General features: G+C 38.7%; 5 protein-coding genes across 13 annotated transcripts; 2 read left to right on the top strand and 3 right to left on the bottom strand.

The window, feature by feature from the left end:
* The first annotated feature begins 12,672 nt into the window (after positions 1-12,672).
* On the top strand, positions 12,673-35,740 carry LOC130413044 (uncharacterized). 2 transcript variants are annotated; one of them, XM_056737966.1, is made up of 7 exons: positions 12,673-12,795; positions 14,974-15,015; positions 31,644-31,862; positions 31,936-32,211; positions 32,295-32,573; positions 32,704-32,940; positions 33,338-35,740. In XM_056737966.1, the coding sequence occupies exons 1-7, from the start codon at positions 12,768-12,770 to the stop codon at positions 33,949-33,951; spliced, it is 1,695 nt and encodes a 564-aa protein (XP_056593944.1). In that variant the 5' UTR covers positions 12,673-12,767; the 3' UTR covers positions 33,952-35,740. The 2 variants fall into 2 exon arrangements, with proteins under 2 accessions (XP_056593944.1, XP_056593945.1); XM_056737967.1 differs by having other exon boundaries at positions 33,341-35,740.
* A 187-nt stretch (positions 35,741-35,927) lies between these two features.
* Positions 35,928-50,249, bottom strand: slc17a7b (solute carrier family 17 member 7b). Its single transcript, XM_056737965.1, has 13 exons — positions 50,128-50,249; positions 46,606-46,858; positions 42,166-42,284; positions 41,960-42,074; positions 41,775-41,862; positions 41,564-41,650; positions 40,952-41,094; positions 40,621-40,770; positions 39,887-40,019; positions 39,643-39,753; positions 39,436-39,563; positions 38,294-38,363; positions 35,928-37,923 (listed from the first exon to the last, which is right to left on the bottom strand). The coding sequence occupies exons 1-13, from the start codon at positions 50,187-50,189 to the stop codon at positions 37,673-37,675; spliced, it is 1,710 nt and encodes a 569-aa protein (XP_056593943.1). The 5' UTR covers positions 50,190-50,249; the 3' UTR covers positions 35,928-37,672.
* Positions 50,250-54,605: 4,356 nt separating this feature from the next.
* slc6a16b (solute carrier family 6 member 16b) lies at positions 54,606-66,158 on the bottom strand. Of its 2 annotated transcripts, none has more exons than XM_056737953.1 (12): positions 65,933-66,158; positions 63,381-63,585; positions 63,144-63,301; positions 62,939-63,059; positions 61,640-61,821; positions 61,434-61,544; positions 61,097-61,338; positions 60,748-60,916; positions 60,312-60,513; positions 58,214-58,373; positions 57,680-57,842; positions 54,606-57,605 (listed from the first exon to the last, which is right to left on the bottom strand). In XM_056737953.1, exons 2-12 carry the CDS (start codon positions 63,583-63,585, stop codon positions 57,321-57,323), a joined length of 1,998 nt encoding a protein of 665 aa, XP_056593931.1. In that variant the 5' UTR covers positions 65,933-66,158; the 3' UTR covers positions 54,606-57,320. The 2 variants fall into 2 exon arrangements, with proteins under 2 accessions (XP_056593931.1, XP_056593932.1); XM_056737954.1 differs by lacking the exon at positions 65,933-66,158 and adding an exon at positions 65,007-65,253.
* Positions 66,159-67,472: 1,314 nt separating this feature from the next.
* On the top strand, positions 67,473-79,681 carry eps8l1b (eps8 like 1b). 6 transcript variants are annotated; one of them, XM_056737973.1, is made up of 19 exons: positions 67,473-67,535; positions 68,456-68,508; positions 70,267-70,425; positions 71,251-71,369; positions 71,484-71,784; positions 72,410-72,516; positions 72,598-72,656; positions 73,256-73,385; positions 73,868-73,956; positions 74,305-74,379; positions 74,605-74,753; positions 74,869-75,007; positions 75,147-75,199; positions 77,168-77,264; positions 77,367-77,492; positions 77,567-77,693; positions 77,989-78,151; positions 78,433-78,565; positions 79,334-79,681. In XM_056737973.1, exons 6-19 carry the CDS (start codon positions 72,426-72,428, stop codon positions 79,418-79,420), a joined length of 1,518 nt encoding a protein of 505 aa, XP_056593951.1. In that variant the 5' UTR covers positions 67,473-67,535; positions 68,456-68,508; positions 70,267-70,425; positions 71,251-71,369; positions 71,484-71,784; positions 72,410-72,425; the 3' UTR covers positions 79,421-79,681. The 6 variants fall into 6 exon arrangements, with proteins under 6 accessions (XP_056593951.1, XP_056593956.1, XP_056593953.1 ...); XM_056737978.1 differs by lacking the exon at positions 67,473-67,535 and adding an exon at positions 68,114-68,380 and having other exon boundaries at positions 70,267-70,496; positions 71,291-71,369; positions 71,484-71,545; XM_056737972.1 differs by lacking the exon at positions 67,473-67,535 and adding an exon at positions 68,126-68,380.
* A 12,143-nt stretch (positions 79,682-91,824) lies between these two features.
* ntn2 (netrin 2) lies at positions 91,825-117,189 on the bottom strand. Of its 2 annotated transcripts, none has more exons than XM_056737963.1 (10): positions 117,140-117,189; positions 115,952-116,033; positions 112,760-112,966; positions 106,493-106,661; positions 104,337-105,583; positions 98,195-98,383; positions 95,101-95,250; positions 94,766-94,819; positions 94,015-94,089; positions 91,825-93,903 (listed from the first exon to the last, which is right to left on the bottom strand). In XM_056737963.1, exons 5-10 carry the CDS (start codon positions 105,373-105,375, stop codon positions 93,569-93,571), a joined length of 1,842 nt encoding a protein of 613 aa, XP_056593941.1. In that variant the 5' UTR covers positions 105,376-105,583; positions 106,493-106,661; positions 112,760-112,966; positions 115,952-116,033; positions 117,140-117,189; the 3' UTR covers positions 91,825-93,568. The 2 variants fall into 2 exon arrangements, with proteins under 2 accessions (XP_056593941.1, XP_056593942.1); XM_056737964.1 differs by having other exon boundaries at positions 106,489-106,661.
* Between the last annotated feature and the right edge of the window lie 267 nt (positions 117,190-117,456).

Consider the following 117,456-nt stretch of genomic DNA (forward strand, 5'->3'; position numbering starts at 1 on the left):
ACTTCGGCCCCGTTCCCTGCTTCATTTCCCTCCATTTGGGAAAAGCCACGCCGATGTTTATTCAGGTTTTCTGCCGTTTTTTGTCTCGACTTCGCCTTACTGCGTCGTATTTTCTCTTTTCTGAACGAACAGATTGATGCTCTATCATCTCTTGTGCAGAGTATGTGTGGTCGGCCATTATCGCAAGTTTTGCTTCTTACTGCAGCAAAGAACCGTTTATATTTCTAATAAAAAACACGACAAATAAATGCTGTTATTGCTCTTCCTCTTCTTCTTCTAATCCATCTATGTAGTCGCTTTGCAAGCTGCCTCAAAACAGAGCCGAAGAAGAAGAGACTAGTCCCGTGCATCCTTCGTTTTACGAAACGCGCTTAGTTTGTCCGTGTAGTGCTACTATAGAAACATGGCTGTGCACATTGATAAATTACATGTAAGGGTGTGCCCGCGGTGTATATATATAAAATGGCTCATTGTAAGGTAATATAAACATTTCAGATCATTTTGTTAGGTATTTCTTCACCACTCACAACATAGCTTTGTATTATATATTACAATTTTGGTGAATAAATCCTTCAAAATCCTACACACCATCCATCCATCTATCCATTTTCTACCGCTTATCCGGGGCCGGTTCGCGGGGGCAGCAGTCTAAGCAGGGATGCCCAGAATTCCCTCTCCCTAGACACTTCCTCCAGGTCTTCCGGGGGGACACCGAGGCGTTCCCAGGCCAGCCAGGAGACATAGTCCCTCCAGCGTGTCCTAGGTCTTCCCCGGGGTCTCCTCCTGGTGGGACATGCCCGGAACACCTTCCTGGAAGGTGTCCAGGGGGCATCCGGAAAGGATGCCCAAGCCACCTCAGCTGGCCCCTCTCGATGTGGAGGAGCAGCGTATCTACTCTGAGCTCCTCCCGAGTGACCGAGCTTCTCACCCTATCTCTAAGGGATCGCCCAGCCACCCTGCGGAGAAAGCTCATTTCGACCGCCTGTATCCGGGATCTTGTCCTTTCGGTCATGACCCACAGCTCATGACCATAGTTGAGAGTGGGAACGTAGATTGACCAGTAAATCGAGAGCTTCGCCTTGCGGCTCATCTCCTTTCTTCACCACGGCAGACCGGTACAGCGAACGCATTACTGCAGAAGCTGCACCGATCCGTCTGTCAATCTCCCGTTCCATCCTTCCCTTACTCGTGAACAAGACCCCCAGATACTTGAACTCCTCCACTTGAGGCAGGAACTCTCCACCTACCTGAAGTGAGCAAGCCACCCTTTTCCGACTGAGAACCATGGCCTCAGATTTGGAGGTGCTGATTCTCATCCCAGCTGCTTCGCACTCGGCTGCAAACCGTCCCAGTGGTTTCTGTGGTTTGTCCACATGACTTTTGGCATACTGCAGTCGACTCTTCTTATTCTTTGGGGACAGCAAGGGGGTGCGCCTGGGAGTTCTGGCATGGAGGCCTTCATTACGCAGGGTGCGCCGTATTGTCTGAGCAGAAACTTCAGTACCCACATCTGACAAATCTTTTCTCAGTTCCTCAGCAGTCACACAGGGACTTTTCTCAACTCTACGCTTCAGGTAGCGCACAGCAGTCGAAGTCAGCATCTTCTTTCTGCCACGACCAGGTAGCGTTTCAACACGGCCCTTTGCCTTGAATTTGCGAATGATGCTTCCTATGGTGTCTCTTGGTATGTTTAACATCTTTGCAATCTTCTTATAGCCATTGCCCTTCCTGTGAAGAGTAATCACCTGTTCTCTTGTCTTAGTGGACCATTCTCTTGACCTCGCCATGTTTGTAACCACACCAGTAAATGTCTAGAAGGAGCTGAGTATCACAGTCATTTTAAAGCTGCCTAATTGGTGCTTATTAGGCTTTATTGCTGCTCCCTGATATCCACAGGTGAATACAATTACAAATGTACACTAAATTCCCTAAAACCATTTACAGCATTGGGGGTTGAATAATTTTGAACACAACTGTAGGTCAGATGAAACAACCACAAAGTCGATCATCCGGCCAAGGGTGTCCTGGTGCCATGTGAACATGGTGTTCGTTATGGCCAAGCTGTAAATAGCACAGAAGTCCAATAACAGAACACCACTCGGGTTCCGATCAGGGGGGCCGTTCCTCCCAATCACGCCCCTCCAGGTATCACTGTCGTTGCCCACATGGGCGTTGAAGTCCCCCAGCAGAACGACGGAGTCCCCAGTCGGGGCGCTTTCCAGCACCCCTCCCAGAGTCTCCAAGAAGGCCGGGTACTCTACACTGCCATTTGGCCCATAGGCGCACACGACAGTGAGAGACCTATCCCCAACCCGAAGGCGCAGGGAAGCGACCCTCTCTCGCCATTTACTGTAACTATTTTTTACTTTCAGTTGATGTGTTTTGTAAATATAGTTTGTGTTATCTACTCAAAATAATTATAACTTAATTTGTGGAAATTATTCAACATTTTACTGTGGCTGTTTTGTATCTTATTTTGCTTTAAATATAAAATTGCTAAAACTTTTTTTTTTAAAAACATTACTTGATGATTCATTAATTGTCTACTGCTAACTATTATAATGTTTACTTTCTAAATACAAGCCTGGAAGAAATAACTAGATTTAGTAACATTAAGGTTTTTAATAACACTTGAACAATAATTATGTAGCATTAAAACATCACAACTTGATTCACAAGTATTTATTGATATTAAAACAGCACTGTTCCATAAATTACTTCTAGGTTGAGGTCAGAATAAGGTGACGTATATCCACTCGGGCGCCGTAACGGGGGGGGGGGGGGAGGATGAGAACGATTCTAAGGCTGCAACCAAATACCCCCACTTGCGGTCTTTGCACTTGACCACTTGACTACTTTCCTGGCGTATTTCCTGTTTTTGGCTATGTAGTATTTCTAACCCGATGGGACACACTAAGCAAGTGCAAACATATAACGTTAACTAATGTTGTGTTTCTAATAATGAGATTAAAAACAGTTCACCAATAATATATGTAACACTACGTTTTACTACGAAATTATATGTAATATATAATTATATAGTGAAGTCAAGTCAGATTTATTTTTATAGCTCTTTAATTGTATTGTAGCAAAGCAGCTGTACCCAAAAAAACTAAACACATATAATAAACTAAAATAAATCCCTAAGTGCCCACTAAAATAAAACACATGTTAGCCAAACATAGATTAAATAAAGATATAACATTAAAAGTAGTAGTATGACATACACTGGAAAGTGTATGTTACCCTAGCAAATGTTACCCGAGCAAATGATTAATCTCCAGAACATGATGCATGATGGGTGCATCATGTTCTGGACCGCTCCGAAGCGGTATTCAAGCTAGTGTGGGTTTAGTGTGCATTAAGTCCACTGCCCTTTGGCATTTTTAAGACATTGGACACACTGTCGCATGCATGCCCTCTCAAATGGCCAAGACTGCAAGTGGTATTTGGGCCCTGTCCCAAATGGAGCACTCCGGGCTTGTGGACCTCTTCTGAGTCCACACTTGGTGACGTCAGGAAGTGGAGACCTATAGGGTAGTAGGCACAAGTCCACAAGGGTACATGGGAGTGCATTTTGGGACAGACTTGAGGTCATCACACCGGAAAGAGCAAGAGGTGCTTTCTAATCACTCTCCCGGTGCTGTTGTCATTTGCTGATCAGTCTGCGCAGTGCTGCGTGAAGTCGATCACACTTGTTGTCCCGTTGTAGTTATTTGGGACTGGAGCTGCCGGTTTTTATTGTTCTGTATTTCATATGTTGATATGCCACCCGAGCATTATGCAATAGATACTTAAGCTTGTAATGCAATCATCCGTCATGACGTAAATGCAACTGCTTATGTATATTTATAAATTTATATTTTAAAGGAAAGTGATTTACATTCCCTGTTTTTTGTTATGCTCCTATAAGCAGTTTTAATTAGCATAAACTATCAATTCTATCAGTTACACAGCCCAATGTTTTGCAACACAATATGCCAAGGAAGTATTTTTATGCATTCGAGAATCGAGTTGATGTGATGAGCTTTAGAAAAGACAGAAACGCAACAAAGGCTAAACTAGTCCATTATTTAAGCTTCACATCTTGCAACAGCTTTAAGAGACAATCAAATTGTATGTTGTAATCTGCTATAGTTATCCTCTTCGTTTCATTTAAGTCATTGTAGAATCCTGTTGATAAAAACAGTCCTAAAAATTATTTAAGATTGTAGGTGTTTCTCCAGTTCACAGTTTTGATGATCTGTCATTATTTTTGCTTGTGTGAAACCTGTTATGAATATGATGATGATAATATAAAATCTTCATGCTTTGATCCAGCCTTTCATGATCTAGTCTTATTTAAGGGAGTAAGTAAACTTCTAGAAAAGATGTAGTGTTGTTGTTTGCCATGTTTAAATGTTACAATTTTATTGTGTGTGTAACAGCTCAAGTATACTGTATGTGTCCAAAAGTATTTATAACTTGGTAATGTAATGAATATTTTGGTTTGGGTTTTTTTAATTTACAGACTAAGATTTACAGACTTATTTTTAATTAATTACTTAATCCATGGGTTCTATAAACTGTCCGGGTGCTGCTTTGCTGTTGCAATTAATATCTGGCTTTTTGTTCCGATAGTAGGCCTACGTTATTATATGAACATGATTTTTTCAACATTTGTGAATCTATTCAGGATTGTCTACATTGAGATGCATCTAAGAATCAATTGTTCCCTCCATTCAATCCCTAAGTGCCCACACTCAAGCCACTATTGACTTTTGTTCTTCAGATATAATTTGATCTGTCTTAAAATGTAAGTCAGCGTTTTTACTCGCATTCTGCACAAGGGACAAGTTTGCTCGGTAGCTTAGAGTACATTATGACCATATCGCTTGCTTTATCAAAGACGACTAAATTTAGCATGTGAGTCAGCAAAAACAAAACCTCAAATAGTTTCAATTCTCTTTTATGCCCGTAGCATTTTAAAGTGTTAATCCAGTTTTACAGAAATGAGTCAGATGACCACAGACACGGTGCTGTGCTCTTGTTTTTTCTAGCAGCCCATCGACAGTCCTCAAAAGCCCCAGCCCAAGTCTCAAGCCTGTTGACTGACCACTGCACCACAATTCACATTATTAGTCATCATTAATAATTTATTATTCATGGGATTTTTTCCAATGCTGGTAAATTCTTAAAAGGAAGCTTTAGAAGAAATGTCCCTTGATTTAGATGAAAAGTCACTTGTTTCTGCACACACTACTTCTCTACTTCTACTTTATTCCCAACAAAGGACACTGTTCTACTTTTTCAATGATTTTGTATTTGTGCCTGATTTCTGTTGTGCCTAATTTGCACCCCCCTCCAAATTACGACTCCCCTGTTCCCCACTAACATTAGGTGTTAGGGTTGGGTGTGGGGGGGGGGCTAGGATTAGCGAATATCCATCAAAGTGAGAAGGGGGAGTCTACAGACCTGGAGCGTGCAGTTTTAGGCCCCAGGCAGTTTTACGACCTATGCAGTTTTAGGACCATGTTGTTCCTTATTCCTCCAGTAGGGGATCGCTGTTCATTATGAACCACCAGCACAACAACTTCGTTGTCTATCGCGAGTTAGAGGTATGGTAAATAATCGTTTTTGTTACTAAGAAATGGCCCAACTTGCATAGTTTTTTAACGATTAATTGATATTGTTATGAATTAATTTAAACATCTTAAAATATATATATATATAAAATATAGATATGTGTGTGTGTGTAATTTAAACTCAAAGACATTACAATTAATACTTATTGGCGACCAGGTCAATGTTCTGTCTGGATCAACCTTTGCTAACCACGTGTATGCCAACTCGATATCTCTTACTCATTTTCATATTTATTTTCTTTATAATTTATTCTAATTTTGTCTCTGTAGTCAATCCGAGATGGCCTTTTACTGGTAAGATATTCTTCTGACCCTGTTAACTTGCATTATATATTATAAATCATTTCAGTTTAGCTGCACAGGTACTCAAGTTTTTTATAAAAAATTCAAGAATTGAGCACCAACAACCACAAACATGTTCAAACTTAAATTGAAAACATAAGTCCCATATGGATCTTGATTTGACTTGTTAAAGAGATGATCAAATTATCTATTGTACATACAATATACCTCTTTGATATTTTCCATTGAATATTTTAACTTAATGATCTGGATTAAAATGTATGTGCACTTTATGTGGGTTTTATCACGTTTGTGGTTGTTTTCTTATAAGTAGTTTATGGCTGGCTAATTAGGCCTATAATGTTGTGATATTATTGATCTCATTTGTAATAATAATTGGAAATAATTAAAAGAATATTAAATGATCATGCAGTTGTACTGTCTTGATAGTTCTTGGTTATTTGCTGGGGTGCAGATTAGACACAAAACCGGATCATTATTTCTCCCTCTGAGACTGCGTGTGAGACGGAGAAACTCACACTCTGCAGCAATGCCTTGTTAAAAGATGAAACTTCTGGCTAAACCTTGCACGTTTACTTTCCTCCTTATCGTGTCTGTGGGTCGGACTCTTATACTCTGTATTAAGAAGCGCTTTAGTCGATCTTTCCATCAAATGGACGTAATAAGTGCACACAATTTGAATATAAACGCGACCTGTGTAGATTAACATACAGAGAGAATGATTTTTTTATTTCTGCTCTGACAGCCGCGAGACACGCCGAACACCGTAAGTGTGTTTGAAATCTAAAATGGAGAGAATTAACATTCTGTTTGCTTGGAACGTTTTTCGTCCCTAAACCAAACGTTTAAGTCTTCAGCCAAATTTTAAATACTGATTTGTGGTTTCCCCTCGTTTACGCATGTCCGTTGGCTCTCTCTTGTGGCTGTTTAAACGCATTCGACCACAAGAGCGCCTACTTTCCTGTCAGGCTTTCTACTGTCATTGCAGTATAAATCTGCTGTGCCCCAGTATATATTACAAGTTTAGGTTTTAACAATTTACTCTATTTGTCAGTGTAATCATTTGCATTGACAAAAGCGGATTTAAATGCAGAATAGTAACCATTATTCACGCTTTTAAAAGGGACGCAGTCACGCACTTAACTGTCCCGAAAACACAAATTTTTGCGCAGAAATCTGTCCCAGCGCATCTGTGTTTCCTTTTTGGAAAAACTGAAACAAGCAGGCGAGCAAGTGTGACGACACGTGAACGATGTAGGCTATATAAACATGACGAAACTAAAGTAAGTTTCTAAATAATATCAATCATCTTATTTGGACTCACCATTAATGGCCCCTGAAGATGGATCAAATTTTGTTTGTGCAAAGCAGGGAAATGGAAGCAGAAAGGAGATGATGAGTTTGAGGGAGATAAGACAGTAAGACTTGATAAACAAACTACTGTAACATCCCCAGCCAGTCTGGTCTCAGACATTTGAGGAAGACCTCTTTCAAAGTCTGTAAAATTGCATTGTTGCTTAGAGAAACATTTGTGAAGGTGGAAAAAAGAAAATCTGGCAAAACATTCGGCCTCATTTATCAGCCATTCTGGCCTGATTTCTCAATATCAACATCACCATCTGCCAGAGAAAAACCCATATCGGTCGGCCCCTAATTACGATAGAAACAGTTATTTATGAAAATAGTAGTGTATATAAATAGTATATAAACTAAGGAGCTGTGGAAATCTAAAGATGCTATAAAATAAACACATTTATAGTAATATTATATTAAAGACGTTTCTTCTTCACACATTGAGCAGATGAGGTGTGGCAACACTCACATTCATTTATCTTCCTCTAAATGTGTAATCACTCATGCACACAGATGCATTCAGGCTCTTCATTCTCTCCTTAATAAACAAATTACAATTACAGTTTAAAATTTGTATCATATATCTAGTTGTCTTTACTACATCTAGAACAAAAAAAAGAATGCGCAGCATTTTTTGTTCATAAAACAGCCATTATTGACTTTTCAGCTAACGAAGGTATCCACAAAGCAGTGATATGTCGTACAAAACAGCAACAAATACAAGGAAAGCAAACAAACCCAATGCTGAAAAAATTGAATCAGAAGTGAGAAGAGACATCAGACTATCTCATTTACAATCCATTAGAGAAGAGGGATTTTACAGTAATGCCACATTCGAAAACATTCTCATATAGAGACCTGGATTTGTTTCTAGCAAACAGCATTGTGATAGGAACATGCATGGTGCTCACCGCTGCATTTTTATACAACACATGCGATCTAATGACTGTTTTGAAACCTTCCCTATGAGTCAGCAGTTCTTTTAACATCCCGATGTTAATGGAGGATGCAGAGCAAAAATCTATTCAACAAACATTATACAGGCTAGTAAAACAGCGCTCAGTAATTGTGAGACTCCAGAATAGACACTTTTACAGGAAAGTAAACTAATCTGCAAACCACTGAAAATACTCAGAATCTGAGCATAGGGCATGTGGACAAACGTCACAGATATCACTTCTGCAATCCAGAACTTAACCATTGCTAAAACCAAGTGCATGCACTCCAGAAACTAAAGCACAGAAGAGATGATCTGCAGATTATTTTTAGACAGGGATTAAAGCAGCATGAGATACAGTTCATGGGACATGAATTACTCAAATGTCAATATTATAACGCAAGAAGCTTGGGATACTCAATTGCAGCATTTAAAATAAACATAAACATGTTGGTTGAATGAAGATTTGATAGTAGAATTATGATTTGAGTTAGACGAAAACAAACCACGCAAAAAATATAAAACCATGCTCAATTTTGAATTTACACAAGAAACCATCTCAATGACAAGGGGTCATGTGGTTCTGCTGTTTAACCCTGTAATTTTATTTACTTGCTTCACAATTTTAAAACAACATTTTAATGTATGAAAAGTTTAAAAACACAAGTCATAACACAAACTATTATCCAGTTAATAAACATTACTCTGGAATACCTAAAAATATGAAACAACAAAAAGTTAAGACACTTGACAATGGGACATTCAGAAGTGTGTATGTGTAACTTTAAACAGCATAACAAACACAAGATAAATGCGAAAGATTGAAAAGCAGTGTTTTGTTTACTCTTGTGACATATACTGTATGTAATCAATTCCTATGGATAAAAATATATAAAACGTCTAGTTCATTTTAATAAGTAAGATGTACAAGTAAGATGTACTTGCGTTGCAAGTATATTAGTTTCTGCCTTTTAATTGGATCTACATATTTAGACATAATTAGAAGATTGTAACTGACTAAAATAATACAATTCAATAAATTAATTGTGCATTGAGCCCTTGGTGCACAAGATGACTGACCAAGTGCATGGTTGCATCTTCTTAACTTTAAATAGCAAAGCGAGATAACAAGCAAATTTCAAACACAACACAAGACACACAAACTGCTGAGAGGTGCGGCAAATATGTGCAAGTGTTAAATAGACAGCAAAAAAAACAAAACAAACACATGCCTGCACAAAGGTTCAATGCAGCATGTGGCAGTGCAGAAAAAAAGCCACAACCCTATTTTGCATTCACTTTGAGGAAAAGGGCGGAGTCCATGTAAGAAACATCGGAAGGAAGTAGATAAAAGGAAATGTGTTTGTGAGGAACATGTAATCAGAAAGTGTGTGGATTGAATGGAATGCAGGGAGAAATGGTCGAATATTAGCGCAAATAAGACTCTGCCTTATGTGATTTTACATGTATAGTTGTTTGATATACTGTGAATGTTTCTCTTTGTATTCACTATATGGCATTAATAAAAATAAAAAAAACATGAGTGCTTATTGAATTGCTGTCTCCTGTGAGTGAGATCTGGTGTGTGGTGGAGTTTATGTTACTTCTCAAAAATGCACTTTAAGATTAACTGTTTGGAGTAGCTGAAAAGCTTGGCAATTTATGCAGCTACTCCTGTTTTGGGTGTCTGGTTGCAACTCCGTTACACTCTTCCATTCCTTTCAGGATTGCTAATCTAGATGACGCGTTGCTTTGTGTTTGGTTTTCTTGGTTTTTGGTTAACGTGTTGTTTTTGTTCACTCTTATTACTTCCTTGCCCGGAAGAAGCGAACTGTGCTGAACTGTGGTTCCCTTTCTGTCGGTCTCTCCACGTTGTGTCGAACAGACAGATGGGGTTCGCCCTTGAAAACCTATCAACTTCGACCAATATAGAAAAGGCCAATGAAATTTGTTTGTCGGACTCCGCCCCATGATATCCGGATATAAAAGTGAGACGTCCTGCTGCGGCGACTTCCCCTCGGCGTCTCTCCAGTTCCAGAAGTGTTCAAGTTTTTTCTCTAAAAGAACAAATTTCTCCAGCTAGGCTTGTCCCGCTGTTCTCATGGGTGCAATACACTCACGAGGAGGGGGGAGGGACACGATGGCTGCCTCAAGTGTGGGGTTTCCAGCACGCTGGGGCAGCCGCTGTGGATAAGTTCTGCCAACACTGCAGTTGGTTCATGATTCAGACATTGCGTCACGGGCTGCTGTGTTCCCATGGGACTCACCCACAACCTTCTCTGCTTCCCGTTCTGTGAAGCTACATGGCTACAGCCCTGCCATCCACTACGGCTAGCAGCGAGGGTGATATGAGGATTACTGTGAGGGATAAATCCGTCAGCCACTGGCTCACGGACCGTTCGCATCTCGTCTCATCTGACCATTCCTCAAGAGACGGTCACACCATCTTGTTCCTCAACCACGTATCAGAAACGGTGCGTGATGATGATGAGATGTCCCTTAAATCATCGGGAGCCGACATACTGGCATCCGACTCCGATGATTCCTTGCAGCTCCCTGTTCCGGGGGGGTCGAGTTCAGGAAGAAGCGAATGTCGAAATGTCAGCAATGCTTTCCCGGTGCCCCCAGTGCCGTGTTTCCCGGAAGTGAATAAAACACTCAGTAAGACCTGGAAACGCCCCCTTTTCGGTACGTGCACGTGCAGCTAGAGGATAGTCGATGTCCCCCAGGTGGAACTTGCAGTCTCGGTGCACCGCAGACGGCTGCCACCTGGGGGGCTTGACCTAGATTCCCATCCAAAGCATGTTGGTTTTTGGCATCTCTGGTGTCGAGAGCTTACATTGCTGAGGGCCAAGCTGCCCCATCTCCATGCTGTGGCCATCCTGCAGGTCCAGGCCAAGGCGTTGAGAAAGCATCACGATGGCAAGACCGACCCAGCTCTTATGCAGGAACTCCGCAACGGCAACGACCTCGATCACGGGCGACCGTGCGGGCCCTGGGTAGGATGATGTCCACACTTATGGTCCAAGAGAGACACCTCTGGCCGATCCTTGCACAGATGAGTGACGCTTCTCGGCGCACCCATCTCACGTGGGGGTGCTGTTTGGTGATCCTGTCGAGCAGCAGTTCTCGACAGTAAAGAAGCAGAAAAAAGCCATCAAACATATCCTCCCGCTGCGACTCGGCCGCGCTTTGTCCATCAAAATCCTGTGCACCGTCTGCTTCCCAGCAGCCCTGGTCCTCTTACACGCCCTCCGGCAGAAGACGTCGAAGAGGAGACCACCATCCAGTTTTGTGACCTTGACGTGGTCCTGGCGGGCCTCAAGAGGCCCTCCTTCGAGCCCCTCAGAGATGAAGACCATTCTCCTGATGGCGCTCGCTTCCATCAAGAGGGTAGGGGACCTACAAGCATTCTCCGTGGTTCCCCCAGATTGCCTAGAATTCAGGCCCGGTGATTCTCACGTTATCCCGAGACCCCGGCCTGGCTACGTGCCCAAAGTTCCGACCACTCCCTTTCGAGACCAGGTGGAAGACCAGGATGAAGACCCAACCCCATCTGTGCTGTGTCCAGTACGCGCACTGCGCCTCTACTTGGACCGCTCACAGAGCTTCAGGAGATCTGATCAGCTCTTTTGTCTGTTTTGGAGGTCAGCAGAAGAGGAGGGCTGTCTCCAAAGAGAGTGTCACACTGGATTGTGGACGCCGTCATGACGGTGTACCAATCCCAGGATCGCCCGTGCCTCCTTGTGGGCACTGGCTCAGGGTGCATCTCTGGCAGACGTCTGCAGAGCTGCGGGTTGGGCTACGCCCAACACCTTCGCGAGGTTATACAACCTCGACATAGAACCGGTATCAGCCCGCGTCTTGCATGGCAACATATACGACCGGCAGCCGGTAGGGCGTATGCCTGCAAAACCACCTTCAACCCCTTCCCATAGGTGGGTCAGTGTGCTACTTAGCCTCCCTTCTTCCCCCATGAGGTGGAGATTGTGATACGGATCTGTCAGTTCGACACAACTTTGAGAGACAGACAGAAAGGGAACAGATATATACTCAGTTCCCTGATGGAGGGAACGAGAGGTTGTGTCCTTCTTGCCACAAACGTGTGCCACCCGCTGCAGCAGTTGTGAGAGGCTCTCAGGCTCCTCAGAACTAAAGGTGAATTGATGCAGCAAGCCGTCTCCCTTTTATACCCGGATATCCGGGGGCGGCATCCGGCATGCAAATTTCATTCGCCAATTATATATAATTATATATAATATTGAGTAGGATCTTTTTTATTTTATAAAGAAGACTTTTACTGAAATGCCCATAATGTGAGACCCAATGTGAGGGAGTATCTAACTATATTTCTTAGTTAGCCTACTGCGCAGGAGACCCAAGTTGAAAAAACGTAATCACAGCTGTTTTTTCTTAAATAGGGCGGCCACAGTTACAAGCATAGACGAGAAACCATTGTAGTCCACTTCCTCAGTCATCTGTCCTCTCTGTCTTGTGTGTTATTTCTCTTTCTAACAAGACTGACTGCTCGATCTGCTCTGCTCTTAGAGATGAAGGGTTTCCTGCTGACACTGTCAGGTAAAACAATGAGTTAACCATCTGATTTACTCTCAGGGGTTTGGGTTACGTAATTCACATGTATTTGGGGCTACATGCCAAATGGAGTTGTTGTCACAATTGGGATCTCGGTCAGGTTTTAACCACACATTTTCACAGCAAAGAAATGTCTTGAAATGTTTGCATGTCATGTCACCTTCTATTCTTGCTGATTCATAAATTGTTTAGTATTGGAGAATTGTTTAACTGTTGTGCTGATTGTTAAGGCTGTTTTACACGGTGACAACTTCCCCCAGAAATGCATTAGTATCTTGGAGTTAATGCAACTTTGATTTAAACCAGACAGTTTACACAACTTTATTTTAAAACAAATACAAAAATTAATTTACAGTATGTAAGGAACCATGTCTGGTCATAAAACTCATGAATTTGATAAATAACTTCTGTTCCAGCTCTAGCATTGAAATTATATTGCTAAATGCCAATAGTTAAACAACATTCGGTAATACTTTATTTTACGTTGCCCTTGTTAAGCATATGTGACATGTATTTACTATAGTATTAAATTATATTAATAAAAATTATCCATAATTACATGTAACTGACCCTATCCAAACACTAATCCTAACCTTAACTAGGGATGCACCGATATGAAAATTCTGGCTGATAATGATAATTCTTTACATTTAGAAATCGATGACCGATATATTGACCGATAAATATTTTATACATTTATCTGAGCCTGATACAAAAAGCAAACAGATACAGTGGACCGGTTACGTTTATTTAAAAACATAAACTGCCTTTTCAACGAGGCCCCACTGGTGTACACTGAAAGCTCGTATTCTGCTCCGTAAGCAGCGAGTGCACCTCATGTAATAAGTACTGTTCCATCGAGTCGGTGTGTCTTGTTGCAGCATCTTTTGTGGTAATCCTAGCGTCGTTAAACGGCGAGATTAGAATGTTTAAATGTCCGACCATCTTTCTGCCTTTTGCAATGGAGACACTGCGCTGGCTCAAAAGCCCCTCGTTAACGGTTAACTGGAGAGTGTTAGCTTTTTCACGAACCTTCAACTGTTGTTTGTACGAACGATAATGTTACTCATGTGTACCTTAGTTTGTTTAGCTGTGACCATTTTCTGGTAATCTTTTTAAATTTCGGCATGGCGAAACTTCAGATGGCTTATAAAGTTTGTTGTGTTAAAATTTCTAGTTGTGCTACCTCCGCGCTTTAACTCACATTGGCACGTCTTGCAATTTGCAGTTTTAATATCGTCTTTCTTCAAAGTGAAAAATTCCCACACCGACATTGTGCTGTTATTTTCGACTTTGAAGCGAGCGGTATTCTGCGTAGCCTACTGCGTGTGACACCACGTATAATGCACCAATGAAAATAGAGAGAGCAGCGTGTACCAGAAGGGGTTTACCCAAAGGAAATAATACGTTATTTATCGGTTTTAATATATCAACATAAATTTCTTATCGGACCGATAACGATAACAAAAAAATGCATTTATCAGCCGATTCGGATATGGCCAATGACATATCTTGCATCCCTAACCTTAACCCTTAAGTAAGTACATGTAGTTCACTTTTTATTACTCTGTACTTGTGTAACTGTATAATTACATTGTAACACGGCCACTGTTAAATAAAGTGTAACCCAAAATTTTACTGGCTAATTTGATGGGTTGACAATTTATTATAATTGCAAGAATTATAAACACTCGTCAGATACTATTTTGGCATTACTAATATGGCATTGTATATTACTGCATATGTATGGTATACATCAATTTAATAATTCATTCATATTCATAGATATATATATATATGAATGGCTAACCTTAGTGTATGCATTTGACTGGAGATTTCTGCAATCTTTTCAAAAAACTGAAAAGACAAAATATGACAAAAATACTCCAAAAATCGGTACAGTGGATGTACTAATCTTCTTACAACATTTATGATGGACTAAACACCAGAAAACAACCAGACCCGCTGTCTCCTGTATACTCACAGTCCTATGAGAGAATCTGGTGGCAGTCATCCAAAGAATATTGAACAATCAGTTGCAATCATGGCTCATAAGGGAAGCTGTAATGTTAACTCGTGTTATGAAACAGATCAAGACACTGCTCCATTTTCACTGAAACTCTTAATGTGTGTGTAAACCTAATTTCTCTCTTTATGTCACAGTGTTGTTGGCTTTTACAAGAGAAAACAATGGAAAGCCCAACGGTACGTAACTCACACTTTTCACTTGACCTATCTAATCGATTCTGAATGCTGTTGCCCTGCTTAACAGCAGCTCTCCATACAACACTTAATATTCCTGTTCATAAATCTAAATTGTGCTGTTAACTTAAGAGGACAAACATTTTCACAGAGTTGCGGTCTGGACACTTATGTTCTCAGTGGTGTCAATAACATTTCCAAGCTATTAAAACAGATTGCGGTCTTATTGCTCATTGGTCAATATACTGTGTTTCAATAACTTACAGTAAATAACTACACACCAGCTACTGTGTATTTCACTGCACAACACTCATAGAGAAGAGCTGATAACTTTGATGTACATGTCAGAGACTAGAGAAACATTGACACTTTACATACTGGAGTAATTTTGTAAAATGATTCGGGTTTCGGTGATGAGGACAGTACCTCATATAAAGACATTCCAGCCCCCTTGTTATGTCACCGCGAACGTTGAAGAACGGTCACTTTAGTTGACCCCTACATAACACAAAAACAGAGCAATCTTTTTTTTCTGCATATCTCATCCTCCTCATCACAGGTATTTGTAAACAATATGAAACTTAAGTCAGGCTGTCATCCATCGTCATTGAAATGCTTTCTCTCACAAAAACACAGAGCACTGTCGTGAGTTACAGAGTACTTACGATCTCTTAATAGTTTGTCTTTTTGGTTTTCTTAATGCTCAATTGATTGCTTATGCTTGTACAGCATCTTGGTAAACTTGTTCTAAAACGTGCTTTATAAATAAAGCTTAACTTGTCTTGTTTATGGTTCTTGGATGTTTCCGTCATTTAGACTGATTAAATTACTTAAAAGCTGCACATATATCCAGTCTCTCTGTTCCATGCTTACACTTACTCGTTACAGAATAGGGATGGGCTGGTATGAGATTCTGACGGTATGATTACCTTGAGCCAAACTACCACGGTTTCACGGTTCTACTTTTATATAGCTAAAATGTGTTATTTTTTTATAAAAACAAAGGTTTTTTTCACTGAACACATGTTTATTTTAAAAAAACATATAGAACATGCTGGAACAGTAAACATGTCAGGGTAAATAATAAAAATAAAGATACGAGTTCTTAATTAAATTAAAATCAATGAAGTCAGTTGAGTGAGCCTTAACCTCCAGCTCAACAATTAAATACATTTCTGTACAAAAGCAGTTATCGAACCTGTAGCAACAATGTTTTTGGAGACATGTTTACTTTCTACACATTTATTTTTCAGGCAAAGTTATAATGCAGGAATGTAAGCATTTGTAAACTTGTAAATTTGTAAATTTTTGAAAGAATGTAAACTTCTTATGTCCCCTATCTAAACAATATTCTACGGTTGAAGAGTCTAGTCGACGGAACACACCGAGTTTGCAGATCTGGAGACAAAGTTTGACACAGACACAAGTGCTTGTTCAATCAGAGTCCAAAGTTTATTATTTTAGGACTAATACTTATAAGTTTGCCTCAGGAGGCGTCATATAAAACCACCAAAACAGTGGAAAATCACAAGACTTTCTGTTTAGTCTTTCCTCCTGAACAATCAGATATGATTACATATTTAATATTACAATAACAGAACAATCGTCCATAGGCATCATTAGGAACCTTGATATGGAGAACAACAGATGCTTATATCAACATAAGACAGCATAAGACATAATACAACTTTCAACGAGGTTAAACAACAAGAAAGTAAGGAGCAAATATTATGAATAGAAGTGAATAATAAGAATACATATGATGAATATTGGAATAAACACAGATGCAGTATTTGTGGAGGACAGGACGAAATCCAGATTCTCACAATGGCCACTTTCAGACCAACGGTCTTACAAGCCGTCCTGTGTCCCTTTAAAGAACAAATATATATATAGAGTAGTACAAAAGGTTAATCGAAAGGTTAATACAATTTTTTTAATAAAAGGATAGTTGCATTTGCGTATTTTTATGTGGTTTTCTGGTTTGCAAGCTGTTCTGTGAGGTAAAAGATCAATCACAAAACCAAAAACATAACAACACCAATCACCCTCAATAAAAACGAAAACATAAACATAATTATATCTACTCTTCATCATCTACCGTGCCAATCTCAATTACCGAATCGTCAAGCCCATTATCTCCTTCCATTACATTGTCACGTTCATCAACATTTCTTGGTTCTTCTATCACCGGTATTGGCTCTGGTTCTAACTCATGTGTTTGAACACAATCATTATCATCCTTGTCCGTATCGCTGTTATGATCAAATATGGATCCCCAAGTTTGATTCTGATCTTTCGGACGATAACGATCTTTAGATGTGCGTCTAACCAGCATAGCCTGGTTGACGTCAGTCGTTCTTTTTGCTAACATCATTCGATCGGTTCCTTTGGTTGTAAAGGAAGTAACAGATCTTTTAACACATCCGACCACACACTGCAACATGCATGGCAAAAATAATATCAAGGCTAAGATGGTCATCACAACTGGAATTACTGTACCGGTTATCCAATATCCCCATCCCCCGGATAGGCTGTCCAACCATTGAAACCATGTTGCATCTACCGGTGTGGGTTCACGAACTGATTCTCTCATGTGCTTCACAACGTCGGTGACATTGTCTGCATAATCTGGAATTGAAAAACAACAAGATACTCTAGCATTTTGCACACTTCTCCTTTCTCTGCTATTAATATATCCAAAGCAAGTCTATGTTGCACGACGGCAACTCTCATTTTCTTTAATTCGTTAGAGATTAAGTTTAAAGCTTGTGCTGTGTCATTTTCCAAAGAAAGAACTTGCCATGCCAGACCATTACTTTTGTTCAGAGCAACAGTAGTACCGGTTCCTGTAAACAAACCTGCTAGGGACCATCCCACGTTTTCCCAAGGAGTAGTCCATGGATCACTTATCTTATGGCCTGCATAATAATTTGGCAGTTTTACTTCCCTTTTATGTCTATTCAAAGATGTGGCCAGATTTGTCTTTTCCATTATGCTAGTTCCTGTGGACAAAATAGCAGCATAACAACAACCTTTCCATTCCCCTGCATCTAAATGGTAATATGCAGTTTCACCACAAACCCACACCATTCCTGGTGAACTGTCTAAGTGTGAAAATGGACATTCAAATCCCTCAGTAGTTTTATTGAGATATTGTATGGTGCAATTATGATGTCCGTTATTTGATTGAGACAAAGTAATTTCATTTCTACAATCGGACATTCCTACTATATGTCTGCCTGATTTGGAACACACACATAATTCTGCGGGACGAGCATTTACACAAAATGCAGGACCTTGAAAAGGTTCTCCTGTATACCAACAGTTATAGTCTCGCATTACGGATGTTGGTGGTCTTCCTTCTCTAATATTCAGAGTCATTTGTACAATTAAAGACATTTGTTTTGGCATATTGCAGTCACCCTCATCATTTACTAGCATGTCTGCTGTAAGCTCCTGCGTTCTCCACATTAAGTGGAGCTGTATACATACCCATGATTAGGATAATTTCAATGATTCAATTTGGCCCTCAATGCACCTCAGGGGAAGCTACGGAGTCAGTACTGTTGGCTCAATGGGCCTCCTATCTTCTTGCTTTGGGTGGCCCCTACCTCACAAAAGGTAGTTCTGTCCTCAGCTTAGTCAGTGCTTTCTCTACCCTGAGATGTATTAAGGTGAATCCCCTGTTGAGATTCTATGTTAAATTGGAGCTTGCCTGCTCTCCTGAAGAACACAACTTCAGTCTGGAAGCGTGTATCCACTGTGGCTGGTAGTCCGTCAGAACTCCTGTCCGTGTTACGGCAATCACAGTCGCTGGTCCGTGGTACTTTGGTTCTCCAACCTTTGTTGGCTTCAGATTCCTCACAAAAACTTTTTGTCCTGGAACAAAGTTATGAGTAGGGTTTTCTGAGGGAAGAGGAAGGCACAAAGAAACATCAGCACATATCGAATTTAACTTTTCGACTAGGGAGGTCACATAGTCTTCCTGGATCACCTGAAGATCACCTAAACAAGAAATACCAGACCGGCCTTTGACCCACGGGGTCGGGAAAGGTCTACCCATTAGTACCTCGAACGGTGACAATTTTGTTGTGGAAGATGGGGTCATTCTTATTTCTGCCAAGACTGCGGGCAATAAATCAACCCACTTTCTTCCTGTTTCAAGTACAGCTTTTGTTAGTCGTGTTTTCAGTGTTCGATTACATCTCTCCACGACTGCTGCACTTTGCGGATGATATGGAATATTAAAATGCTGATCAATAGACAATGTTTTTGCTAAGAGCTTTGTTACCTTTGACGTGAAACTCGTCCCGTTATCTGATTCCAATCTGGCCGGTACGCCCCACCTGGGCACAATCTCCTTCGTTAAGATTTTTACCACTGTTTTAGCATCTTCCTTTGCGCATGGAAATGCTTCAGGCCACTTTGAGAATCGATCAACAATTACCAAAAGATATTTCAGATTACCTATCGGCGGCATGTGCGTAAAATCAATATGTAAATGTTGAAAAGGAGTTTCCGGATGTGTCAATGCATCGTGCTTAGCTGATTTGTGCGGATTTACCTGTTAAGCATGCATCCAAAACAAGCTTTGCTGTTTTATGAACATCGGCTATACAGTACAATTGATTAATTGCTTGAACTACTTTTGCACAACTGGTGTGAGATAACCCATGGTAATGTCTTATTAGGATAATTAACCCTAATTTCGGTAGTGCTATTCTACCCTGTCCATCTCTTATAATCCCTTCCTTATCAGGAGTGCAAACATTTTGTTTTCCAATGCTCTAAGTCTCCTTGTGTTGTTTGACTTTGCAGGAATTTGATATCAATGTCAGATACATTCGTTATGTGCACCGTCATTGTTACCTTTGTTTCATTTTTTGGATGAAATGGTGATTTAATCTGAGCTTGGGCTGCTGCCTTTGCGGCTTCATCAGCCCTTCTGTTGCCTATAGCCTGTAAATCCTCCCCCGAAGCGTGACCCTTGACCTATACTATGGCCACTTCGAGCGGAAGCTGAACTGCTTCAGTAAACTGTCCTATCAGATTTGCATGTGCAATTGGCTTTCCATCAGCAGTTTTAAAACTTCTCGCTTCCCACATTCTGGCATAATGGTGAAGAACTAAATTGTTACTCTCTTTCCTGTCATTAGCTCACAGGCCCGTATTAATGCTATTAACTCTGTAGCTTGAGCCGAATTGTAATCTAGAGCAAAAGCTTCTTTTACCTCTCCTGACTCGGAAACCACAGCATAGCCACAGAGGTAGACACTGTCAGATGGCTTTGAACAAGACCCATCAACATAAATGTGTTCCCCCCTCTAGGGCGGTATCCAACAGATCGAACCTAGAAGAGTAAGAGGTGGTCAGTTCAAAGATGCAATCATGTTCAACATTAAAATCTGCCATGTCTACCATACCCAAAATACCCAGCAAAGCAGGATTAATGTTTGCTGTAGTTTGAATGCTAAGATTTTTCGTTGCCAACAGAGTAGCCTCGTAACCTGAGCGTCGTTGCGCTGTCATGTGTTGTGTTTGCATGTTGTGTAAAATTACACCTACCTGATGGGATGCATATAATATTAAAGGGTGTGACAGCACAGTTTTCTCAGGCATCTGTACAATCAGAGCAGCTGCAGCCACAGCACGAAGACATGCTGGCATACCTGTGACTATGTTATCTAACTTTTTAGACAGATATGCAACTGGCCTATATGTTGAGCCATGAAGTTGCAATAGAACCCCTAAGGCGGCACCCGCTGTCTCCCTAACATGCAAGTGAAAAGGCTTGGTGTAGTCCGGCAGGCCCAATGCTGGTGTGGTTGTGATGGCTGCTTTCAAGGCATTGAAATGCTCATCTGCTTCCGCAGTCCACTCCAGTGCTGTGTTTGGCAGAGCTTTGTGATCTATCAGACCCCTCAGGTGCCTATCGTGAATCACAGTCAGGTCACTGTCTACAATAGTAATTAGTCCCAGAAAGCTTTGTAGCTCCTGTATTGTTCGTGGGGACTTAACCTTTCTGATCAGCTGGACCCTATCTGTGGATATTGCTCTGAGACCCTGCATCAGCACATGTCCCAAATAGGTTACCTTAGATTGAACCCATTGAAGTTTTTCTTTCGAGGCTTTAAAACCTGTTTCGGCAAGTACATTGCAAACAATTATAGATGCTTTTTCACAGTCCTCCTCCGTCTCCCCCGACACGAGGATGTCATCTGCAAACTGAAGCACACACACTGTTGAAGGCAAATCAGTCATTTTGGCCAAAGTTCTGTGCACTGCTGCAGAAAAGACAGCGGGTGAGTCTACATAGCCCTGAGCAAGGCGTTTCCATGAATATTGCTGCCCCTTAAATGTAAATGCTAACAAAGGCAGAGTATCTGGGTGTACAGGTACAGAGAAAAAGGCTGCACACAAATCAATTACTGTGAAATACTTGTGTGAATGTGGCACTGAATTCATAACAGTCAAAACATCAGGCACAATTGGTGCTCTTAAATCTTGAGTTAATCTCCAAGTTTTCCCATCAGCTTTCACAACAGGATTAATTGGTGAGTGTGTTTTGTTCGAGGACACCCTGCTTGACAAAATTTCAAATGTTGAATGCCTTGTTCCTTATCTTAAGACAAAGGGTATTGTTTAATGTAGACAGGTTTGTTTGTTTTAAGTTTAGCCCTATAAGGTTCCATGTCAATGAAACCAGTGTCATCCCTGAACTGAGACCATAACAAAGGGTTAATCATGCTGTCCGCCCCTATAGATATGCTGCTACCGGAGGGAGTTACCCTTGAGCCGCTTATCAGTCCACTTGTAGGCAGAGGAACGACGGATGCCTGTAAACTAGACAGAAAGGAAAAAACAACCTTGTTATCAGTAAACTTAATGTCCATGCCTAATTTATGCATCATATCACGACCTAAAAGATTAAGTGCAGCACCTGGAATAATTGTGGATTTGTGGAAAAATGGTTTAAGACCATTGGCCTCCACATTACTCAAAAATTTTAGGGTTATCTCACATAAATTAGAACCGACATCTCTCTGTGAGTATCCCTATGCTTGATTTGAATGCCACTCAGTAGGATATGAAGCACCGGTGTTCTCATGTCTGCTCTGTGGTGTGTGTGTGCGAAACTTGTGCAACTCTCTGCACTCTCGTTTGTAATGGCCCCTCCTTCGCAATGAAAGCAAATGACCTCAGACTTCTTCCTTTGGCTAGGATGCAGCAATTGCAGATTTACAGACGTTTGTTCAATGTTCCTTTTTCCTGGATAGCCTATAAACATGGCATTCTCTAAAATCATATCATGCAAGTTTGAAGTTGTTATTCTGATCAATTGCGCTTGTTTATGATTCATGTTATTTAACAGAGTGCTAAAAAAACAGAGGCTTTATGTCATTATTTAATGGCAATGTAGAATCTTCAATCCATGCTTTCTTAAAACGCACAAAAATTGAGCAGCTGAGTCTCTTGCTGCCTGTTTCAAAAGATAAGACCTGTTGACTCCCTAGAAATTTATCAAGAAACACTCTTATCTGTCTAATAAAATATTTCAACATCTGTAAAAGTTTCCCAAACAACGCATGTGGGTTTGCTGTTTGTGATTTTATCATTTTCAATTGATAATTGTGGGGAAGGCAAACTTTTCTTAGCAAGCTTTTACAGATCGCCTCCATATCAGACATTCTTAACGGTCTTTCATTTAGCGTGTTTCCAGCTCTTACCCAAACCATTGAATTTTGAGGGTTTATAGTTACATTAGGTTTATCAATTAACTTTTCCGGTTTTATCTCTTTTGGTTTTATCGGCAGTGATGGTGCAGAGGGAGAAAACTGTGTCTTCGTATATCCCGGTGGCTTTTCAAATGGCCACTGGTTTTGATTTGCATACACAATAATTTTAGATTTTTCCGGACCCTGGTCCCAAACCTTTTTCATGTCTTTCCATACTGCATAAGCTTTATTCATGTATGGATAATCCCATGTTGGGTCTCCCCAACCTCCATTTGACAAGCCCCCTGCCAGTAACATACACTAATCAGCAAATGAACCTTCTCTCGGATAGGGAATATCAATTTTCGGTTTTATTCCCTCCGACCATCCTGCGAGATTGCTAACATATGGATCTGTATAAAATCCCTGATTATTTCTGTACATACAGGCGACTGGCGTTTCGCCCGGCAGTGGCCTCGAAACAGAATTTTCCATCTTACACTTTCAAACCCGGCGGTGATAAGACAGTACAGTACAAACAAAACAATGAAAAACCCTCGTGTTCAATCGACCAACAGTTTCAACAGTGCTGCATGTATTATATTGTGTTCAGAGGTGGATATTACATTCACCGTCCTTTTCTGACACCAATATTTCAATACATGCAGTAACAGTGATATCAATAATATTTTCAATTTTAACTGTAAGAATGTTATCTTTTAGAATAACCATTAAACAGATTTTATTTATTTTTATTTATTTTTTGTGAGTAACAAAGCCTTTACCTCAAAGCTAACACTTCGATCCCAAATTACAGTGTGATCAAGACTGCATATACCATTCATATTCGTGCGTTAATAATTATTTTATTAATTACTGTTGCCAGCCTCGCTGTCACAACAATGGGAAGTCGAATCCCACTAACATGAATTGAAACCTATTCATATTCGTTAATAATTATTTTACTAATTACTGTCGCCAGCCTCACTGGTCAACAATGGGAGAATCAACTCCCACTAACATGAATTTAAACACACAAGAATCCTACAGGGTAAGCGTTAGATTTCTGTAAGTCATAAAAAACTGTATAGAAAAACACTTACCCCTTTTAATGTAGGTCTGTGACCGATCGTCAGTGCGCCCCAGAGGTCTTTGTTCTCTTTGGTTCAATGAGAGAGGAGTCTCCCCTCAGATGAGCCCCCAACTGAAAGAATGTAAACTTCTTATGTCCCCTATCTAAACAATATTCTACGGTTGAAGAGTCTAGTCGACGGAACACACAGAGTTTGCAGATCTGGAGACAAAGTTTGACACAGACACAAGTGCTTGTTCAATCAGAGTCCAAAGTTTATTATTTTAGGACTAATACTTATAAGTTTGCCTCAGGAGGCGTCATATAAAACCACCAAAACAGTGGAAAATCACCAGACTTTCTGTTTAGTCAGATATGATTACATATTTAATATTACAATAACAGAACAATCGTCCATAGGCATCATTAGGAACCTTGATATGGAGAACAACAGATGCTTATATCAACATAAGACAGCATAAGACATAATACAACTTTCAACGAGGTTAAACAACAAGAAAGTAAGGAGCAAATATTATGAATAGAAGTGAATAATAAGAATACATATGATGAATATTGGAATAAACACAGATGCAGTATTTGTGGAGGACAGGACGAAATCCAGATTCTCACAGTAAATAATAAAAATAAAGATACGAGTTCTTAATTAAATTAAAATCAATGAAGTCAGTTGAGTGAGCCTTAACCTCCAGCTCAACAATTAAATACATTTCTGTACAAAAGCAGTTATCGAACCTGTAGCAACAATGTTTTTGGAGACATGTTTACTTTCTACACATTTATTTTTCAGGCAAAGTTATAATGCAGGAATGTAAGCATTTGCAAATAGTATTTATTCTGACTTGACTTCAAAAATGAAAGCTGCTAGCATCTGTTTTACATTATAATTCTATGGAGTAAGGCCTGATTCACATATTTGTTATTTTAAATATAGCCGTTCGGAAATAGGGGGCGACGCGGTCGCTACGTGCATGCGGTGCGACACACACTTTTTTTCCAGGAGCGTTGGCACCGCATCGAGATGAAAAAAATCTCAACTTTTCAGAAAGGTGCAAGCACAATGCAGGTCATGTTACAAGAACCAACCAGCCAATATAGACAAGCTCAATAAGAAAAAAATTGAAGACACAGATGATCACTGCATAATTAAATCTCGAGTTATTGCAAGGTATTTTTAGTGAATATAATCTATATATCCTTTGTTTATACCTCCTTGTGTCAACGGCTATCGGGGCCCATGGTTGCTTAGCGACGACAGGCGCCAGGATAGCACAGAGTCCAGGTGCCTTGGAAAAAAAGGAGAACGCAGAGCAGCTCCCGATTTCCGCAAATGTGAAATGTGAATCGAGCCTAAACATCCCAAGCACTTTATTAAATGTCAGCGCCGGCATAATTTTTTTGCAGCTCAGAGCATCTGTTGAGGTTGAAAAAAGTTGAACATTTCTGGAAAAAAATGTCCTTTTTCACAGCTAACCTATGACAGAGACCTGTCGTTTCCATAACAACATGCGAGGAACGTGATTAATCAAAAAGGCACAAGCTCGAAAATCCAGCAGACAGGTGACTCTCAATCACTGACTGCTTGCTTGCTTGCTTGCACCAACCGGAGGGGAGGGGCCACGTGACTCGTCATGCTCTTTGCTGCACACAACCGGAGGGATAACTGCTCTTTCAGTCTTTGATGACGAGTAAAAAACTGCAACTACCGCTGGAACGATATAACGGGACATTTTAGTGGTTTTGTACGGAGCCGTTGAAGGGACATTAAAATTAAATGTCTCTTCAACGACGAGTAATATCGTCATTTCAAAAAAACGTTCCCCGCCAAAGACGAGTTGTTACGGCAATCAATGTTTGTACTGTTGTACAGCAGGTGGCGCTGTTAGACACCTTTGGGTAAAAGTACAGAATCTCTGAACCAAGAACACATATCTTATCTGTTTTTAATGATTGTTCTGAGTGTAATCTAGGCAGAGTCTACCCACATCTAAGGAGTGATAAAAAACAAATGAAGATAGAATAGTTTATTTTGTTTAAAAGCAGAGACTCTGTTCTTTCATTGGACATTTGTCTATATATTCTTTACAGAAAATGTACTGTGAGCCATTAAAATTTTGTGAAAATGTTTAAAAATGCTGGCGCTGGCTAGCAACTTTTTTTTAAAAGGCTGGCGGGGAAAGAGTTAACAGAATTAGCTTTAAGGACCCACCAATCACAACAGCCTAAGAAGCAGAAGCTTGGTGATATGGTATAGGTGGGACATCTTCAGACACAAGCTCTATGTGGTGAACCAACCACGACAGACCTGGTCACCTTTACCAATCAGAGCGTTTCGGAAGGAGGGATTTTATACAGACCGGAAGAAATCCAGTCGTTTTGTTAGAAGAGGGACAGTGGTGAGCAATAGAAATATGAAAAAGTTCACATAAAACGTGAAATAAAAAGCATTTTTTGAAACTAGAAACATGAACGTGCTTTGTAAAATACCCAAGAAACATAAAGCTTCAAAAGCCATGGGGAAAGCCATTGCTGCACTAGTAGGGCAAGCTGCAATAGAAATAGACGAAAATGCTGGCAGGGAGACAATCTGTGTTGCAAACGGTGTGGAATGAGATTGAGGCACATAACCAGGATTCAGCCTGAGCAAAACACTGCAGTCTCCAGGACCAAAGTAAATGCATTTACTGACTGTCCCCCGAGAATGCAGGCAAGTCACCCATTCTCTTGGCAGAAGCCAGAACAAGCAATAAGATCGATTTGAGCAATAATTCCTTAAAGCCCATAGAAGCCAGCGGCTCGAAGGGCGGCCCCGAGAGCGCTTTCAATACCAGCCACATAGGAAAATTAAGGTATCTATCACAGAGCTCTTTAATGGGTCGACGCCACTATAACGGCATCACCTGTCAAACACATTCTTCTTCAGCGAATAAATGTATCTAGTCGACGGAGCATGTGATTCTGCAAGCGTTTCCAGGAGCGGTGGAGCAACTTGCAATTCCCGCAAAGCCGGGAATCTGAGCTGGTTCGGCCAATACAGGGTGACGAGGATCACTAACGCTCTCTCCCTCCTGCTGCTCAAAAGCAAATCTTCACTGTAGGAAAGGCATACAGTCTAGCTTTCGGTCAACGTAACGTCAGCGCATCTCCTGGGAGAGGGGCTTGGGGTAGCGAGAAAATAGCCGGCATTAATCATTCTCGCTCGTGGCGAATAAGTCCACTTCCGCTTCATAATTAGCCAGTCGTCCAGGTAATTCAGAATGCACACGTCATTCTCCCTGATGGGGCGGACTGCCGCATTCACACACATCAAAAATGTCCGTCAAGCTAATGCCAAGCCGAAGGGATGAACGGTGTGTTGATAGGCAGAATTCTCGAATGTAAAACTAAAATAAAAGTGCTAGTGGTGAAGGGCTATTTGGATATGAAAGTATGCGTCCTTCAGGTCCAGCATGACAAACCAGTCCCCGAGACGAATCTGTGGCAGGATCTGTTTCAAGGTCGAGATTTTGAAGGGCTGCATCTGGACTGGGGCGTTTTGTTTATACATCTCAAATCCTAAATGGGACGTAACCCACCGTCTTTTTTAAGTACAAAATACCGGCTATAGAACCCGTTCTGATGTTTGCTCACTTAGAATTTCCTGTCTCAATCCTTAAGCATCTCGAGGCAACGTAAGCGACTGTATCACACCGTTGAAACAGGGTGGTCTGCGTCTGAATTGGGAGCGAAAATCCGCACTCTATTACCTCTAGAAGCAAGCTTTAAATTCCAGGGAGAGCTCTCCACACGTCTATGAAATGAGCGAGGAGTGTTACCCGTTCTGTCTGTTCCTGAGAAGCCCGAGCTAACTCCCGGTTTTCTGGCCACATCCTCAGAAAGGAGTTGCGAGAGTCTGACGACATCAATATTCATGGTTCTGCGTCGCTGCAAGGCGAGGTGAGATGTGGCAAAAAAAAAGTGTCTGCAGGGGCAAAATGCACTTTCTGTGACAGTGTATCGGTTTTTATTACACATATCACCGACATTTCAAGACAGTGCACATTTCGCCACCAGTGGCCTGGGGAACGTAGTGCTCAACCTTGAAACATTTGGGAGTAGCTCTTCCTCCCTCTCCACCCACATGTCAGGACGGCCGGTAGCGGATGAATCTTTGTGATGAATCAAAGGAGGGCAATGTGAAGGATAAGATTCTGACGGAATTGCCGCTATGGCCGCATTAAAAAGAATAGCTATTTGCATGCCGCAGGGCAATTGGCCAGTGCATTGACACTGGCGTGGGTCTATAAGTCTTCACGAGGGTCCATTAGGGGGAGGAGTCCCACGTGGTAATATTGAGTGAAGCCGTGATGGGGTATTGTGACTCAGAACAGTTAGCCAATCACTGCACTGTTCGTTTAAATCCTAACGTATTCCGTGCGTTCATAATCCTAGTTCGGTTCTTTTGGTCCGGACCAAAAAATATTTATAACAAATTTAGTCCTGGTTCGCTTTTGCGCTCTGGCATTTTAACAGCAAACCTAAACATATCGACCTAACAGCTTAAGTGTAAAGTCACAACGTGATTGGACAGCTTTTACGATTTATATTTTAAAACGGAATTGACCGGACATCCAAAACAATGCTGTGTGCACGTGCTGCAGTGTATGAATGGGCATACGAGGGAAATTTTAATGAACCGGTAACTTGCGCATACCTGTCAAGTTTTGGATTTGAAAATAAGGGAAATTTTTCGGCGCCCACCACCCCAACCAAACTCCAGTATCCCTTACATTTTAAAACAGGTGTTATAGCCCAAATGAAAACAGAAAAGGGTATATATGAAGAGCATTTATTTAAAGGCTTATTTGCATATTTTCTGTTAATTTAACATTGCTTGTCTTTACAGTTTATTTTCATTCCACATTCTTTTTATTTCATATTGCTTTTCCTTAACAGTTTTTCTTTTCATTTCACATAACTTTTCTTTACTCTTTTAGTGAGTTATTGTACACATTTGTTGCAGACTTTGCATTCTTTAAGACTGTTTTGGAAGGAGTGTATTTGTGGGCTGGGCCAGAGTGGTTCATTTTACATGAGAGTAGAGCGCAAACAGTTCTGTTGTCTAATGTCATCCTATTCTCTGTAACAATCTTTCGTACCATGCTAAATACAAAACTTACAAAACGCGTGACTGTACCTCACCCTGCTCCTCTTCAGATAATTAAATTCGCTGTCCCATTGTTGGCGGTATTTACACGAGGGTTTTGTTTTTTTGGCAGGAGTGCCTTCCGTCACTGTTGTAACGTCCATTATCCGTCTCGGTTTTGTTTTTTCCCCGCGTTGTCACTCATCATCTGACCTCACACACTAACCTCGCGACAACTGCCACCTACAGTACTGTAGGCTACTGCATATGGCAGTTATCGCGAGGCTAGTGACAGAGCTCAGATTGGAAATGTTTTTTTTTTTTACTCCGGTGTTATTATTTTTTAATAACGCAGGTTAAAATACGGGAGATTTACGGGAAAATACTAATACGGGAGGACGGCGGGAAAGAAGGGTAAAATACGGGACTTTCCCGGCCAAAACGGGATACTTGACAGGTATGAACTTGCGAGGACCTCGTGAACTGTTAAAACGCCACCAGGAATTCCTCCGTTACATGCGCACAGATCTAATAAAACTCCTTTTATAATACCAACTCACTTGCTTTTTGAGTCGTTTATTGTTATCACTTACTGTTTTTGATTCGCTTCTATGCCTTAAATCCGTGTTGTATTCATAATTCAATCGAACCGCGCTGGAGATCATTTAAAAGTGGATCGAGAGCCTTCTTTTCAAACTTTCAGTGCTCACTTGAGCAAATAAACCGCACTAACACAACAATAGCAACAGAGTTTGTTTCAATCTAACCAAACATGGCATATATGAACGCGATTCGCTCGCGTCGCTCATGGCTGAATTACTGACCAATCACTGATCTTGTTTCCGGTGAAGACCGTTAGATTCAATTTGACAGAAGGTCAGTTTAAACGCATCTTATACCCAGGGGCGGGCTCGGAGTAAAAAGTGCCCCTGGACTTCTTCACCAGGATCGGCCCACAAAACACAACTTGCAAAATATCACAACAACGCACTGATGCACAAACCGTTCTATAGCACTGTACTTCATTAATGTAAATGTTTTTTAAGACCTTTCAAGCCATCTTGCAAAGTCAGTAAAACATTAAACATTAAAGGCCAGTACAGTCCAAACAACAAACAGAGATCAAAATGACATAAAAGCCTGACTAAACTTGTACATTTAAATAAAGTATTTATTGTAATACAAGGTAATGTGTTTAAACACATTTTGTTTTACATCAGCTATAAAGTCAAAAATAAACATTGTACAAGTCTTAAAAAGTTCGTGTTAAGGATTTATAAATCGAGAAGAGAGGAGGGAAAACATTCACTCTTTGGGCTAAATATGAAAGCAGCTTAAATACTTTTAGGAATAAGGGCTTAGTCCCTCTCCGTGCGATACGAGAATCGATACGCTGCGCCAAATATCGATCTTTTAATTCATTAATAAAACAAGACGCTCTAAATATATTTCCAAGCGTTATTACATCATGACTCCACTGGGTGACGCTTAACACGCAAACGAGGGAAACGTGAACGTGTGTGAACGTGAAAGTCTGAGAAAGAGTTGACTGCGTGCAATATGCATGCATATTTGTAAATGAACGTTAATGTTCTTAGATATAATGCATGTTGCCGCACTCAACGACTGCAGTGGCGTATGGTGTAAAGTCCGAATAGCCTGAAATAGGAGGCCGGGGTTCAAATTTAAAGTCATTTCATTACCTGTGGTGATAGTTCTGCAGTCTATTGAATTATTCCATGCAAATAAAAATGACCATATATACACAGTCATATTTAATGCCTTATATGCTACAAGCTTATCTGTTGCAGTGTGAACACACGTCTTAAATTAAGTTTTCAACAACAGAACTTAACTGGTTAAGTAACGTGGTCTCTGTAATTTGATAGCAGGAATTCCGTGAACCCGGTCTTTATTTAATTTGATCGGTCAATCTTTTAAAATTGACGAGCATGTTACCGCCACTGCATTAAACCAGTGGGAAAAAAAACACAGAAAACAAAAAGCCAGCCATATTCGTATGTATTTTTCTGATTTTAATTTACTTTATTCTTTTGAAATTTACTCATAATTGTTATAGCCTTTTTTATAGTCGTTTTATGTTAATGTCTTTACGAATGAGAACAATGCACCTGGTTAAAAACTGTGTTTTGTTCATTATTTTGAATTCATATAAAAATGTTTCAGATTTTTACTTGCATTTGGCACTTTTTAGACCCTGACTAAACTTGAAAAAAAAATGAGGACAATTCTGACACATTACATTCAAGATTACTAATAGAATAAAAAAACATGTTGCCACTTAAATTTAACGAACGTTGTAAGCAGATCAATGTATTACTTGGCCCTTTTGACAGAATGTAGTTGTATGAACAAATTGTATATAAAATCTGAACAAATGAAGAGTTTGGTTCCAAAATGAGAACTCCTTTTTAAAATATCTCAAAAATCATGTTTTTTACTGTGTATTCCAATTAATATCATTAATCTGTAGGTTGTTTGTTTTGATATAAGCCAAAATAACAAAACAAAACATATAACTTACACAATAAACGAAAGAAAAACATGATAACATGATAAAAATTATTATTTTTAACTGAATTATCTATTTTTGGAAGAAAACTCTTCAAATATTCATGGTTGTGTAACAGCAGTTCTTTGTCTTCAAAAAATGTCCTCATTTCTATTCTTTTAGTGATTCGAACGCCACGGTATCCATCAGTGTATGTTGGGGATGATGTCAGTCTGAAGTGTAATGGCAAAGGTGAACCGATAAAATGGACATTGAATGGCAGAGCACTATCACAAAACAATTCCTTGTTGACTCTTACTACGGTTACAACTGCAAACAGCGGAGAATACATTTGTAAACGCAACGCAGTGGAGAGTGATGCACACAACCTCACAGTTCTAGGTATGAGCTTCATTCTTCAATGTTCCAGCCTCGTCATGGATTTCTCTCACTGTTCTCTCTTTCTCTCCACCAGAGTTGGAGGCCTACGCGCAGTTATCTCTGCCGCCAGGGGGCGCTGTGATCCCCAGAGGCGAGGCGAGGGTCCTCACACTGCAGGTGGACGAGGAGCTGGATAAGTGGAAGTGTTTCGCATTTAGGGACAATGCTGGCTTCGTGATCCAAATCATGCCGGACAGGATGAACGTGGGGCGAGTGTATGCAGATTTACAAAATGCAAAAAGAGCTACATTCTGGTGCAAGAAATCTGCAAGCAATCATCGGAGCAATGTGGTTACCATGATGATGACAGGTAAGTCTTTCTTGCTTTTGAAATATATTTTGCTCATCCATAAAGCTTGTCATCCATAAAGCTTGACCTTATGTCTCTCATAGACAGTATGGTGATGTTGGAACCAGCCACACCTGTGCTGAAGGAACAGGCCCTCACTCTCAGGTGTGCTGCGTGGGGCGGAGGCAAAGTAGAACAGGCCATATTCTACAAGAATGACAAACCTTTCTATACAGGAGGTAATGACAAATACACCATCCCAAGTGCCACAGAGAGTGATAATGGCCAGTACAAATGTCAGGCCATCTACAGATTCAGTCACATTAGCACAGATGCCGCCAGTAAGACCCACGAGTCCGATTCGCAACAGATAAAAGTTATAGGTGAGCACTTAAAACACATCTGAACCTTCTTGCAAAAGCTTCAAAAATACATCATGTACAGACAGATCCTAATTCCGTAACAGTATAAGTCAAATGTTTGTTTGTCTGTGTGTGTGTGTGTGTGGTACAGACGGACCTCCGGCTGCTTTACTTGTAACAAATTACGAGACAGAATTAGAGTGTTCCTGCGCAGCGTGTAATGCAGACTGCAGGACGTACCAGTGGCATCACACTGACATCTCAAACACACGCAAAAGACTCGATAATGCCGACAAAACCATTCATATAGATGAAGATGGATCATACACCTGCCGGGCAGACTGTGGCAATGGATTTTCACGATTCAGCAATGTTCACAACTTCAAAGGTAAACACACACAGTAATCTTAAGAAAAAGTGTGGGAGTTGAATTGACGTGCTTTCAACCACATGAAAATAAACTAATAAACATAATGAACATATACATGTTTTTACGGCTCAAATAAAAAAAATGATACGGAATAATTAGTATAACCAGATTTCTTCTGTAAATGCAAAACTCATTTTGAACCAATTGTGAATGTCACACCCACAAAAGTGTCCGATAAGCCTGGGCGTTTCTCTCAACATTAGCAAACACATCCATGCAAATATAACACAAGCTCTTCACAGTTACTTTTGCACCGTACACATTTTCAATTCTCATTCCACTGTTGTGCAACACATTACTCCCCATATTCATTTTAATGCTGGAAATCCAACCTTCCTCCCTTTGTGTTTATCAGCAGGAGCGGTGGATGGAGGAGGAACAGTGGTGGTTATCTTGATAGCAATTGTGATCATTTTTTTGGGCCTGATTTTCATTGTGATGGCGGTCATAATCAGACGGCGTCATAGAAACAGGGCCACTGTACAGGTCAAAGACGACGGGAAGAAAGACAAGTCGGGTGGAGACTACGAGCAAATCGGTCTTACCGACAAAGGTATTTATCACACGCTAGCTGAGGCCAGTGGCCAGGAGAAGGCTGAGGGGGGGTACGAGGCTCTTAAGAAGACGGATGACGATAAGGCGGTGTACCACACGCTGGGGGGTGTGAAGGAACCGAGTGAGGCACAGGGTCAGGGTGGGTACGAGGCTCTTAAGAAGACGGATGAGGAGAAGGCGGTGTACCACACGCTGGGGGGTGTGAATGAACCGAGTGAGGCACAGGGTCAGGGTGGGTATGAGGCTCTTCAGAATGTCAAAGCTCAGGTGTACCAAACTCTGAGTTCAGGATCAGGGAAACCTGAAGGGGAAGCGGAGGGAGGCTACGAGCAGCTGCCTCAGAAAGATGTGAACGTGGAGGAGAATCCGTATGAAGAACTGAAAGCAGATAAACAGAAGAAAGAGTTACAATGACATCCTCACGGTCAACATGAGATTCACATTTACCCAGTTTAGCTTGTTATACACTTTAATGGTCTTATTTACAAAAAGGAAGCAAATGTTTGTCTTCACAATCTTTTATCTTTAAGTAATAATAAGAACCATTTTGTTCACATGGCTTGTAGATGTCCACCAATAACCCAATTTATTAGTAATAGTAGTCATTACTGTAGATGTTGGCAATACAGTTTTTCTAAAATACTCCCGGTAAACGAATGCTAGTTCATGTTTTTTTAGAAGGTTATATATTATTAATGGCAAATAATGAAAGATTTGAAAAAGAAGCTTTACCCTTCGGATACATGGAGATGCTCGGGAAGGTGAACTTGAAATTTAGATTCCAAATGAAGTAGCTCCTCAGAAATGTGTTGGTGATATTTCTGGAGGTCAGTAAATCCCCCACAATCCCCTGTAAAATTACATTCAGCCCTGACTTCATTCTGATACGAAAGACTCACATTTCTACATTCTTTGTAACCCTGGTTTAGTGCTAAATGTGTCACAGTACAGAAGCAAATAAGATGCCTAAATGTAATTTCATGTTGAATTAAATCCCTCACCTTTAAAATAGAATCTATCAAGCAAAAAAGTTCAAAAGCTGCCTTAAATTTGAAGTTAAATCAAATTAGCTTTACAAGTGGATTCCAATTATATTAAACTGCAATCCAGTTGCATTTCGTATGATTCGTTCATTGGATTATTCTGATGAGGTTAAGTAACATAGCGTATTGAGCACATCATTTTTACAGTTTGGACAGAATCAGTTATGAGTATTTCATTGGCAGGTTTTCCTCTAGACTATCTGTTTCTGCACTTTCAAAACGTAGTGTTTAGCTTAGCAATAAAAGACGAGAGAGTGCTGACAGAGTTAATGGTAAAACCTGTTGGTTTGAAAGTGACTAATAATGTGAAAGGATGAGAATGTTGAAGTAGAAAAATACACAACACACCCACAGACATATAGCCACACACACACACACACATATTCACAAAGGAGATTTCCATCTATGCAATAGGAATTCAGACATGTTCATTTTGTAGATAAGAGGAAAAACAAAAAAAGGAAGGAAATATTTTGTGCAATAAAACTGGGAGTAGTTTCCGGTTTTAGAAAGTGAAAGGCTTTTAACGTCAAGCACCCAAACACACAAGAACAGTTAAAAACGTTTAGGAAAATACATCCACACAATTACACAAACAGAAGAACATATTTCTTTTCAATGTGCATGAAGTTATTTAGCTTTGAATTTCTGCAGTACGCTAAAACATGATGTTGTGTTCATCTTGCGACCGCTGGTCAACAACAGCATCAATACATTTACAAACAGAGGAAACTTTGGTAATCTGGAGGTTAAGTGTTGTTTGAACATGAATGACCTCCAAGCCGGAGTTATCTTCTTGTAAATGTATTTCTCTTTGCACTATATTCCTATTTGCACTCTTTATTTTATAATTTTCTTGCGAGCTTTGATTTGAATTCTGGTTGAATTGTGTAACAAACTTTTTTTGATAATGTATCAATGCTTTTAAGTAGTTCCATAAAGCAATTTTCCGTGTAGTTCTGTCCTTCCCCATAAGATGGAGACAAACTACCAAATACTTAACATGTTTTTCATAAGAATGCTCTGACACAAGTGCTCATTGCAGTATTAACCGAGTTTGTATCGATTTTGTTGTATTTTCTCCTTGCTTGGTCCTGAACTAACAGTTTGACCATCATTTACAGTTTGTGAAACATAAAATAAATGGATCCTAGCTACAATATTGTCTCTTCCTTGTTATCCACCCGCATACACAACTTAATATGTATCATATGCTTTATCACAACTTTTTATACATTCAAATTCATAACATATAACCAATATGTAGGAAACAGACCCAACAGAAAGACACAAATCAAAGTGATGTTTCATTTATAATGTGATGTAGATACAGACCAGGTGTTTCATTTGATTAAATAACATCTCTTCCTAAAACAGGTTTAATAATTCATAAGATGTTTGTCTGAGAGCAAAATCAGATCTTCACTTGGTTGATATAAAGCAGTGTGTATATTTGAGCGTATATTTAAAATGTTGTACACAAACCCCCCCCAAAAAGTGCCAAGCTGGAATAACTAAAAGCAAAAGAGCAAATCTTCCAAACACCTAATTGGTTGTGGATAAAAAGTCTGATAAACTTTAATGTTGTCACAATGACAAAAAACTACTGCGTAGAAACATCTGATGATTTTCCTCGGTCTATTCTCCTTCAGTCTATATATATATATATATGTGATTTCACATCCAAATACATTGTTGATCTGTTGTTGTTCAGTGAAACAAACATCTGTACTCGGGACAAAATCATATCTTAATACAGATTCTAAACACCATGCCATCGCTGAACGAAGCCTTTCTTGCAAACGTTCAGCACTTGGCATCATTTGTGTCACATTTGATAGACAAGGACATGAAGGCTGAAATTATGTTTTATCACAGAGATGAAAGGAATGTTCTGGGTTCAAGCTTGTTTGACATTATTTGTGGTTATTTGATTCATTCCCAGTAAAGGCCCGCAAAAAAAGTGATTTCAGTAATGTGCTTACTGTACAACCATTATTGATCTTGATATCTATTTTTCACTTTAACATGGATGAAATAAAATGCCTAGAATATCACACCACACCAAAAAAAGAATTATTAGAAATAATTAAGACAATGGAAAAAATTTACAGCCCATACAAAACACCTATAATACAGACTATTTGACTGTAGTTTACTGTACCACATTCTTTAGTTTTTTTTAAATACACACAAATTCTCCACAAAAGCTTTCTGAATAGAAGATAATACGACTATGTGCTTACAGAATAAATATATTTTAAAAAACGAAGCAATAAAAAGAAACCATTGAGTATCTCAATCTTATCCAAACAGTCTCAGGTTATATTTCTATTTGATTGTATTTGTCTAAATTTAAGTTGCATTGAAAATGGACCAATACACGCACACCTCTCAGCATTGGCACGAGATCAATTCCCTAAATTCGATTTTGCATTATATATTTGACTTGTAATAGTAAAAACAAAAACATTTAAACAAGATTTGATCTTTTTCACGCGTAAATGTCACATTTAGGATATTTAAGATTTACAACCAGATACTAAAGACACAACCATTCAAATGTTTAGACACACCATGAGCTTCTCTGGATCCTTAAAACCTTAAAAATGTAAAAGCTTGTGAATGGATTGTGAGAAGTGTTTCGGAGGAAACTTTGACAAAAGGACATTATACTTGATTTGAATTTGTTTGGTTTACATAACTCTTACACATTCATGTGTAATTTCAAAACTTTTATTCACAAATGTGGGCCAGATTTATAACGAATGAGCAGGTGTGTCTAAACTTAAACTGATTGTAAAGATTAGTCGTGGTTTGACTTTTATACGATGGTAAAATGACACATCCAGTCAACAGTGACACACACAAACATTCACACACAAACACACTTCCACATACTCTTGTGCTGAATCTATTGCTGTGATTTCACTATAAGGTTTGATAAAGATTGCATGTTTTTTTGTCGTTCTCTCACCACTGTCAGTTTCTGTAATGGAGGAATATTGGGTCCATTTTTCCACCCAATCCCTCCCTTCAGATTTATTCTTCCAATCCCTCAAAACCAATCCAGTTCTCCTCCATACAAAAAGCTATTTGGATGGTTGGACGTATTCTTCCGTTTTATCCCAATCTGAGACCCAGCTTCCTCCAGCTCCGCCCCCTCCTGTCCCCGCCCCATTGGGGTCCCCTGATTGCATAGTTGCTCCGTAGCCTCCACCCCCAGAGCGATAAAGCTCCTCCGTTTCATCCGCCAGCTCGTCTTCTCCCAATATTCCACATTTCTCCTCGCTCATGTTTTCTGGCTCCGCCCACGGCTGCTTCTCTCCTGATGCAAAAATACCTGGAAGCATCCATGAAATCCTCATATGACAACATTTATATCGATATTTCTACATTTATTTATAAAATTCTTCTAAATAATGTAAGAAAATATCCAGATCATATTTAACCCTTGTATTTTGCTGTTTTATAAATAAGGCTGATTTTAGGGACTTTAAGCAACGTTAAACAAATTACAAACAAAGAGAGAAGCCGTTTTCTTTTACAGATGCTGAATGTTGTGATGTATTTTGTTGTTAAGTATGACCCGGAGATAAAAACAACAAAATATCCAGCAAAATGAACTTAACCTTCATCTACATATTACACATGCAAAATGATGAAGAGATGAATGAGAAGAAATAAGAGAAAGAAACGACAGAAGTATTCACCGTAGAAGATAACTCCACCATAATGAACAAGTGAAGCAATGAGAAACACATACTGCCACTCCTCACGGGTCTACAGAGAAAGACAGGAGGACAATGTATGTGTGTGGAGACTGAATATATCGACAGATATACACGCTTAATGACTGAATGTCACCTGTAGATCAACTATAAACTAACTCCTCTTTTCTGAGTTATTTTTGTTGTGATTTTAAATCACAGTTCACCATAAAAGGCTACGCTTTAAAAATCGCTTTAAAATCCTTAAAGGGACAGTTACCAAAAAATGAAAATTTGTCATCATTTACTCACCATCAAGTTGTTCCGAATCCGAATACATTTCTTGGTTTGGTTGAACACAGAGAAAGATATTTGGAATAATGTTTGTAACCAAACAGTTCTTGGCCACCATAGACTACCATAGTATTCATAGAAGAAATTTATAGAATTGATTGTTCTGTTGAACACAAAAGAAGATATTTTGAAGAATGTAGGAACAGTACTGGGGCACTTTTGACTACCATTGTAATTTTTCCTCTGGTAGTCAATGGTGGCTAAGAACTGTTTGGTTACAAGCATTCTTATAATTATCTTTCTCTGTGTTCATCGGAACACCGAAATTTAAACAGATTTGGAACAACTCAAGGGTGAGTAAATGATGACAGTATTGTTTATTTTTGGGTGAACTGTTTTAAAGCGTATACTGTAAGATGTTTGCTGGAAGAGCATATTTTATTATCTAATGCAAAGACATTCAACCATTTTAAGTGTGACATAAGCGTCCAAATACATTTTGAGCACCACTTGATAAATGTTATTTTGTCATGTACTGTATGTGAAATTTCAGATCATGTATGATTATGATTTATGCAGAGAGTATTAAAGTCATCCGGCAATGAGTAACAGGAGAGTCCAACAGAAAGAGGTAAAAAATGACGCACGCATACATACAGTACATACAGCTCTATGAATGTTTTAAAGAGAGATTAAAGAAAGTCAAGACATGAAAGGTTGTAGAGAGAAGCTGAAACAAATCAGCACCACACATCTTTACACAACAGCGGCTCTGAAACCACACCATCATAACCTGTAAAGCTTTCCGTAACGCTTCCTCTCTCACGGTTGTTTGGGTGATGTATATGTACCTTATTTTTTGTCATGGCACCTACAATCAGAGGGCACACCATACCAGAGAGAGTGCCCACTCCGTTAGAGATACCCATCAGAATACTGGCGTAACGTGGAGCGATATCCAAATGATTCACATTAAACCCTGTCAGTTTGGACGGAAAGTTTCATGACTGTTAAAAATGTCAAACAATAACACAGACGCATTAAACAAACCTCCTTACCTGAGATAGCAAAGCCACTAAACCCCACAGCCAGGACCAGAAATGAGATGGCGACACCTTTAGTGTGAGAGAAGCCCACAACCAGAAGAAACGTGGCTTCTAAACCAAAGCCTAAATATACAAACAGAACAACTATCAGATGCTCAAACTATTGATTTATATAAGCACACACACACACAGTTCCTGATTTATATGAATGCAAACAGTCTCATAAAAACAGCTGAAGATCTGGACACATCATTACCGCCACAGTTCATCATTTTCCTGACATTGGTGGTGGTCATAATGTTGTGACTCCTCAGGTAGTCGGCAAGCTGTCCTCCAATCGGCACGATGATAGTCATCACCAGATGAGGAAGAGCAGAGAGCATACCAACCTAGAGAGAGTAAAGGCCATTGCTCATTGAGCCCGAAATTTGCGAACGTTAAAAAATACATTCGACCTCACGTTGGGTCAATCCCATTTACAGACTGCCTCCGATATTTCCGTCCGTCATAAAAACAATTGGGACTGGGAATGATTATCTGCATTTTCCGCATTCATTTTGACAATTCTGAAACACAAATGAGCGACGATTACGAAAAAGCGCATACAAAAATTTCGGACTGTATCTGGAAAAGACCTTAAGTGTATTACACACACAATCATGGCGACAAAGTAGCTTTTAAAACTGAAAATGAAATTTACAGGAGAATCCTGTTTGAAGCAGGAGATTTAATTCCCTCACTCTTAAAAATACTGGAAAAGAGCTGGAAAAGGGAGTTTCTCGCAGAAGACATTTGCTTTCACGAAAAGAAAAAGCACATGCAAATGTAAGAATCAGTCAAAGGGCCTTAAGAAGAACCATGTCTGAAAAACCTTTTTCCATAATAAAAAAACTTATTTTTGTTCTGTAGTAGAAACATGAGACATTAATGTGATTTTATTCACAATGAAGTTCGTACCATCATCTACTTATATTCTGTATGCTTTCTCACCTTACTGATCTCAAATTTAAAGACCTCTTCAAAATACGCAGGCTGGCTGATGAGAAGCAAGTAGAAGGTCCAGCTCCTGCAGAAATTCGCCACGATGATGGCGTACACGGGCATGGATGTGAAGAAATGACGCCAGGGGGTGTTGAATTTCTGCACGAGAGGAGAAAAGATTCATTCTGCATTGTCTTCCAGTATTACTGTAGATAAGCAAATTCATCTTCATACTGTACAATACAAGTGTATGTGTGTGTGTGTGTGTGTGTGTGTGTGTGTGTGTGTGTGTGTGTGTGTGTGTGTGCGTGCGTGCGTGCATGCGTGCTTGTGTGTTTACCGTCAGTGGATTCATGAGTTGGGCTGATTCACCAATTGCTTCTTCAATATATTTTCTCTCCTCAGGGGTGATGGTGGGGTGAGCTGCCGGACTCTCGTATGACACCAGAACCCAGAACAAGTACCAGCACACCCCAAAAGTACCTACAGAGGGAGGGAGAGAGAGATTCTTTCCTTTGTTCATGTCATGTTAAATTTTCATATTTTATATTTTATATTTGGGTAGTTGACAATTAAATGTGTAAATGTGTCCCTATGGTGTGACAGCAAAAATGTCTAATCTCAAAGACTATTTTATTTTGTAGGCTATAATTAATATTAATGATATCAAATTATATATTATAAACAGTTTTTGTCACACCATAGGACACAACGGTATTTGTCAACTACCTATTAACCTATTTCTTTTTTTTATTTTATTTGAACATTTACCTAGCTTATACCACCATATTGTATATTTCTCGTCATTTCTTGTTTCGTGCACAACGTTTTAGCAATATTTTAGCTGAACACAATAATGCATATCAAGAATTATAATTAAAATATTTGAAATAAAATCAAAGCCACATTATACATAACATACAATGATGTTTAGGAATCCAGTGTTTCTCACCATATACATAGAAGACGGATGACCAGCCTGAATACTGTACGAGAACACCGGCTAAAGGCATCGCGATGACTGCACCTGCGTATGAACCTGATGCCGACGATACATTTCATAAACACGCAATCCTAAGTCTTACCGTAGTTTAATATCTTCAAAGTAACACCAAGTATTTTAATCAAAGATATCAAATGCCAAGCAAAAACAATAACCTCACCACAAAACGCTGTTGTGGCCAATCGGCTTCTTTCTAAAGGTGGAGCCCATTTCGCCCAGATCCCATGGCATGCAGGGTAGGACACACCCTATGTAGGAAGAATGTAGTCATTGATGTATTATTGATTATTATTTCCTACAGCAATAGTAAAACTACTACACGTGTGTAAGGAATCATGTTTTCACCTCCACCAGCCCCTGCAGTATTCTCACTATAATCACACAGCCGAAATGCATCCGGGCCGCTGTGGGAATGAGCATATTCAGCACAGATGTGGCAACAATTGCAAAACCAAATACCCTGAGACACAGAGAGACAAATATTGATTACAAAGGTTTTTTTCTTTCTGTGAGGATTCTGTTTAATGTGCTTCAACCCCTGGACGACTGACCTGTTGGCAGCAAATTTCTGACAAATGAAACCTCCAGGAATCTGAGTAACGATGTATCCCCAAAAAAACGATCCGTGGATCATTCCGACGGTCTCCGGATCCCACGAGAACTGAGCTTTCTGAAACACACCAGGATATTTCATTTTTTTTAATAAAAAACACAATGCAAAAAGTTGAACCTCTGTATTTAACTGAATGGTATGTAATCAAAGGCAGCTTCTATTCCAAATGGTTCGAAAATATATTTTTCAGTGAAATTCTAAGACAGCACTACATTTGCTGTATATGTCATACAGAAGATAATCCCACAATGCATTGCACTTGGTTAAGTGAGAAGTTACATCCAGGATGGCAGATGATTGTATAAATAATTGATTCAATACCAACGGTAAAATTGGTTTCCAAAATGGAAATTTTTATATAATCTGAAAGCTAAACAAAAACGATTTCTTTTGATGTATGAGTTGTTAGAATAGGACAATTTCAGGCTGAGATACATCCGTTTAAAACTCTGGAATCTGAAGTGCAAAAACATTTAAATATTGAGAAAATTGCCTTTGAAGTTGTTATTCAGATGCACTGTGGCAGGCCAACCACTCAAAAAGATAAAGTTTTTATATATTTAAGGTAGGAAATTTACAAAATATCTTCATGGAACATGATCTTTAGTTAATATCTTAATGATATTTGGCATAAAAGAAAAATCAATAATTTTGACCCATACAATGTATTTTTATCTTTTCCTTAAAATGTACCTGTGCTACTTAAGACTGGTTTTGTATCCAGGGTCACATATGGTCTTTTTTATTTATTTAATGTCACCGACAACAAAGAAAAAAGGATTATGCCGCCTTACATACCATTTGGCGTTCTGGTTTTTAAAATAGTGTTACACAAACTAGTGCAATGAAAATAAAAATTCTGTCATCATTTACTCATCCTCTTGTTGTTCCAAACCTGTATACATGTCTTTGTTCGGTTCATCACAGAGCAAGATATTTGGAAGAATGTTAGCAACCGACAATTCTGGGGCATCCTCGACTACCATAGTAGGAAAAATAGGTAGTCAATGAAGCATTTTTTTCAAACCATTGGTGACTAAGCATGATTGCTTTGATTTGAATCCTTGCACTTGCCCTTGGTTTTCACATTAGTGTATATTATTATCGTTACTTATCACTGTCGTTGCTAACTTATCCTGATATCTCAATAACCCTATTCTTGTTATTTATTTAAAGATTCTAAACCAAAAATGTTAGTTAACTTAACACCGTTAGCATAGCATTAGCTTGCTTTCTGTTACACTTGGGAATATCATCTTTCCTCTATTTTGTCTTGTGTGCTGTTTCTCTTTTTAAGCATGTATACTACGATTCTTCAGGCAACCTTGCAAGCAAGCCAGAATTGCTCTTCAAACCCGGTGAGTTATGGCTACTATTCCTATTATTGTTACTTGCACCTCATGTCATATGTTTAGCTTAGCCTTCTCTGTCAGCTGCGAGGGTTTTATATGTGATAAACGCAGGGAAATAGTTAGGCTGACAGAGAAGATCTTAGAATTAGAGTCTCGCATCCAATCTTTATCTGAGGATAGGTAAGAGTGTAAGGAGCGTAGAAACAAAAACTTTGGCTGCGAGCACCGTTAGCGCACACAGCTCGGTTCCGGTTGAAAATCCCCCGCAGCTGGGAAACTTCTTGTCTGTGAGACGGCGTAGTCACAGGACAAACCACACTCAACCATTCGGACTGCAGTCTCGAACAAATTTTCCTCGCTCAGTGACGCATCAACTGAGAAACCTGCTGAGCCAGAGCGCCTGACATCAAGTCACATTTAAATGTGCTGGCTAATGCTAATCGTAAATTCAGTAAGATTGTTATTCACGTCGGCACAAATGATGTTCGACTCCGTCAATCTGAGATCACAAAAGGTAAAATTAAAGAGGTGGGGTGGTGCTTTCCTCCTGTCTAGAAATACGGCACAAAGTCTTAATAATGCTAAAGCTTGACTCACTGGGGCCCAGGTCAGGGAGCAGTCGTCGCAGAATACACAAAATGTACAACATGTAATAATCTATTCTCCCAAACATCATAAAATAGAGACTATGTCTGTCCCCCTGATAAGCAAACTTATCTTAAATAATGTGTAAACCTCTTGAAAGTAATTTAATAAACGTTAAACAATTTAAACATGAACAAAATACAGATAATCAACTGTTACGACTCGGATTGCCAAATATTAGATCTCTCTCTATTAAGCACTTTTTTGTAAACGATATGATAACAGATCATAAAATAGACATGCTCTTTTAGACAAAAACATGGCTAAAACCAGATGATTCTATATCTGTCCCCCAATATTATTATTATAAACATGAGCATCTAAAAGGCAGAGTGGGAGGTGTCACAGCACTTTACAGTAACTCTTTTAGCATTTCCCAGCAGTCTAACTCTAAATAAAACTAATCTGAAGTCATGGTGCTTCATGTATCAACATCTAATACTAAGGACAAATCATTTTTTAAACGTATTCTAGTTATTGTATATAGGCCTCCAGTTATTGTATATAGGCCTTAAAATCTTGCTTATTACCTATAAAGCCCTACATGGCTTAGCCCCTCGGTCCCTAATGGAACTCCTCTTGTATTACAGTCCATCACGTGCATTACACTCTCAGGCGTACTATCAGTTAGTAATACCTAGAATTTCAAAATCAAGTGCAGGTGGTAGATCCTTTTCCAATTTAGTGCCTAAACTTTGGAATATTCTTCCCTGCACTGTCCAGGAGGCAGACACACTCTTTCAGTTTAAATCTAGTCTAAAGACACATCTTTTTAATCTTACATACACTACACTTCCATAATATAAATCCTCTGAGGGTTTAAGCTGCATTAGTTAGATCAACCAGATCCAGAAATATTTCCAATAACATCTGATGTACTTGTTGCATCAAAGAGTGCAGAACAGTACTCTACTCTCAGCTGTCTTGTCTCATTGTTCCCTGGTTACCGCAGCAAGCAGGATGCAGTTCATGCCCAGACCTGATGGCAGTGCAGAGAATGGGTAGCGGCGACCTGACAAGAGCTGAGATGATAGAGCTGGATAAAGAAGGATGAGGCGACTTGACACGTCTTCACTACCAAATTCCAAATGGTTTTAGATTATTTATGTTAATCTGAATGTATAATTTACCTTATTAGTCAATTTATTTTTATTAAGTCTTGTTGCGCAAGCACTGTTGATCTTGTGCAGAGGCAGCAGCTTTTGCCAGAGGGGAACTGGAATCCCCTGGTTGGGCCTGGGTTCTCCTGAGTTTTTTTTTCTCGATTGTAGTTTTGGGTTCCACACCCCGTTTGCTTACTGCTTGTCACTATTTACCTAATTGGTTTTACATAATTGATATTGCATATAGGAATTTATAGTCTGTTTAATATGTATCTGTTTTTCTCTCCTCTTTATCATAAATGTGTGCTTTCACTGTGAGTTTGTGTCTGTGTGTGTCTGTGTGTGCTTGTCTGTGTAAGTGTGTTTGTGTGTGTGCGCGCGCGCGCATGTCTCTGTGTGTTTGTGTGCGTGCTTGTCTGTGTATGTGTGTTAGTACATGTACATATTGTGTGTGTGGAGCTTTGTATGTGGGTATGTCTGTCTTCTGTGCTTTCACCTTTTTCTTGTTTTATCAGGCATATAACATTAATTGTTTTGCTTATAGTCAATATATCTCATGTACAGCTACTTTGTAACAATAAAAATGATAAAAAGCGCTATATAAATAATGTTTAGTTGATGCCCTAGAGCTGTTTGGTGTACCAAACTCCTCAAAATATCTTCTTTTGTGTTCAACGGAACAAAAAAATGATACAATCATTTGTCTTATGGTAGTCAATGATGCTCCAGAATTGTCAGTTGCTAACATTCTTCCAAATATCTTTCTTTATGTTCAACCGAACAAAGACATTATACAGGTTTGGAACAACTAGAGGATGTGTATTTCATGACAGAATTTTCATTTTTGGGGGAGTATGCCTTAAATATCGTTACACAAGCAGGATTCTTCACAATTTAAAATAATGGAAACAAAAGTTGGCTGGAAATTGAAACTTTAATCTTGGTACTCAAGGAACTGGAGAAAAACTGGCTTCTACACCAGTGTCTTAAAAAGCAAAAACACAATTTTAAAACCTGTCTGTGCCACAAGACAACCCCACCAAATCACCAAAACCTTCCCTAATTAGAGGCTAGAACCATACAACTCTTTACTGTACTGCATAATGATGTCGAGACGTTATAATAATAATACATTTATTTTGTATAGCGCAATTAATTGCTTTCCCTTAAGCGCTTCACAGTAGATATCACATCAGGTAAAAAAACACTATTTGTAAATAATACTTTGTTCATTAAACAAAAAAAAATAGTTTAGAATGAACACACACTTGTACTTACCACAATGTATGGTTTGCCATCTCTGTAGACAGTGTGATTATTGACCATGCTAACAATGGCCACACCAAGGTTACAACGGATTCCAAATGAGATGCAGAAGCCGAGGCCTGACAGAATGGCGATGATGTATCGTCGTGGAAGTCCAAAGCACGTGCAGTCCACCACAGGAAGATCTTTCTCCTCCTGAAGCTCCGGACGACCTTCTGCAGACAACTCGATGGTCTCTCCATTCTCCTGACGCTTCTCTAAAACCCTGAGAAATGAATCAAACCTTCATAACTGACACATCAGCCACAAAAAACATGGTATCAAATACGCCACTTTCAGAACCAAAGTGCAAAGAATTGTGCCGAGTTCAGAACCAGCTGCCAAATGAAAATAAACATCAAACATGAGATCAATCTCATCAAAGTTGATACTTACATGACACAAAACTGAAGTTTTTTTATTAATTGTTAATCTAAAATGTATTTGATATATAATGTGACCATGAACTGTTTTTTGTGATACTTCTTGCGGTCTTTCAGCCACAATTACTTCAATCAAAATTGTTCTTTCTTAACTTCAATATTAATAACCCACCACAATACAGAATATGTTTGTGTCACAAAAAACATTGCTGTATATGCGACTTGCCAAATATGTTAAGAATGGCTTAATCATATGAAAGGAGTTTAGCACGATGTGTAAATTTCTGAATAAAGCAGACATCATTCTCTGTTAAGTACAGACAGTGCAACACGCTCTTACTGTCGGAGTACAGCTGTACTTCAGCTCTGATTAAATAATAATGTTCCTCTGCGCCTGAATTATTGATCAAACCTTCTATTTTCGTCTTTTTCTGCTCTCTTCCCCTCCCCCATCATCCATCCATTCCTCTCTTCTCCTAAATCGCTTCAGATCCCCAGTGATCATATTTCTGACCATCCCATCTGGAGAGAGTGTATATTCCCTCATAGTGTGTGTGTGTGTGAAGATGCTTTGACATTGAAATGTTATAACATTAAATGATAACGCAATAACATTTATCATTGTGCTGTATCAAATTATGAAAACTGGTTGGTTTGGTTTTAAGTGGTTTGGTGCACTTAAAACAGATTCAGTTATCATTAGAGAATAAACAAAAGGGAGAGCCCAATGCAAAGTGACGATGTGTGTTTGGTCTCAGAGGTCTTGAAGACTTATAGAAAAAAAGATTGTTAATGCTGTCAACTGATCTTCTGCTTATATTGTTTTTGTTTTGTGCATATCAAATCACATCACATCCACAACACAAACTGGCAAGCTTTTTATTCTATCACACAGAACTTCTCAAATTTATCCATGAAGTCTCTAAATTTAACATATATTACACACCACAACGTCACATAGACAAAAAAGGCAAAGATGTCTTAAACAGCGGTAGTTTGAGGAGTTTAAGCAGCTTCAGGTTCTAGTAAACACGCTATTGTAGACAGATTATCCTCTACTAATCCAAGTGAAACACAAGAGTAAATGTTCATTTAGCCCACTGTCCATTCACTGATGGCAAACACCAGATCATTTATTTTAATTGTGAGATTGTTCCAGATTTAGCCATGAACACCTCTGAATTGAACTCATAACAAACTAATAAATGGTATTGCAAACTAACGAGATAATTTATATCTCTCACGTGTGAAAACTCAGACCTTCTATGAAAGAAGTTATTTTGAAGAATGTTGACAACCAAACAACACTGAACCCCATTGACTTCCACTGGCTGAAATAGTATTTCTCAAAATATCTCTTTTTCTGTTCCTCTCTTGCAGGTTTTGAACGACATGAGAGTGAATGAATGATGACAGAATTTAGATTCTTCTTCGAACGATCCCTTAAACACGCCCGATTATGATGAAACAACACGGTTAGAGAGTTCAGGGAGGTAATAATTTAATGATGCTCAAGAGTGCAGTCCGGTTATAGCAAGCATGACGTGTAGAACTGTGATTGGGCTTTCCAGGAAAGAGGAAGACAGAGACAGAAAACATGATACAGCGGGTGAGCGAGCAAGAGAAAGAGAGAGAGAGGATTTGAACAGGACCAGGTTGGTTGGAGATTTATTTCAGGAATAGATTTACAAGTTAAAGACCTTTCAAAATACAACAAACAAACAGAAAAATTAAAAAGAAGGAAAGAGAGAGATTGTGTGTTTTTCTTGAAAAATCAGTTAAATGTTGCGAGCTGATTTTATCCTTTCAGTATGAACACGAACCAATCAACCTCTAAACACAATTTAATTCATTTATTTACACAAACCGTTAGAGATATAAAGAAAACCTGTTACGTAATTCTTACTTATCCTCTAGTTTGTAAAAAAAACGAATTATTGCTGGGGCAAATAATGAATTATTATACAAATATTGCTGGAGCTGTTCCATGAAGTATCATACTGAATTTTAATAATACCTAATGATGAATTCATAACACTAAAAACTAGTTATATACTATTATATATTTATATTTGACATTTTAGATGTACCCTTCTACAAAGTAACAATGAAAACAAGCAGTTTAGACATAGCAGTGTCTTTTAGTCAAAGATCTCAAATTTCTTAACACAATTCAGAAGAAACCCTTTTCCAGTACATGACAAACATACAACTGCCAGTAGGGCTGCACAATTTTTTGCAAAGCCCACAGACAAACATGAAGGGTGACCAATAGTGACTATTTATAATAAAAAAATCCAACACAGAGTAGCAAAGTTTCATTCCGAAGGTCACAAAATGTTGTTTAGTGTTAAAATGTTTGATTGTGTGCTGTGAAATATGGTGTTGATGAAGTTCAAGGGCAGCAGATTATAACATTTCCATAGGCTGTAAAGTATAGGCCTTATAAACATGCTAAAGAGAAATCAAATCCAATTTAAGACAAAATAACCGTGTTTATTAACCGTGATTATAAATGTGAGCGAAATAATCGTGATTATTATTTTACACAGGATCGTGCATCCCTACCTGCCAGAGTGTTAATAATAAGAGTAATGCTTACAGCTGTGTTTTCAAACATTAAGCATACGCTTCATCTCAATAATAAAGCCATGATGCAGAACGGAAGTGGTCACCTGACAGGTGAATCGTGACGTCAAAAACCGGACAAGTGCCGCTATAAATAGTCCAGTCGAGTTAATCTGGTCATCCCGAACACACAAACTACACAAGCACTAAAAATAATCAATAAAATCAGCTTGTCTTTAATGCATCTTCCTACATTCTCGTTTCATCAGATTTGCAGCAATCATCAGTTCCTGCCCATCCTTCATGTAGAACTAATTCAACCAGCTTCTATATAAACACACATTATACACCGTCACGTTTATAAATATGAGTTCTTGTCATTGCTTTAATCGCCATTAAACTTCATTAAGCTCTTTTAAAGCTCTAGCAGTGTTGAAGGATGCATCGCTGTCATACAACACCATGTGCTCAAAATAGCAAGATCTCAAGCAACTTTGACATTTTCGTTGCAGTTTCGTGTAGTTAAATAAAGTTGAACTCTTACCGGTTTATTCTTCCGAGAGTCTTCGCCACCGCAGCTTTAAATCGCTCTGGTCGGACCTCCATTCTCCACAACTCCACACCGGCACAACACTGCGCGCTCCCGTACACCTGCGCGGGCACGAGGTGCAGCCACCCCCACCCACACTCACACAAACACTAATTCTCTCCGTCACACTTACTTAAACACACATTTGGACTTTCATAGAACAATAAAAACTAAGAATCAGGAATAAGAAAAATGCAGAAATGACATTCTTTTTTTTGGAAAAACACAAAATGCCAAGTAATATAGTCCAAAGCGAGTTTATTCGATTTGATATGACAGATTTATATCATTTGTAGAGATGTTATAACAGGTTGAAAAGAGTTTTAGAGAGAAACGGTGACTGTTCTGAGGTCAGGTGTGTGTGTTCTTCGTGTGTCACTGTCCGAGGTGCTGAAATGAGATTACACTAAATCTGCAGGAGAGGAGATCCCAGCGTGCTCACTACACACAAATCCCCTGTGTGTGTGCGTGTGCGTGCGTGCGTGCGTGCATGAAAAGGCTAGGGGTCAAGCCCCGATCCCTAACCCTTCATACACACCTCACATTAGCTCTAATTTGAATCCACTTTGCAAATGAGAGATGTAGTGTTTAAACTCAATCATTCTCAACAAAAGTATCAGATATTTTTTCTTAGTAAAATCATATCAATCACAAATTTACTATGTTCATAGCACTATAATCATAGTTGTATTATTATATTTGTACTTAAACTGGACATCCCTTTAGGAGAAAAAAACATGGTTTTATTATAGTAAAATTGCAATTGTATACTTAAAGTTTATGGAGTCATAAGAGGTATTATCAACACACTACAAGTAAAAAAACTGGTCTGCTGATTAGCTTGGATTTAAAATCGATGGTTACAAAAAACAGACATGCAAAGACAGTAAAATAGAATAAGACTCTTCTCACACATTCATAAGACACGTTGATGTTGCATACGGCTGTGAATCAAACCCACATCGCACACAAACACACACACACACACACACACACACACACATACAGACAGAAACTGAGATGATCTCACAGGAAGCTCTTCTCCAGGTCTTGGGCCGAGATGGTTCTCAGGGGAGGAGGTCTGGACAGAGAGAGCGAGTGAAATGGAGAAGCTCTCTGAGGAGGTGACAGAGGAGGAGGCAGGGTAATTATTGAAGGAGTGTCAGAGAGAGAGCCGTAGCTTCCTCCTCCTCCCTTCTCCATCCTCTGCTGCATCCATCCGTCCGTCACATAGCCAGAAAACACAGAGGACGAGGAGCTGCTGAGATCAAGAGCGATATCTGACAAAAAGGAGCAACATTACTTCATTCTCATGTGTGATTGCAGAATCCACACACAAATGAAAGTCACGTGTTCACAATTCTTAAACTGTCATTTCTTTCTCCTGTGGAACACAAAAGCATACATTTTGATCCAACATCAGATGAACAGGTCTGTCATATAGAATCTCACTTCAGTCTGATTTCTGAATGAGTCAATCGAACCGGTTTTGTGAACAGATTTATCGAAAACAGCAGTCTCATAAAAGAGAGCTCCTATTTCACACACAAAGAAAGTCACGTGGGTTTGGAAAACGTTGCCAGAATAAAAAAATTCATTTAAAATATTTAGATTAATATATAGATCCACTTTCTCCTAAAACTTAGCCAAGTTATTTGCTTTGCAGTTTGCACCTTAATTCCAGATTCATTAAAGAAAGTGTGTGTCCGTCGTGGGTGTGTGCGTACCTGACTCGTGTAGCTGTGTGTGTGCGTAAATGTTTTTTGTGTAGAACTTGTTGTAGATGCAGTAAATCACAGCCATGAGGGTCAGGGTCCCTGCCGCAGCCGCGATGAACACACCCAGCTTGTTGTTGTCCTTAGACAAATGAACATCTGTCACAATAAAACACATCAAAATATGAAAATATAATATAAACAGCCCAAAATATAACTGAAGGAAAAGGTAATACATTTCAGATGAATGTATGAGTGACACTTACAGGTTTGTTTTACTGTGACATGACCGTGTTCTGAGGTCAGTTTGGTGTCCTCTGCTGGGTCAGTGTTGATGGGATTCTGACCCGAACACACGCTCACACACACCGCCAACAGAATGCACTTAAGCATACTGCAAACAGACATTTATATCCCTACTAAACGTACTGTAATAACTAATCCATTACGGAGCAGATAGACATACAATGATGGAGCACAGTTGAGAAAAGATTTGTCTGCCCTCAAGTGGCCATGAAGTGAACCATATCACTCTTTACATCATCCCATGAATAATTTATGCTTAAACAAAGTGTACAAACATTTTATGAACTATATATGCATTCTCTTAAGTTAAATATGAAATGAACAACGTAACACTACTCTGGAATACTTCATTCTAATGTCAAACGGGCGTAAGCTCTTAAATGTGGTCAAATTGGATATAATAGGGCCCCATTATCAGTTAAATGGTCAAAAGGGAGTCATTTATCTAAATTCAACTTCAGCAAAATATTGTGGTTTTGAAGTTGAATATATTGACACGATTCTTTCACCAGATGAAACAAAACACAAAGACCAGATCTGGACCACAGGCCAACACCATTTCAACAGTTTGTATGTAGTTGTTTTCGTGCATTTTTTGATTTCTGAATTACTAAATTAAAAAGGACATACATGGTACACTACAAGATTGAAACCCATCCAACCTGAACTACATAAATACTTGGGATATAAGATTGCTACGCAAATTATACATCACTGACATATTCTTTATCACGTACCTTCAGCTGGGTTTCTTCTGTAAGTCTCGCTCTCCTGTGGATTGTGTCCTTCGGTTCAGTTGAGCATCACTTTGTTTGTGGATTCTCTCTTTCCAGGGTGGAGCTTCACACCATGACAACCAAAGTCTCAGGACCATTGGGAACACACACATGCAATGTTTAGTGTCTTCCATCCATCTCTCTCAAATCTGAGAACAGCTCTACACGCAGTATGAACTACATAAAATCAACTTAATTGTAAAAAGTTTAATTAGCAAAACGTCATTCTAAGAATTTTGACAAACTACCTCCGGCGGCCAAGGTGCGAGTTCTGACGTCAGGAAATCGTGTTTATCGGGAAATCATGCATTTCACGCACAAATCCGGCGTTTGTATATTAACAGAAGCCTTTGTGGTTTGCAATCTTTTCGTTTCGTTTTTTAATGTTTTTCACTGTAAACCAGGGCTTGTCGATTAACTGCCAATCATCTGTACCGGCCCGCCTTAACATTTCAAATAAGTGGACAGACATTAAGAATGGTGCGCTTTAAGAAATGCACATCCTGAGACCCCATGCCTTCCCTTGAGAAAATGTACTATGGTTTAATTATGGTCAAAATTGAAAAAAGTACTACAGTTAAAACCAAAAACACATGGTTACTGTAGTAAAACAATGGTTCAGTGGTAAGAGCATTGCGGTAACAACGCAAGGTTGTGGGTTCGATCCGAGGGGATTGCACATACTAAAGTATAAATGTACAGGATAATGCAATGTAAGTATGTGCATAAATGTTAAGTCCAACACGCTGCTACGTTCAAAACCCTTGACATCTTATAATGCGATTTGATCAGTCTGTCCAAGAAATTTTAAGTGATTTGCAATGTTATAATCTGCAATCCACAGCCAGTAGCATTGTTAACCACCATGCAAATGCGTAGGGCCCCGCAAGCTTGGGGGCCCCAAAGTGGCTGCAAGCGATAAAATCCTTTGACGCTTGAATTAGACACTCAATATACACAACAAAGCGCAGTTATCAAAGCGACGATAAAAACGAAAGAAAGCTAAAGAAAATTAATCATATTTTTCTTAATACTTTTGATGATATTCTAATTATATGACCAGCACATGTATATGTCTCATTACTTCCATGTACTCAATACTGTTGTGCAATTCAAACAAAAATGTTAGGCAATGTGTGGGGGGCCTCAGGCCTTGACTCTGCCTAGGGCCCAGAAAATGGTAAACGCACCCCTGTCCACAGCCTGAGGCAGTTGGTTTGCGGCTTCACGCATGCAATAGGTCCCGGTCCAAAACGCATCTTGTGCCCTTAAAAGTAACTACAGGAAGAGTACTACAACACGTGAACTGTTTTGTATCAGATGAGTCAAAAACAATGTTATTTTTATTACTGCAACTATTATGTATGATTTAAACGGCTATATTTACTAAAACAGCTGTTCATGTCCGTCCCTCCAGTAACTTTCTTTAATTCAATATCTTCATAAATATCCTCATGCACAAAAACAATACCATCCACATCTTGGAAATACTGGGGGACTGTGGGTGAGTGAATTTCATTCAACATATTTGGGAATATAAAAAATAATTAAAAAGACAATATCCCTTTTAATTAAATATGATAAAAAGGTATATACTGGATGCAATATTTGTGTGCATGTTTTAATATATGACCTGTAAGTAACAGCAACAAAAACAGTATAAAAGGAACAAAATGCAATAAATACCGGAAATACAAAATAAAAGAAGAAATTATGACAGGAAAAAACTGGCCCGCATCCTATTCATACTTTTGGAATCTAGCCCTAAAAGAAAAGTAGTTGAAGACCCCTGAAGTACACTGACCCCACGCACGTGGTCTCAATAACTCCTGACTTCTGGGCTCATACCTTGTTTTGTAAAAAAAACAATTGTTAAATTCCCTTCCAAATGCAAATTTTTACTCATTATAAAGCTTCACGAAACAAAGTGCATTGGAGCTGTTAGGGCAGACGTTTTTAGAACTTCGAACAGATCCGAAATTTTCACAAGTTTAAAAAATGAATAAGACAATAAGACATTGTGTTAATTTGTCAAACGAATTTTCGTATGCCTTCATTCATTGCGTTAAGGCTAAAATACACTACAAGATTTTTGCTCCGATTTTGCCCAGAATTTCCATCTGGACTTGCTGCAAAAAGCCTGTGACAGTCTGCAGATTTGATCAGTCAGTGTATTTCTATCGAAAACTTTAAAAAAGTCTGCAATTGTATGATATCTAGATCTGTTCAGATTTCAAAAGTCTTGTAGTATATTCCAGCCATTAGTTCCATAAACCTTCTTTTCTTCTTTGTAGCTTTACTTTGGGGTAAGAGACAAGTGCAAACACGTGTAACGCAACACAGAGGAAACTTTTGATGACTCCGTTTCAGTCAACACAAAGACATTATTAATTTTGCCGATTGTTTAATGAGGATCCAACATAAAGTTTGTTTGTGCTCATGTTTGTTAGCTCTATAAAGATCACAAGACAAAACCAACACAGGTCACAATTTGTTTGCATGTTATCATATATTTAAACCTACACAAAAGGGAGAAAGCGCATATGTCATGTTAAAAGCAAAAAAGACAGGCTTAAAGAAATATAAAAAATAAACGGTAGTGTGTAACAGTTACAATTATTACACGGCTCATTGGAATGCTTGATTCTGATTGGCCAGTGGAAACATTAGCAAGTTCGTTATTCCAAGATAACAACCTCTCAAAACTAACAGACGGTTAACGATGCATCAAATCTTTTCAACAGGTTTTTGGACAATTTAAGTATAAATATGTCTTTTAATAACATATGTGACATTATATTTACAAATTATTAAAACCAAATTGCCTGTTCGTGACTTTTGAACTTCCTTAAAACCGAAAGTAAACAGCTTTTCCTCGCGGAAGGTCTATATTCGGTAAAAATGATGATCCTTTCATGTCTACTCTTTTCTCATGTGGCAAGTATAGCCGTGTAATAAGCGGGGTAATCTACAAGCATCTGGCTGTTATCGCGAAAATAAGCCCCTTCAGTGTGATACAAAACACTCCGCTTCGCGTCGGACCTGATCACACTGTCGGGGCTTATTCCTGCAATAACAACCGTCTGCCTGTACATTATCCCTTACTTATTAAAACATTGATGTCAGATATGAACATCCAAAAATAAAACTCCTGCTAGTTATCCAGTTGAACTATATGAAAAGATTTAATCTTATCTTACTCACCAGAACTAACTATATACAAAATTGAGTTCAACCTACTGAACAGTGACATAGAAAAGCCATCAAACCCCTGTGAGAGGCAAAGATCATAGTTGACAATGACTACAAGCCATAAATCCGTCTGACCTACAGGTCAGTTAAGATCTCAGTGAAACACATGTTCGGAGATATTTCAGGGTTAATAACAAGACAATGTATAAAAAACAACTTTCCCTGCAGCTCACCAAACATTCTGTACAAAGAAAAACTGACCCCATAAAACAGTTTGTTTAAAAAGCTTCATTAAATATTAAAAGTGAAATGCATTTTTTACGAACGTTATAAAACTGGAATTACTTAAAAAAAACGTTCTTCTGTTATATATTACTCCAGACATTTCTTCATATCTGCCACGAGAAGCACTTATAGAAGACTGTAGGCTAGTTTGTGATCTGAGCTCTGATGTTAGAGATTCATGTTACTGAGTCTCAGTACAGTTAAAGGTGATTGTTCAACAGGTCTAAAGGATTTTTGTTTTGTTTTTATCAAAAATGAACCTTTACATTTAGGACATTAACTTATGTTTAAATTACAAACTCATTTAAATAAGAACACTGTAGACTTCATATAAATTATAATGAAACGGCCAGTACTTTGTCTCTTAGTTTCAAGTCACAAATTGATTAAAAGAGTGCATCCTGGAATGTACATGCCATTGGATAAAAGCGTCTGCCAAAATGCATAAATGCAAATTCATAATAACCCTGATGAGATCTGGCACCATACAACACTTACTTAACCAAGATCAGACCACTTAAGTAGTACCATCAGTTGTAATCAAAGGTTATGATAGTGTTTCATTGTTGTCAAGTTGTTTAAATGTTCATTTGGACCCAACAGAAGCAGGTAAAGCCCAGCAGTACCGTTACTGTAGATTTAATGGACACGTCTGATTTGAAAACTTGAGATCTCACTGCACAACCGGGGTGACGAAACTTGAATTTTTTGACTTTGAACTCTTCCTTTGAATATTTTTTGTTCCCATGTCCACGTATGAACAGGCAGAATGTCTGTTTTGAACAACAAGCATCAAAATAAAACCTTTCAAAATAAACCCATACTTTTCATTCAAATTATCCATCGCATATGTTTGTAAACTCTGATGTTGTTTTCATAACATACTGGATTCCATAGATTCCACATTGCCGTTTTGAAGAAGAAAGTCAGCATTTTCCCCAGCTAACCAGGGAGATGAGTTCGTATCGAGCGGGATGAGGTCCGTGTCTGTTGTGGCACAGGGCACATACACTGCCTCAGGATCTGAAAGGGACCGGCCGAGCCGCTCAAGAACAACAGCATGTAGGTATCCAATAGGAACAGGAAGTGATGCAACAATGATGAGAATTGCCATGACAGCAAGCCCCCAATCCGGATAGGGGAGATGTATCTCAGATGCCTAAAACAGATTTAATTTAGCATCAATTCAATGTTTCAAAGATTGAAGTGAAGATGTGCAGTGTGCGAATTTACCTTTTCTTTATTCCAGGTTATGTACGTGGGCCGCTGTAAGACCATCTTCAGTAGACTGGCACCCAAAAGACCAATCATAGCAACCGGACACACATACTTCCAAAGATACTTGTACACCACTGGAACCGGACGACCCAACATCTGCTTCAGGTCCTCTAAAAATCTAAAAATTAACATGTGTTATATATCCATAAAGACACTACAGTCAAATATGCAGACACACTTGTTTTTCCACACTACATAATGGTCATAATAAATTTTATTTTTTTCTGTTTCTAAACTGTGGATAATAGACATAATAAAGATAAAGCAGATGTCTACAGTTTTGACTGCTAGTGTATATTCTCTAAAGTTATTACACAGCGTTCTACAACACTTTATTCTCATTGGTCAGTTGAATCAATTCAAGGTTTGTTATCCCAGATAACTGCCAAAACCGATTACACCACTCAAGTACTAGAGGTCATTTTTAACAGTCCTGCTCATACGTCACATGACCCTTATGTTTTACTCAAACACTTGAGTGTGATGTACCTGTCTGCGCCATAAACCCACGCCACACTGAGGGTCTGAAAGATGACGACGATGATTAGGGGAAGCGTGGCAGAATAGTCATCAAACATTAACACAAAGTAGTTTCCACAGCGCTGAGTGAACATCAGACCGATCAGAAACCCTGCCGCACAGCTGCACACTGTGAGAGAGAGAGAGAAAACAACCAATCAGAGAAGCAAAAATGATACCAAACAAACACAAGGCGCATTAAACAGACCAATCAGAAAACTCTAGTGGATCAAATTTTAAGCATCAAGTTATTTGAAAAATGTTCTCAGAATGAAAATTTTGTAAAAATGTTTCATTCTTTAAGAAGTTTAATATGATGAATACGAAATTATAATTTTTTTACCATTGATTGTACTTTTCACAAATTTATTATTACTCTTACATAGAGTAATAATAATAACAAGGTACTGGCATAACACTGAGCTCAAAACAACGGTTTAACACAGGGGTCCCCAAATATTTTTCTACCAATGGCACACAATTCTCCCTGTCTTTAATGGGGGGCAGGTCAGTTTGTATTGAAAATTACATGGACCGGAGTGACTACTAGTATTATTGTGGAGAATTAATTCTGATTTTAAATGTATTTACTATGCCTCCTAATGCTATCATAGTTTATTTCTTTATGCACAGTACAAACAAATGATTTCTTTTCGAGAGATATAGCCTATTAAAAGAGCATTGTTATTACTATCATAATGAATTTTTTTCAGATTGAGTGCCATTCAAAATAAAAACATTTACTTATGCATATTAATTAGTGTGAACTGTGGGCGTGCTTCTAGCTAGTGATAAGTCCAATGTCAGGTTCCAATCCTGTCACAGCTGAGATAATTAACGATTTTTATCAAAGATTCCACCCAGATTACGATCCGAACAATCATTAAAAACCGCTAAAACATATACGTTCTAGGTTCTGGGATTCTGTACTTTTTCCCAAAGGTGTGTAACAGCTCCACCTGCTGTAAAACAGTACAAACACTGATCGCCGTAATAACTTGTCTTTGGGCTTTGATAACAGCTAGAGTGAGAGTGAGTGCGAGCCCTGAAGGGAGAGTCGAGGAGCTAGTTATTTCAGCTTTTATTTCGTCCTATTTTTCGAGAATTCTGTGCATCGCAATAGCAAAATGGTCTCAATATTATCACGATCACATGACTGTATGAACCAATAGGTCTTCTGGACCTAACTTAGAGAATGATAGAAATAATAATAGATTTTACCTTTGTCAAGGTCGATCTGGTGCAATTATTTTATTTTATAAAATGTATTATTAGATCATTTGACCAATCTCATACTATAACTCATAACTCTAAGCATCAGTTATGATTAAAGGACAAAGAAAAAAGGATGGTTATGGTACGTTTCCAAGTCATCATTTGTCTTTATAAATATATCAATAAATACCGTACAGTGGACTTTATACCGCGGTATAACCGGTTTTTAAAGAATATTTTAAAGAATACTGTTACATCCGTACTAGTCACCCATCATCACACCTTCCCTGGATTTAAAAAAAAAAGTTTAAATATGTGATAGTTTGTCTAAAAAAATCTCAACATTGAATCATTATCAGTTCTTCAGCAAAGCTTTACTGCTCCAGTACAACCAGTGGAGACATAGTATTTATATGCACATTATCATAAACACACATACACGCCAAGAAATGTGTATTAAGAGCTTTTTAGATTAAAACATTGTATGCAGATGTGCGCAAGCACGTAGGGTTTCTTTATAGCAGCGCTACCCACTGGCCTGGCATGCATAATACATCGTTTTTATTTGTTTTCTCAGATCCATGTAAATGCAGATCGATTTGATAACAAAGGTGTGTGTACGTGAAACTTTTCAAAAAACGCAAAGGAAAAACTTTTCAGTTTTTTCCGTTCTCTAAAACATTGACTCAACATGAAAATAAATGTTAGCACATTAATTAGCACCACAGAATTGTACAAGAACTATAAAAAGGTCGGGCGAAACAACAGTTTGTTACACCGTGCTATCAAGGTTAAGTAAACATCTAGCATAACAATATCAAAGAACTGAACAGAAGAACAAAAGAATAGTTACTTGTAAAAAGCAGCTTGTGTTTGCGTAGCGTCTTAAAAGTGTCCGTTAATGGAGTCATAATCCCAGCCATCGTTCCAAACATGGTGGACAAACCCAGATTGAGCAGCATTAAGAAGAAAAGAGCCGACCAGAACGGACTGCCAGGAAACAACGTCATTGCTTCAGTGAAGGCGATAAACGCAAGACCAGTTCCCTCAGCGCCCTGAAGAGAAACAGAGAGTAAGACCATATCCTAAACAAGTTTGCCGTCATAAAATCTCAGGTATGCTATCATACAAAATCACTGGGTGACTCCGCCCACATCAACATCTCATTGGCACAAAATCCAGTTCCACATAGGATGTTTATTAAACATTTCTAAATGACTGTGACACATTTGTATTTCTGTGGGAAAAAATATAAATCTAGTTCTATTTGTAACATTCATCAGTTTTACCTTCTTCATTTCTTCCTCCAGGCTGCAATGATCGATCTTTAAACCAGTAAGATTAAGCTGGTGACCCTCAACTCTGTACCAGTTTTCATATTCATTCAGTACATCTGATGCATTGATGAGATGAGTGAAAGAGAAGTTGGGTATCGCCTCGGACACGGCCTTCAGATTACTGAAACATACAAACACGTGTTCATTTTAAATCTTGTGAAACATTCATCAGTATGTATATCAGCTATTTTACAACGGCTTCACATATGTCACCATTGCCTGCTTTGAATTACAAATTTCCATTTCATTACTAAAAACGAATCAAAACATATTCAAAGCATTTACTGTTTTGCATACTGACCGTTTGGCACAGTCTGTGGCGATGGTTTTAGCTCTAAATCCCAGCACGGCAAACACTACCAGCGTGGCCAGAACAGACGTCATGAAGTTGACGCCGGACACTGTGAAGGCGTCACGGTGGCAGTTGTTGTTCCGCGGGTTGTAGGAGGAGTACGCGATCACGGAACCGAAGCCCAAACCAAGAGCAAAAAAGACTTGAGTCGCCGCCTGACGCCACACCTGAACGTCCTTCAAGATCTCCAGCTGAAAGATGGTTCAAGCCAATATGAATAACACTGAACCCCTATTTCTAAGACGCTTAATTTAGTTTGTGTTCATGTGTGTGTGCACGTACGTACCCTTGGGTAAAACATGAATTTAATGCCCTCTGATGCCCCATCCAGCATCGCGCCTCTGATCAGGAAACACAGGAGTACCACGTACGGAAACACGGATGAGAAATACATCACCTGCACACAACCAAATCATGATCAATATAATCACAATCTCCATATTATTCTGTCTCACAACATTCACATGACACATATATACACACTCTCAATACCTTGCCAGTGGATTTAATGCCCTTGTACATGGCCAGACAAACAATGACCCAAGCGGCCAGCAGGCAGCCAGTGATGATGAGGTTCAACTCGCCCGTTTCATCGATAGTATCAGTGATATCCAGAGCCTTACGGTACCAGAAATATGACGTCGGTGAACTGTCTTCACATTCCTTCACCTTCACTAATAATGAAGAAAACAAGCCAAGCATCTCCTTAACATTTGCATCCTCACATTTCCAATCTCTGCTCATAACTAGTCAAATAATTACTAGGAATGCACCCATGTATCGGCCGCCGATATTGAATTAATTTATCAAATTATTTATCAGCACATCGGCAATAGCATGAAAAAGGCAGATACCGATGGTTTATTAGGGCCCTATGATTTCTGTGATGCAGAAAACACAATTGGAAAGTAGCAAACAATCCAGAAAGTAGCACTGAACAGCTTTTAAAATTCAAATTGTGCTATTAATATGAATCAGCTACTGTTTAAATATGCAATATGCTTGTTCTACATGTGAATAAGTGGTGTGGTTTTGTGTACCATAGTGCACTTTTTAGCATCTGGTGGACACGAACACATAAACTCAATCTAACGGAGTTTACCTCAGGCTGTCAAACTTTGCGGCAAACCGTCAAAATTTAAGACTGTCGTCAAAATAAAAGTCCAGTTAACCACATGACAAAACTGCTACTTAAAATTTACAAAACTAGTAATCAAATGCAAGTAGACGTAAAACAGCAAAACAAAAATAGTAGTTGTTAGATTCTGGTTCATATTATTTGTAAACCACAAAAGAAAACACAGATTCCAGAAAAAATTTGATGGAATTTGGGAAAAAATTCAAACAGATTTCATAGGTCCTTAGTTTATTAATTAACTGCATGGAGGGGATGAGTTGGATGTCTGAATATCCAATGGTTTTCTCTAAGCAAAAAAAATACTGTAAATAGCAACAGCACAGACTTTATTTAAATTTATTAAAGGCATTTTCAATTTTAAGTAAAATTTGAGTTAATATTTTTAATAAAAGAAATACTGGATAGCAAAAATCACCTTTGAAGATTGTCTTGTTGTCTTATTGTATTTTTACCTTCACTTAAAATGTTAAATGGATCCAATTCATGCTCAGTAAAATAATTGAATGCAGAAAAACAAGCTAATATTGTGAAGTACTGTATACAATTACCCAATACCGGTATCGGCCGATAGTTGTCGGCATCGGCCCAAAAAATCCTATCGGTGCATCCCTAATAATTACATTTGTACATCACATCACAAACGCAATCCATACCGGTGCCGTTTAATTCTGTCGGGCAGTTTTCCCAGGGTAGAGGATACCGGAAGGAATTTCCAAGGTAAAAAATACTCCAGCCAATGATTACATTGTAGTACAGCGCCACAAAGGAACACACCTGCAAAATAGCACAGAACAGCGATATTAGGATTGTGATTTTTTTTAAATCGCTGTGTATCAGCAGAAACACAAGGCATCTCACCACACAGCTGGCGTATCCAATGCCAACAAGCTTCGGAGAAATGTGTCTCCAGACGCCAATACTGCCCTGCCTGATACTCTGACCTGCAGCCAACTCCAGAAAAAACAACGGCACGCCGATCAAACCCATCAACACCACATAGAGCAGGATGAACGCTCCTGAGACAAGAAGTTAATGTAAATGTGTTAGTAAATAGATGCTCCTGAAATCACAAACACAAGGTGTAAGTTCACTCACCTCCTCCATTCTGATGACAGAGGTACGGGAACCTCCACACATTTCCTAAACCCACGCTGAATCCCACCTGAGCCAGGAAATATTCCACTTTACTGTCCCAGCCATCTCTGGCTATCTCCACGGCAACACCCTGCTCAGCCCCGGAGCAAGGGTCAGCCTCCTCTAGCTGGTCATCGGCAGGTAACGGAGGCTTCTCTGACGTCATCTGAGATAAAATAAGAGACACATCAGATTTACTTTATCAAATAATTGCATATAAAAAGCCACTGCACTGTTCTTATAATACACATTGGCTAAATATGTATCATTGTAACAATCCTTCAGCTTTTGTTTTCATCACTGAACTTTAAACACGTTTTTCTCTAAATTCCGTTGCTGAACATCATATCGCTTCAGTCGACCTCAGCCATAACTTTAGTTACATACACACGATATGAACAAAATAAAAACTGATTTGGAAAGGGCTTGAATATGGTATCAAAAACTGTATATAAATTTGCTCCATGTGTTGGGTTTTCCCAGATCTAATCACATATGAACATAAACATTAAAAGATTTAATATATAAATGAATATAAACAACAACGGCTTTATTGGGCATTCGGTTGTATTAAAATACAAGAAGTTTCGAGACGAGATGAAAGATGAAAAGATCAACTGACACTTTTCGTGAATAACGTAATTTAAGGCCTGATCCTTTCGAAAATCATAAGCAATGCTCTGACACGGAGCCTTCAAGCCCTGGTCCATTTATCTTGATATTTTTTAAGTTTAAATTTCAGCTCAGTGAAGCACTTTAAGCACCAACACTTTTTCAATGAGTTATCTTTCTTGTAGATTTGTGCATCAAATAAAGAACTTCGTGTTGACCAGATTGTTAGTCAATCATTTACAAGTAAATTTTGCCTATATGGACATTTAACAAAAAGTGAACTGATAAAACCAGTTAAATGCGTTAAATGCGATGCAAAATTTGGGTGCACCTTACTTTTGTGCTGGTGCACCTAAGAAAAAATGTTAGGCGCAGAGCAAAAAGTTAGTCTAGAGCCCTGACTAACTATAGTGATTACTACATATAACGCCATACTTCCTTCAACAGTAAATACTGATGTCTTCCACTTGTCAGATGTGTAAGAATGACAATTGAGTCTAATATATGTCTTCTTGTTTATACTTGTCTGACGTGCTTGTCTGTGTGTCTGTGTGTGTGTGTGTGCCTTTTTGTGTGTGTGCGTGTGACGTGTGTGTGTTGTTACGTGTGCATATTTTGTGTGGAGTGTTTGTGTGTGGGTATGTCTGTCTGTCTTGTGTGTTTTCATCCTTGTCTTTACAGATAGAACTTTAATTATTTTGCATCAATATATCTCATGTACAGCTGCTTTGTAACAATAATAATAATATTTTTTTTTTAAAGCGCTACATAAATAATGTTGAGTTATATAAAAATATTTATTTTTAAGAAAGAATTTAGTTAAAATACTGCACGTTTATATTTCTATTGTATTTTATCCATTGTTGCATGAATAATAACTCTAATATCAAATCCTCAAAAAATATAATCTATAGATGATGTTTAAATTGTATGAAGTTTCTTTTAATTAAATGACAGAAGAAAGTAGAACCTTACCGTGGCTGACTTTTATTGTTTCGGACACATTTACACGTGTTGAAGATTAATGGCGCGCGCGCTTGGTTCTTCTTCAATTCAAATCACTTCAAAATTTTCTCTGGCCTCCCGGACAGATCATATATTTATATGCAATATATTTTTAAGCGCTGTGTTACGCATGTAATTTGGTTATTTTCGGGTAGGTTATCTTCACGTGTCTCATTCATCACCCGCGCAGAAGACAACACTTCCGTCAAATTTTCACGACCCCAAACACTACACAGACCACGTGATGAGTGACGTCGCTGTTTCTATTGTAAAAAATACGAAAAGGGGCAAAATTAAAAGAAAATGTCATTAATTCTAATTTTAAAAAAAGATACTTCTATAATGAATTAATAGTTATTCCTCTCTGCAATAATAAGCTATAACTATGAGTTATTTCCAAAATAGTTCATGATTTAAATAGCTTTATCACTTCTGCTCAAGTGAAACTTAATACTGTTCGTATTATGTATAATTATTCATTTTTATATACTTCCGCCCTCCTTTGCATTATGAATATTTTTCCTGTTTTGTCAGATGATGTATCCGGCTGGTTTTGTTCCGTGAAAATCTGATGCAATTCCACAGAGGTATTTCAGTGGTTTTAAATGTAACCAGCTGGCGGCGCTCTCTGCACACACTTTGTTTGGAACCCAACTGGCCCGGGTCACAAAATCTTACTTGTATTTATTCTTTGTAAACGCTTCAAAGTTAAATATTTTCTGTTGAAATCAATGTAAAACTTATATATAAAATATGACAATAGGCCTAATATGTTGTGTTTTATTATTGTATTTTTTGTAAACTGTGTGATTCAAAAGCTGCTGTAGCTGTGGCAATGTCATATCACTTAATAATGAATGAATAGTGATATAAACAACAAATAACCATTAACGTACCTTTCTTATACAGGTGAAATTGTAGCAGCTGCGTGTCTCTCTTTCTCCTTGTATTGCAAAGATCAGTCACACAAATAAAACCCATTCTAAACTTTTAAATATCATGACCAAAAACACGCCAAGAAAGCAATATAACAGAGAAGCCTAGAAAAATATCCTCCACATCTTACACCACAGCTCCAGCTTTCCCCAGACAAAGTGCATGATCTTTGTTGTGCCACGTTGAGAGCTCCTCGTTACTCCTGTCAATCAACCAATAAAGACCCGCCCACTGGGAGGCTCTAAATTAAACCCTGCCAAAAATGTCTTCTGTTCAGTTTGTTGATCCTCTGTTCAGATTTGAAAAGGCCGGGATTGCTCATGACGCCGACATATGTTCTAGGAAATCATCTGAAGAGTTTGGTTCCAAAATGAGACAACTACGAGTTAAAAATGGTGTTTTGGAACATTTTGGAACCAAACTCTTCATCTGTTGTAAACATTTTTCCACAGAATGTGATACAACTAGGCTACTTGTTCAACCTTGCACAGACCTTACACGTTATTGGTTGTTTAATTAGCTCTTTATTTAAATAAATGTGGGTATTGCAAAAGGGAGCAACAAATGACCTACTGCAAATGTACGTACATAAACGAATCGGTAGATAACAGTGACTATGCAGTTCTGAATTCAAGAATGCAGTGTAGTTCTAGAAACGTTTTTACTAGGCCTAGACTATTTGTTGTGTATTGTATTAAACTCCAGTTCAAATTATATTGTTTATGGAAAAATCCGAGACATAGGCCTATATTTACTGCAAATACATGTATGCACATATATATTGTATATTAGATCAAGTACCACATATAAGGATCAGTGATGTTTGCATTGAAAGTGACATGACCTCTACAGGAAATTTCCACCTAACTGTGTGAATCAGCAATAAGGGTTGGTGATATAAACAAGTCTGGGACATTTTGTTAAATTCTGTGAAATGCAGATTCAGTAAACAATAAGGTAGATAGAAAAAAGAATGCAATGCAGGAAATACAGTTTATAATTCCTGTTTAAAAAAAAGTAAAACTTTGCTGTAATTTTGCAGTAGGTTTGCCAGTAATTTACTGTAGATTTAATTTCCAATTTACATTTAAACATAAACTTACCTAGTTCTTATATTTTCTTTCATAAAACGAGAATAAATGTCTTGGGTCACTTTTCTTATAATTTGAATGTATCAAAAAGACGTTTTAAATATTTTTACTATGGGAAAGAAAACAAAAATGCTCAGGAAGAATGACATTTTTTTGCAGTGAAGTGCCAGTCATGAGACCAGTCCGTCTCAAAAGTCAAAGTGTTTTAGTTTTGATTAAAGTAAAGTTTAACTCAATTAAAAACAGTTCTAATAGGAGTATAAACAAATATATTAAGTTGTTAAGTTGTTAATAGAGACACAATTTGCGTACAGTCTAATTCTTTTCAGACATTTTTCTATCTCAGATTACCCTCTTGTTTCCTGTTATCTGGTGATAAAGAATGTCAGGGCGGTCACACGCTATCAAAATACACCTCACCTCCTAAACACAAGTCAGACGAAGATGCCAGCATCAGGAATGTAATAATGCGGTGAGTGTTAGAAAATCAATTCTTATGTGATTCAATATATTTATACAGCTGTGTGCATAAATTGCACCAAAATTTAAATAATAACTAAAACGACACACAATTTGTTTTCAGAACAGAAGAATTTTGTGTCGAACAGAAATTCATGTTTTCAATTTCTTTTGTTTTGTATATTGTCAGGGGGTATTTTCTTGGAAGGAATAGTTTACTGTTTCTGTCATTACTCACCCTCATGTCATTCCAAACCCTTAAGTGTTTCTCTTCTGTTGAATATTATAGAATATTTATACTGTTCTTCTGATATATGAAAATATAGCGACAGGGGCCTAAGTTTCCAAAAGTACAAGACATCCCGATGAAAACGTCATAACAGTAGTTCACATGACCGGTAACAGGACTTTTATTTTGTTATGAGACTTTTATTGAGATGTTTTGTGTTTTAGGCCCTGATACGCCTCTGGTCACTGTATGATGTCACTGTGTAAACCAGCACTCGTAACACTTTTTTATCGTACATCAGAAAACAGAAAGTCAGACTGGTTTAGAATTACACAAGGGAGAGTAAATATTGACAGAATTTTGTGTCCTGGTGAACTAGTGCTTTAAACTTATTCGGTATACTTAAATTTTTTAATTCACTTCAGAAGTGTTTGGCTAGTAAGTTTTCAAAATGTTATTCAATCTGACAATTTTTATGAACTGTAAGCATAAATTAACCTGTGTGTGTCATTGTGAAAGTCAAGGATGTGTAATACCGTGGCTAATTTTTTACTTGGAGGAATTCCAGTTGCAGGAAGTTAGACAGGTCGAGCCGGAGAGGGAGAGCTAGAGGGGTGTTTGAATGATCAGTAGGTTTTTGTGTTAAAACACAGCTTGGTCTTCAGACAGATCTCTGTGTTTGATGATGTGATGATGTTCCGCAGGTGTGACACAGCCAGTGGTCCTGATGGGAGTGATATCGCGATATCTGCTCACCGTGAGTCATCTCTACAACCCTTCTGTACCCATGACCCATACATTAGTCCATAATGTCTATAAATAAATGTTTACAACTTCTATAGAAAATGGAAAAAAATGCCCTGATAGTTGTGAAGTGTTTCTGGGCATGGATTACTGAATAAAGTACAAGATACCCTTCCAAGTCCCTTATGATATTCTGGTCCAATTAATATGTCCAACACTTTGAAACTGTTAAGATTTAAGTTAAAATCCATTCATCCGCTGCTGGGAAATGCATTTTGTACAGAATAGAAAATGTACTATACAAGAAAAACAAGATATGATTCCATAATTAATCTGAATGTTGACATAGGCGAGTCATGTTTTAGCCTGACGTCTGGGAGGGGTTTAGTTTATTCTGTCATTTGGGTGTGTGGAGGACAGTAAGATGCTTTATGATCCTGTGAGATAGTGAAATATGGGTGAAACAAAGGTGTGGTGTGGTAGTCATCAGTTCGGGAAAAAAACCCCCAAAATGGTCAGTTATCAGGAACATAGGGAACAAGCCCGCACACTATCAATCTTGCAAAACTATCAAAAATGTAATTAAATATGTTTTGATCAATGACACATGACCATATACCTGATGAAGGTCAATGACTGAAACGTTGTATTTAATACATTTTTGATACTTTTGCAAGATTGATAGTGTGTGGGTTTTTTCTGTTGTTCATTTCTAACAGAACAAAATCAATTATAAAGTAACTTTCTCCACTATGGGAGTCAATCCAGTACCTCAGAGATGAAGTATACATATTTTGTCTGTCAAGATAATTTTTACAAATGAACACAACATTTGTTACATTTGAAGACGAATTACATTGGTCAGAAGGAAAAAGCTAACACAAAACTATTAACAGACTACACTTAAGGTCAAAGCTAACACATAACTATTAACAGACTACACTTAAGGTCGCTGGATATCAACGTCACCACCACCAAGCCTCCGATAACTCTTTCATACTTTATTAAAAATTTGTTCTCTTGAAAGTAATTACTATGTGAATGAATCAGCATCTACGTTTGAAGAGATCTGTGCCCATGTTGCATAATTTGTGAGATTTATATCCGTGATGACGTCTAACATAACTGCCAAAGGAATTAATCACTTTAAGCAACTTGTTAGCAACCGCCGTTTTTAAGACGCAATAGGGCTTAAAAAAATCACGAGTGGGTTAAATTGCTGTATTCTACTCATAGAATAAAACGTGAAAATATTTTGAGGTTTTGTTTACCACAGACCATATTTCGGGCGATTGACCAAAATCCCATTAAAAAAACCCATAGACTTAAGAGTGATGGAACCGGAAGTCCTAAAATGCTAACTCACTTCCGGGTTTTGCAATCAAAAATACGTCATCTCTGTGGCTCCCTATGGGGGGGCGAGATCTGTTTTGTTATAAACATTCTTCCAAATATCTTTTCTGTTCATCAGAACAAAGAAATTCATACAGATTTGGAATAATTTGAAGTTTTAATTTGGAGTAAATGATGACCGAATTTTCCTTTTTGGGTGAAGTTTCCCTTTAAGTCCAAACTGTGACCCAGTTTACTTCAAGATCTTCCAGAGAAAAGAAAATATACTTCTAATAATAATGAACATTATTAGTTAACATCACCAGACCCTCTTTGACCAACCTTCCCTCTCCAAACACTCGCCACCATTTTGGGAAAAAATAGCTTCATGATTCAGTCAAGTTCCAAAGTCATGCACTACATGTTATTCTCTCTCCAGCTTCTGGTGAAGTTTTCTCTTGGAGATGAGGGTGTGGACACCGTTGAAGAGGCTCTTTCACAGGTTCAGGATCTTCTGGGTCATTATCAGCTGTCCAGTGCTGAGGTGATTCTGGAGATCAGAACCGACAGGGTCAGCTTGAGAGACAGAAACAACCAGGTAAACACGCAACACAATATAACTAATTGCACTTTTTCTAAAACTAAGGAACTTCAACCACAGAAGAACCCAGTGTCCAAAGCCAATTTTTTCACTCTGATATTATTTTATTTTTAGTTACTTTCACAATTAAGTTGTTCGTTGTTTCATTCATTTTAAGTTTGACCATTTAGCTGTACCTTTTAGCAATTTAGTTTCTAAAATGTGCTTTTGTAGATTTTTGATTGAAGTTATTTTAATATTGGTAGAAGTTTAATATATTTTTATTTTCATTTTAAACTTATTGCAGTTTATTGCAGAGGCAACATTTTCCATTTTCATTTAGTTGAAGTTTTTGAGCCCTACTGTACATAAATTTAACTTTAACCAACATAAATGTTTTTAAAGTTTTAGTAAACGATAATAACACTGATTATAGACCCCAAAATATATTTTACACTTGAAATATACAACCGTCTTTGCATCAGATTAAAGCAAGTGACATTTACTGTAAAGTGCACAAGTATACTTTCAAAACAAAATGGATGACACAATTGATGTATTGTTGAATACAAAACATATTTCTAATATGCTGATCTACACAAGTGGTTGTTCTTCCGGACACCTGTGTAAACTACAGACTTCACGTCTGTAAAAAACACTAACTTTTATATTTTCTTATTTAATGCTGTCATTTTTAAATGTGCCCCAAGTGTACAAAGACTTTTTGGGCTTGTGTATATCTGTGTATAAAAACAATTTCCCTTCTTCACAGTTTGGGCTTGCAGAGTGAATCTTTGATTTGTTTTGATCTGTTGATTTGTTTTCCGTATGATCTCGGATGAGGATTTGGAGATGTTTGCCCTGTCCTCTCTTCTCCGCTTCGACATCCGTCTCTTCTTCTGCTGGTTTGTCAGAGCTCCACCCAGAAGAGACCGAGCGTTTATTTATTCAGCTGCACAACGGTCAGTGCACAACAAGCTTCACAGCAGACGCAGCTGTGATACAGGTGATACTGTTTTGGTTGTCAAACCCCGCCTCTTTGATGACGTCACCGTGTACCTGTTTGTGCATTATAGGCGGACCGCATCAGAGATGACATCAAGCAAGATGTGTCGCATTGCAAAATAAGAGAGAAAAGGTAGAGATTCAGCAGAGCACGGTTGTGACTTCCAGAGCACAGATAATCAGACAGACAGACAGAGAGAAACCTGTTAACTGGCAGACAAACCAGTTTAACCAGTTTCTACATAGCTTAAGAAGGCGTGACTGAGAGGACAGAGAGAGAGAGGTAAGACAGAGAGACATATTCATTTGAGTTGAGCTGTTCTTACGGAGGTATACAAACCGACAAGACATCTACAGTACATCTACAGTAAGGTACAGTGTGTATTCTCTACCTGTGTCTTTACGCTCAACAACGGGTGCGCGTGTGTGTGTGTGTGTGTGTATGTGTGTGTTTCACAATGTGTGTGAGACACACTGAACTCATTGACAGATCAATGTCAAACAAAATGCCTAACATTTTTCTTAACTTGATGGTTCGATTTTTTATGAATGAGTGAGTGTGAGTTTTTGTTTAGGGGGTCTTAAATTCAAACTAAATGTTCCCTCCAGAAGCTTGTTAGAAGTGATAACATGCTTTCAAAAGCAAGTCAAATAATTCTCTTAGAGAGGGTTACAATCTTTAGTAATTATAATTTCTCATAATGGTATAAAAAAATATAAAATGTATAGGATTTAAAAACGTGAAATTGTATTATATACACTTAATATAATATTTTCTTATTTCCAACTACAAGGAAAAATGTTTTATATTAAGCAGCATGGTCTAATGAAAACACTCACTCTATTTGTTTTTTTGTTAAATGTTGTATAACTCGAGAATAATGAGTGATTGTTGCCTGGAATTAGTTATCCGGTAGGTGTGTGACTCTGAACCTGCTGTCTAATAGTTTTTGGGCATTCAGAATGACTGGTCTTGATATAAACCTGTGTTTGTCAGGTTTGTAGAATCCAGTATGGATATTTTGGGAGTTCCGAGCCCTCCATACAGCCAAGCCCCAAACCCGCCCTCAAACCACCCCCCGCCCCCTTACCCGGGCATCAGAGGTGAGTGTGCGGATGTGTGAAAGCATTTCATCACATCTTACTTATAGATTTATAAACAGATTTTCTTCTCCTGGTTTCTAGCTAATGGAATGATGAATGGTCAGCCTGATAAGTCATTTCTCAAAGCTCAGGTGGAGGTGGTAAGTACACACACACACACACACACACACTCCCACACACAACATGGTTTATTACCTCTGTGGGGACAGTCCATAGGCGTAATGATTTTTATTCTGTACAAACTGTGTATTTTATCTGCTACCCTAAACCCAAAGATCATAGAAAACTTAAAAAATATTGTTTTAAGCTTTTTTGCAGATGGGGACCTAAATTTTGGTCCCCACAGTGACACGATTCCCCATGTGTTGGTGTGCATTCAGGTTAAGGTCCTCACTGTGATTTAGAAACAAGGCCAACACAAACACAGACACTGTTTTAACGTTGTGGTAGTGAGTTTTGCATGAAGAGCCACTTACTTTTGTTAAGAAAATCTAAAACATTAGTTTCTTCAACTGTTTTTGCATTTAAGTTAAACATTTACTTGATTAACATTTCCAAAATGAGTTCTTGTTAGATTTAGTGGACGTTTGGACACATTCGTCAACCATTTTGACCTCAAAACACAGCTTGTTTTGAAACACAAACACTTACATTGTAGTAGAGTTGAGTCAGTGCATGTCTATGAGACTGTTGACCTTCAGCTGATCTTACACCCTTGATCTCTCTATCTCTCGCTCAGGACTTGCTCAATCATTGTTTTGATGACATGGAAGTGTTCATGGGAAAGCTGCAGCAGTCAGCAGAAGCTCAGATGATCCTCAACCAAAGGAGTAAAAAGAACAAAAGAAGTCAGAAGAAAAGTGCAGATGGTACGAGTCACATCGCACACGAAAAAACTAAGCATGAGATCACTTTAAGATATGACAGATTTCTATCACCAGCCTCTTTTCATTATTTAAAACTATTAATATCTCACCAGTTCTCGGACTAATCTAACAAAATATACTCAACTGATGTGAACTCACCTTGACAAGCTCTTATCAGCAGGTTCGGATCTGTTATCAGTTTCTGGTTCAATTAAAACATCAGCCGGTGGGAAAGTGTTGTGTTACAGACACTATCAGGTCTGTTTCAATAATAACAAAAAGTAAAATTCTCTCTTCATTGATCCAAACGTGTGACTTTTATTCATCTGGTGAACACAGAAGGAGAAATACTAACGTGCTGGTAACTTTCTTTCCATGCGGTTACAACCAACAAGGAGCTTTGACAGCACAGAAAAACTGTATATAAATGACAATCAAATGACAGTAAATAATATATGAGTCCTATGTATGTTTGTGTTTTAAAGAGGATCTATTGACGGCAAAAGCTAATACCCCGTCTGAGAAAGAGTTCATCGACACATTTCAGAAATTTAAATACAGTTTTAGCTTGTTGGTGAGTCACATCCTTTAAACTATATTTTAAAATAAAATTTAATTTGAATAATTTGTTGATAGAATATTTATAATATTTCATCATTATTGTTTATGAGACAGTTACTGTCTTTTAATTATAAATGTTTTTTATATCGATGAATGTTTAATATTTAATACATTGTATAATAGCCTTTACTGCTGATATAAATATATAAAATGTATTGTATAATTATACCATGAATAATCATAGTGTTATCATTGGTAGTATTTGTAAATATAATTATTTTTAACATTATTATTTGTCATTTACTGAGAAATATGCTGTCATGTTTGTGTGGTTTCAGTAAGCACAATGTTTGTTTTATAGGCACGGTTAAAATCCACCATCTCCAATCCTACCTCAGACGAGCTCTTGCATCACGTTTTCAAACCTCTCGACATGGTGAGTAATACTCTTTTTTTCCCAATGCGTGTGCGTTTATATGTTTGCACACCGTGCAGCCGAGCTATTAAAGCCTTTTGTTGTTAAGAGTGTTTTATCAAAAGAGATTAATCATCGTTTGCCTGCTTTTGTGTAGAGATTAGATTCATATCATGGGTGTATCGATCTGTAAAGTGCACTGTATATACTGTATTCAAATTCACCTGTATTTGTGTGTGTGTGTAGATTGTGAAGGCTACAGGAGGTCCTGGTTTAGCTGCTTCCGTTTCAAGTCCTGCTATGACACAAGGGGCTGTGTCTCTCATGAAGAATAACCTGACAGCACAGGAACAAGAGTTATGGGCATTACTAGGACCCAACTGGACGCAGCACAGGTGTGTAGTCCTTTATGCCACATTTAAAGGGACAGTTTACCCCCCCCAAAAAAGTAAGGGTGAATAAATGAAGTATGAGATTAAAAATTTTTATGCTAAATGTACCATCATGCAGGTCTGCTCTCAGAAGCCCCGTGGCCCCGTACACACCCACATTTCTGGACGGATGGAGACCCCCGGGGTCTGATGTCGCAGGTTGGGTTGATCCCGTGGAAATACAACACAAACAAGATGCTGAGCTCTCAAAAGTAGAGGTGACAAACATCAACTTTTATAATAATAAGACCACACAGCAATACACTAGACACAATGTGATATCTTTTATCTATCAGTGTCAATGTGTCCTGGTCAATGTGATGTTCTAACATGTTGACTTCTGTGTCTGTCAACCAGTTTTCATCTCACCCATCTTATCGACAAACTCCCATTCACGCTTCAGACCCAACGTAAGTTCACATTTCCCATTTTAAACCAGGAATTGTTGTCCTGTAGACAGGAGTGATGTGTCTGATGGCAAATGCTTGTCGATGTCTATTGTCTAACGAAACTGGTTTCACACCCGATTACGTCAAACATCCTTCCATCATGTCTAATGATCTTGATTTACCGGAGCTTTCCGTGAACGCACAGATTTGACAGTGGACGTCATGTGACCGAGCTCAGTGCCTGTGTGAAACGTATTCTAGGGTTCGACATTAACGCTTGTCCGAGACAAGTCAATGTTTTGTATGGGCAAGCAAGAGAGAATTTTACTTCCCGACCGGACAAGTAACTTGGAAAAATGAATAACAACCGTGCGAAATACGTGTAGGATAATAAGAATGTGTGCATTTTGCATTTGTGTGAAGCGCGTTTGTCGTGAATTTGCTTGTTTGTGTGTGACAATAAATCATAAATCATGAGTCCATGTAACTAGATACGGACGCGAAATCCTGTTATTTAAATGTCATCTGGCTGTTCTCCGTGTATGTGCACAGTTTAACATACAACACGAGTGATGGTCGAGGATTTATCTGCGTCTGCACTGTATGAGGATATAAACACATGAACTTCATCTCCAGAGTTGCTCCGAGAGTTTATTTTGCGAGCGTTTTACTGTTTGAGTGAAGCTATCGGCAAACACACAAAAACTCGAGTCTTCGCGAAGACCCGTCAAAATAAAAGTCCCGTTAAATTGAACACTCAGACAAAAAAATACTGTAGTGTACTATAGTATTTGCTATTGAAAATTGTAGTGCCCTTTAGTAAATTGATATACACTGTATACTATAGTAAAGTTCAAAAACACGATTGTTTCTAAGAATTTTGCATACTATAGTATACTACGGTAATTTATGTGTACAAATATACCACTATTGTATAGTAAAAGAGGAAAAACACAGAACTTATATGATCTTAATATGAAAAGGCCCTTATTAATCCATCTGTATTAAAAATTGATGTCTTTTGTCAGTTACCTGCCTATTCATGAAGAACTGCACTTGCACATTTTTTAATGATGATAACAGACGATTTATACTTGTGCTCCTACTGTTTGGCAAACTTTAAACCTCTCTAGCACCAGTGCTATGTGCTAAAAAAGTTAATTAACTGCCTTAACACTAATAATAAATAGTGCTGGCCTTTGTTTGATAGCAGTCACTGAGAGTAGGCCTACTGTATATAACAAATTCAGGCGGCCAAAGATGACACTAGTTAAAATGCTTAGAAGCAAACCTGACCAATTTAAATCCGAAACTATTATATTGATTATATTACATTATAATTCAAATTAAATATAATTTTATTTTATCTTTGGAAAAGTCATTTTTGTACTCGGACAAGTGAATGACAAATTTACTTGTCTGAAGGACAACCACATGACAATGGTTTATGACGAGCCCAGTAATCTGACTCGTGTTTTCTTTTGCATAGTTTTGTTGATGGTTTAATAGGACGGGCTCATGTCGTGCAACCTGATGCCGACATCTCATTTGTCTACCAAGTGAAAAGCGTTTTGATACCATGCCTCTTTATTCATTGTGTTGGGTGTCTCATTGATTCATTCAAAGAGAGCACAACAAAACAAATCTGCAAAAGATCGGTTTCACTTCTGAGCAAAGTAATGGGCTCAGTTTTGTCTTCAAGTATTTCTTCTGCTTCTTTGGCCACGAGACACAAGAACGGCTATGTTATAAACAGATAGAAGACATCAAGATACCCAAGACAGATTTGACAGTTCATGTACAGTTTTTACATGACGGTTACAATAACAGAGATTTATTTGTGTGCTTTTTAACAAATGAATGAAGAGCAAACAGTCATTCAGAGATAACTCTGTCTCTGTGTGTCCCAGTTTCTGTCAGGCATAGGATGGAGGTGGTTATGAATCCAAACATTCTTTGAATGTATGAAAACAAATCTCTGTGTTTTAGTGACAGCACGGTGAAAGAGAGTTTGTATCGCTGCAGTTACGACTTTGTTGCACGAAACAGCAGTGAGCTCTCGGTTCTGCAGGGAGAGAAACTAGAGGTTCTTACTCTCTCACGCACACATCAACTTCATATCTCAATAACATTGTTGTCACGTCAAAGGAGAATTATAGTACAAATCATATTATGATCTGTCGTTCAGGTGATCGAATCATCTAAACGCTGGTGGAAGTGTCGTAATAAGTTTAACGAAGTAGGATTCGTACCGTTCAACCTCCTGGAGCCCATCACACACATCGACAATCCTGTGATGCGCAGAACTCCAAAGGTACAAACTCACATCCAACGCTTCTCGAAAACTCTCTCCTCCTTCGGTCCTGTAACATTCCATCTCTGTTTCAGCCTCCCGCTGCTCCACCAATATCCAACAGCCTGCCCATGCTGTCCGCCATGACCTCTGACCCCAGCAGCGCTCGACCCCGCAGCATGATGCTGGGACCACAACATCTGCCTGAAGACACAGAGAAAGGTACAAACATGGAGCTTGCAGGTGAACACAAGAGACCTTGCGGACAGGCGTAGAGCAAAAGGAGACTTTAAAGCTGATCTGAGATGAGATAAAGCACGAGAATCTCATGCGTCTTATTTGATTTAATATCTCAACCGTATCTCAGAAAGTCATCTCAGAGAATTATAATGAGACACACTCATTTGTGTCTTTTTGGAAGGCTGGTGAGAATTTTTTGCTGGCAGAATAAAGCTTTATTGTACTTGCGGTTACAGGCAGGTTAAGTGCTCACATTGATTTGGTCGTTCTGTGTCAGTCATGCAGGTTAATGATGAGTTACTTCAACGCTTGACCAGCGGGAAGAATTTATCCCCCCGGCTGACGATCCCTCGCTCGACGGACACAACGGCTCAGCTCGATTACAGCTCGTCACCAGATGAAGTGGAGAACTGGCTGAGAAAGAAGGGCTTCAGTCAACCGTGAGTCACACACGCACACACACACACACACACACACAATAACAGAAGCCTTTAATCCATCTGTGACTTGTCATATCATGACTTTGTCTTGTTTGCACATTTATAGAGAATAACACCAATCGACTGATCAGATTGTATTTCCAATTGCTCCATCTCTTAAAATTACTTTTTCAAAGTTTGTAAATTTCCACATATGTTTAAAGATGTTTATAGATTGTTGTTATAGTCTGATATCGTAATGCAGAAAAAATAAACTGAAGCCCTGGGTGTTGTGTTTGTAGGACAGTTCAGTGTTTGGGAGTTCTGAATGGAGCTCAGCTCTTCTCACTGAATAAAGAAGAGCTGCGTGCTGTTATTCCTGAAGAGGGCGCTAGAGTCTACAGTCAACTCACAGTACAGAGAGCCCTGCTCGAGGTACACACACACACACCATGCACTCACACACACACACACACACACACACACTAACCATATCCTCAAATACACACACACACACACACACACACGCACACACACACACAAACATAACACACCATACACTCACCATACACACACACACACACACCATACACTCACCATACATTCAAATACCCACATCATAAATGGAAAAAAAACCACACACATATATACACACACACACACACTCAAATACTTATAACAAAAAACAGATACACAAATATACAGACAACAAAAAAAAACACACAGACCAAACAAATATACTTAAATATAACCATACACACAATGTACTGAAATGTGTTCATACACCATATATTCAAATACATATAGAAACACACACACACACATCTTACACTCAAATACACATGAACACGCAACAGATACACAAATATAGACAAACTTAAACACACACAACAAACAACAAAATTATAAAACACACACACCAAACAAATACACACACTCAAATAAATACACACTTGAATAAATACACACACTTAAATATAACCATAAACACAATGCACAGAAATTTGTGCACACAGCATATATTCAAATACAGACACATACACATACACATACATACATACACATCATACACTCAAATAGCTAAACACACTGAAACCATACACTATTATGCGCACACCACACACTTCAATACAAATTAATATATGTATATATATATATATATTAAAAACAGCTTCTAACTCTCTCTCTCTCTCTATCTGTCAGGATGCTCGCAGATCTACAGAGCTGGAGACTGTGATGGAGAGACAGAAGATGAAGGTGGATTTGAAACTGGAGAGTGGAACTCTATAAACATCTATTAATGGATAAAAGTGCACACACACACACATACAGAATAACACTTCGATTAATCTGCCATCTTGTGTTTATTCTCTCTGTCTCACACACTCTTGCACCTGCACAAGAATATTTTACCTTTTCATCTTTGTCCATATTGACAGCACGGAATGAAGTTACGAATTTGGAAGATTATGTAAAAACATCTTCACTTTTAATGTAACATGGATTAATATATTCTTAACTAATAAATGTAATACGCATGAGATGAAACCAGCAGTTCCTCTTTCTTCCCGAGTGGGGGCGACAAACACCAACGTGTGCAAAACAGAGGCAGTGACTCAGTGACAGATCCTTACTAGAGTAAACTGAGAAAAGTTGTGGGTCAGGTTATGAAAGATTCATGGTTTAAACCTGCATTTTTTTTGTTATTAGCCTGGATTTTACCTTCATAATGGATGAACTACACTGACAATAAAAAACTTTTACTTTATAAATTTGACAGTATTTGGGAGATCTACTAAAACTCACTCTTAGTTTATTCATTTACATTTTTCACATTATTATGTTGGGTTGCATATCTCCCAAACAAAAAAAATTAAGACATACAGAATGTGAAAAAATGACCTTCTCACTGATCTGCAAACTATTAAGGCCATAAATGAAACTGAACTAGTAGTCGCTGCTGTCAGGGGGAATGTAAAAGCACATATAGCTGCATACACATATAAAGATTTTATATGCTGTGTGTGCGCACAAGTGTGTGTTTTACCAGCTGCATTCTGTTGATTGTGCTCACGGCTGTGAATAGCTCAGGTGTGGTGTCAGGTGTGAGTTGAGGAATGTCTGTGTGAGACACACACACACACACACACTCTGATCCAATGCAAACAAAAGTGTGATTTCACGTTTCACATTTGTGTAATGCAAACACACACACATCTTTATCACGGCTGCAGGGGGATGACAGCAGACATAAACATCTATCAGTTTTCAGTTTTCTCTCTTTTGGGTTTTTCTTCGCAAAGTTACTTAAACTGTCAAAGTGTTTATATGTAGCCACCTGAAGAATAACACATGTGGTTTAATAACACTTAAGGTTGATTGTAGAGCCAGACATAACTTTTCATAAAAAAAAAAAAATTTAGTGCGCTCTACTTTTAAACTTAAAAAGGATACTTTCAGCCTACTTTACTTCTCAGAAAAATGACACTTAAGTGTACTTATTCTGACAGAAACTCCAAATATATTTGACCTATACCTGAACTTCATCTTTTGAAGGCGATATACTTAAAAGTGTAATTTAGTGTTGTATATACAATGCCTGTAAGTTGTGTTTACTCTTTTGATTAAGTAGCCTCGTGAGTAGTAAATTAGCTATAAGATAACTTGTTTTATTATGTAGCAGTACAAATTAAAAACGAGATTGTAAATTAGTTGTGTTTCAACGTTTACTGCTGTTTGTGCTTAAAACTATAATTTAATTAATAAAAAATAAGAAAATTTCACTTAAAAAATATACTTATAATTAAATCAACGTAAAGAAAAGTTATAACAGCTTTGTCATAGTTTTTGAAACAAATTTATTGTAATATTTTTATGTTTTCAAGTTAACTTTTGTTGTAATATTTGTTGTGTTTTTATTATACATTTGTTAATTTTGATAATGTATTTTTTTATATTAATAATTGATTTCATATCAATTTATTTTTTATTTCAGAATGTTTTCAGTGTCTCATTTTAAACTTAAGTAACATTAGAGATGTTGCTTTAGCAATGAACTATAAATTTCAAATAATATCAGGGCAAATCCTTTATTTGATTACATTGAAAAATGTTTAATAGTTTCATATATTCAAGAATTAAGTATTTTTGTAAAGGTTTGGTGCCGTTCCTTTAAATGTCCGTGCCGTTAAAACACAAGTAGGATGAAATAACAAACTAACTGTTCTTAATTTCAACAAAACTGGCCCTGAAGCTGACATCAGAACACAACGTCTGTTTGTGTTCTCATACATGAACATAAAGATGTTTGAGGCACACGTATGTGTTGGTCCAGCAGGTAAAGTACATTCGAGCCTAAACATGAAGTTCTTTACTTTAAAACCTCACATTCCATCTGCACCTGTTCAACTCTGAGCTGTCTTTGGCCGATAAGAAATAGTCTACTCGAGCATGTGTGTGTGTCAATATCAAGACGGGATATTTCACATGAGAGCAGGAAGGTGACCTCTGACCTTTGATCTCGGTTGAGTTCATGTTTCTGCCGAGTCCCTGGAGTTCTCACGGCCCCTGCAGGTGAACATCATTTCAAACACATTCCACCATCCCGCACCTGCGGCCCGGGGTGCGCGTGTGTGCGCGTGAGCGTGCGCGTGTCACTCAGCAAGCCGTGATAACGGTACAAAGCTTCTTTGGATTCGACCGCTCACTCCAACACCAGTCACAGAAGATGATGAAAATCCCGTCACAACATCGTCTGAATTCTCTCCTTCCTTCTGTTTTCCTCCGACACGAGGGAAGAATAATGAGAAAAATACGAGCAGGATAACGTAAAGAATTTTGGACCGCCATCTGACATGCACCAAAAACTCTAATTCGAGCAGAACATCACAAACATTCCAACCGACTTTTTACTGGAAGTTCAATGTCTCAAGTTTTCCACCGACACGTCACAGACTTGAAAACTGCAAACATTCAGCACAAGGGTTGCCAACTTTGAACGTAAAGCCAAACGTTCACATAACGCAAAAGGACGTACTATAGACGATATATAAATCTAAAGCTAATGAATACATCATGACTAACGCTAAAAGAAAACCTTTTGCATTTTAAAGGATCCCCGATGGGAGGTTTTGTCCGCTATAGTTTGGGGACCAATTTGTCCCCAAAAGTTAAACAGCAACACACACACACACATAGTGGGTGGTCTACACAATGAAGACAGTGTGCGTTCGTGTTTGTGGTGCGTCCCAGTGTGTGTGTATTTGTACGCTTGTGTTTGTTAATAAATGTAAGCGTTATCAATGGACTAAAATGATTCTTATTTCAAATCAAGCAGGAATAAAACAACATCACCACCTAACAAGTCCAAAGGGAATACGTTAAAGGAATGTGTGTTTGTGTGTGTGTGTGCGTGTGTGTGTGTTTGGCAGACTTGGTTCTTTTCTTGGCAAAGGAAATGAGGAGCTAAAAATTGATTTCATGCTGTAGAAAGAGAGCTCGACAGAATGATGATGAGAGACAGAGAGAGAGAGAGAGCCACCTGACCGCTTGATGGATGGTGTGTATGGAGACAATGCCTCACACATACGCGCTGTGGGTTTGAACGAGCTGTCTGACGCTCCTAAAGCCTTTTGTCGCGCTGGCTTCTGTCTGTCCCTCAGATTGTCCTGATAGTTTTCCCATAACACTGTGCAAGCCCCGCCCCCCTCGTCTCCATGGAGACGCGGCTTTGCATCTCCTGAGACCCTGAACGCACGGATGGACCTTTGTTTGCGCGATAATGTGCGTCTACGTAACTTTACATAAAACGGCATTGATCCAGAGGAGAGCACAGAGCTGGAGCAACAATTCAAAAATAACATCATCAACTCTTTTCTTATCATTTACATAACATTAACATCAACAATATTTACATAATTAACACTGAACACTGTAAGTCCGCTTTACACGGTGATGTTTGTGAGCCAACTACTATTTCTCAAACTCTGTGTGTCATAATAGAGAGATCATATTTATCCAGTGGAAAATGTGGTTGCTTTTTCAGAGCTCAGGAGATTTGACATAGTTTTCAGTTGTGTTTCATTTGAGTATCAACTCGGTCTCAGGTGTTTCCCTTAAAATTGGGAAAAATAAACAGAAACAAATGAAAGTGTAATTGTTGGAACACATGAAGAGTGTGGAGGTGTAAAATGAATATAGGTTGTAGAGGTTAAATAATCTGGATTTGAGGAAATGTTTAGAGCTCATATTGACATCTGATTGCAGACTTGACCAATCTGAGCTCAGTTTGAGACAATGTTGACATCTCTTCTCAAACGCTAAAGACTATTTGGAGATTTCTGACTCTTTTTCTGAGAGAAATTTCTGAGACTCAAGATGACAACTAAGAAAATCATTTCCATTTACTCTCCATTAAATCACATTGATGTCTAGAAATATTAAAGTGATCTTGTCTGTGTTTAACATTGATGTCTATGAGAAATAACTGAGAAATTACATAAATCTTGTGCGTGTTTTATACTGACGTCTATGAGAAATAACTGAGAAATTAAAAAATCTCGTCCGTGTTTTATATGCATGTCTATGAGAAATAACTGAGACATTAAAGAGATCTCCTCTGTGTTTTACATTGATGTCTATAATAAATAATCAAGACATTAAATAGATCTCGTCCATGTTTTACATTTATGTCTATGAGAAGTAATGGAGACGTTAAAGATATCTCGTCCGTGTTTTACATTGATGTCTTCGAGAAATAATCGAGTCATTAAATAGATCTCGTCCATGTTTTACATTGATGTCAATGAGAAGTAATGGAGACGTTAAGAAATCTCGTCCGTGTTTTACATTGATGTTTATGAGAAGTAATCAAGACATTAAAGAGATCTCGTCCGTGTTTTACATTGATGTCTATGAGAAATAACCAAGACGTTAAAGAAATCTCGTCCATGTTCTACATTGATGTATATGAGAAATAACCGAGACGTTAAAGAGATCTCCTCCGTGTTTTACATTGATGTCTATGAGAAATAATCGAGACATTAAATAGATCTCGTCCGTGTTTTACATTGATGTCTATGAGAAATAACCGAGACGTTAAAGAAATCTCGTCCAAGTTCTACATTGATGTATATGAGAAATAACCGAGACATTAAAGAGATCTCGTCCGTGTTCTACGTTGATGTCTATGAGAAGTATCGAGACGTTAAAGAGATCACCTCCTTGTTTTACATTGATGTCTATGAGAAATATTTGAGACATTAAATAAATCTTGTCCATGTTTTACATTGATGTCTATGAGAAATAATCGAGACATTAAAGAAATCTCGTCCATGTTTTACATTGATGTCAATGAGAAATAATCGAGACATTAAAGAAATCTCGTCCGTGTTTTACATTGATGTCTATGAGAAATAATCGAGACGTTAAAGAAATCTCGTCCATGTTTTACATTGATGTCAATGAGAAATAATCGAGACGTTAAAGAGATCTCGTCCATGTTTTACATTGATGTCAATGAGAAATAATCGAGACGTTAAAGAGATCTCGTCCATGTTTTACATTGATGTCTATGAGAAATAATCGAGACATTAAAGAAATCTCGTCCATGTTTTACATTGATGTCAATGAGAAATAATCGAGACGTTAAAGAGATCTCGTCCATGTTTTACATTGATGTCAATGAGAAATAATCGAGACGTTAAAGAGATCTCGTCCATGTTTTACATTGATGTCTATGAGAAATAATCGAGACGTTAAAGAGATCACCTCCTTGTTTTACATTGATGTCTATGAGAAATATTTGAGACATTAAATAAATCTTGTCCATGTTTTACATTGATGTCTATGAGAAATAATCGAGACATTAAAGAAATCTCGTCCATGTTTTACATTGATGTCAATGAGAAATAATCGAGACGTTAAAGAGATCTCGTCCATGTTTTACATTGATGTCTATGAGAAATAACCGAGACGTTAAAGAAATCTCATCCATGTTTTACATTGATGTCTATGAGAAATAATCGAGACCTTAAAGAGATCTCATCCATGTTTTACATTGATGTCTATGAGAAATAATCGAGACCTTAAAGAGATCTCATCCATGTTTTACATTGATGTCTATGAGAAATAATCGAGACCTTAAAGAGATCTCATCCATGTTTTACATTGATGTCTATGAGAAATAATCGAGACCTTAAAGAGATCTCATCCGATGTTTTATTGATGTCTATGAGAAATAATCGAGACGTTAAAGAGATCTCGTCCATGTTTTACATTGATGTCTATGAGAAATAATTGAGAAGTTAAAGAAATCTCATACGTGATGTTTTATTGATGTCTATGAGAAAAACAAAGATATTTAGGAGATGTGTCTGTGTTTTTTTAACTTAATTTAGACAAAATTCAAACTGGCAGCACTGGTCTCTCTGGGTCTGTCTGACACACATCAGTGTTTTAAATCTTGGCACATTCATTTTCTTGGCTGGTTGGACTTTAGTTAAGTTCTTCTGCATGTGCTCTGTGGAACTGAACTCTGCTCTGGGACATCAATCTCTTGTTTACAAGCCCCTCCAACATGCGTTTTATGTCTTGTTATGGGTCATTGTCACGTTGAAAGATGAATCATCTTTCACATCCCAATGCTGCTACACGGACAGCAGCATGTTCAACCTCTTGATTTTTCTTTACAGACCTCCGATCACTTTTCCGTATGTCTTTATGAGTTTTCCAGCGCTCGCCGCAGTAAACCATCCCTTCAGTATGATGTTATACCATCACCAGGCCTCCCCGCCGGGCCGCTTCTCCTGATGTTATGTGCTGCGGTTGGCTCACGCCAAACATCTTGCTCAACACTGAGACCCAAATGTTCGATTTTGCTCTTATCAGACCGTAGAATCTTCCTCTGTACGCTCCAAAGAGTCTTTCACACGCATTTGGTCAAACACCAGCTGCGATGTGACAGGAGTTTGTCTGAACGAATTCCTTCCAACACTCCAAGCGAAGTGAAAAAAAAGAAGAAATGGAAGGTTTCGGAATGGCCAAGTTAAATCCCAGACGTTGTGGGGGAACTGAGGCGGCCAGCGCACGCAAGAAAACCAGCAAACGTAACATAACACTTCAAAGAAACATACATCTCATACATCATATATCTCTGAGAACACACACACAATCTGTATAAAAAGACTTGCTTTAATTTGAAGCACCTGTGAGCGCTTCTATCATTTTTGGAAAAACTCTCTTTATCCACATACACTAACAGGTATTTGTGTGTTTTGAAGGAACTTTCCAGGTTAAATACAACCTAAGAGACAAAAAATGTTGAATCATCCCTCAGCATTGTGAACATAAACTACAATTGTTTGAAGGCTTAATAAAGTATATTTTAAGTTCATTCTCTAAAGTACTCTGAAGCAAAGGTTACGGATATATTTGAAGTATACTTTATGTAGTATGTACTAGTACAAGTGTAATATTTCAATACTATTTGGAACTACTTTTCAGTTGATAGAAGTTTACTAGTCTAAAGTAAACTATACGTGTAATAATTGTAAACTTTTAGTACACTTTGGGTTAACAACAACATTTTCAGTACAGAAAAAGTAGATTGAAAGTATACTTAAATTTAAGAAGTGTACTAATAGCCCACTTGAATAAACCTAAATTATAAAGGCGAAAACTTGTTAACTACAATGCTTTTAATTTAAAAGTATTATCAACCAAAAGTACATTTTGAGATTTGTGTTTCATGGTTTAGAGTCTAGCTAGGAATAAAAAACAAACTTCCTCTCTGTAATTCTAATATTTCTTGCTCATTAGAGAAATCTTGTAACATTTCATCACCTCTGTACTGTAACATCATTTGTTTGATGCTGAGCCAGAACAAACAGGAACACAGCTCGACTTGTGTGGCGTTCAGACTACATGTGGTAGCAGTCGCCGTGTTTTATGTCAAGGGCCCTCGCGTCTCTTTCAGGACCTTGTGTTAGTAAACGTGTTGAGGTGATTAGAACCACACACTTTGTCTCTCTTCACCAGCTAATGAGACATGAAAACCAGCAATCACTGCGTTTAAGAGAGAGAGAGAGAGAGAGAGAGACTGAATTCATAATTGAAGTCACTCAGCGTTTGTGTGTGTGTGTGTTTGTGTGTTTGGTTAATCCTTGAGACTTGGTTTAATTGATCCGTGTTGAAATAAAGGATGAAGCTTCACTTTAAAGCGGTAACTTGAGAGAGGGAGAGAGAGAGAGAGAGAGAGAGAGAGAGAGACCCCATTTCATTCACAAGCCAAAAAGTTTAGAGAAGTGTGTTAATATAGTCGCTGTTAGTTGTGTGTCAGAAAGAAAATCCATAAAAACATTTTCTGATGACTTTCTGCCAAGCAAAGATGTGATCTCTTTAATATCTCAATTATTTCTCATAGACATCAATGGAGAGCAAATGGAAACGTTTTGTGAGTCAAAAATCACACAAAAGTGTCTGTCATTAGAGTTTCACAAGAGATGTCAACAATGTGTCAAACTGAGCTAAGATTTGTCAAGTCTGCCATCAAAAGTCAATATTATCGAAGATCTCGATATGAACTCAAAAATTTCACATGAAATTTACCCAAATCAAAATTATTTAACCTCTAATGTCTGCATTAATTTGACACCTCTATAAATTTTCTTCCGTCATCTTTAATGTCTAAACCCTTGTGTGGGTTTTTCAGCTGCAGTAAACTCAAGCTAATGAATTTACTGAGATGATGTTACAGTGCTTGTAGATAAGAACATTGAAGAGCTTTTCCACCTTAAATGCCTTTTAGCACACACTTTGTATTTTAAATGACCTGCAGTACACTAACAGCAGGTCGAGTCCCCTCGGAGTAACCTGGAGTTAAATGTCCTGCTGATGGGCTGAAGCGGTGACAGAGAACTATTGTAACGGATGTTTCTCTCCAGGTCTTGGGTCGTGTTTATAGGGCAGATCCTGAACGTGGCACTCATAGGGTAAACTCGGAAAAATAAAGGCTCGGAGTAGATTAACATTTCCAGAAAGAAAATAACAGTCACTAGCGAAAGAGCCGAAGAATGAAGTTGAAATTTTAGAAAAGTTTACATGTGTATTTGAAAAGAACAAAAACGTTAAATGTTGAAGACATTGAGAGATTAGATTTGTGCAATTTAAAATAAGCAATGTTGAAATCATAAACAGAAAGAGATTTATGACCTGATGTCATTGGAGAATCTGTGTTATCTATTCGTTTTCTAATGTACCCATTCATCTAGAACATTTATGCAACGGAACCCAAAATGGTTCTTGATGATACAAAAAACAGATGTGGTCTCTTTAATATGTCAATTATTTATAGACATCAATGAGATTAAATGGAGAGCATTTGGAAACTTCTGCTTAAAGGTGGGGTGTTAGATTTGGAAAGGTGCTGTTTTTAGCCTGCTAGCACTGAAATTATAATCCCACCCTCTATGCTATTCGCCGTCCAAAGCCACGCCTCCTCCAAACACATCGATGTATTTTGTAAATCCACGTAACGAATTACAAACTAAATCCATTAAATTATTCTCAAAGCATGTACGATAACTGTCCAAAAGAAAGAGAGCAACCATGGTATCCGCTTTAAGAACATGTCTCCATCGTGTTAAAGTTAAACTGATGATAATTCGATTTTTTACTCTTTCATGATCCAGACGTTTTTCGACACTGCTTTTTCAAAAACTGACTTTGGTTTAGTAGATTTACTGGTAGTCACAGCGTTCGGCCAGAACGTTTTGATTAGGCAAACGTTTTTTAGTCCTATGCCTTTCACAGACGATACATAATTATAAAAATATAATTCGACCACTATACTTCTTGATTGTTATCAGGACGTTAAGAAATTTCCAACCAGCATGACACATTTTTTTTACTGGACAGGATCACCCACCCTGCCTTTAAGGACGTTTTCACATCTGTGGATCGACTGCTTTGTTCCGAAACCGGGGATTAAATCGCGACACTACTGGAATTTATTTGGGTTTGGTTCGCATTCACAAAGTAATATTTCCAAACGGACCAAACTTTGTTAATAGAAGTCACGTGCGATTAAACTCTCATTTGATTGGTCAGATTGCATTTGTGCATTGTCCGGGATTCCGTTTAAAGATGTCATCCGTGAAAATGGACAGACAGAAGCCACGAGACATTTTTCTGGCTAGTTTGGTTACTGCTGTAACGGAGTTTCTTTGCCTTCGCGCGACTCTGTTCAACCGACCAATTAAATCCCATTTGTTTTAAGCGCTGGTTTAACACTTTATACATTTCTGTGTTTTTGTGAGATCCGGAGAGCTTCTCAGCAATGTGTTTCTTCTGACCAAATTTCAATCAAACACTTCACTTCTTCCCTGCTCCAAGTGAGCCCACGGTTCATTTTGGGAGAGTGGAAAGCAGAGCGGGACGAGGGAGCTCGGGACGCATAAATGGAGAAGAAGGACGAGAGAGAACCAGGCCTGGATTGTATGTTATATTGTAATATGTATATGTGGCCAGCAGTCGACCGTGAGGGAGCTGTTAGCACTTTACTTTCGTTTAGTTGTTTGTTTATTTTATTAAAAGTTTGGTTTACCGTTCGCCGGTTCCCGCCTCCTTCCTTCTTTACTTTGAACATTGTTACAGGGAGCCATTAGCAAAACAATCACTTTTGCGTCACGCAACTTTACGTAATTATCATAGATTGTGATACAGTCTGGTTCGTTGGGTCGGATGCTTTCACTAGTCTAGCGGACCGATCTAGAGTTCGTTTGCAATCGGGCCGAGACCACATTGTTCAGGCGATTGTTTTGAGGCGGATCCTAGCGCGATTGCCGTGTTCACATTTGCCTAAACGAACCGAACCATGCGAGAAAACGCACCAGGTTCCGAAACAAACCCTTATGTGTGAAAAACGTCCAGATTCATCTGCGTCTCAGATATTTCTCCTGAGAAAAAGCAATAAAAAACTCACAAATGTCTCCAAGTTTCAGAAGAGACGTCAACAATGTGTCAAGATGAGCTCAGATTTGTCAAGTCTACAATCCAAACTCAAACATTTCTCATCACATTTACCCAAATCCCGATTATCTGACCGCTACGATGTATTCATTTGAACACTTCCATACTCTTCGTGTGTTTCATGTCCTCTTTTTATAACTCCAACGCCTAGAAGAAAGATATTTTTATGAAACATAACAAAGAAATACGCTCTGAAGAATATTTGATCTGAACTGATTCTCAAGAAGCTATTTTAATCATTAACGATTAATGAGACACTCGTGGTGTTTTATTAAAACAACAGGTAGTGTCAGATTAATTTACTCTCTGCTGCCAGATCATGTCTGAAGGTGCGAAAGCAGAGCCGTGTGTTTGTGTCTCCAAGCCAAACTAAACAGACTCATTCCCTAAGATCAACAGCACGCGCACCTGAGAAAACACCCTAATAGCGCCTAAATTCTCCAAACCCCCTGTACGCTCGTGTATAAATATTATGAAATGTCAGTCTAATGTATACAACCCAACAGAAAAACGTGCTTGTGTTTATATACATGTAAGCAAAAATATTAATAACCGTTCTCTTGCTTTCTCACTTTGTGTGACCTACAGCACTTCACTGTTGAAATGAAGTATTATACATTCGTAATCGTATTCATATTCGTTCGTAAGAAAAATATCAATAACCTCTCTCTTTTCTCTCTCTTTTTCTCTCTCTTTTTCTCTCTTTCTCTCTCTCACTGTCTATCTCTCTCTCTCTGTTTCTCTCTTTCTCTCTCTCACTGTCTATCTATCTATCTATCTATCTATCTATCTATCTATCTATCTATCTATCTATCTATCTATCTATCTATCTATCTATCTATCTATCTATCTATCTATCTATCTATCTATCTATCTATCTATCTATCTCTCTCTCTCTCTCTCTCTCTCTCTCTCTCTCTCTCTCTCTCTCTCTCTCTCTCTCTCTCTCTCTCTCTCTCTCTCTCTGAGAGACCTGTAAATAAATCATCAACAGCACAGAGTTGTGAACAATCACATTCTCACGGCAGTTTTAATAAATGACTGTCAACATTTACTCACCCCAATGTCATTTTAAATCTGTATATGACTTGTTTCCTTCAGTGGAACAGTTTTGCATGGTCAGAAAGAGGATGTTGTTGTTTTGGGTAACAGTATAAGTGTATGTTTTTCGTTCTTTCTTCATGCGTTCATCTATCTTCTGTTTTGAACGTATTGTCAGTATGATATGAATGTTTCAGTATTTTGTCCTCGGTTGCTTTGGAATGTTGCAGTTTGTGTTTTTCTGACTGTACATGTGCTCTTCATTACTCGGCATCTGCTCCAAACCTTAAACCATTTCGGAAAGTTACCAAAATTTCTCTCTATGAAGAATACACACACCCTCAGAGTTCATTAAATATGTCCTGTCTGTTTTGTGGTTCTGTGGAAGTTTTAGATGACTCACAAATCTACTGGACTTTGGGCTGGATTGTTAAAACAGGGAGAATATCACAGTAGCCAAACCTCTCTTCTCTGTATAATACTTTTTGACCTTTTAAAGGTAAGCAGTGATGCTCTGGAAGCAGTTGCCATGGCATTGCTTATGATACATTCTGGAATTAAGATATAGTTGAATTACACAAATACACGTTTTTGTGGTATATAAGGATAACGCACACACAAAATCATACATCAACTAATAATTTATTGTGTATATTTGATTAATTCAGTGGTCAATGCAGTAGAACAGAGAAACAGCAAACAAAAGAAGTGAAGACAAGCAGATAAGCTTTCTCGGTTAGACGGATGTATCTTCCTCACACGCATACATTTCATATTTACTTACGTATGTACACATTCATACAGTGCATGTCAATATACACACAAATAAACACGCACACACACGTGATCAGCCTAATGCATGTGAATATACACACATATATACATTCATACACAAATATGTAAATATACAGTTGTGTAAATGTTACACACACCGGGTTAAATGAAACATTGAGTTGATTTTCTAAGTGAAAAGACGTCCACACTCGCTCTGCGGCAAACAATACCAGTTTACTCGCTTTGTTTCTTTAACGTTTACCTAACGCACGCTTGGCTGGGATGGAAACAGCGTGTTTTTGCCAAACCGGATTGACGGAACATGGAATCATACCAGGGGTGAAAGAATATTTGAAGCGGTCAGTCACACAAAAACAATCAACAGATTTGATGAATCATCAGCTGTGTGCGACATTATCACGGCCGTGATTCATTCTCACGTATTGTTCTATTAGTTACTGTGCTGGAGACAAACAAAACAACAAAGCGTCCCAGTGCTGTTCTTTCGGAATGCCTCTCGTCCAATCGGATTCGAGGACTGCTGCATAATTAGAAATATAATATGATGATGTCACTGTGAGTGTTGGATTGTAATGCAGCTAGATCACAGACAGTCATAAACACGGCAGAAAAATAGAAACACAACACATCCATCTCGATGTGAACCGTGTGAAGGTTATATTTGATATCTATATATGTGTCACGTGACTGTGGGCGTCATGACATCCACATTCTGAGGTCGGTGTGTGTGTGTAAAAGACTGAAGTGTGTTATCTGCGGATGCTTGTATAAGTATGAAAACATCACGTTAGTAGTTAATGCTCGTGTTAGTAATAACAAAAACATCTGAAGGGTAAAAAACAGATTCAAAACAATTCGGAGACAGAAAATGTCTCATGGTCTTTGCCATCACACACACACCTTTCATGTTGAAATATATGATTGTGTATAATCAATTACGTCCATCCATAGGAAACTATGATGCAGTCCTTCATATTACTGTACAGTTCTACTGTCCTCACGATAACACACGGCTACACACGTGTTAAAGATATTTGCAAATTGAAATTTTTAACCATAACTTCTCTTCGGCCAGTTTTCAGTGAGATTTGGGGGTCAAAATCAATCAACATTCACTCCATTCTGCATTAGACCAAATGACAAGTTTCGATCTTTTAGTGTTAAAGTACCTGTAGATATTCACACACAAGACTATGTGAAATCAGGCCTGAATAACAAACAATGAGGCTTTTGATTTTAAATCCAACAAACATGCATTTACAACATTCAACCAGACGCAGACAGGTTCACTCCGCCGACTGTAACGTGAGGACATATTTCCGATTAGTTTAATAAAACTGTAGGTTTAGCATGAAATGAAAATGTGCTCAGATGTGTGATTGTGATTCAGTGGTGTGAGATTATAAAAGAGTCTTTTTATCGGTCCCTTTTGAAGGCTGACCAACAGGACGATACATCAAATAACACACAGACAACCATGCTCAGGAGTTCGCTTTCGCACACGCGCGGCCGCTCGCCGCAGTCTCCCGCGTACACAGAACAGTGGTCAATGCTAAAGAGTTCCCTGCAATCCCATCATGCTTTGCCGCACTTGCCTTTCTTCTCCTTGCGCTGGAACTTACGCAGTCGTCGAGTCCAAATGTCCCTCCACTGAATGACCAGACTGTTTTTATCCGGCAGGAGTCCCGGGCGTTCGGGGCTCGCGGCGCCCTCGGTGGTGCCCAGGATGAGGAAGCGTTTGCCCATGTGTATGCGAGGACATTTGCAGGCCAGATCTTTCATGTGGACCCACAGCACGTTATCGCCTCTCTTCAGCGGCTCGTCGCGGCTCTTGTACACAGACACCAGGTTGACAGTAAATTTGGCCCAGTCGCCGACCGTCTCCATGTCCAACACGCTGACCTGGACCGCTACACACACACACGTGTATTAAAATACAGTAGATAAGATGGAAGGAGGTCAGTTTGGCATTACAGCAAATGATTTATAAAAGTGATTTGAAAAGGATTAAGAAATCCTACCGTAGTCTTTTTTGCAGTATTTCTTCATGTTTATCTTGAGATTTCCCTTCGGTGGTTTACAGTACGACTCACAATCTGACAACACCAAAAACACACAGATTGTACTCATGTATGTTTTTAGTACACTTTAACTATTATATAAAACACACTCTTAAAAATAAAGGTGCTTAAAAGGTTCTTCACAGCGATGCCATAGAAGAACCATTTTTGGTTCCACAAAGAAACATTCAGTCAGACATTTTTTACCATCTCTTTCTTATCTTTTTATAATCTCAAGAACTCTATAAAAACATGTAAAAAAACTTTTTACAGAATATTTCTGGCACCCCAGCTGTAAACATGTGTTTGTTTTTCATTATATTAACCATTTTGCAAGACATGAACAACACTGGTCCAGACTACACAAACAATAACACAAACGGTACAAAATACAACCAGCATTTCCAACCAAATGAAAACACATCTTCAATTAAAGAAAACATTTTAACGATTAAAGATTACATTTTATTTTTAAAGAATTTTTATTGATTATTTTATAATTTAATAACAAATGTATTTTACTGTGTTTTGGTATAGTTGACTTTAGTGTGTGTAACTTCTGTGTGTTTGCAGAAACAGATAAAGTAAATAACGGTCAGTTTTGTTTTGCTCTGTAACGGTGCTGCAAAGAGAAGAAGAGCTCATAATTTGTCTTTGTCACAAGTGAAATAGAGGTGTGTGTGTGTGCGGGTGTGTGTGTGTGTGTGCTCACCAGCAGGCTCCTCTGTAGTGCTGATCACAGCTGTCGGCTTTATAACAGGGACTTCTGAAAGACACAATAGTCCAGGTGTTTGAAGACATAACACACACAACGTTTTTGGTTATTCGTTTTAAAATCCTGGATCAAAATCCTTGTTTGGCTTTGCATATTTACAGCACAGCATTTTAACACCTGTGGAAATGTCAATTATTTTGAAACACTATAAATAACAACTTTCATTCATCTCTTCAGTTACATACTGTAAAGTAGAATATACTGTATAGGAGATTAATTTGTGTTCATCTTCATTGACATTCTGTGTGTGTATGTGTGTTTGTGTGACTCACTGATGCACGGAGCAACGGGCGATCGGCTCTGCTGATAGCCTTTCGCGCAGCGGTTGCAGGTTATCCCGGTCACTCCGTCTTTACACGGACACTGACCTGTCGTCTGGTTACACGTTTTACCTGCAGCTCCCACCGGATGGCAGTCACACGCTGGAGAGAGAGAGAGAGAGAGAGAGAGAGAGAGTCAGTTATACCTGGAAACAGTCAACCATGACTTTCACATTCATTTCATTAGCAGCTGCTTTGCTGGCACAGGCTGATAAACAACCTGCATCCTGAAATGAGGCACTGGCACAACATCTATAACATCATGACATATTAGGGATTTATATGTGGTTTGGAATGCATTTTTTTTTATCAGAATAGATATTTTTGCATTGCTGTCATAACAAAAAGATTAATTTTGTCTTCAGAATGATGTGAACTGCACCATTCTCAGCAGTCAAACCCTGACCCTTGGCTCGGCCACAGAACACTCCCATTAAAGGTGTCAGTCCCCGTCTGGTCCAGTAAATGTTGCCATGACACTCAATCTGTTACACACACTTCCTGTAATGACTCAAATGCACACGCACTGCACCGAGCACTTTATCTAATTTACAAGAACATTATGGCTCAATGATAATATATTAAATGATGTGCTCTGTTACAGGAATTACACATGGTAACAGGAGTCACATAACAACAAACAGAAAGGTCACCGGATGGAAAACAGGATTTGTTTTCTTGCTCTGTTGAAGTGAAATAGTTTAATACACGATGTACAGTAATGTTCCAACATTTAAGTGCTTGAAACTTCTCAATACCAGAATGCATTATACATTTAAAAATAAATTCATTTATGTAGTGTAATTTCTGTAGTGCTTTCACAAGTTCGCATGGTTGCAACGCAGCTTTACATTTACGAGAAATAAATAGGAAAAAGCAATGGTATTTATATAATTGTTCTCAATACGATGTACATTGATGGAACTTAACTGAAATAACTGTGTTGTTTGACATGTCACATCTTTTAAATGTAGTTTTACATAAACTGTATTGATTAAAAAATGAGTGATGGGTCCTCTAGACCCACAAACACTGCTTGGTAAAAAAAAATCATGTAAAACCAAACATACTCCCGTTACTAATACTCACAAAAGATTGTTTCCATTAAATAACTTCTAATGAACATTATCTAATTATCTAATATTTAGGTCAACCGTAAAAAAATATTGTGTATATCATAGTAAATTCATGTGCCATTTTTCAGATTACTTTACTACTTGCTGTAGGTTGTGTCATTTATTTAAATACAGTATAAACACAGAAAAAAAATGTTCACTTAATCATCATTTCTAGATGTCTTGTGGTCATTCCAGTCCAGTGTCTGTTGGATTTCAACAAAATTTGACTTAAAAGTCAAAAAAGATTTTTTCCTAAAACTTGTAGAAATTTGACTGTTGTATTGCTCAAAATTGAATGTCAACTTGTTTTCTTTGCCGTATTTATTTTCACCTGTTTTTTCCAGTTTCGTTATCTGCAAATAAATGCAAATAGAAAAAACATTTTATTTGATTCTTAATTTTTTTCCCCGGAGCTGTATGTAAAATATAAAAATAATGTGAAACATGGACGAGGGCCGGTTGTTTCTTATGTGTCTCATCTATAGCAGAGCAGAGGTAAGAATGTTCTTGTGTTTGTTACTGTAGTCTATAGTAGCATCTGAGCGTGTGTCTACATGTGTATGTGCAATGATGCGTGTGTTTCCTCTGTGGTGTCAAGATCCTTTGAAAGCACACAGACACAGACGGTTAATAGATAAGGGTCGAGCAGCTGTGGCATTCGCAGGTGAGAGCTGAAAGAGAGTTTGAATAGCTGTGACTTCATTTGTGTGTGCGTGGAATGTGAAAAATTCTCAGGTGGTGTTTCATTGCGATGATGAATAAAGGTATCAGCGCTCGACATGAGCGTTATCAAATCAACAATGACAGCACGACAAAAGACCTCATGATTAAAGGATGCTCACAAAATCTCTGTCGTACTCTTCCACACACACACAAGTAATTTAAAGCAGTTCTGGGTTATTCTAGTCTGTGGGTTAGGCTCTTGACTGTCCTTCAACAAGTTTAAATATATTTAAACTAAGAATTTTATTCAATATACTGAATATATGAGTAAGGTTTATGTCCAAGCCTTTGTAGTTCACCAATCTGATCACTAAGAAAAGTTACAACACGTTTTTAATCCATAAATCAGATGAGCTAAGGACCATTCCTTTATGTCTGTAGTATGACTTGTGGGATACATTTTTGATTTTAAATCACTAACCATATAAGCAATAGTGACAGCATGAGCCAAATACCAGTTTCAAGGTATACCACATATTTAATTGATTTATATTTATAGTTTTATGTATGCATGTAAGTTTAATTACTAAAAACGCATGTAAAAAGACTATAAAAGGGTGCCATACTTTCAAAAAGTTTGGGAACCACTGATTTAACCTGACATGTACATGTTTACTACTGTTCCAAATATTTTGTGTTGCTTTAAATAAAATAAATTGTGTTTTGAAGCTGTAATCGTAATAATGCCATATTGTAATATTTTGGTTTAAGGTTTTCATACCGTCAAAATGTCATACCGGCCCATGTCAGTGACAGTAAAGCATATAGAAAAATGCAAAAAGAAAATACTGCACACACTGTTAAATATTACACGTCCGGAATAAAAACTGACTTACTGTTTACTATTTTTGCCCATATGAGATAAAAGTCACTGATGAGATCTATTTAATATATCAATAATTTCACATAGACATTATTGAGAATAAATGGAGAGCAAAATCTCTGCTTAAATCTCCTTAAGCAATAACTGCAATTTGTTTCTGTTTTTATTTCTCCTAAGCAATTTCAAGAGAAACATAAGGTGTTTTCTGAAGTGAGATGTAAAGTTTTAATAAGTTAAATTACATTTGCACATCAATGCAAATGTGACACAAGTTTTAGTTTTAAAACAAAAGCCCTGCCAGCACTCACACGATGCAATGCAATGTTAACACATCTGAATCAAGAAAATGATGTTATCATAAATGTTGTTGTGTGTACTTTACCTTTGCATGCTCTGCGATGTGTGATGGGTTTGCCCATGTCTCTGTAGAATCCTTCTTTACAGTAATGACAGTGTCGTCCGGCCGTGTTGTGTCTGCAGTTCATGCACACTCCTCCGCTCTTACGGCCCGACAGTTTATACAACTCCATATTGAAGCGACAGCGCCGTGCGTGCAGGTTACAGTTACACGCTGTACAGAGACATAAGAGAACACTTACTGATGAAAGTCATTGTGTTTACCTTTTTTACATTTATTTAAAGTGAATGCGACACTTTCGCGTTTCAGAATAAGACTGGTGCACAACCGTAACAAAGAAATAAAAAGAAATAAACTGAAAAATGCATTCTTAATAAAAAAATTTAAAGATTTTTTTAAATATCTATATTATATATTTTTAATTAAAAAAACGTATATGATAAAAAAATCTCTACTAAAGACATTAATAAAACAATATGATATTTAGTATATTTAAAAACACAAAAAGGGATGATAGCTATTTAAAAAGAACATCAGATGTCAAGACAAAGACAATATATTAAACATGTTATTCAATTACTTAAGTTCCCATTGACCAGACGTAAAAAAGAAATATCTGTTGCCATTACCACAGCCTAGATGATTTCAGCAGAGAAGAAACGTTTTTCATAGTTGTTATATTTAGGTTAAAGTTTATTAAGACATTTTTCTTTTAGATTGCATCATTAAATTGGGCACAATAACATATGGAAAGCATATTAAGATGGTAAATAGGGTCCATTTTGAATTCAAGCTGACTTGGAAAAATAAAAAATGCAATAAAAAAGGATATTCACAGGTCCTCTTCAAAAAGGTTCATCTTTTCTAATTTAGGATACAAAATGAGCCGCTTTGTTCTTCATTGGGTTTGTTTGGGTTTGTCTCTCTGTGTGTGTGTGTGTGTGTGTTATTTTAGGGCCAATTTGTATGGAATTCTGTGGTTAATGAAACCTGCTCAGGCCATTCCAGCACACACACACACACCATCTGCTGCTGTGTGTGTGTTGGGCCTCATGAAAAGGGGGTGTAATTTTAGGGGGATTCTGGGCTAAAGTCAACAGGGTGAGATTACAGCAAATTCAGCTTGATAAACATCTGTAGGCGATGTGAGCGTGTGTGAGAGAGAGCGCTGTATTCCAGAATAAGGGTGTGTGCATTTCTCGAAATGAAATTCCAAACCCGTGACAAAAAGCACATCCATTCACACCCAAAGAAAGAGCTACACACACACACTTTACGAGCATCCGCGCACACAAGAAAGAGCGATTGAATTATTAAAGCACACAAGCTCCGACACCAGCACTTATAGGGCGTTTCTACACGGGTTGAGGTTCTTGTGGAAGCAATCACAGGCTGTCTATAGTTTCTGATATCCCTGGCCTTTTCTCAGGGCTGCGTTTGTGCCTTGAGCGAGGTTCATAATCTGACGTTGTTCCAAGGGTCTTACTAAATGACACCCCATAACCCTTTCTCTATTACGAGAGCTTTCCAAACACAGCTGAAAGCACTCAAACCTATTAACCGGGGTTAGAGCGAACCCAGAACTCCAAATTCATTTATGTAGAACAGCAACGTTAGCCGACGGAGCGTGCTGTACAGGTACGGTCGCGGAGCGTGAAACTACGCCCAAAAACACATGGTCGACCCATCGTTTTCATTTCTGTAAAATCCTGCAGTACATGCGATGGAATGCGTGCATTTCAACACACACACAAAGCAGATTTGTAGCTCAACGTAAAACGCAAAGCCGGCCACCGGTGTTGTCGAGGTGATTTCAAAGCGTGGCTGCACGGTTGTCAGGGTGTTCTGCGTGGTTGGTGTTCGGAAACCGCAGAATAACTGCTTTGACACAACATCACCTGCGTGCTTTAACACACATATGTTTTATCGAGTAAGAATAACAGCTCATTTAAAATTCCATGCGCCGTTTTATGTGAACATAAGTATGAGAGCGTTTGGCTCACAGGTGTTTTTAATTGATTAGCCGTTTCCTGTCGAGTCGATCGTTCGCACATGAAAGAGTCGCGAGCTCACACGTCTTCCTTCGCGCCTTTTCCGTTCCGCGGCTGAAGTAATAAAGCAAATTGCTAGAAGTCATAACCTAAGAGCCAGGGGAAGCCAAGAACCATCTTTGTGTAAAGCAATTGGCAACAATCGAGCCAGCACGGAAAACAAAAGTGACAATAAAACAAATGCCAGTGAAATGACCAATAATCTCCACCAACGTTGGTTCACAAACAAGCCGGTAACTCACCACGGCACCAAAAAACCTGGAAAATGTAATGACTGGTTCATCTTGGCCTTTCGGTGGACATGTTTTTAATCTTTAAAACTTTAATCCAAGCGAACGGGAATTTCATTTGCTGAAGAGGTGACTCATTCCCAAGCACAGAAACGGCAACAGCTGGAAGTTTCTTCTGAAGGTTTGGCACGGGACGATAGCGGCGCTGATGAGTTACAGACGCGCCGCGCTGGAGATCTCTGACTAAATGCTACGTTTTATAAGCTTTCTATTTGTTTTGAAATGTCACGATACTCGCGCTCACATAAAATGGAGTAACGGGCCGCTGCGAGTGTTTTTATTTATTAATTTACTTAATTGCTTGCATGTGCTCTCCAACATAAAAGGTTGCGCTCGTACGTTCGCTTTACGGGCATCTTTCAGACACATGGACAGAAAATCTAGGCCAAATTTCTGGACGGCATTTGAGAACAAACAATTATTAACAACTTCATTGACAAACATGTTGTTTTGATGTCAAAAAAGCGTTGCGACAGGCAAGACACAAACGCAAGTGTTGGCAGAAAAGCGGATAAAGCGGAAGACAAACATTTTTCTCTACGAGAATCTTCTGGAGCATCACAGCTTTAGATCATTAACTCGCTGTGTGGCGCTTTTCCTCAGGAGCGACGTGTTTTGGTGTGTGACGTGGAGGAAATGTAATGCAGTAACACATAGCACGTGTGTGTGTGTGTTTACTGAGTGACTAAACACACACACACATAACACACACATGCATCAATTAAAAATCACTGTTGTACACACATCTCACAGACCTGAATCATATCAGGGGTGGACGAACATCCCAGAATACCCTAAAAGTGTCATAACCACCTCGCAACTGCCTAGAAATGCCCTGGCAACCATCCACATCCCCCCAGCATCATGACAGTTTCTTTACACAATGAAAGAATGTAATCATATTTGATTTGACCGTCGCTCATTAGCGCCTCATAATTCTCCTGATCTCTTTGTTCTTGTTTCTCGGGTCTCGGCAGAATAGAGGGTCGTTTTTAACAAGATCCCGCCGGACGAGCGGCAGGTCGGGCACGAAATCAGCGGGGGTCTTTGGCAGAAAAACGAGTGTGTGTGCCGGGGGTCATCTGAAGCCACCAAACCACAGAAGAGCAGATGGTGAGAAGAAAGGTGAGAGGAGAAATACAAATAGAGAACGGAGAGAGCTGAGAATGAAAAGAAAACGTAAGGATGGCCGTATTACCATCTGGATGTCAGGGAGATGTGTAGACGAGCTCAGGAAGAGAGGACAGGCAGAGAGATTTATGGGAGACATTAGTGATACTAATGAAGTGTCAGGTCTTCAGACTAAAGCATTAGCACGCTATACGTTTCTACTGACACACGCATTCATACACTTTCAACATTTCAACACACTTTTCATTCAAAATGTGTACTGACGATTGATAAGATTAATCGCTGCTATACATACTTAACATACAGTAAGTAGTTATATCCATATGTTTATGTATCTGTGTATATGCGCATGTGTAAGAAAATGTGTATGTGTGCATATGCATTTGTTTGTGTATATACATATATATATATATATATGCGATGTGTAAACAGTGATTTTTTTTAAATTAAAACATTAAAATTTATCGCTTGAATGTACTTTACGTCACTTTGGATAAAATTGTCTGCCAAATCATAAAATTTATGTGTATTGTTATGTCTATACATATTCTGTATCTGTGTATGTATGTGTGTGTGTCTGTGTGGGTGTGTGTGTGTGTGTGTGTGTGTATACTGTATATATGCAAGTATGTATACTGTATTTATGAATGTATGTATGTATGTATGCATGCATGCCAAAAAAATGTATTGTTGCTCCAGTATTACATGATCTATTGCTCCCTGAACTCTCTGTTAGTCGCTTTGGATAAAAGCGTCTGCCAAATGACTAAATGTAAATGTATTTATGTATGTGTACTGTTAGTATGTATGTATGTATGTATGTGAGCATACATGTGTGTGTGTGTGTGTGTGTGTGTGTGTGTGTATGTATGTATGTATGTTGTATGTATACTATATGTATGCTAAATGTATGTATAGTGTATGTATGAATGTATTAATGTATTAATGTATGATGTATGTTTGTATGTTTGCATGTATGTATACTGTATGTATGCAGTTATGTTTGTATACTGTATGTATATTGTATGTATGTAGGTGTGTATTTATACATGTATGTATGTATACATGTATACATCTATGTAATTATGTATACTGTAGGTGTGTGTGTGTGTGTGTACGAGCGTGTGTTTGTTTGTATACTAAATGCATGTATGTATGTATGCTAAATGTATGTATGTACGTATGTATGTATGTATGTATGTATGCATTTATGTATGTGTGTATGTATGCTACATGTATGAATAGTTTGTGTATGTTTGCATGTATGTATGTATGTATGTATACTAAATGTATGTATGTATGCACAGTATGTATCTTTGTGTGCAGTATTATGCAAAAGTCTTAGGTCACCACCAGATTTGTGGTTTAAGCATGATGTTTTAATGTAATCAATATTACGAGACAAATACATATAATGAAAATGAAAAAATCTGAAAAATGATTAAGTGTATTAGTGTGACCTCCTTTGCCACCAAGCACATCTTGAACTCTTTTGAGGAGACTGTCCTGAAGTCATTAGATTAAAATGAGAAATTAAGGTTCCATTCCATTTAAAAGTGTCAGGTTCCTGTTATTGCTGAAGTGTGGTCTCATTAAATATTTGCCACATAGCCTATAGAAGCTGTTTTTCCCAGTTCTTTCTGCTTATAAATTTCCTGTATTCTCTAGTTGTATTCTAATAAAGAGATTGAGAGATCATTATATGAGGTCATTATGACATCACTATAGGTGTAATCTTATCATGGTCTAAGACTTTCACATGGTACTACAAATCTCTAGGTATACTCAATGTGTATTCATTTCTATATGTATATGCGCATTTGTATCAATGGATATACTATTCTTTATGTATACTGTTATGTAAATCTATCTATATGTGTATGTGTATCTATTTATATGTATACCTACATATTGTTACACAGGCTACACATAGATACACATATAGATATACATAAACTTACACATATAGATACAAATGTAAAGACACATTTATATATAAGTTTGTGTATGTCTATATGCACATGTGAATCTTTATGTACATCTATATGCATTCTGTGAATCAATACGTAGGTGTATGTACAGGTATATTACTTTAAGCTTTAAGTTAGATGCAGTAAGATTGCAGTGCTGTCAGACTGCTCTATCTGCGGTGTGTAGCGCTGTGAATGTTCGCTGTTCAGACATGCCCTACGGGAAGAGGTTTATATAAAGATTAACATACTGCATTACAGACATACACAAACACAATGCATCTGTCTTTCATTCTCTTTCTCTCTCGCTGTGTGTATGTGTGTGTCAGTCTGTATGTATTATGTGGAATACCTCCAGTATTAATATTGATTTGGCAGAAACGTTCCAGATTCAATAAATCATGTTCAGACATGAGATGAGAATTAACCTTCACATTTTTCCTAAGTAATCATTTCATATCCCCAGACTATAGCTCTGTTCCAAAATATAATGAGCCGCTTACTTTAGACGGCAATTTAAGCCATCATAGGTGAGCTTAGAATAAGCAGCATAATTATGTATCTTGCATAGTAATACAGCAATCCCAGAATGCATTGTGACTGGTTCAGTTAAAACAATAATCTGAGATGGCAGAAGAAGATACGGATTCAAAAGATATTCTTTTTAAAATCGATAAGTTTTGATTATAATAAAAAAATTCCGATGACACTTAATCATACTCACGCAAACATTCATTGGCTTCTTTTGCTGTAGCGCGCTGCCACGGTCGATCGTAGTGAAAGGGTTTGCATCGATCACATTCTGGCCCCTCCGTGTTATGCTTGCAGTCACAAACCAGTTTTCCGTCCTTCTCCCTCACGCACCTGGAGGAGTGACCGTTGCATTTACACCTCCCGCCAACCTGGAAGTCGCCCACGGCGTAAAAATACGACGGTAGACCTCCGGATGCCACGAGAGGGTCCTCGCTCTCACGGCCAGACATGGGCAGCGCTCTGGGGTGTTGCGGGCGACTGAAGACCACGCGGATGTCGGTGACCGTCACCCAGTCTTGCAGTACGGGACTCGAGTCAAAATCCTTCCCAGACGGGCGTCCATCCAGCGTGCTGAACGCAATAAGGCCACCAGAAAGCGGGAAGGCGTCGGTGTGCCCGTCCGTGCACAATGCCTCCTGCTCGTTCTGCTTTGTGATGGTCGCTTTGTTGGGCCGGTTGTACATGCGACGGCACTGCGAAGAGTAGAACTGATACGGAGTCCACGTACGGCCATAGTCCATGCTCTTGAAGATGGCCAGGGACTCGGGCCGCGGCGAACAGAACTGCAGGCTGACATAGGTGATCTCAAACTTCTTGCCGAGCGACAGCGTGAGGGTGACGTTGAGCGGCGAGCCCTGTAGGTTCTCCGACTGCCAGCAGGTGAGGTTGTGCGCGGAGTTTAAATCAGTGAGGTAGGAGGCCGGGTGAGCGTTGCGAGGGTCCGACGCGTCGCACACCTGGCACGTTCGGACGGAAGGACGGTCCTCGCGCTCCACCAGAGTGCAGGAGCGAGACGGCGGGCGGCCGCACATGCTTGACACGACAACCTCCTGCCCGAACGCCGCATTGATAAATTCTGGGATGCAGCGGCGGGCGGCACCCGTCTCGTCGTAGCAGGGGTCCGTTTGTGTCGCCTGTGGCCCTGAGAACGGATTTGGACTGTGGCCAAGGGCCCAGGGGAGCGTTTGAAACAAACTAAGCAGAGAAAAGAACTTTTTAGCACTCCACATGATGTCACAGGAGGGAGAGAGGAAGATGGAGAGGGCAGGGAGAGAATCCAGATGGGCGAGCGGAGAGAGAAGTCAAATAAACAAATGCAGTCGTGGCGTGTCTTCAGACGGGCGCAGTCTGGCGTATGTGTGATATCTCAGAGCAACGGCGCAGCTAGGAAGCGTCTGGTAGATAGATGAATGATCCCTCAGCAGCGTGCGTGTGTGTCTGGAAATAAAAAAGAAACTCAATTAATCAAAGCGATACTGAATAGTTTTTAATATATAGCTCCGTGTTATTCGAGCCGCTTCGTTTGAACATTTATTGAAGCTTTGGATAGAAATGTTCAGAGCTGTTTTTTCACGGATGTCAGATTAATGCCCTGTTACGGAAAATGAGAGCGATGACTGGAGTACCAAACTCGCTCAGGGATATTATTTTATCGATTATTCACCCTCATGTCATTCCGAACATGTATGACTTTCTATCTTCTGCAAACAAAAAAGAAGATATTTTGAAGAATGTTGATAACCAAACAACACTTTTGACTTCCACTGATACATTTCTCAAAATATCTTCTTTTGTGTTCTTCACATACAGTACATGTTTTCATCCACATGAGAGTAAATAAATGCTGAGAGATTGTCTTATGCCTTTAGCCCACCTCACAGAAACCACATGTCAAATTGAGATTTTAAGACAAACGGTATGTTCTTATTTAAAGTTGAATAGTTTTGCAGGTTTGATGAAATCAACAACGCTTCAGTAAATATCATCACTGGTGATGTGGCCTTGAGTTTTTCTAAAAGACAATGTTTCATAAAGAATTCATGATGGATGTTTGCTCAACGTGTTTAGAAACGCTCATTTATAGAAGTTTAGAGCCATTAAAAGAATGCTGCGATATACATAGAGCAAGTAAATGTAGTCTCTGTAAACATCGGTCTTGTCTATGCTCGGATTCGTCATGGTTTCTTGGGAAGTCTGGGGTTGTCGAGGGCCTGAATAACAGCTTTGAATGAGACATTGTTTTACAAACTGTCGATGCGCAGATGCTTTTCTAAACGTGTGAAATGATTGCGTTCCGTGCTTTATTGAGCACTTAAAAATGAAACAAGTGAATAAAAGTGTACCAACTCTACTGCTGGAGAAATCCGCTGTCACAGTCCGCACCGCATCTTATCTGCCGCCGTCCAAACGCGCACCAAATGTACAAAACTCGATACTCTGGAACCCCAGCGATGCCGCGATGTGTCGGCGGAGGCACATGTGATCCGCCGGAGGGGAATCTGATGAGATCTGGACACTGTTTAGAGTAAATGAGAAACAGTTTGACGTTAGTGCGTATCTGAGCTGAATCACACTTGTACAGCTCAACAGAGAGCAATGAAGCGTGAAAGCAGAGTAAAACTCCTCTCTCTCAGGACCTGTCACCGTGTGTGTGTGATGTGAATATCAATGTGGCTCTCTCTGCTCGGGCCCCTCGACCACTGACTGCACGCTTTACACAGCCACTCGAATCCTTCACCGACGTTTACATTTAAGTCAAATACATTCGTTCCCGTCAGCGTCGGGGCAAATAAAGGAGTAAACCGGTGTGTGACGCTGCTCAGGTGCTTCACGACACTCGCAGGAAATATTTCCAAGAGAACGAGCTATATTGGGATTATAGAGACAAGGAAGACCGTTGTTTCATCTGGTCATTAAACTGAGTAAGTGAAGCCTAACAGAGAGATTAAGATGAACTCTAACTCCGACCAGTCCTTTCTTTCCGTTTCACACACATTTGGCCAAGCACTCCCTCTCTTTCTCTCTCTCCACACACACACACACACACACTTCAGTCACACATCATCAAACACTACACAGAGAATTAAGCTCATTATTTGACCCTCAAACTCCTTGTTGACCTCTCTCACCCTGCCTCTCTTTCTCATCCTGCTTCAGTCACTCGCCCTGCCTCCCTCACCCGGTCTCACTCTCTTTAGACTGTCTCGCTGTCTCCTACCCTGTAGGCTATCACACTTTCACTCCATGTCTCGCTCTCTCTTACCTGTCTCTTATACCCTGTCTCACCTTCTCAACTTGCTTCAGTCGCTCGCCCTACCTACCTCACACTGTCTCTCTCTATCTTGCACTGTCTCGCTCTCTCATACCCTGTCTCACATTCTCTTACCTCTGGCTCTTCCTGTCTTGCACTTTCTTTCCAGGTCTCACCTTGTCAACTTTCTTCAGTCGCTCGCTCTGCCTCCCTCACCCTGTCTCGCTCTCTCTTGCCCTGTCCCACTCTCTATTATCTCTCACTCTTCCTGTCTCACAGTCTCTTACCCTGTCTCACTTTCTCAACTTGGTTTAGTCGCTCGCCCTGCCTCCCTCACCCTGTTTTATTCTCACTTACCATGTCTTACGTTCTCACACCCTGTCTGGCTCTTTCTTACCTCTTGCTTTCCCTGTCTTACCCTAAACCTGCCTTGCTCTCTCATACCGTCTTGCTTTTCTCTTACCCTGTTTCGCTCTCTCACCCTGTCTTCTTCACCCTCACCCCGACACTTACTGATGAATCTGTTTGATCCTGATTTAAGACTACACATTCATTCACACACAGATCGGCACTATGAAACACAAAGAGGGACAAATATGGACAAAGTTGAGGAAACATAAGAAGAGAGAGAGAAAGATAGGGAGAGAGGAGTGGAGGATAAAAAAGAAAGATTGTGACAGTGGAAGATAAAGGATGTCGTAGTACAAATGAAATATATGAGACGGAAAAAGAGAGAGAGAGGAAGAGAGAGAGAGATTACAATGAAGGATGAGAGTCTGTGGCAGCATGACTAAATATGGAGAGCCGAGTTACTTCGCTGAACTCCGTGTGTGTGTGTGTGTGTGTGTGTGTGTGTGTGAGTGTGTGTGTGCACGAGTGCGTGTGATTCATGAGGCAGAATCTATCAGAACTGAGACACAATGCACAACTGCTCATTGCAGAGTTAAAAGTAATGGGTGTTATTTCTTTAGTTTATCTTATTTCAATAGAATGGCAAAACAATTATAAGAAACCGATATCAGGATAAGCAACAAATTAGTTTGAGGTGTTTGAGACCTGTTTGGCTGAACGACGGAAGACGTAGAATGTGTTCGGGAAATTTGTTTAAAACTGTTTTTTTCTGTTGCACCGAAATGACACAGCTGTGACAGTGCGCTGGGATGTTAAAAAGAAATATCAGCGCTACCAAAACAAACTGCTAATAAATGATGTTGACATTCCAACATAAAACTGAAAAAGACCAATTACAATTTAGCATGAATTAAACAGGCCTTTTATGCCCATTTTGATCAACCAGACCAGATAATAAACAGCACATCTCTGCAAATCAAAGCACATGTGGTTGAACCAAGCAAGCAAAACGTTGCTAACGTTTAATCCGCAGAGATCAAATCATGAACAATATAAGATCAATACAGCACCAGGAACAGAACACAGAGAACAGCATGTCAGGAATTGAAATATAAAGTACTGGAGTATAATAATGAAAACAGACATAATTCATCTGGCTGATGTCACTATTATGCAGCTTTATGACGGTCAGATTGAAGAAAGCCACATCCAGCACAATGACAAGTTAAATACATGTTCCTACGAAATCGTGAGTGTGTGTGAACCGCGTCTCTCATTAATAAACCTTAAGTAAACCAGTGGAAAAAAACTGCCCGCTTAAAGAATGTGGCCACTGCGACCAGACGCTTCCTTCACTCTCTCTCACACACACACACCGCTGACTCAACCCAGCCCTGACTAAAAAAGCAGAACCTGATCTTAAGCACACACACTCCCAAAAACACACACGATGACCAGGTCACACACTGCTTGTTTATTTGAGAATCATGAGAATGTGTGCTGTAATGCAAATAGTCCATCATGACGTTTGACATCAGGGACAGCAGTGAAATTAATTTGAGATCATCCTAAAATAAATAAATCTAGAAAGTGATTTTATCTTTTGTATTATTATACTTTTTAGCAGTGATACTGTTGAAAAAAACAAATTCATTCAAGAGGGCTTAGTACTTCTTTTAAACTTGAAATAAGAACGTATCCTTTTTATATGTCTAAGAAATATACATAAAAATAACTCAAATATACTTAAGTAGACAATATATCTCCAAGTATATTTAAGACATATTTAAAACTATAATGACGTTTTCTAAATGCACTCTGTATTTTGTTTTATTCAAAAATACCTTTTCCACCTTTTCCACATCAATATTATATAAATAATTATATATCATACATAGTAGAATATATAAGTAAACTTGTTAAAGTAAATTAAAAACTATATATGCTGTATTGAAACTACAGTAGTAAACTAAACTAGTAGTTTACATAGAATATAGTTCAACCTGTACTTTCATGAACTAATAAAAAAGTGCTACAAGAACTAGTAAACTATCAGAAAACCAAACAGTTTAGTTGTAGTTGAAGCAAAAAAAGACCAGATGTGGTCTCAAAGACTATGTATAGGCTACTTTAAAGTGTACTTTTATCGTCTAAAAGCGGGCCAAATTAGTACCAAGTAGGATTCAAATAGTATATTAGTATACTAAATAAGAAGAAAACTTAAAAAATTACCTGAAATTTACTTAAGCATCCTTAATAAAATGAATCTGAAGTACACTTATGTTTTGTAAGGGCAGCTATATTTAGAAGTCATAAAAGTCTATGGTATGTCCTCAGTCAGTTATCTAGATGAATGTGTGTGTGGTTTAGGGTGGCTTAGGGGATTTCATGTATGGTTTTGTGTAGAATAACAAGATGGCTTTCATAATCTCACGTTTTTTAAACACACACACGCACCTTTTCCCATTTGACAACAAAAACTTCACCGCTAGGCATCACCAGCTTTGAACTCAGGAGGGAAACCACAAATAATTTTATGAAGTGTTCAAATACTGACAAACACATTTTGTGCAACACTCTCTCTCTCTCTCTCTCTCTCTCACTCACACACACAGTCATAAGGTGCCAGAGCTTCAACAGATTGAATCATTTAACACTACTCTATGACTGGACACACTCAGTGTTTGTGGATGTGTCTGCGTGTGTGTGTGTGTGCGTGTGTGTGTGTGTGTGTGTGTGTGTGTGTGTGTGTGTGTGTGTGCGTGTGGACACACCCCTAGAGTTACAGCACAAGATTTGAAGAGGATAGAATCACTTCAGGCACACACACACATACACAATTACGTTTTTACGGCTGTCACCTGCTATTTTATGACCCCTGACCTCTTGACATGCCTAAAATTGAATGCATGAACACACTCAAAAACACACTCGCTGAGCAAACCTTGACTCTTAAAGGGGTCAAATCACATCATTTTCTTATTTCTTATAATCATGCAGAGTTTTTCTCCCTCGGTCATGCTTTAGTTCTTCATTATGATTTTCTAACCTTTCTCTAACCCTTGGAACAAAACCAATGTACCGTGTTTTTTTTTTTGCTGCTGTGCCTTTAAGACTTCAACGGACACACCTTCTTCACATGTGAAAGTGCTTTGCTGCAGGTTTGCTGTCCGGTCTAATATAGTTTGAAATGCCCCGTCCTTCAAGAACTTCCTCTTTGGCAAATCTGTATCACATTGGGATGTTTTCATAAAACAATGAATTGTTAAGATCATTTCAAACACGGGACTTTTTATGATTATGTGGGTTGTATCGGATTCGAAGGAACAGCAATAATAGCAATCAGTCTCTATTCATCTTACCTCAATAATTTTTGTGTAAAACCGTGCCGTTCAGCTGTGTGATGTCACAAAGTTTTTCAATATAGTATGTGACAGTATCTCAAAACATCAGGGAACATATAGATTCCTCACTGATCCCTTTCAGTTCAAGTCAAGCAAAGCAGAGCTTTAGAGGTGGAGGAAGATTTTTGTTGTTGACAAAAGAAAGTGTCAGAGACACACACACACGCACACACACACACACACACACACACACACAGGAAGCTTCCTGCGCTGGAAGAGGTGGAGAGTGAAATATAGGCCATGTTGACTTTAACCGCTGAGGTGGACCGAGCCAAGACTGAGCCGGATCCAAACCTTTCAGTCAAGCTGAAAAAAACGCAGTCCTTATTTTGCCCAGAACTGCCCAATGACACCTCATCTCCAAATGCGAAATGACACCACATATTAAATAATGAGCCACATCACACGTGTCAACTCAAAACAATGTGATGAGTTTTTTTAAAGGAAAACTTTGGACATCATTGATCTGTGCTCACTGTATGCTTTCATTGTATCGCAACCATCGCTTTGCCGAACATCTCCTTTTGCGTTCCACTGAAAGTCACAAAGGTTTAAAACAACATACTAGAGAGAAACTTATGAGAAACTGTTCATTTTTTGGCAAACCAAGCCTTTTTAAAATACAGCGCTGGCATGGAGAGTTTGGACGGTGTAAGTAGGTCAGGAATCAAACAGACAGATGGTTTTGTTATCAGATCTTTCTCCCCGTCCGCTACACTTCTGACTTTAATGTCAAACACGGTGCTTTTCGTTTTGACAGCTCAGAAGCGTTTGATTTCGGAGGGCCGGCTGTAGGCAGGAGCCTGGCGTAAACGTTTTCCTCAAAGTTTAACTCCACAGTTCATCTGTGACCTCAGGGAAACTAGATAGGGGTTTACGGCCATAAAATTACAGGAATCCACACACACGCACACGTGTGCCACATCCATCAGGGGAAGCAGAAGTCTCTCCGGTGTCACGCATACCTAAGACGGCCCGTGAAGAGTTGCTTTGCTTGGCATGGAGCGCGGACTGGGAACCAAACGCAGCTTTCTGTTTGCCATGTTAAATCATGACTGAAGCGGTCAATGTAAAAAGAGAAATCTCACTCGCTGACCACCTGTCTTTCCGGCCCCTAAGGACTCCTCTGACTAACACAGACCGCGAGCAGTGCAGGAAACTTTTGTTTTTGATCGTTTCATTATTGACTACTACTGAAAAAATGGAAATGAATAGCCAGCCTGTACAGTACGTTCTTCAGAAGAAATTGCACTGAATTGAACTAAGAAACTGTAGGTAAGATCTGGATCGAAATGAGAAATGATACGCACAAAATTCTGTAAATTCATGCAAAACCGTGCTATGGTAACCTACCAGAATGCCACACTCTCAGCTGTTAAAAATAATTCCTTTAAACAGACTAAGAAAATCAATAATTTTGATTAAATCTTTTTTTATGAAAGTATGGTGAATTATCACATGATATTCAAACTATCATACTAACAGACATAATATAATATGGTGTTTTGCGGAAACTATGATACTAGTGTAAAATATATTATTCAGAAAAAGAGATCAGATCATCTGATTGTAAAATGCAGTTTCTTGAACTGTTGGTGAGACACTTACCTGAATCCAGTCTGGATCTCTAAACCTCAGTCAAACAAGAGCACAGGCGAGTGAATAAATCCAGACCTGATCCTTATTTTGGGCTATCGTTTGAGGGTGAATGGAATCTTGCAGATACAGCAGCGGGAAGACTCTCTCATCCGTCAGTATCCGTTCCGTTCACGATGTCTGTCCATACACCATCACCACTGCGCACCGACGCGCACACTGAAAGAGAGAGAGAGAGAGAGAGAGAGAGAGAGAGAGAGAGAGAGAGAGAGAGAGAGAGGAGGGGTGACGGAGAGCGAGCCAAGGTGAGAAACTAGACTGTGCCCCCCTCCCCAAACCTCTTTTTTCACACACACACAAAGAGAGAGAGAGAGGGAGAAAGCTCCGAGCGATTCCAGACTCGGAATGCATTAGTGAGCGTTTCAAAGCATATTGAGCTGGCTACCTAGACAGCATTTTGGGTACCACGGGCGCACTGTGGTTTATAGTGGGCTTCTTATACGCATGCAGCACTGTTGGGTTTGAGAGACGCGTTCCGAATTGGCAGCATTAGGGCATCAGAGGGCATTTTACGCATCTTATACGCGCATCTTATTTTGGCCACCACAGGCACGCGCGGTATTTCAAGGATATCGCGGTTCGTTTTGGGAATCGCGTACACGTGTGGATTGTTTGCCATTGAATATTACAGCATGCCAGCCTAAAAATGCTGTCTAGTTAAACATAGTTCGCTTAGTTTTAAGACGCGTCCTCAGAGGGTCTGGTTTCATGCGTGTTTTTGCACTGGTGATGATCTGGCGATCACTTGGCACTGCTGTTTATTTATTTTCCAATTTCATCTCATGCGTTTCATTCAAGAGTCTTTGATTTCTGCGAACCATCGGAAAGACTCGGCGTGTGTGCGTGCGCGTATGTGTGTGCGTGATAGAGAATCCAGATGGTGCGAGTAATGAGAACAGAATACACAACACAAACCAAAGGCAGATGCGGTGTGTGTCCCCCAAATCAATTATTATAATGAGAATAATCATCCCGAAACGCACGAGTAACCGTGAATGGCGGAATCTCAGGATTGATCCTAAACTTTTGCGCACTGATTGCGCGCAGCCGTTCCTGAACTTTAACAGAAGGGTTGAGGTACATACTTTCACTAATGTACCCTAAATCCAAACACTTCACTTCAAAACATTCAATGACATTTTTATAGGATTTTCGGACACCTTCAGTACTCAGAGTGGCATATTCATTTTATGGTTTATAAAAAAATGATACAAATCCAGTGCATTCGATACATATGATGACACATGGAACATGATCACAGGGCAGCTCAGCTGAAGTCTTCAGTTTCATGTCTTCACGTCCAAAATGACATTGATTGGTCTCCACCTGTGTGCGGATTTCAGAAAAAAAACACGGAACATCTCCAGAAAACACCGGAGATTTAAAACAGAACCAAAACAACATTCTCCAAAAATACCAGTCAGGACAAGACATTTTCCAAGGCACCGAAAACACCTCAAAGCACAATAAAGTGCATCATTAAAAAGATGAGTGCTTGTGGAACGATTATGAATCTGCCCAGTACTGGCCATTTTCCAGAGCTGCGTTTCTGGGAAAGAACAACTGTTGTGAATGACACAAAGTTGGGAACATTACAGAGATAAAGAAACCCTGTGCCTAAGACAATAATTCCTTCATAAATGTGTCTTGAACAATAGAACAGAATGCTAAATCCAATAAAAAAAAGATTAGAAAGAAAGAAAAGAAGTACATTTGAAACATGGCATTTTAATTTGGAGAATCGATGATTTATTTGTGTTGTGACCGCCGGCAGCACAAACCTCAGATCTTCCAGATCTTCAGCGTTACTACAGGGAACGGCATGGAAGCATCAATGTGATGTTGATGTTTCTCCCCACCATACACTGGAAAACTCATAAAGATTGGAATAAAATAAAATCCTGGAGAAAAACTGGGAATTTGAGGATGATTCGCCTTTCAACACGACAGTAAACCAAAACATTTCGCCAAAACCACACAGAAGCAGTTTGAAGTAGTACAAAACTCAAAAATACATTCCAAGTCAGCATCTGTGTGAGTTATTCATATTCATATTCAATGTTCTTCACATTGATGCGAGTGAAAATTGCCAGAACGTTCTTCTGTAACACAATAAACGGCCATCTGAAGGGTTTTTATGTGCACTGCATGACTAACAGGTTTCTGATGGTAGAGTTAGTGAGGCTGGTAGGCCTACTGCTGGTGTGGATCACAAACTCAAAAGATTTAGGATCGAGCATGTGGCTATTCATGTATTTTCAGAATGTGGCGTGAAATAAAGCAATTTGTCAATGAATGTGTGTGTGCTTCTCAGTGTTGTGTAAGCTGTTCAGCATTCCTGTGGTATTTATGGCACCGTTCAGTAGAGTTTTACTCCGGTCAGGGTGTCAGTGTGAAAAAAAAGGATCTAAAGAGACAGACACAGACACTTCACACATGCACATGAAACTTTGAGGACACATCTGTTTGTATCATCTGCACTGAAAGCAAACTGCACTGTTGTACATGCAGCACGAAGTAGTGAAACGTGAGACAATTACGCCACCTAGTGGCCATTTTGCACACTTGCGTTTTCGTTTTAAAGGAGTAGCTAACTTTCAAAATACATTTTCATTATGATTAACTCACACCCATGTCATCCAAGATGTTTATGTATTTGTTTCTTTAGTCGAATAGAAAATAAGGTTTTTGATTAAACATTCCAGGATTTTCTCCATATAGCGATTATTTCGATTGATAGGACCTTTATTTATCGTCTGGGGTTGTTTAGAGACCATTGAAGCTGCACAGAAACTGTCATTTTGACCTTCAACCGTTTGAAGTCCATTGAGGTCCACTATATGGAGAAAAATCCTGGAATGTTTTCATCAAAACCTTAATTTCTTTTTTGATTAAAGAAAAAACATAATAAACATCTTGGATGACATGGGGTGAGTAAATTATCCTGAAAAGTTATTTTGAAAGTGAATTACTCCTTTAAGTACAAGCAGATTGCAAGTCATTCTTTCAACTTTTTCAATTTTTGAGTAGTGGTGAATGAGTTCACGAGTTAAAAACCCATTTAAAATTTTACTTTAAATTTTAAGGCAGCAAAAAAAGTAAAATCAAGTTTTACCGTGTGGAGTTTTCAATCGGTACTCTTACCTTACAGTATGAAACTGTTGGACAAGACAATAGTTTGCCTATTTGAATCCGTCTATACCTTCTTTTTCCGTATGTTATGGTGCTGAAAACCAAAATAACCGTTACACTTTTGTGAAAATATATAGTGCCAATAAACAGAAGCAGGTTGCAGCAGTGACAACTTACTACATAAAGTGTGACAACATGCTTAGCTATTAAAGCTCACAATTGTTCAGTGAAGTGCATATTGACAGCTGCTTTTTATTACTTTAAGTCTACACCATTTGTTTGCATCAATTAATATAAAGAACAAATTGTATGTTTTTTATTAAATTTAGTATTTTAGTGAATCGCAACATTTCACACTGACCTCACTTGTAAATAATATATTGTTTGTACATTGCATTGACTAAAGGAGGGTTATTAGTCAATGCCACATTCTAAGAATGACCATATATTATTTACAATTATTTGATTTTTGTCAAAGGGAAAGGAAATGAATATTCAATGAAAAATGCCTTTGGAAGCTGGTAAATATTATGTGAATTTGGCTCCTATATGGCAAACATGAACCCGTAAAAAGATGATAAATAATGATGTGTTTTTTTCATATACTTCTGTTGAAATATCTAACAAAATAAATATTTCTCAAGATGATATGAGCATATGTTAATGGAATAATGTTTGTATATGATTGTCTATGTTTTTCTGTTTGTGTAAACATCATCAGATGGTCCGTAAGTCATCCATAGATCATCTGACGTCACACATCATATTCAGTGAAGTGCTTCTCTTCTATTTGATAGTATTGAAGGGGACACTTTGGTCTGGTGGGTCACAAGAGGACAGCAGTCACAACAGTAACTGTACCATTTCAAACCCAAACTATTTGTTAAATTATTTTTTACAAGCGAACACAACTAGATCAAGACTGTTTTACATTACAATTTTGTACAATAATTCCAATATGATCATCCACCACTAAATTGAATGAAGGTTGAGTTAAACTGAAGGGTGGAACTATTACATCTTTACAAAGAGTTAGGGAGCAACAAGCGACATGTCATAGTCTATTACGTTCAGGAGTATTTTTCATAAACGTCACATCACATGTTGTTAAGATCTTTTTTTATCACTCAATAATATTTATAGACATGAATGTTAAGGTATATAGGCCTACTTGACACTGACTTACAAAAATAAACCTACCTTACGTGCCAGTGAAAGCAGAGTGACAACTTGCCCCGGTCTCCCCCAATGCACGTGCATCCGCCAATAGGGGGCAGTAAAGCTTTTCATATGTTTTCTTCATAAAACAGCATTTCGTGTTCTATGCCTTGCTTAAATATAAACTAATACGAGTTGACATGATTATAACTTTAACAGAATCTAAATGGAGACATAAACAGCCACTATGAGAAGGAATAAAACAGTCGAGTAAAGAGTCCCGGGGACTTTCTGAGTCACATATGGCCAGACAGAACTGGACGAATTATGCACAACCTCAGAAACATTGAACCACAGCC

The sequence above is a fragment of the Triplophysa dalaica genome, chromosome 23 (genome assembly GCF_015846415.1).
Source record: "Triplophysa dalaica isolate WHDGS20190420 chromosome 23, ASM1584641v1, whole genome shotgun sequence".
Taxonomy (NCBI): Eukaryota; Metazoa; Chordata; class Actinopteri; order Cypriniformes; family Nemacheilidae; genus Triplophysa; species Triplophysa dalaica.

Bases quoted from the DNA above. Each gene is read 5' to 3' on its own strand.
- ntn2 (XM_056737963.1), bottom strand. From the start codon at position 105,375: ATGTGGAGTGCTAAAAAGTTCTTTTCTCTGCTTAGTTTGTTTCAAACG. The intron at 94,820-95,100 runs GTGAGTCACACA...TGTGTCTTTCAG, and splicing joins GCCCGTTGCTCCGTGCATCA to AAGTCCCTGTTATAAAGCCG. The intron at 94,090-94,765 runs GTGAGCACACAC...TGGTGTTGTCAG, and splicing joins CACTACAGAGGAGCCTGCTG to ATTGTGAGTCGTACTGTAAA.
- slc17a7b (XM_056737965.1), bottom strand. From the start codon at position 50,189: ATGGAGGTCCGACCAGAGCGATTTAAAGCTGCGGTGGCGAAGACTCTC. The intron at 42,285-46,605 runs GTAAGTACAAGT...GGTGTGTTTCAG, and splicing joins ATGGCAAACCATACATTGTG to AAAGCTCAGTTCTCGTGGGA. The intron at 42,075-42,165 runs GTCAGTCGTCCA...TCTGTGTCTCAG, and splicing joins CAGAAATTTGCTGCCAACAG to GGTATTTGGTTTTGCAATTG.
- slc6a16b (XM_056737953.1), bottom strand. From the start codon at position 63,585: ATGACGTCAGAGAAGCCTCCGTTACCTGCCGATGACCAGCTAGAGGAG. The intron at 61,545-61,639 runs GTATTGAGAGTG...GGTTGTGTGCAG, and splicing joins GCATTAAATCCACTGGCAAG to GTGATGTATTTCTCATCCGT. The intron at 61,339-61,433 runs GTACGTACGTGC...ACCATCTTTCAG, and splicing joins AATTCATGTTTTACCCAAGG to CTGGAGATCTTGAAGGACGT.
- LOC130413044 (XM_056737966.1), top strand. From the start codon at position 12,768: ATGAAGGGTTTCCTGCTGACACTGTCAG. The intron at 32,212-32,294 runs GTAAGTCTTTCT...TGTCTCTCATAG, and splicing joins GGTTACCATGATGATGACAG to ACAGTATGGTGATGTTGGAA. The intron at 32,941-33,337 runs GTAAACACACAC...TGTGTTTATCAG, and splicing joins CAATGTTCACAACTTCAAAG to CAGGAGCGGTGGATGGAGGA.
- eps8l1b (XM_056737978.1), top strand. The intron at 74,380-74,604 runs GTGAGTAATACT...GTGTGTGTGTAG, and splicing joins TTTTCAAACCTCTCGACATG to ATTGTGAAGGCTACAGGAGG. The intron at 74,754-74,868 runs GTGTGTAGTCCT...ACCATCATGCAG, and splicing joins CCCAACTGGACGCAGCACAG to GTCTGCTCTCAGAAGCCCCG.